The sequence below is a fragment of the Telmatherina bonti genome (genome assembly GCF_933228915.1).
Source record: "Telmatherina bonti genome assembly, chromosome: 6".
Lineage (NCBI taxonomy): Eukaryota > Metazoa > Chordata > Actinopteri > Atheriniformes > Telmatherinidae > Telmatherina > Telmatherina bonti.
The window spans coordinates 34,701,706-34,825,403 of NC_136624.1; the positions used below are offsets into that span (position 1 = coordinate 34,701,706).

At 41.8% G+C, this 123,698-nt stretch overlaps 1 protein-coding gene across 1 annotated transcript; it reads left to right on the plus strand.

The window, feature by feature from the left end:
- Nucleotides 1-30,034: 30,034 nt before the first annotated feature.
- Nucleotides 30,035-111,466, plus strand: foxp4 (forkhead box P4; the record flags this gene model as incomplete). The annotated part of the gene is made up of 18 exons (XM_079241521.1): nt 30,035-30,124; nt 61,786-61,965; nt 78,176-78,265; nt 88,061-88,183; nt 91,118-91,255; nt 94,660-94,798; nt 97,265-97,466; nt 97,933-98,031; nt 99,323-99,421; nt 102,145-102,232; nt 103,335-103,418; nt 105,120-105,345; nt 105,849-105,925; nt 106,012-106,113; nt 109,220-109,341; nt 109,897-109,963; nt 110,843-111,015; nt 111,319-111,466. The coding sequence occupies exons 2-18, from the start codon at nt 61,795-61,797 to the stop codon at nt 111,464-111,466; spliced, it is 2,148 nt and encodes a 715-aa protein (XP_079097647.1). The 5' UTR covers nt 30,035-30,124; nt 61,786-61,794.
- Between the last annotated feature and the right edge of the window lie 12,232 nt (nt 111,467-123,698).

A 123,698-nucleotide genomic window follows, 5' to 3' on the forward strand; every position in this document is an offset into this window, starting at 1 on the left:
ATCAATCAGACTTTTGTTGCATGGTGTTTTTAATGAGCCCTTATATTGTTGATTTATAGTTGGGCTTTACTTTTTGAAAATCTATAAACATTTTTTATTTCAGCTCCTATTTCTCATTTCCTCCTGCAGCTGATTGTACTGAAACGGGTTACGTGCAGCGGAAAATGCTCATCCTGTGGTTGGGGTGTGCCTGGTCTACAGGATTCCTTCACTACGGACAAACATTTGTTTGGATTTAAGCTGATTTTTTATACATGAAAATAGCAGATGCAGGTTTGTAGAAAAACAAAAAACAGTAAAAATGGCAGAAACATTGTAGTTTGGGTTTGTAAAGGTCTTAGGATTATTGAATTTTTATTTGTAACAAGTCTTTCTTCAGTTTAGTCTAAAGATTTCCTTGTTTTACTTGGTTGCATTTCTATATTTTAGCACATACAGTAAAAATGATCTCCTGCTGTTTATGTTGTTGTGGTGTCAGAAGGAAGATGACCAATTAAAAACCTTTGGGGAAAACATCCCAGTCAAAGTTGAGGTCTAAAGCTTTTCCACTCTTCAGTCTGATGCTGATGCTTTTTCACAGGCCTCCTTCCTTATTCTGTCCTTTCCATCAAGCTGAGCGACAGGGGTCCTTTCACAACTCATGGACACACATATGTAGGAACACATTAAAAAAACACATGCACACACGCACACATAAATACAGCGCGCCTTATTACTCTTTATTAATCTGCAGGGCGTTAATTGAAACCCCCCCTGAGTCAGAGCTTTACCTGCATTGCCTCTCTCATTATCAGTGAAGGTGCCTTTGGGGGGCTGCAGAGGGGGGGATGGTGTGGGAGGAAAGGATTCCCTAGTCTCTTGTGACTGGCCAGTTGCACAGATCAGGCTGAATTAAACTTTTAGCCAGGAAAGAAAATTATAGCTGAGCGAAATATGCTGTTTCATAAACATGTGACTCCACAGTGTGTGCTCGGTTTATTACATATATCCTCCAACATGCATTACCCTTACATTCCTTCCTACATGTAAGATCAGATGTAAAAAAAAAAAAGAAAAAAAAAAAAGCTCCTTGAACTGTTAAAATATTCGGAAATCATCTTCTTCTTCTTTGCCAGACACTTTCACTGACATTACACTACTCATATTGCAATCGAGAGATCACAGATTAAGCCTCTGAAAGCTAAATATAACATTCCACATTTGTTGTTGACATAGTAATTATCAGAAACATTCCAAACTGCAAGCAGGTACAATTTGTGTAACGTAATGTCTTTCTGTTTTGTTTTTTTTCACTCTCTCATAAGACTGTCAAAACACCAGTTGTCAACCAAGGTCTTCTGACAAGTGACACAATCACTGTGTCTAAAATTTCCCTGTAAATGTTCGTCAGAGTTGGACCAATGTTTTGGTTTTTTTTTTCCAGCATTGTTGCGTTACCAAATTTCCTCTCAAAACTCTTTTCCAACACCTGGAATGCATGAATGCTACAAGAATGCTGACGCTCTGAGAGTCTGTGATAATTTCAAAGAAATTTAGAGAAAGCGAGTGGTCTTTGCAGATGCAAGCCAAAAGACTTTGTATTACAGGAATAGTTCGTTTGAGACGGGTTTAGTAAGGTATGTGGTGCAAAGGAGCTAAAAGTGTTTAATAATTCATTGTATTTAAGAAGGAGAGCAAATGATCGGGAGACCTTGAGTATCTGCTAGGTTTTCATCTCCAGTGGAACATTCAAATAAAGGTTTTAATGCAATCATCATCTTAGATTTTGCCATTAGCTGCGGTTCGCCTAAATAATTTATAAACTGGGTAAGGGGTTAATTTTACACAGGTAACGCTGAATATGGAAGAGCAAATATGTCATATAAGAGTGGAAAGTGTGCATGAATAAATTGTGTGTATGCAATGTGTGCATGGATGTACACTGGGAGAGAAGAGGATCCGATTAGTACTACTCTGAAAGTAATTACCTTAATTAAAGCAGTAATGTGTGGAGACAGAGGGGAGGAGGGGAGGGGAGAGGCAGGGGAGAACCTGCCATCTTTTATGGTGCAGTTTAGGGACTCTGTGATTTAAGGGGCACGCTCAACAGAGAGGGGGAGGAAGGGACAGAGAGTCAGTGAAAGGAAAGTAAGGCAGGGAGAGGAGGAAAGTGAGGCATTGTTATGTTTGGTAAAGGAGACCAGAAAAACTCATGACAGACATGTGGATGATAGAAGAAAGAGACTGTGGGGAAACAAAAATCACTTGTTACAGATTTGGCTGATAAGACCACTTAAATTTTCTGTCTCTGACTTTTCCTCCCCCTGTTGGGAAGCTTCTGTTTTTCCTGTATTCGTTAACATGCACAAACACACACACACACACACACACATTCTTTAAGGTCATGTTACAAAGCACATTTGCTGGGTCTTATCTGCTCAAAGACATTACTGGATCCTGCTATGACACACTCGCTAAACAACCTTTTTTTTTTTTTTGCACCAAATCACGCACACATAAACACAAACACACACACAAACACACACAGACATTGCATGGACGAGTGCCAGGGACATGGTCGGCTCAGATATTGTTTGACTTGTTTCACAAGCATGTCTTTGTTGCTCTGTGTGAGAACCAGGTAAAACATGCAGGCCTTTATAGAGATTAAGCGTGAAGCGCCATCGCTGTAGGTTGTAGTGGAGGCGAAACATAATTTTACACCTTGAGAACGAAAAAAATCATTTAAAAAAAAAAAAAAAGAACTTGTGCTGGTGGTATCTGACACAGAGGGATGGGTAGAGGGGAGGGCACTATGCCACCACCCAGCTCACTTTAGTACTGATAAAATATTTTCTCATATTTTGTAAGGATGAACATTGTTCTACATGTTTTTATTCTGTCCAAGGTCCCACTCTGTGTAAAGTCTGTGTCTGGCATTGACCTTGCATGTGTGTGCTTACTTTGGTGCATATTTGTGTGTGATCTCCCGTCTTTAATGTCTATACTATGTGTTCTGTAGAACCAGACAAAGGGATGGAGAGCTGCTTGCACATTTGCATGAGTTGGAGGTCTCATTGTAATAGCTGGCTAATGGAAATCAAATAACAACCTACGGAACGCCGTCAGCGGCATGTCCTTGCATTGCATACTATACAGCGTACAGGTGTGTGTGTGTCTGTCTGTATGTGTGTGTTCACATGCCAGCATTTGAATCACATCTGAAATACTATCTTTTTGATAAAGTGATAATGAAAATAATAACATCTCTGACAAAATATTCATAAAGGTAATGATGAATGCCATATTTCTCAGAGAGATACATCAGAAGCATCTTGGTTAAAAGAAAACAGTGTCCGGCGTCTCCCACACCCCCAAATTATCTGCTGCTTTCATATTTCACTGATAGCATAGATGAGAGCTGAGGAAAATGGACACACAATTATGCTCACTTGTCGTATATTAATACTGCTTCTTGACATCTTCCATGGACCCTGAGCTGTCATCTCTTTGTCTGCTTTAATTGAAAATTAATGGTTAGTGTGTTGCCAAGGCAACAGCGGCAGTGGTGGTGGGTGGCAAGCCACTCTCAGACAGACACCAGTGGCATTGTTTGTCCTGTCTGACCTTGGAAGTCAGAAAAAAGAGAGAAGAAAGGCAGAGGAGGACAAAAAACACATTAAAAAGAGAATAGAGATCTAAGGGTTGAATGTTGTCCATTGGAGCGAGGGAGAAAAATAAAATAAAGTTATTGTGGCCGTGTTTTGGCCATATAGAGAAAGAGAAAACTGTGGTGGGGCGGCTGAAGATATGATGTCAAAATGCCAAATGGGGAGAATTATGTTTGAGTAAGAAAGCAGAAAAAGGCCTGGCGATTCTTCTCCGGAGCGACAGGATTACCTTTGTGCTGATGGAGTCAGAGGGCACTTTATGGCCCCATAATCATCTGGACACAGGTGTGGGAGTGAGTGAGAGTGAAAGAGAGAAATTGTGTGTGTGTGTGTGTGTGTGTGTCTGTGTAGCTTTGTGCATAGACATGTTGGTCCTAATGTTTACAAATCCATCAGTGTGGCCACAGTGCCAAATGGACACTGACTTCAAGGCCACGCATCTGTAGATTGACAGAGAAGCTTATGAACATCACACAATTTACTTTTGTGGCAAGTTCTTCTGTCCAAGATGAGCAGAGATGCGAGAGGTTAGAGTAAGAATGATGAAAAGCCACTTATAAAACAATAAAAAAAACTCTGGAAGACTTCAGCTGGTATGGTGCTTTTCATCATTAGCGGGTATAAATAAGGTTTTGGGAGAAGATGCTGAAATTGAATACATGTTCAAGAGGAACTTTTATAAATTCAAGCACGCAATGTAACATACATACTTCGGTTGTGCTTTTGCAGTACTTTACAGAACAACAGAAACTTAAAATGATTTTTGTAAAAACCACCGACACAATGTCCTGCATGAAGAGGAGAAGGGGCATCCAGCTTGTTATAAATCTGCATTTCTGATAGTTTAGAGGTTACATCAATGCCTTTTAGGCCAACGTAAGAACTATCAATGCTTTAAAGTCCATGGAGGTTTTAAAGCAACGTATGTTCCCAACCAGACAGCATCTCATATTTGGGCTAGACAGAACTAAACCACATATTGTATCATACACAACAGTGACCTGTCTGCTGTCCAGAAAACATTTGGAAACCAAAAAATTAAGCAAAAAAAGTCCAAGTAATTAAACAGCAAAGTCCAGGATGGTTGAACAAGTAGAATCCTGAATAAGAACAAAATAAAAATATATACCTCTCCCAAAAACCTGCAGCAACTAGTCTCCTCACTTCCCAGTTGTTGCACTGTGCAAAATGTAAATAAAAAACCAGATTGCTGCGATTTGCTAATCTTATAAACCAATACTTTACCCACAATCAGCAGCTCCTTAAAGAAGAAAGAATGCTGCACAATGGTAAACATCACTCTGTTTCATCTTTCTGTAACATGTGTCACTGCTGTCAAATTCAATATGAGCAAATATTTATGTCATTTCCATGAAGTTGTAGATTGTCTCAGTTTTAACATCTGATATGTTGTTTAGGTTCTGTTGGAACAAAACATGGTTTTATGTCATTTTTGTTGTTTCTTTGTTCACAGTGTATCATCTGTATGGGAAGTAAAGCTGCAAGTTGAAAATAAAAGAAATTTTTTTGTTAAACACTGAATGCAAATTATTTAGTGCAAATGAAAAAGGATCTTGTTAGTTTTGGACCTTTTGAGCTGTATCTATGTGTTTCTGCATCACTGGAAAGAACTGCTGCATAATTAAGAAAAAAGGACACTGGAAGATAAGCAACTGAAAATCAGTGGAGCACTGCTGCAGCTGTATTCAAGAGGTTTAGACCACAGACACCACAGAGACTACCTCAATACAATCCAGCTCTAAGAAGGAAATACACACAGTGTTTCAGACTTGGCACTAGCGTTATCCATAGGAAGATTCTGTAATAGCTCACACAAAGTGAAGGATTCTGCTTAACATCAAACCATCAACTTCCTCCACAACTACATGTGTTGCTGAATGTGAACTGAAGAAGTCATACATGATTTTGTAAAAACAAATGAACTGCTCTATGATGAATTTCCAAATCAGGTTATAGGCACTCAAATAACTGTGTACTGCACAATGTGCCTTTTATCTGTGTAACATTGGGTTACTCACCCTCTAGAAGAACAACCAACTTTTGGATAGGACGTTCGATTATTGAGGGCTTAGTTGTATGGTCCTCTCTCGGCTTTCGATCTCCCACTCGAACCTTAACTCGACAAACTAGCCCATCTATGCCTTTGGTGGCTTCAACCACACGCCCTAGCTTCCACTGGCACCTTGGAAGCACATCCTCCTTGATAATGACAATTTCGTTTACTTTCATGTTGCGGCGGGTAGTGTGCCACTTCTGTCTGGTGGAAATACTCATGAGGTATCCTCTTTTCCACCGGCTCCAAAACTGCTCTGCTAGATATTGCACTCTACGCCACCTTTTGGCTGCATACATGTCTTCTCATATGAACGTTCCAGGTGGAGGAAGTGCAACCTTGGATTTCATAAGAATGAGATGGTTTGGCATCAGTGGTTCAGGTGCTTTGGGGTCACTGACTCCATTGACGTATAAAGGGCAACTGTTCACTATGGCCATACATTCATAAAACAGTGTTCGAATAGAAGTATCATCTAATCTACCTGGACACTGAAGAGTTATGGCGTTTAAGACGTTACGAATCATCCTAATTTGGCGCTCCCAGACTCCACCAGCATGACTTGTGGATGGAGCATTGAAGGCAAACTCGCACTGCTTTTCAGCTAAAAAGGCTTCCAGAACCTTAGTATCACATTGTTTTAGAGCCTCCTTCAACTCATTTTTAGCTCCAGTAAAGTTAGTGCCCTGGTCGCAGAAGATTTTGTAGACAGCTCCTCGTATGCTAATAAAGCATCTCAAACCATTGATGAAGGCATCTGTGGACAAGTCCTCAACCATTTCAATATGAACTGCATGTGAGGACAGGCATGTGAAGATGAGCCCATATCTCTTGCACTCTTTACACCCTTGCTTTGTGATAAAGGGGCCGAAGCAGTCCATACCACAGTACATAAAGGGGGCTGAGACCTCTACCCATTCTTCCGGGAGTTCTGACATGCGCTGTTCTTCTACAGGGCGCTGTAGTTTCCAACACAGCACATATTTGTGTATCAAACTGGCCACTGCTTTACTTCCACTAATCACCCAGAAACCATTTGCTCTGAGTTCAGTTATTGTTTGATTGCGGCCTTCGTGGCAGATTGCTGCATGGTAATGGGACAGAATTAGTTGGGTGATGTGGCCCTCCTTTGGGTGGATGACTGGGTGTTTAATTTCTTCCTCAAGGGTAGACCTTGACAGCCTTCCACCAACACGAAGAAGTCCCCCAAGTAGAATGGGATCAAGGTGACTAAGTGGACTTGAGCTTGGAAGACTGACTCCTCTTTGAAGAAGCCTAATCTCTTGGGGAAAGGCTTGTTGTTGCACTAAACCAATCACCACCTCCACGGCCCTCCTACGCTCCTCAACTGTCACAAGACTACTTCCACGATGAGCCTCTGTTCATAATCTCTTAACTCTTGCAATAACCTTAACAAGCAGAGACCAAGTGGAAAACCGACTCAGACAGTTCAGAATGTCACTTTGCTCTAGTACTTGAGTTGTATGAGTTGCAAGGGACTTTACTTCTGGATCGCCTACGAGCAGTTCTGTGGAGGAGCTTGGAAATGTGAGCGTTTTAGCTTCCCATAAAAACCTTGGCCCAGATAGCCAGCTTGTGGAGGAGATGTGTGTTGCACTAAGACCCCTAGAGGCATGGTCGACTGGGTTTTGGGCTGTGTCCACATAATGCCACTGAGCTGGATCTGTAGTCTCCCTTATGAGTTGAACACGGTTGGCCACGAACACATGGAATCTCCTGGCTTCATTGTTGATATATGCCAAAACTACCTGAGAATCTGTACAGAAAAATTCTTCGTCAATCTGCATCTCAAGTTCGGCCTTTAACATAACACTTAACTTTGCTGTGATTACGGCGGCTGAGAGCTCCAGCCTAGGAATACTCATTACCTTCATTGGTGCGACTCTGGCTTTGGCCATTACAAGGCTGCAGTGGATCTTACCTCGGTCAGTCTTGTACCTTAGATAAGAACATGCACCATAACCTATGCTGCTAGCATCAGAAAAGTGGTGCAGTTCCGCCCTCACTATGCTACCAAAGTCTGGAGGATGATAGCATCTCGGTATCTTGATCTCCTTTAATGGTTGGAGCCCATCCTTCCAAATCTCCCACCTTGGGCTTAGGCTCTCAGGCAGCGCATCGTCCCAATTGATATCTCTACGGCAAAGCTCTTGCAGAATGCTTTTGCAGCACAGTACAACGGGGGCTAGAAAACCCAGGGGATCATAAAGAGAGGACACAACTGACAGGATGCCATGACGCGTTGGGGAATGATCCTTTATGTCAAAGCTAAAGCTAAGGGTGTCATTTTCCACTGCCCACTGGATACAGAGTATCTGTCCCTCTGGTGATGAGTCTGGATGTAGTTTAAGAGGTTCACTGGTTATCGACTTTTCTGAGGAGCTACACAATACAGGACCTCCCTTTTGTTTGAGTTGAACTTGTGCAGCCGTAAGCCAGCGGTTTTGCACAGTCTTTGTGCCTCAACAACCAAATCAGTAGCCTCTCTGACTGTTGGAACACTGGTTAAGCCGTCATCTACATAAAAATTTCTCTCAATGAATGCCGATGCTGAGGGGTAATCTGCCTTGTGTTGTTTTGCAAGGTACTTAAGGCTGAAACTGGCACATCCTGGAGAGGAACTGGCACCGAAAAGGTGAACTGCCATTCTATACTCTTTCGGTTCCGTTTCCAACAGACCATTTTCGCACCAAAGGAATCTCAAGTAGTTGCGCATTTTATGTGGGATGTAGAACTGATGGAACATTTTTTCAATGTCGCATACAACGGCTCTTTTCTGAAGCAACAGAGGACTCCCACCAGGGAATTTATCAAGTCTGGACCAGTTAGCAAGGTGTCATTAAGGGAAACACCACGGAATTTGGCTGAGCAATCAAAGACAACTCTTAACTTGTTTGGCTTTTTGGGGTGGTAGACCCCATGATGCAGGATGTACCACACGGTTTCATCATCTGATATTGAAGGGGCTGGTTTTGCATCACCTTTCTTGATTATTTCCTCCATGAACGCTGTGTAGTGTTCATGGTACTGTTTAGTAGCCTTTAACCTTTTCTTAAAGTGCTGAAGACGAATAACGGCTTGCCTCTTATTGTTTGGTAGTGCAGGTGGGCTGTTGTCTTTGAAAGGTAAAGGCATTTAATAATGCCCATCCTTTCCTTTCGTTATGGTGTCAGAGAGCAACTGCACGAAGCGAACGTCATCTTGAGACACAAACTTGTCTATGTATTTTCTTTCGTTAAAGTCCATTTCTAAGACCTTCAGCACATCAGTGACTGGGGGCATTGGCATTTCTTTTACTTCAACTCTGTGCACGAAACTCTGACTACTGTGTCTATCAAGATGTGGATTTGCTGACCCTATAATCCTCCAGCCAAGCACAGTTCTTTGAGCAAAGGGTTCATTTTCAGAGAAAGTAATGACCTCTGGGGGGCCAGTGCTGATGGGCAGTCGTAACCGATTAAAAGCCCAACTTCGCAGTCCTGTAGTGGCTGTAACTTATTTGCTATATACTTCAGGTGTGACCACTGGAGGGCAGTCTCCTTGGTGGGAATGTGAGACTTGTCTACTAGGATGAAATCTCTTGTGTAGGTTTGGCGGAGCTGGATCTTAGTTTCAGAACTGAACCCACGCACTTGCAAACCACGAACAGCTTTGCTTGCTATGACTGTGTCAACAGCTGTCATGGTGCTAAGCTTTAGCTGTAGCGGTTGAGCGCTTACATTTAACTGGGACACTAGATCTGCTAGAATAAAGGTGGAGTCGCTCTATGTGTCAAGCAAGGCAAAAGTGAGAATTTCTCTGTGTGGCTCAGTAGCAGCTGACAAGAAGACCGGGACAATACAAGCTGTGGCAGAAGTGTGTCTTGTCAGTGTATGAGACATAACCTTGGGAACTTCTATGTGGGTCTTTTTGGGTGTTTCTGAAGGCCCTGTGGTTTTCTCTATGTGCAAAAAGCTTGGGTGACGACAACTACATACACTACATGTATGTCTCCTTTTGCAGTTCTTTGTAGTGTGGCCCCTTTTTAAACATCCAAAGCAAAGATGGTTCTCATGAATGAAGGCCTTCTTTTCATCAACAGTCTTTGTTGCAAAGGTTGGACATTTAGCAACGCCATGCAATTTGTCTATGCAGACTAGGCAGGGTGGCTTTGGTTTAAAGGCTGAAATTTCTGATGTGCTTGGAGTGGGTGATTTCATTTGAGTCCTTGTGTTAAGTGTTTTGGATCTCTTAGGAAACTTAGGAAGCTAGCGATGGGTATTCTTCTAGTTTGTCTAACTCCTCCACTACAATACGACTCCATCTGCGCACAATCCAATCAGGCAGATTCTTCAGAAGCTTGTGATTTTCCTCACAATCATTCAGGATGGCTAATCCTTTAACATGAGGAATGGCCTCGACGCAACCTTGTAGGAAATCTGCGAACTCTCTTAACACTATGGGGTCATGTGCTGATACTTTGGGCCATTTTGTCAACTTTTCTCTGAAGGCTCTTTGAATAACAAATGAACCTCCGTGCCTATCTTGTAGTATTTCCCAGGCTCCTCGATAAGCATCCTCTGAATTGCAATAGAAGAACCCTTCCACTGCCTTACGTGCTTCACCTCCAAGATAACTCTTCAAATACAAAAAATGTTTTCACACACGGGAAGTGGTTTTTGATCGATCAATGCCATAAAGGATATCTTCCAATCTATGAACTTTAATGGGTCGCCGGTGAATACAGTTGGTTCAGGTGCAGGCAGACGGTTTGAGATAAACAAACTTGCAAGGTCAGGTGTTGGACTAACCATTTCTTGATGCCTTGACACCTCACATGGTCCAATTAAAGGATTGAATGGCACACCTTGAGGGTTTAATGAAGTTTGATTTTCTCTATTTTGGTAATGGTCTTGCACCTGTTGGTTAATTTCCTGTTCGTGATTTTCAATTCCATCATAGGCGTGATAAACTTTCACTCGTGCTGCTGCTACCTTAACTTCATTTTCTGCTTGCAGTTTTTGCAACCTTGTTTTTTCCTCCTCCAGCTTCAGTTTCATTTCTGCAAGCATTTGTGCCTCCTTGAGTTTTAATTCACTTTCCAGTCTGCTCAGCCTCGATTGTTGCTCAAGTAGCTGTTGCATCGCCTTTGCCTGCTCTACTTTGGCTGCAAGGTCTGCTTCTGCGTCTGCACGTTTCCTGGAGGATTTGGAGGTGGCCTTTGAAGAAGAGTCAGAGTCTTGTGATGACTCTGAAATAACAGTTTCTGTCTCTGTGTTTCCAAAGACGGAGCCATAATCATCCTTATTTAGTATCATCCTGACTCTCTCTTTCTTGAGTTGATCATTAAAGGTTTCGTTAATATCCTCAACATGCTTGTTAATGAGGTCACAGATTTCAGCTGTTAGGGCGACACATGCATCCATTCTCTTAATATCTTGCGTAGCAGTATGGTTGCGACGAAAGGGCTCGTAATACTCTTGCACCATTGCTTCATGGGTTTTGATATTCTTCAGCTTCGCATTGAGGTCTTTAGCTGAGCGAAAACCCTTTAATTTAGTCCTAGCTTCCTTCGCTTGCTCCTTCCAGGAGTCATATGCCTTGTTGAATGCCTTATCATTTTTCTTAGCTGTTTGCTCATGCATTTCCTGACCCTTTTCTGTTAGGTTTCGCTCTCTGGAACTGGATCGTGCCAGTTGTGTCTCTCTGGGTTTGTCAATTTCTTTAGCAGGTGATGACATTTTGTTGACCTTGTGTGTCTTGCTCTTAAAGTGTATATCTGAACTCAATTTTTAAATGAGTTTCGACTTAAACATTTACACTTGTAACCTCATCAAGTTAGCAAACGACGCACGCAATGTGACAAGCACTGAAACAAATACACTGCTAATTCTATCAAGTCAAGACAGTTTACCCTTTAGGATTTGCAATGATTACAGCTCACTTCAGGACCTTACAACATTAGGCAATGAGGTAGCAGAAATGCAATCATTTCAAATGAGCAATGATTTTTTTTTTTTTTTGTTTTGTTTTTAAACAACCAATACAGTCCACCGGCTCCAGTCAGGGTCCATGAGATCAGTTTTACAGTTCATTCAGCCAGTCTCTGTTCTTGCTGTGATATCTGGATGTTATCAAAGCATTAGGAGGTCCTTTACTCACAGTTTGATCAATATGATGACGTAGAGTGTGATGGCTGACATGCTGCGACGAGTTTTCACTGTTGCAGCCCTTGATATCAATAAAGGAAGAAGAGAGTTTCTGATCGGTGCAGCAATTTATTGTTCACATCTGAGGATGCTGGGATTTTCCAGACACCACCAGCATTGCATCACAAGCACCGTGAAAACTATAAAGCAAAATAAAACAAGGGAAAATACATTTGCTTATCATTTGTAAATTGAAATAATAAACAAACTGAGATATGAAATTCAGTTCCTGACACAGAAAATTAAATGTATGAACTTCACTTCAGTATTACAAGTTAAATCATAAATCAGTAATCTGGTGCCTTCATGAGCAACATCCAAACTTCCACAAAATATTTCAGGAAAATTATATTAACAGGCTTAATACTTCAATACACAATTTACATTACATACACATTAACAGCATACCTCGCTCCGCTTGCCAAGGGGCGTAAGTTGACTCATAGCCGTTTGCTTTAGCCCACTTTCACACAAGGCACTGCTAACGTGTTTAGCACATACATACATCAGATATAATGGAAGGTAGACTGCTTTGAAACAAATGAAAACAACAGCAGATTAAGGAACGACTTAAGTTAACCTTATAGTTTCAACGTGCATGTACGATCAGATTGTAACTATTTCTGATTAACTCACAATAATGGAAAGTAGATGAAGACTTTCTGCCGCCGAGACCAACGGGCGGAAAAATATGCACATCTATCACTTCCGCGGCACGTAACGTCAGTGACGTCAACAGTACACAAATCAATAGATGAGCGGTCATTTATAACATGTGTGGGATGAATATGGGAATAACATGGTTTGTTGCTGTTATATTGGATTGCAAAAAGATTTAGGGACATTTTTAAGTTATGTATGTTTTTTGGTGCTCTAGACTTGTATGATTTGACTTGTATGAAATTTGGCTTTACAAACTTCCAAAACTGCCAACTGATGGAGATACTGCGAGCCTGCTACCTGTTTGGCTTAGCACGACATTTACAATTACCAAAGTGAATTAATAGTCACTTCACAGGAGCAGAAATAAAAGCTTACAAGTTGTTTGAGACTTCCTGGCAGGAAGGGTATCAGATCTTCAGCTGTGGAAGCTTCATGTCAAAGGAGAGTAAAAAGACATCAGACACAGATAACATGAATATAATGTAAAAAAAAAAAAAAAAAAAATGTACGAAAGTCCTGATATATTTAGAAGTTAAACTTAAAATTGCTGTGAGAAAAACTTTGCTATTCAATGACTATATATTGACACAACAAATAGACACAAAAGTCCAATTTTTTTTATTTAATACAGAAACTGTCACCATATCTCAAATGAAGGTTGAATTTATCAAATATTAACACCAACAGTACCAATTGCCTCCAGTTATCTTGTTTAGTGGCAACAAACATTTAGCTTGTTAAGGGTCAGCAGGCCGTCTGGAAAAACAAAATCAAATCAATTGGATGTGGATCAGAACAACCAACCAGAACATCCAATCAGCACATCCAAATGCATAGCACAAATATAAAATTATTGTTTTTTTCCACAGGAAAAGCTCGCTGTAGCAGCCAGTTAAGAAACAGTATGCCTGCGTCTTTAACAATCGTTGCCAATGTGCAAGAGATCAGTGACAAAAGCTGAGAATGGTCTACTACAGGGTCAGCTAGTTGTTGCATTAGTGTATGTGGGTGTTCAGTGAGATGTGCAAGTGTTTCTCTGTGCGTATTTGTGTGTTGTCCATCACTGTGGCTAAGACTGAAAAAGTCTCCATGGGCTGGAAGGTCATGAGACATTTATCGATTGGAACTTTCTTATGCAGACATTTAGTGAAGGATGAATGTCTTTCCATTCCCGTTGTGTATTCCATTCCAAATGTGACAGGACACTGCTCTTGACAGATAACGCTTTAATTTTCTTGAAGAAACAAAAAAAATTCTGTACACAAAGTTACTTCTCACCCAACTAAAGGCAAAATTCCAGTCTGAAACATGCACGAATGAAGTTATAATATACAGCTCAGGAATGTTAAAAAAGCTCAGCATGTTCTGTCACTCTGAACCAAAGACAGCAGCAGACACTTGATATAGTCCCAAGTGACACCCTGACAGGCCTGCAGGGCTGACTTGTTTATTTTTGGCTTTATTCTTATGTGTGGATTGCCTGATTTCCCTCTGCAGGGCTTGTCCTTCTTGGTTCATGACTCTGAAAAGCTGGGAAAGTGATGCAATAGTGAAAGATACAAGATACATTTAAAGATGGGCATAAATCCTCTCAGTTGTGTGATATCCATCCAAATATTTCATTATGGACACATCTGTTAACATTCAAATGAATTCCAAGTGATTTACTCTTTTTTTGATGTTGTATCACTAATGATTGTGTGTTTATCTGTGTATGTGTGTGTGTGTGTGTGTGTGTGTGTGTGTGTGACCACAATAGATTAATATTAAAAAGCTGAAAATGTGATGTTTTATTCTTGAACGGATCGCTTGTCTGGCATGTTAAACAGATGAATGCAACAGAAGAATCTGATCAAATGTTAATCTAAGGCAGTTATTAGAAAGTCTCACAAAGAGAATAAGCCTGTTGAGAGCAAAACTCCTCTTTCTTACCTTAATAAGGGATTTAATCAAAGAAGTGACAAAACTTGATTATAAATTAATGCAACTGCAGTTGTAACATTTTTTAACCAGTTATGAATAAATTATTTTAAAAAGAAGTCACAATATTTTTTGCACATCCAGTATTTCACTTGTGAGGACGCGTAATGTGATGTTAATATTAATGTCTGCTGAAATGACTAATGTGAAGTACAGCATCTCTATCCACAGATATTCCAGGAAACAGCTTTTGAAAATGTGCATGCTGCAGTGATCACTTTCAGTAAAACAATAACCAGGTGACAACAAATGATCATGATATAATGAAAGTTCAGTAAATCTGATTCAGTTGACAGAACAATAGATGACTTTAATTAATGGTGCACTGACATCACACCAGTTTCAGGCTAAAGTTGCTCTGCAGCTGTTGCACACACTACTTAAATATGCATCCAAATGTGTAATCTCATCAACTTTACTCTGTATTAAAAATCTGTGCAAGTTTGCTTTGGTGACCTGATAACAACTACAGCAATTAAAGTAAACTGCAATACATGGTATTTACGTTTTACACAAGCACGTGTCACCATGTTCAATTTAACAGAGAAATAAACAATATGTCAAAATATTTTTGTACCACAGAGAAAAGATTTTGTCATTTGTTCATGAATTTTATAATGAACAGCTGAAAAGGTTTGTGAACATCAAAACTACCCGTTAAATTTTATTGGCAAAGTCTGACTGTTACAAGCCAAAGTGGGTTGAAAAGTATTTTTTAATCTTAAGTTGGTTACCTCACTTGTATTAATGTAACATTGCAGTCTGGTGCAGTTACACTAAGGTTCTACAATTGGCTATTTTGCCATGAATCAATTGCACAATGCTTTTACTTTATTAAGTGAGAAATTAAAACTGTATATAAAAAGAGAGAGAAAATGAAAAACAGGGTCTCTTAAGAAAACTGCTCAATGGTTTCCATTTAGGAAAGGTAACAAATGGTCAAACTTCACATGTTTGTTTAAAGGAACTAAACCCACATTGGTATAGTTAAGTGTGCAACTTAAAAGATGTTTTTTAATACACAAAAACTGTACTGATATTTGTATACACTGCCAGTCAAAGGTTTGGACACACTTCCCAATTTAATCCAATGGGAGATAGATAATGGCCTTTAGGTTTTTAAGTGATTTGTTGTGATATGACATGTCTGTTGTTTTTTATTATACATGTTGTTACTGGCTGTACTAATTTCCCCGGCAGAATAATAAAGATTCTTGAACTTGAACTTGAGTATCTGTGCTATACCTACTTATGTTTGTCAGTGTTAGCTGTTTAGTGTCCTCCTTTTAGCTCGGCTCTCATATATTGCATTTTAATGCAACTGAATTCATTATAACTTCATAATGAATAATAGAATATTAACAATAATTAATAAATGATGTTGAATTCTTAATAATTTTACCAGACAACACAAAACACAACGAGCCAGAAATGGTGATTGAATTAACAATAACCAGAAGTCTTTGATTTTACAAATATGACATCATCTGATAAAATCTATTTTACCAACATCAGCGCTTTGATTTACTAATAAAATTGGATGGAATTTGGGATGAAGAAGTGATATTAGTTAGTCATGATGGATTTTGAGAAAAATTAATCTGACAAATGAAAGCAGAAACTGTTTCAAGTATGTTGCAGATGTATTCATAATAAGCTCATGATGGACATTTTGATGGGTTATGATAACACTCCTTACCTTCCTTAGTAAATTTTAATATACAGTACTTGTTCAAAAATCATTGATTTGTTAACCAGTTTGTATGTTTTGTGTAGATGAAGACATGCGGTACATTTAAATATCAGAATAATATGTCTTTAGTTCAAGATGTAATTTTTTTTAATAGTTTTCTAACATAATATTTTCGGAATTAAGATAAACAACTGTATAATTTAAGATGACATTTACTTATTGTACTCCAAATTCCACAAGAAGATGTGTGTCTACTTTAAACAGTCACATATGTGTCCCTCCATACGCTCACTACTCTCACTGACATGATTGTACAGGAGAAACAGGCAGCATCAGATTAACATTAACATCATTTGAAGTGAAAAATACATTATTATTAAGTATCATTTGGAAAAAAAAAAACAATAAAAGTTAACTTTGGCTAACATCTATTGTCTCTCAGCATCCATCTCAGCTAGAATTTATTCTTTTATATAAAAATACAAACATAAAATTTCACCTTTTCTTCATTACTTTTTGTGGCCCCGAAGCGACAGGCTAATTTCTGCTGCGCTGCTTAAAGCACTGACCATGGAACTGAGTCATGGTCATTTGGATTAACAACAAACTGCGCAGCATTTTTCTTTCCCTTTTACACACTGCAGTCCCAAACTTCTGGCATTTAAAAAAATTCTTCAGTTTTTCCTTCCTGATTTTTGTTTTCCATGTAATCCACTCTGCTACAGTTGTGCATGAGCAAAGCACATTGTGTGTCTATTGTAGCTGTCTGTGTGTAACCCAGTGACCCCTGAGCAGGATGTGCAGTTTGTGTATATTATAAAGAGCATTTGAAGAGCATTAGGTTCACTTTAATAACTAGTTGGTTTGCAAGTTTAGTTAAAATTGCATTAATATAAAATATGATCATTTCTAAAAACAAATAAATTGAATGTGGTTCCTGAAAGTAAAAATAACATTTCTTGATTATTTCTGGTAAACTTATTCAGTAAACTTCAGCATTAAAGTGAGAATGTATCAGTAAAAAGAATGCACTCATAAATGCACCATTCTGCTTTCACTATATACTGACGCTAATAACCTGCAAGACATATAATGCTGAACTTTAATGCTGCCTGAATGTTGCCTTTTAGTTCCAGTAAAAATCAGGTTAATATTAAACACCAATGAGAAGACAGCAACCTCTGATTTTGGACAAACCGGATTTTGCTAAAAAGATTCATAAGCATGTGCGTGGGTTTTCTCCAGGTACTCTGGCTTCCTCCCACCATCCAAAGACATGCATGTTAGGTTAATTGGTTACTCTAATTGCCCTTAGGAGTGAGTGTGAGAATGTGTTTGTCTCTGTGTGGCCCTGTGATGGACTGGCAGGCTGTCCAGGGTGTACCCTGCCTTTCGCCCAAAGTCTGCTGGGATAGGCTCCAGCTTCCCCGCAACCCTTCCTTGGACTAAGCGGTTAGGGAAGGGTTGGATGGATGAACCGCACGCTCCATTGTGACAAACAATATATCCAACAGCATAAACAAACATCCCCTATCCCACAACCAAAAAAACGGTGGTTAGTGGCTCTTGGGCCTGCGGGGTCTTAGGTTCTGTCCCTGAGTCACAAATGGTGGGCTGGTGCCTGGCAGGGTAGCAGGCTGCTGGCCCAGGACCCCTGGGGCCTGTGTCCTCTGGTGGGGGAGGGGGCTCTGGCGATGGCTGTCCTCTGCCTCCTCCTGGGCGGGCATGTGGTCGCCCTTGCAGCGGATGGCCTCAGCTGAACGTCCTGCAGCGACTGCTGGTTTCCTGAGATTTGGGGTCCTCTTTGTCCACCCCTGATCCTTGGAGGGGGCGTGGTTATATTTGCATGATTACTTAACACAATCCACCCATAATATGTAGTAAATACACACATGTACATGGGGACATAGACACCCACCCATACCCCATCAATCAAACATGCACCCACACAAAAACACACTCACATCCTTATGCACATACATATACCAAGCTGCACACCGACATCCCTACACACACATGTATACACACCAACACACACCTACACTCCTATACACACACATACAGACACACCAACACACACCTACACCCCTACATACAAATATACATACCAACACACATCTACAGCCCTATACACACTCATACAGACACATCAACACACACCTACACCCCTACATACAAATATACATACCAACACACATCTACAGCCCTATACACACTCATACAGACACATCAACACACACCTACACCCTTACACATGCATATACATGCCAACACCTATACCCTATACACACACATACAGACCAACACACACCTACACCCTTACACATGCATATACATGCCAACACCTATACCCTATACACACACATACAGACACACCAACACACACCTACACCCCTACATACAAATATACATACCAACACACACCTACACTCCTATACACACACATACAAACACATTAACACACACCTACACTCCTACACATACTGGTTGCTGCTCTGTTTGTAGTTATTCATGGATTTGCCTCTCAGGATGTATATTGTGCTTTCCTTGAAGTTTTAGAAACTTATTAATTTTCTGAAGGTGTAAAAGATGTTTAGTGATGTTTAGTAGAAGGTGTGATGGTTGCTGTGGCTTGTTTTCTACTTTTTGTTCAATTCTCCCTTTTCTCGTTCTTTTTTTCGCTATAACAGACCTATAATATGAATAATAAAATAAATAAACTTTCAAAATCAAGGGGAGCCTCATATCCATGGGCTCCTCTTGGAAGAGTAAATTTGTTCAGCACAGCACGGCAGCCAGACCATCATTCTACTGTCAGGATCAGGATGCTGGACAGTACAGGCTAATAAATAAATAAACAATCACTATGCCTGTAACCCCGCTTTCCTTTACATCCTTTAGAATTCATATATGTGTACAGTAAACATTGTTTTTCCACATCAAACTTTCTCAAACCTCTTTTCATGTCATGAATATAAATCAGGGTTGTTCGTCTCTCTGCGTGGCCCTGCGATGGACTGGCGGGCTGTCCAGGGTGTACCCTGCCTGTCGCCCAAAGTCAGCTGGGATAGGCTCCAGCTTCCCCGCGACTCGGAATTGGATTAAGCAGTTCAGAAAATGAATGAATGAATGAATATAAATCAGGAAGCGGGGCACATTAGGAGAGCATGTAGAAATGTTGGTCGTTTGACACATCTACTTAAACCTAATAGAATTTTGCATCAGATCACAAGCTAGCTGCTGTGTGGTGTTCAGCCGACGGAGGGCTCTTGGTTAACATTTCTTACCACTACATGCGGACAATTTACACTAAAATAGTACTTTGAGGTTTTGATATCTCGTTTTTAAATGTCATACTGTTTTCACTATTCTGCATCAAATTCTCATTGCCATCAGACATTGCCCTTACGCAGAATTCTAGTCCACCATCTTTACAGCCTATTTAATCAAATCATATTTAATGACACTGGCCCGCTTTAATTTATGAGTTAATGACCCTTATTTGCATCTTACCCTTTTTCATTTCTGAAAGAGCAACATGTCTCTTGCACCTCTTGATACAAACAATAGCTTTTGTTCCTGTATAAAATACTAAATATACTTTACCTGAATTTCTTAAATTCTGTTTATGACCATGAGCACATGAGAGGGAACTGCAAGATGTCAGTGTCGACTACAATGACACAGCAAAATGTGCACTGAAAATGCAGGAAATCAAACCTCGGTACATCCACTTATTGTACAAGCTACTTCACTTTGTCCCCTTCGAACACTGAGACACATACCAATAAAATAATCTGAGCATTTATTTAAAACAAGCCCACTGAGACACATGAAGACATGTCTTTCAACAGGATGTTCCAACCACAGATATACAATCACCAGTTCAGAAGTGACCATCTCCCATATTTAAAGCACATATTAGCCAGTGTGCATTCAGACAGCTGTAGTTCTGATTCACTGCTATCAAAATAACTAAAATAAAACAACCAGGCAGACTGACAGAAGCTTGGGATCAGCACTGATGCAGTATTCATAAGAAAAGGCTGCTTGTTTGGAAAAGCGATGTTTAATTAGAGGATGACCGTGGTGTATGATGGAAGTGAGGGTATATGTCACTGCAGATACTTTGGCAATGATCTTAAAAATATGCATTGACAGAAGATTTAAGATATTTTGCTAAATGCCCACCCTAATACACATGCCATATTTTGTTCTAGGAATTCGATCCATTTTTTTTTCAATCGTATTGAATATATCTAAATTCCATAAAGATGAAAATGTTCTGTTTATTGAAACAGCTCAACAGATTTTGGATTTTCTCTTGTTTGTGCTGCAGGTCAGTACGGTCAAACTGGCCAAAAGAGTCAGGAAAGCAGGAAGGGGGAAGTGATTATGAGTGACTGTTAAAGGGGAAAAGTAGTTACGCCGATGATATGGGAGGCTGAGGGAAGAAACTGGGGATGCAAAAGGAGGGGGAGACTGTAGAGGGGAAACAAGAAGGATGGATCACTTTCCCATATTGCATGTGGAGCAGAATCCATCATCTTGGGGAGCCAGATGTGCGTCATTCACATCAAACTTTCCAAATTAAAGGGCCACCTCACTCCTCCGCTCCCCTCTCTAATCCTGTCTCCATCTTTCCCTCTCTAAGCGGTAAGTCTCATTTCGCTTTAACACACAGACTAGCCTCGCAGACTTTGGTGCATAAATTCATGCATTTTGGACTGACTTTTCTTTTCCAAGGAAAGTTGCTGAGAGGGCTGATTTGTGCTGTTTTGCAACAAAAGCGTAGCCTTAGGATGCAAAACACATCTCTATATTACCAAACGAGGCATGGCGGTTTATCTTATCTGATGTTAAAAAGGGGTGGTGAATGTTATTTGCATGCTGCATTGATGTTCAAATAGCAGTTTGAATGCTTCCTCAGCAGGGAAAGGCTGTGATTGTATGGTTGGCGAGCAAACAAGTGTATCAGATGATATCAGCCTTGGCCTACTTAACTATCCTGGGTAAGACATGACTCTGTACCATAAAAACTTCACTGGGCTTATACTTTACACAGATCTTTCTCCAACTCTACCACTAGCTTACTGCAAGGTAAAGCATGCACAAGCCTGCTCATGCATTCAAGTTCCCTGACCCCGCATCTGTTGCGCTTTATAGCAGCTATATGTTAAGTACTTCATATTACAGCCGTAAAAGGAAAGGCCTGTAAGTTGTTTGATGCAGTTTAAAGCTGCAGAGGTAATGCCGCTCTCTTTAGCCTGATACACCAGACACACACATGGCCCCGTTATGTGCCATAGGCCATGTCTGCTGGTAACACACACACAAAATGACAAGAGTGAGAGGAAGATAGAATTGAGAGGATGGGAAATAAGTGCTTGTGGACAAGAGGGGAACAGAAACAAGGAAAAAGATGAAAGGAAAGGTGGGAGAAAGACAGTAATGAGGAGTTGAAAGTGTCTGAATGGTAAATGAGATGACACTCCCGACAGCAGAGCAACTGGATGGACACATGATGGAGCCTTCATCCATATCGTATCATTACCCTGTTAAAAGGAAAGTGGGAGACATGCTTTTTTTTTCATTTTAAGCCCAATTTTAGGTCCCAGAAAGGCCAGCACATGATAAGTGAAAAAGCAGAGAAACACCCTTACCTCAGGATCTCCTAGAATCTTTCTCTCATACTGACACGACCACAACGATGAAACCAACTTTTCCTTACTCTGCGGGGACTACTCTTAAACTGTACAGCCAGATGAGATTTGATACCTGATTCCCCCATTAATCCTAGTTAGAATTCAAATAGCAGAGAAATCATTGTCTTTCTCTTGCTCTCCTTTTCACACTTTCTCCCTACTGTCGAACTCGCTCCCTCTCCTTTTCTCTGGTGCCGGGCACAGAAAAAGCCTGACCTCTGCGTTTTCTCCCGTCCTTAAGATTGGTTTTAAATACTCAGCAGATTAAAGCACAGGCATGAAAGCTCACATTAGCCATATATTTAAAAATCCCCCTGGCCGATAATCCATGTATTTGTCAGAATCAAACACAAGGGAATAGAAAAGGGACCAATGACATGATGAGCAGCGTGAGCCAGATGTATTGTGAAGGGGAATTAGAAAGAGAGAGATACATTTAGGAAACGTGGCCCAAGACGAAAAGTCCTTCAGGACGATTATTGAAATTCACTCAAGACTGGCTCACACGAGCATTTGACAGGACAAAACGAACTGGAGCAATTTGACGACCTCTGATGGCCTTCAATGTCTGTCTCATTTCTGGAGTTGACACACACACACACACACACACGCACACACACATATGGAATGACCTGTAATTCTGCAAGACCAAATCCAGTGCTCTTTTTGTTGCATGCTAATCCTTGGCTGTTCTTTCAGGACTCTCAAAGATATGTAAAGGTTATTACTGACATGCCACAAAGTTCAGAACTTTCACTGTGTTGTTTAAAGTATTATTAACTTATAATAAACTAAATGCAGATGATTAAGATTTTCCCCTTTTTTTGCCTCAAATGTTCTTCTTTTCTTTTAATTAATCGGTCTTGTGAATATCTTATTTTTCTCTCCATTATATCTTTAACACTGTCTGATGCAAATGAACAACAATTTCTCTTAAACCAATCTTGAAATGTTTATTTGGGCTTATTATTTGGTTTATCCCACAGAAATACAAGCAGAAAGAAGTGCTGAAGAGATTAATGAGGCAAGTTTGTTTTTACAATTCTGTGACAATTCACAACAAATTACAAGGACAGTGTGGCGGATTGTTTTTTAAATATATTTATATATAAGCAGTGGTTAGTTAAACTACTGGCATGAAGCTGGAGCAATAAGTTAAAAACAAGCGGGTGAATAGTGTTGGAAGCTGACGTGTGTAGATCAAAAGAAATCATTGAGCCTTTCACAACCACAGTTCATGTTCACAAACAGATAACATAAATGTCAGTTACCAGTCACAGTGAATTCTACATCCAAACTTGAATGAAAAACATGTTGCTTTCAGTGATGTGAAGCCTTCAAGGTTGTGAAAACTACAGGACATTAAATGTTTTTTTTATTTTTTTTTTTATTTAGCTCAAATGAGCGAACTTGTCGTGAACTGAAGAGAGCTTTTGATAACAGGGGAAAAAAAAACCAGAGAAAAGTGTGATGTCCTCCTGAATGGGTGGATGGGTGGAGGATAGAGGGAGGGAGGGGGTGACTTGTTTTGAAATAAGTGAAAGGAAATCTATTTATCTTCAATGTCAACAACATGCTTTCGTCAAAAGTTTTTTTTGTGTGTGTATGTATGTGCAGTGTCAGAGGGCAAGGAGTTGTGCAGGCAGAGTGAAGTTTTTTGTGCTGCGATGTGGATGTCTCATCAACCTGGAGCTAGCTGTTATTATTGTTCATATCCATGTTTTATCACTTGAGGCTGTAAATTTGAGTTTTGTTTGATGATTCATTTCCTTACCGTACACACACTTTCTAATGTACAAACACCTTCAGCTTTCAGCCACAAAAATCTTTCACTTTCGCTTTTCTCTTCATGCATTTATGCTGCTCAAGTATTTAGTTTCTGTAAAACAATCAGCTCTCCTACCATCTACCAACCCTTCTGGTCTTGAGCCGGCGATTGTTTCAGGATTATTGGACATGTCAGCTTAAGGCTGAAAGCCACACTAATGTGACCTCTGCACAGCAAAGACCTGCAGCACGTCACATCATCAGAAACACGAATGCACAGCAAAAAGAGAAAGAAAAAAAAAGAGGATGAACGCCAATATTTCACTCTCCCTCCTCTGCATCCCTCCATGCCGTCTCTCTCTCTTTTATTCCTTAAACCAGTTACTGACAGCACACAATGCAGAGGTAAAATCGCAAAGGATTTACCACATTTTCCTCTGTGAGTGAGTGTGTGTGTGTGTGTGAGTGTGTGATGCTTTCAGAGACAAAGACCCCTGCTGTAGGGAGTCCTGTGGGAAAGGCGTGCGGCCGGAAGATGTGAGCGCGCTGGCGAGTGATAATGTCAGCTGGAGAGATACGGTGTGTCATTTTACACAACCACACATCAAAAAAGACAGTGGGGGGAGAGAGAGGAGAAGACAGCATGTCATTTGTTTGCTTTGATACAAGATCGCAAGAGGGAAGGGGCTGGAAGGCTCTGCAAATGTATGTGTGTCTGTGTGACTTTTTGACAGTGTGTTTTTATGTCCTGCATGCGAGTAGATGAAGGGAAAAGATTTTGGGGATATTTCCTAAATATCTTGTATTAAATTACATCTAAACTGACACGCATGTTGACTGGAGCAGTTACGTCATGACTGACTTGGGAGCTTCTCAACCTGCATGAAGCATCATGGAGGCCTTGTCACATCACAGCTTCAGCATGAGTTTTTTTTTTTTTTTTTTTTTTTTTTTCTCCAAGTATTGTTGTCATGAAATATTAAGATGCATGAGTCTTGTTTTTTTATAGGATTATTTTCAGAATTATTTTTCCCAAAATCAAGCTGATTGTTAAACAGTAAATATTCTTATTTGCATTTAAACACATAAAACAATGCAGAAAACAGTATAAGTTGTGTGTCCGTTCTTCCACTCTTATATTTGTTGTGACTTCTCACTAAGCGGCGCTTTGCAGGGCTTCTGATTTCGTTTCTGGTCAAGGTAAAGCTGTTGATCCTGACTAGTCATGGTGACACATGGCAGAGGTCCGAGCAGACTTGTGCTGTTGATGCAGACACTCAAAAAAGAAATAATTGACACTCATTCCCTGGCCTCCATTTCCTCTGCTCGGGCCAGGCTTAGTCATACAAACGTGATTCATGTGAGTCATGAGAGAAATATTGTCATTTGTGCTCCCTTTATCTCTTTGGATTGTGCACATTTAAGAGTTCATAAACTTATTTTAGCAGTGAGTACTGCTCTGCTTGAAACGAAGAGATGATTGTTTTCAGAGAAGGAGACACATTTTTGTTTCGCAGACTTCCCTTTCCTGAACGTTGGTACTGAAGGCGTGAACCAATATTTCTTTAGTTTGAAATCTGAGACATTTTTAATCCAGTGAGCAAATATTACAGCAATACACTCAATTTGAAATATGGTTATTCTGATATTGTTGCAGGAACAAAAAGCTCAAGTTTTACCTTAAAGCTATGACTGTATGTGAAAATATAACCTGGAGCCTGTCAGAAAAATGGAAGCAGAGGCTGAAAGAGGAAAATATTCAGCCATGCAGTAGTAAACTTGCCCACAACAGCTGAAACTCCAGCAGTCGAATTTGAGTAAAAGTAAAAAGCAGTCATGATATGCAATCAGACATTATTCCATCAGCGTTAAGATGCAGCACGTGTGTTTTATTTCCAAGCTGTGTGAGGTGGAATCATAGCTGTAAGAAGTAAAAAGACTAAATATGATAAAATGCATTCGTAAGGTTAATTTCTTTTTAGTGTAAAGTATAATATTTGGACAAATATTCATATTTTCGGCGCAAAGTGGAAATTAAAAATGTAGTTTTGTTGTATCCAACTTGGTTTAGAGTAATAACAACACAACACTGCACCTGCAGCTTCACCTGCATGCAGCATTTCTCTGGAAATATTTAGAATCAAGTCCTAAATAACTGGACCACACAGCCATATTAAGTTTTGCAAGATAAAATACATGTGGAAATCAGGGTAAAAGCCTAAAAAAGTCAAATCAATTAAGAAATTAAAATTTTGCGTTTAAAAAAATCCACATATAAATTTCTACAGTTCCCAGATTCTTAAGTAGGCTGCATAATGTGAAAATGAACTCTAAACAAAGGAAAGTTAAATAACTATTATAAAAGCATGATGAATTTAAGGCCATGATAATGAACGTGGGTGCTTAAAGCTCAAAATGGCAACACTGAAAATGAACTTTGCATAAGAAAGTTAAGAGAAAATTACAGTGGAAATCCTTCCTCATCTTTGAGTCAACAGCCACTTGGAGGCTTAATCCTTCATTCCTGCAAACGTTCTTCGTTTTCCTTAAAAAAATCTTTTTACGCTGATAATTCTGCTTCAAAGAGAAAGAAGATTCTCTCACTCATGTCTTCACTTCTGCTCTTTTCTTTGTTTTGTTTCTGAGTCTCGTTGGTCCGTTCTTAGATTTGCCCACCAACCTGCTAGAGACTCAACGGCCGGGACACAATTGATTTAAAATGAAGTGAGTCCTTGAGGCCTACAATAAGATCTTCTCTGGCTCCCTCCTTGGCTGTCACTGCATACGCGGAAGAAGTGTGTGAGTGTGTGTTAAAACAGCTTGTTAACACGTACGCTGGCGCTTTGGCCGGGACTCCCTGATTATTGCCTTCTAACAAAAGGCCAAGATGGCGAGAGAGCAGTGATAAACACATTTTCTGAGCATGTCCCCCCCCCCCCCCCCCCCGTTATTTCACTTCAGTGTGTCTACATGAGTGTGTGGTTGTGGGATGTGAAGCACCTGTGACAGTAAACATGTTTATGAGTGGCTAATAGGAATCAGGTGATGAATGGCGATGATCTTCCCAACAATGTATGCATATGCAGAGATTTATGCACATGACATTGTCTGCTCCAAGGCTACGCGAACACAAACACACTTTGTCCACAGGTACTGTAGCACAGGAGATGTGGAGAGGCTTCCTCTCGACGCCCTCTGTCATTTATTGCCTTGAGATGCTGTAGCTGAGCGCTTTAGAGCCACAGTCTGCTGTTGTCTTTGCAAAACCACAGAGGCGGCCGTGGTATGTTTGGATGTGTATATGTGTGTGTTTATGCGTGTATATGCTGCTTTCCCACTTTGTCTTTATTTGTAAACATGCAGACTCATATGTTGTACCAGAGTGGGTGTGGGCACATCTAAGCGTGTTTGTGAATGTTTGGATAATTTGATCTCTGCGCTGCATTCCCGTTCTGGCTCTGTTTATTTGTATATGTGTGTGTGCTAGAGTGTGTTTGTGTGTGTGTGTGTGTGTGTGTGTGTGTGTGTGTGTGTGTGTGTGTGTGTGTGTGTGTGTGTGTGTCTGTGTGTGCCTGTGTATGTTTGGGATTTTGCTTCAGGCTTGACTCTCAAGGCATTGTGGGGGATTCTGTAGGAGTTGTTTGTAAACATCAACAGCTGTAAGTTTTATTTTATTGCAGCTTTATTTTACGACATTATTCCCAGATGGCTTCTTAAAGCTCGCTGTTTTTCAAGTGTCTGCCACACATCCTGCACTCCAGCTCCCGCTCACCGCCTCTCGCATGCTTTTTTTTTGCTTTTGTATGCAAACAAATACCGCTATTCAGGTCTGTGCACAGCGGTGCAAAGTAAAAGTACACACACGGACCAGAATCTCAGTCCAAAATCCCCACGCTGAACTGATCAGAATGAGTTATTCAAGTTGGTGGCAGGAGGGCTTTTTTTCTCGTTTCTACCAGCACTGTGACACCGTGGGTGAGCACTCCCATATTTCTCTTTAATTAAGCCAGGAAAAACCTTGTAGTACAGCCAACCCAGCTCATGTAGCCACTTATGTTTTAATTTAATTACCTGTCCACTTTGATAATTATTCCCTCTGATTAACAGAGAGGGAAAGGTTCCTAAATGGGATGGAAGGTGGATTAGAAGGCCAAACTGCATTTTTCCTCCTTTCACCATGAATGAACAAGAATGAGGGTGTTGAATTTGAGGTGTTCAGCCCATTTCCATATGATCCAGTTTCATATGTGGCCTGCAAAGTTCTGGACTGGCTCACATGGTGCAGAAAAACCCAAATCCTCCTGAGCTTCTTGGGTTTTGTTTAATCCTGCAATTTTATGCAACCAGGAGCCAAAACAGACAAACAACAACAAGCAGATTGTGATTCTATGAGCAGCCGGACGGTGATTGATACTGTTAGTCAAAATGTCAGCTGTTACACAACGACAAGCACAAGAGTGATTCAGTCTCTTTGCTCTCATTGTCTATCATGCTTTTACTCTCTGTAAACACAGCTGCTGGATTTACTTGGAAACTTTCTCTTCATCACACAATCTGACCTTTTTTCAGATCAAAGACCTTACTGACAGCCTCCACTTAGAAAAGCATCGCTTATCGCCTTCCAGTTGCTCACATTTAGCAACCATCAGTTCTCTGGAGTTACTGACGGCACATGAAAATATGTTTTCTGGCTAAACCTTGTCACACTCAGAGGGGAAAGCGACCAAGTCAAAGAGCTCACACACTCAAATACACACCTAAACATTTGCACACATCATGCACAGGCATATTTTTTTTAGTGGTATTGATCGTCCTAATGAATGTGTTGTGATTTACTGCAGCCGTGGCTCATTGTTGGGTGGTGCTGTGATGGACTGCCATCATTTTATAAAGGTAAAAGCTTAGATAGAGGAAAGGCAGGAGGGCAGAATTCCACTTAACAGCCGAAGCAAAAATGATTCCAGGATCACTTTTTGAGTTATGCCATTTTTTCCCCCCCTCTCCCTCTCTTTCCTTTTTTTGCAGCGACAGGTATGATGTAATTTCCAAATTTCATCAGTAATCCCAACACTGATTATGCTGTCAATTAGTAAATGAATGTGGTGGCAAGAAAAAAAGGCAGTAATAACTCAGCAAAGGAGTTGTCAAGCTTCCAAAATATATAAAGGACATAGAGCGGAAGGAGGAGTGAAATTTATCTAATCACAATAACTGTCTAACTGCGAGTTAGGTGCACCACAAAAGGAAGCCCATTTATTTCATACTTACTTATATATTATTTGTAGAATGAAGCATTTCTTACATTGATATTAATCTTTGTAACGTAAATCAATCTTTCAGGGTTTCAAATGAAAGTTGCTTCAGAAGGAATTCTGTCAAGTGGAATAATTATTTTGTAAACTATTAATTTCGGCGTAGACTTATTTTTGTCTAAAACTGGGAGTAGTTCTTGTTTTTGCTGTTGGGAAAGCGTGCAAAAGCCACGTATTTACCAGCAGAGTTGTGTTCGTGTGATCATGCTTTGTTTCTGGCGGTTTCTGAGCTCAAACTTTGTGCAGACTAACATCTGTTCCTCTCTGCCTCCACAATAGCACAACTCAGCAAGGATGCAAAGCGAGGTCAAAAGATCAGTGCCTTCCCCTCATCCACACACACACACACACGCACACGCACGCACACACGTTTTTGGAGAGCGACACAGAGATGCCTCTCACTGGCTGCTGTTTTTATTGTGCGCCAGAACTTTACGAGGATAGGCCAGCGTCGAAAACGCGCACCTGCATTAGAGGCATTACGGTAGCGCAGCAAAACTGTCCCCCTGTAACACACACACACGCTCGTATACACACACACACACATCCAGCTCGAGTGATTCTACCCTGATTTCCAGCGAACGAGCAAGCAACAGACGGGATGCCAAAAAGTAAAGAGCGGTGGAGAGGTTGTACGCGCTGAATGAGTCTCCCGAACAGGCAGCCAGGAAGCAGAAGCAACTAAAGCAGAAGAAGCCGCGGTGTTTCTCCGCGGCAACTTGCGCACAGTGCCAGAGTTTTAGCGGCAGTATTGTTCTGACTTCACTCCAGAGGGGCCACTCCGAGGAGAGAGACGCACACAAAAGGGAAAAGGAAAGGACTAACGACCACGCTTTGTCGCTAAAAGTAATGGTCCTGCGGTCTTAGTTCCTAGATTTCTCTGTCTCTCCCTCTCTTTCCTCTCTGTTTCCTTTTTTTTTTCTTTTTTTTTTTTTTCGTCCCGTCGGTTTGTGTCCCCCCTTTGTCGCCGTGAGAGAGTGGACGCGTCGGGGTCTGAGGAGCAGAAGCGGGCTGTCCACATGGTCCAACCACTGGCGTGAAAGTTGACTTCTTCAGAAACCAAGAGAACAGGTTGATGCATTATCTACACTTTCCTTTTTCCCCTCTTTTTTTTTTTTTTTTATCTGTCGCACTCGTCCTCCTCTCTGTGCTTCCATTGAAACTCTTCATACGCGCGTTTCTGCGGGAGGTTAAAAGAACGAATAAGAAACGGCCGAACTTCAACTTTTCACCGCACATTGTTTGTGAAAGTGCTGCAAGTCGGTGTGTGAAGATAAAACGCTGTTAGAGCAGATCTTCCTCAGCGGCCACGTTAAGCTTTTCCTCTTCCACACCTTTCTTCCTCTGTGATTATTGCCAAACTTTCACTCTTCTTTGAACTAAAACTTTTTACGCTTTTAAAAAGAGCTTTTAGGTCATTTTTAAGGTATAACTAATGTCTTAACCTCATAGATAGGCCTGTTTTTTTTCTTTTAAAAATAAGTCAAACCCAGCTTTGAAATTTTAGATTGTTTAATTTGAATTCTGCAATTTAAAGCCTTTAGTTTGATTTCTAAAAATGTGAATAAATCGTCGCGTTCCGACTCCTGCTTGCGAGAAAACAAAGTTTGTTTCTTTCTTTCTCCGTTTTAGTCCCAGTTAGGAGAAAGTAAAATTGCGAGAAATGATTTTAAATGAGGAAACAAACTTTAACTTGGCATTCTCCTTGATAAGACATGAGGTTTGGTAGTGAGCAGCGGCGGATTATGGTGATTATTTTACACACACATCGCACTGACGATTGTTTGATAGCTTCCATCTCTTTACTCTTTATACTTACGCGGTCTTTTTTTAAAAAAATTATTTCTTGGATATTTTCTATCTAATATTTAAACAAAACCGTTAAATATATATATATATATAAAAATGGGGATATTACACTGGCTAACTGGAGATAATAGAGCCCTTGTCTCAGGAAGAGAGGAAAAAAGCTTTCTTGAGTTGACATGGTCAATAGGTCTGGGGGACAATACTTTCTTTTCAAACCATTTTGACTTTTGAAACTGGAACCGCAGTGTGAGACCTCACTGAGGTTTGATGTTTCTGTGGTATTTCTGCTTAGACTTCACCGGATTAAATACATTTCCAGCCGATTTTTTTAAAGAGCAGAACGTGGAGAAAAGTGGTAAAAAGTTGTTTATTTTTTACCGTAAATTTGGAATAGATGAAATCTGCAGAGGTGTAAAGAGTGATAATAGTTTTTATAATAATCCCACTGAGGCTGACTGGATAAAGAAAAATAAAAAAAGAGAAAACACACATACGAGGATCCTTAAAAAAAAAAAAAAAAAAAAAAAAAAAGAAAACAAACAAAAAAAAAACCACACACACACACAATCCATCCACACACATTTGGGTATGTTTTAGGCTGTATTTTAAAATAACCTCATAAAATAACCTTGATTCATTCAAGTCAGACCTCTTAACCAGCCTTGTTTTTTCCCATCTTTTTGCACTCACAAACCGAGACAAAGTAGGCCTTCACCACCGAGGAAAATCATTTTCCCTCCGATAAACAAATTCGATTTATTTCCGAGATTGTGTTTATTTATTTATTTTTTTAGAAGACTATATTCATGAAATAAATAAGCAATTCAGCTTTACATATATATTTAAATATAAACGGACACCGCCCAACAGTATGCAGCACAGCTAGAAGAAGTTTTATGGGGAAAAAAAAGAGAAAAATAACTTCTATAACTTTTCCTCCCTTATAATAAAATTCCCATCATCAAATCAAACATCTGCCTGAAGATTCCCTCGTGTCAAACTAATTCAGCCCCCCTTGACTAAAAGCTGCAGACCCCCAAAAAGAAGGAGAAATGAAATGACAATTAATTGCTGTTAGTTGTCCGTCATCCAGAGAAAAGCCGTGCGGGTGCGCACCCTGACGCGGGCATTATTGCCCTGTGATTGATGGGCGCGGGGGCATTTGGCATAATTAATTTTATTTACTGTGTCCTCTCTTTGCTGTTGTCCCCCCCACACCCCACGCACCCCCTCCCTGTCCTCTGTGGCGGCATTTCCGCGACGTGATGACACACTTTTAATTGCACTTTAATAGAAGATCCAGCGGGAATGAAAAAGCTCTTAATCACGTTTTACGACCTTGTCACAGTTGGTGTCAAACAGGAAAGCAGGTATTTTGTGGCGGCGAGTAGCCTCAGGTGTTTGCTGGAAGCCGCATGGGGGGGAGAAGGAGGGAGGTGGGGGGGCTCAACAAAAACAATTAAATGTAGTTTCTATCACCTCACTGCGTTACACAGCACGATGACAATCTGCACATCAGTTTTATAGGCTAAAGTGGCCCCTCACGCCACTGTCATGTGGTTTATTGCTATTATTAGAATATTAACTTTTCTTTATTTTTTTTTTCCTTTAAAGCATCTTCAGCTTTTAATTTTCTCTGAGACTTGGCATATTCAATATGCTACATGCAAGCTTTTATACCTGCGTATTCTTAAAATATTTAGCAGTTTATAGGAGCTTTAATACTCACACAAATATCTTCTCCACCTGATTATCATTTATAAATGAGATTAGATTCATTTAAATGAGATTAACCGTTTCCTAAAATCTGTCAAATATTTTTCAAGTTGATTTTAAATTTTCAAGGCATCTATATATATATATATATGTAATGTATGTATGTATTTATATGTATATTGAAGGCTCTGCTTTTGCTTTTTGGACTTGCATGCATTACACAAAGAAAATTGTAGACTATATATATATATATATATATATATATATATATGTATGTATATGTAATGCTGATTATCACTTGCAGACCTCAAACAGAAGCTCACACTTGGAGCTGGAGAAGAGCTGTGAGACACTGCTGAACAGTGGTGCGCTGAACTTTATACTTTGATTCAAACTCAGCAGCATTTACCAACAGCATGAAATCCCAGTAAAGTTGTCATTATGTAATGCATCATATCAGTGTGTATGTATGTAATTTTCTCATGGATATGCTATCTCGTAGGTGCTTTTTATGAAAATGTAATAATAGGTAAGGAATCAAAAGAATATCTGAGAGGCAGAGGTAGTTATTTAGGGAAAAGGAGACTCGACATGTGGAGAAAGCCAGAGGTGTCAGAGACAGATTGACTCTGCTCTCTGTCGGCTATTGTGTGCCCGAGTCTGTGTTTGCTTCAGCTTTGCCACCTTTTTTCATCTGACTTGCTTACTTTTCCGTCTTAGCCCCCCCCTCCTCCTCTCTTAACAGCTGTGTCTTTTCCATGTCCTGTTTTGGTTCATTGTTTGTAGGAGTTGCTCATGTTCTGCAGATTTTTATCACTTTCAGCTTTTTTTTCCCCTCCTCACCAGACGATTGTTTCTGTTATGCTTACTGTCACATTATTTAAATGATGATTTTCAGCTCGGTCCTGTGTGTGTGTGTGTGTTTCAGTGTGTGCCAGGGTGTGACTGGAGCCATGTACGAGACTGTCTAGAGACAGGCGATAATGGCTGTGAATCTTGTGCACTTTCAAAGTCCTTCAGCGGGATTAAAAGCCACCAGCATGATTGTATTAGTCCATAAACTCACTCAGAGAGTCCTTACCTACACGTGAATGTACGTGTGGAAGAGTGTATATATCTGAGTGCAGGAGAGAGGGTGTGTGCATGTGCATGAGAGTGCTTTTTTCTCAATTCACCTGTCCTGCTTGAGTGAAAATGGACAGCATTTGAAGTTTTTAAATGTCCTGTGCGTCGGTAGCATTGATAGCTTGCCTGTCGGTTTCTGCAGTTCTGGCACTCTCTTCATTAAAACCCTCCAGCTATCCCAAACCCACAAGTCTGAGTGGGCTTTTGGCTCCAAAGTGATGTTGAACAGCACCTCATATACAACAGATATACATGTAGGGTCTGACCTATGATAGATACTCAGATTTACTTTGATTGTATCATTTAATGCATTACATGCCTAAAAGCTGAAATGGTTAAAAATTCAATATCCTTTGGGTGGGCTGTGAGACACACCAAAAAAAAAAAAAAAAGCGCAGGCATTTGAAGTGTTGGTCTTGAAGCTGACATTATTGCAGAGTGACACGTATTTGAGCTGAATACGGCTTTAACTCTGTGGGACAAGAGCTGTATATATTTTATGATGGTAAATTTTCTTTTTACGTTTTTAATTATAATTAATTGTATTGTGTATTGTTGATTTTCAACGAAACAGAGCTGTATTTTTATTTTTTTTTTTACTTTTTTCAGTAATATCTGAAGTTATTAAATGGAATAAAACAGCAATTAAGGCTTGTTACTGCTGTAAAATAATGTTAATGAAATATAATTGAAAAAGTAATCAGTGTTATTGCATATGGGCGGCCAGCAAGTGGTGGTGGTGGGGGGGGGGGCTCTGGTTGTGTACTGAGGTGATTGACTGCACTGTGAAACTGCTGCCACATTGCTTTACACTGAGGCCTGATTATACATGTGGTTCTAATTGAACCTGTTATTTAGGAGAAGCTGAGGGCTGGATACTTGTGTGAAAGTGGACTTGTTTGTGTCTGCATGCGCATACAATGAATCTCACACATTTCCAAAGATTAGATGCGTTGTTTTACCACAGATCACAGGACGATGTGGTAGAAGTAGAAAAGTTTTCGGACAACAAGGGAGGAGGAGAGCAGCGAGACGCCATGAGAGGTCTCTGGGAGGTTGACCGCCTGCGAGACGGAGACGATGTCCCATAGATACTTTTTTTTTTTTTTGCTTTTGGCCTTTTGTGGCTTTTGAAAGAGCTGTCATTGCTCACGTCGTGACAGCAACTTTAGCTTCATTTTCTCAGATTTACACACTCCTTCCTCACTGATTGATACAGTTATCATTTAGTCTGACACTGTGGTTTAGTCTGTCGTCATTAACGTTCATCTGAGATGAGACATTTCCCAAGTTTTTTTTTTCTTTTCCCTTTTTCTTTTTTTTCTTAAATTTGTGTGTGAGGTGTCTGAGATGCAGGCTGGCTCAGAGCTGTCTCACCAGCTCTACCGGAGCATTGGCCCATTAACAGCTGATGGATGTGGGGATAAGTGACCCAACAGTTCAGAGCGGAAGAGATGGTTTCCTTTGGGTGGGGAGGTGGGGGGGGTCAGTAGGGACAGATAGAAAATATGAGTGAAAGGTTGTGTGATGTGAGGGAAACGAGTGTGTGAGGAGCTGAGGAAGCATTAGATCAGCCTCTCCAGAGTGTGTTTGGCACCTGAAGCTGCAACGGAGTTGGAGCTAAAAGAAAAAAAAACGCTGCGGTGAGAAGTCTGGTGGTCTGAAAGCAGATCATGAAGTAAGGCATTCAGAGCTCGGTTTGATTTCAGGGAAACGGAGAGGAGCTGGAGTTTAATTCAGGCAGAGCACTTGAGTTGGTCAATGCAAGCAGAGGAACACAAGAAAAGAGTTGTGGGCAGTTGTGCGCAGGCTCTGAGAGGACGCCTGTTGTGTTCAAGCAGAGCATCTTCATGAAAAAGCTCTCATCGGTCGTTGTGTCCCCTGCTAACTCTGCATTGCTTCTGACAGCTGTATTTGTGTTATGGATTTTCCTTCACTCTATCCCGTCTCTCTTTTCCTTTCCCCCTGCCTCCCTCTCTCAGTAGTCGGCTCCCCTCCTCTCCGTTGCCTCCACCCTATGACCTTTTGTAAGCACTTCATCAGAGAGCCGTTGGTGTTTTCTAAAGCTCCGCGACAAACTGACAGGGCAGCCGTCAATCGAGCGGGTAACCGAGGGAGCGCAGCAGTGGAAAGCCTCCCTCTGAACAATGTGACTAAACTTTCTGCAGCGCTGCTTTAATGTGTACTGAAAGGATGGCAGAGGAGGGCTGGTGACAGCTGTAAGGCGCTACGCTCCCAATATTGTGTGTACACACACACAGACACACACACACATTTTGCAAAATTTTACAAACCTTCTGGAAGGGCATCATGTAGTTGTTGAATGCTGTCGTTGCGGAAAAGAAATCTTGTGAGCGGACGTGTCGGATGAAATATCGTAGGATCGCTCAGGATTTACAGGAACGTCCAAAAAAAAAACTCAGTCACAAACCCTGAATGTAATCAAGTGTGAGTTTCTGTGCAGTTCGCCCATTTCATTCCTCCACTTACCAATAGAGTTATCAAATAAATTCAATCGAATGTATTTTAGCTTTTTTTTTTATTTTTTTATTTTTTTATTTTTTATAGATTTGCATCAGAATATTTGAACGAATTCAACTTGGAAGACTTCAGATTAACATATGATGATAGGAAATGAGCCATGCTGCTTTTCCCCTTCATCCCAGTTCTTTACCGTCCTGTGCCAAAGAGGTAATAACCATTTAAATGCATCTCATTATGTTTTCTAATCCGTAAAGTATCGAGATGTTGGCTAACACAGGCGAAAGTGAGGCTGGAGCACTGGCGTGCTCTGCTCTTTTATGGTATTAGTATTTGTGGTATTAGTTCCAGGGGACATGGGATGCCTACTTAAGCTATTAGCATGTGAGGCGCCGCGGGATGATCCATCCCCTGACAGGACGAGCTGTTAGCCAGTGTTAAACCAAATCACAATAGACTGCCTGGGTTGACGGATTGACAGAAGCTCCAGCACACCACTTGCCTGGCCTGCCCCTTCCTTCCTCCTCGGCTACATAACATCATAAAGATTTACTTGCATTAAAAGGGAGCAGAGCTGGGGAATTTACTTTCTTTAAACTTCTGGAGAAAATACTTGGAGAGATTCTTTTAGGGTAAGCGTGATGCATGATGATCAGGCTAACGGCAACAGACCGAATGCCTCTCTCAACGTCTTCCCTCCTCCCCTTCCTCTTCGTTCTGCTTTGCGCAGACGGAGGGAGGAAGGTGCCGGCGTTGCCCAGTTGGTTTGGGAACTCAGTTATCTTGTGTTTTAAAAAAAACAACAAAAAAACGGGACATAAAGGACGGATAGAGACAGCCAGAACCACTGCTGTTGCTGTTACTTTTGGGATGTTGCTCGTGGATTCGAAGGATGTTAATGCTTGCTTTTGTTGCGTGAGTGTGTGCGCGCGTGTGTGTGTGAACATCCAACTTCAATTAAACGTCAATCAACCGGTGACCCTCCACCTCTCTGCTGCTCAGACAGAATTCCACGAGTTTTAGGTTCTGTTTTCCACACGGCTGCCGGGGGGGGGGGGAATAAAAGCAAACAGGCCATCACAGCTTAGCTCGTGTATTTTTTTACACATCTCATCGATGAGATCGTCTTTTCTGTGTGGAGACTCATCCCGCCTCTTCAGAAGGCAACTTTTCCAGACAGGCCGAGGGAGCTGCGCGCTGGAGCAGCTCGCGCTGGTTCATCAGCAGCCGTTTTCTTTTTTCTTTTTTTTTCCTGTGCGTGGCCGCTCTCTGAGTGTTGAAACTCTGTCAGTGTGCATGCGCGTATACACATGCACGCCCGTGTGTGGTGGGCATTGTTGACCGAGAGACATCTGCCACTAGATTATTCCCAGCTGTTATCTGAATAATTGTGTAATCCCCCCCCTTACCCCTTCCACACTCCCTCCCTCTTTTACTCCCTCCTCCTCCTCCTCCCTCTCCTCCTTCGCTCCCTTCTTGCCCCCACGTCGCTTCTTCCTCCCTCCCACTGATGAGACGGAGAGTGATGAGTCTCTTCTCTGGATGGCACACCGGGCTCTTTCAAGAGTGTTTATGAGTGTGTGTGTTTTCCTCTGTGGATGTGTAAGTGTGTATCTCCGCGGCCCCTGGTCACCAGTCGCTGTCTGACATTTGTAGAAGGATTTGAGCATCCACCCCTCCCACCCGCCTAACCCCCATCCCCGCCCCAACATGCTCTTCTCCCTCCACATCTCCCGCTTTCTTCCCCCGTGGCTCTCGGGGAAATAAAAGCAGCCTAATCCTGCCAGATCAAGACTGCTGTCCACCACAGCTCGACCAGCCTGTGAATTAGAGCCAGCTCTCATGTTCCTGAGGACAGTGGAGGGCGCGCACGTAGGTGGGTGTGTTTGCATTGTGGGCTGTTGGCCTGTGAAGCACCTCTGTTTGCTTGAGTCTTGGGCAGGCAGCGATGAAAGCAAGGCAGAGCGTGAAAAACGAGAGCTTGGAAGATTTTCATGGAGGAATAAGAAAAGTTTTTGCTTTGATTTAAAAGCAACTAAATTCAAGATCATTTCTAGATTCTGATGCTGCGTCAAAAAAAACCATTTTATTTTGTTCAATTAAAATTTCTAAGTGGTTTTGCATACCAACTTTTTCTTTTTAAACTCGCTTAAAACAAAACAAAAAAAGTCTTCTAAGAATGAATTAGAAGAGTTTTTCTTGGGTTGAAAGACACAAAACACACAATTCAGACATACTAGTGTTACAGTATCTACAAAGGCACAGTGTTTAAACATATTTCTGACACTTCGTGTTGAAAGAAAACATACTTAATTACACCTTTTTATTTAGATTTCAATAAACAGTCTGTTGCTTTTCACTCTGCTTTCGTCTTCTCTTACTTTGCTCTCTGAAACATGTTAGGATAAATGTTTGTCAGTCCCGAGGCGACACACACACAGTGTGTGTGTCTGTAGATGCCGTGCTGCATTTATTTCTGATCTGCAGTTGGCTGGAAAGCATCATTTTCCCTGTTGGCCCTCCGACGTCACTCAGTATGAAGGACTCAACACTTGCCGTTTTCTCCTCCTTCCTTCTGGTGGTACACTTTCTCCTATCCGTCTACTCCCCCTCCCTCCCCTTCTCCCTCCTTCCCCGGTCCTCTCCTCCTCTCCTCATCTCCTCGCCATGCCTGGTGTATAATTATCGATGCTCTGTGTTCGCTCTGCACTCTTCATTACATCCGAGATGTCATCACAGTTTACGTCCAACACTTGCTTCCTCTGCTCAGGACATATTTCAATAAGGATCATTTATTTTTTGTCAATGAAATGACAAATCTATGAGTGTGTGTGTGTGTGTGTGTGTGTGTGTGTCGTCGCAGTTTTGAATTGTTTTTCCTTTTTTTTAAAAAAAATATTATTCAAGTGGTGACTTTTCAATCTTTTAGATGTTTTAAACAGTTAAGTATATATTTTGTCTACACTGGAAAGAAAACTGAATACATATATGAAGGCAGGTAAATGTTACTGGTTTTGACTTATAAATTGATTTAACCATGCTACTACTTGGTCCATTGTGTACATGTGATAAAGTAAACTGTTTTCTTGGTACTTGTTTGGATGAAAAGATTGTTTTTCACAGATTTTAGCCAAGAGGCTCTGAAAGAGGTCTCAGCTTAGTATATGTTATGGATGGTTGGGAGGCAACACAATGTTTATTTTAAGTGGTGGAGAGAACACTGGGAACTTTCTTCTAAAAGTGAAGACATTTATTACCGGCTTGTAAGGTGGCCTCTGGGTTGTTAGATCAGCAGATGCCAGAATGCCCGTTTGCCCACTGAAGGTCAGCGCTGCTGTATGCAACCTGTAGCCCTAATCGGCAACTTCTGCTGCAGCAGGTTTCCATTGTCTAAAGGTCAGTCAGGAACTGTGCGTTACCCTCGGAAAGTAGTTAGCATAAACGAGGGAGGGGACAAGGGGAGGAACCAAGGACTAAAGTACAAAAACGAGGACAGGAGGGAGGGTGCGCAGCAATGAAACCCCGGCGTGTTTTGTGGTGTCAGGCAGGCGTACGGCTTCTGGGGGCTTTGTGCAAAGTATGCCTGCGAAACTTTGCAGAGGGCTGGGTTTGGTTTTCAGCTGCTCCCCGGGGGGGTTTGCTCAGGGAGTGTTTTTTTTTTGGGGGGGGGGGGGGGGGGGGGGGGGCGGGGGAGTGAGAGGAGGTGGTAAGGGAAGTGAGAATGCAAAGAAGTGGAGAAGCGGGGAGCTGAGCATAAAAAGCAGGCATGCCATCACAGTTGTCCCTTGTAACGGGGCGCAGGCCCTCAGTCGCTGATCTAAGAAACACAAGTCCTGGCTCTGGTCTACTCCTCATCCCTCCTCCTACTCTGTGTCCTCTCACTCCTCCCCTCTCTTTCACTCTGTTTTCCTTCATGCTGACTTGCCTCTGTCTTAACTTGGGCTTTCCACAGATCTGCGCTGTGGTTCGAGTGCTACCTTTCAACATGCAGCCTTGCATTAGTGGAACACAGGCTGGGCCTATTTGCTGGTAATGAGCATGGGGTGGGGGGGGGTGGGGGTTGCTGTGTAGTAACTTATTTGACCTTAGGTGGTAGGGTCAAGTTTGTCTTGAGGGGTTGTAATTCTCTCTCTTCTCAGCCACATGGCTGTGGCCTGGAGGGAAGATGCAGGGAGGGAGGGGTGCCGGACCTCTTCATGCCAAATTTGAATTTTTTTTTTTTTATCCCTTTCTCTGCTCTCTCTTTCCTTTTCCCTCGTCCCCTCTCTTCCCACAGGGTTAATTGAAGGGGAAATTGATAGTTCTGTGCGGTAATTGTGGCTTTGAGAATTCTCTGTCTCCCATTGAGAGAGATGAGGGCAGCTGTAGCAAAGACAGAGCAATGTGCTGTAGGAGAAGAACGGGGAGAAAAAATATAGGAAGAGAAGCAGATGGAAGAGGGGAAAAAAAAAGCCCTCTTTCCTCTATCCAAGCACCCCCTGAGTGGGGTTTGATTGGTTGATGAGGGAGCAGGTTGATTGGGTGATTGGTTGATGAACTGAGAATTTTTACGTAACTTTTACTTGCCAGGCTCTAAAAATCATTCAATTCATTATCCAATCAGAGCAACTCGCCACACTGCTTTGTATCCATACTGATTCTCCTTTTGACCCCCTCCTTCTCCAATCCTCCCATACCCCCCCGAGGAGTCCTGGATGGACAGATGAGCAGAGTGCACTGTATCTGTTCTGTTCTGCTCGGCTGCTTGGCGAAGCAGAGAGACAAAGTTATATTCCACTGATGCTAAAGCCGAATGGACTCTATACCTCTCTCTGTCTCTCCTTCAAGAGGGGGCTTTTCTTTCCCAGGGGCAGAGCTTCGTAATTAGTCTTCTTCCAGAAATAGAAAACTAGTTTTCTGAGGTGAAGTCAACCTCTGATGCGTGATTTTTAAGGCTGCACGTTTGATTCGATACAGAATAAAATGGAAATCTGCTCCATATATCAGAAGGATACATTTTTTTTACCGCCGTTCCATTTTTAAGGTTTAACTCTCACAGACGGAGAGATTTTTACACTCCAGAAGAGAAATTTAGCTCTTTTAGTAACAGCAGGTCTTGTTTTAGCTCATGGCTTAGTTGTTTAGTCTCTGCTCAGGCCACCCCAAGGCTATCACCCAGGCAACATTTTGTGTGTGTGTGTGTGCACTTGTTTTTCCATCCTATTATTTATTATTTAATTTTCATCATTGCGTCCTTAAATTTGTCAGTGTATTTATTTCTCTCTTTGACTTTATCTTTACCATTGATTCAGTTTTCTCAGCCCTGTTTCTCTCACCTACCCCCCCCCCCCCCCCCCAACCCCCAGCCTCCTTCAGCACACACAGCCCCCCGCCCCTTCCTCTCCCGATGATCTCCTTTTCTCTTCAGCTCTTCCCCTCCCCTCTTCTTTCGCTTTCTCTGTCCGTTAATGAGAATGTGTTAACGAGAAAGAAAGATCTATTGGGTATAGCACAATTTATCAGAAAGGCAGAGGTTTGGTAGGGAAAAAAAAAAAAAAGGCGGCAGGGCCTTCAAAGAAGTCCTATTCTTGTGGTTGTGAATGTTTGATGAGACAGTGAAAAGTTCCCCCTCTAACGTCATGGTGTCTGAACAGAAGAGAACAGAACCGTTCTAATCATGCCGCACAGAAAAAATGACTTCCAACCCGATTTAATTAACTGATAAGAAACGGCTTCAAATTAATTTTTCAAGGATGTTAGATTTTGATTAAGAAACTCCTAAAAGAAATAGACGAATAATCAATTTTTTAATCAACTTACCCAAATGGTAACTGGTTAATATGATAATTCCAGCAATTAGGGCAAATATTGTCAAGCAGCAGTTTTCTATGCATCCTGTTAAAGGAATTATAATATCTTTACATCTTATTATCGTGGTGATTTAATTTTTTTGTATGACTACCTCTCAATTTTACCATTCATTTTTTTTTTATCCACCATTGTAGGAATAATCAAATCAGTCAGAAAGTGTAATAAGATGAAACTTTCATAAGGACTCCCCCCTGAATGGGGCTTTTTTTTGGGATTATAGATATTTAGGAAAAGGAAAAGAGGGTAATTCCAAATGACATTACGTCTGGTACTTTTACATGCAAAGCTCAGATGAGATCTTTAGATGTACGATTGTTGTATTTCACCAGCAGATTAAAGTAGCAAATAGTTGCTGAATTCTCTGTGTGGATCCTCTCTTTTTCACTAGCAGGTCGGGTAGATCAGATGAATAGACTCAGCGTTTTAAATCGAGAAAGTTTTAAAATGGTCTCTTTAAGCCAGAGAGAGGAAAACAGATGCAGCTTTGAACGAAGGAAAGATTCGGCTGTTCACTTGCTAGTGGGTATAAAAATGTTGGGGATCGCGAGTGTGTGTGCGTTTCCCTAATTGGACAGGTATTGTAGCAGAGGTGAAGAGGGGGGAGTTAAAGAGGAGGAAGGGGGGGGAGGGGGGCACAGAAAGCTGGCAGGGGGTCTTAGGCTTTAGGAGAGCATCAGAGAGACAAGGTTCTTTACTTCAAAGAAGGCTTACAGCCTGGACAAACGCTAACCATGCTCACATGCTACCACAACACGCATACACACACACTCCACATCCAGTGGCTCTTTTGCTTGTCATGAGATGAAGATCCATCCCCCTCTCACACTCCTCTCTTGGTCTCCGCTGTGTCCCTTCTGCTCCCTGTGTGCTGAACATCAGTGGAGTCGTGCATTCAGAGGGAAATATTGACAAAGCATTTGGAGAGATGGAATGGTTCTTTTAATTATATGCTGCTCTTATGATGCAAACTGTTCCTGTCTGGCTCCTTACACACACACACACACACACACACGCACGCGCACGCACATACACGCACACACTCAAGCAAACTGATCAACTGAATAGGTATTCCTGGCACATGCCGCTGTACTGAGCGCACATATTCAATTAGCAAAACTCATTAGCAAAACTTGGCATTTGTTGTTGTTTTTTTCCCCTCCTTGCTCAGAATTAATGGTTTTGATATGCTAATTAGCGGGTAATTTAATTTCAAAAGGCCTCAATTAACAGCAGCGTTGTGGACACGAGGAAGTTAAGCAGCATAATCTAATTTGCATTAGTAACGAGCAGGGAGTAATTAGTCTCTAATTAGCCACTTCAGACAGCACTTGTGTTTACTTTCCTAATGAAGTGGAGGGCCTTGCTTTTTCATACAGGGAAGCTGCGTGGTACATGTGAGTGTGTTTATGAGAGGGCATCGGCGCGTGTGTTTTGTGCATGAGTGGTAATGGGGCGGCGTGGATTAGGGCGGGGGCGTGGATGGCACCAGTTCCAAAGTGGCATATGGCTTACAGTTTGGCTCCAGTTACACACATGCACACAAACTAACACTTCCAGAAACATGAACACACGCAGGGGTCAGCCCCCGCCGTCTGATGTGATTGGACACGTACAATCGGTAGTTTACAATCCATTTGAAACATCTCCGTGAGCTCGCTTACACATGCCACAAGGGGATTGATTGTGTGTGTTTGAGGGGGTTTCATCTTAATAGTGTTTCCCCTGATGTCATGTTTAGTGTTGCAATAGCTTGCAATGTTTTTTGTTTATTTCTCTTTTGTGTATCCCGGCATTTCATGCATTCTGTCACAGCTATGTTTTTTTAAAATGCGGTGTGTATAAACTATTGTGATGATTTTACGGTCCGGGGCTGCTGGCCGATTAAATATAGGGTTTATTTCAGGGATATAGGCTGCCTGCATTTGACAACAGTGAAACACACACACACACACACACACAAAAAGGATGAAAGTAAGATGCATGAAAAAATAGGTAAACAGACTGCTTTAGAGCATTTTTCTTTTTTTTTCCCCATTTATTAATATCTTTTAAATATGCACATCCTGGGCAACATTAGTGTACCGACAAGTGCAACTGTTTGTAGACTAATTGTCTGAAGTGTTCAAACTTTTCCGTTCACAGCCGTTCAACAACAAGTTGAAAACAACAGACTTCCTTCTGAGCTCCTTTTTTTTTTTTTGGAAAGAGAGACAGGGTGGAAGGGTTTAAAGGAGAGCAGCCTAGTGGGCTTTTTGGGGGGGTGGGGGGTGGGTGGGGGGGGACCAGCAGCTGCCCTATTAGTCCAAATCTGTTGTTCAGCGAAGGTGGGAGGAGGGTGGAGCAAAACCACAGAGTTTCCACAAAGGAGTGCACACACTTTTTTTCACTTTGCGTGCACAGAAGGCTATGTTCTCAGATTATGCTGCAAATTAAACTACGTTTAACCCTTAACACCTCTTTGGCTGTAGATCTTGTCTTATTTTTACCCATAATTCAGTGCATATAGGACCGAGGAGAGCATGGGGACCCTATTAACTGACAGCTGCCCTGATGGAAGGTGTTTTTCTGAAGACTTTCCGGGGTTTATAATAAGAGAGGTCACCAAGCTGGGTGACTTCCTGCTGCAAAGAGCAGGGTCAGAGCGCAGGCTGGCAGAGGTTGTCAGCACTCAGTGGACGTGACCAGGAATGCACACAAAAAAACCCACACACACACAATGAAGGGGCATCAAGCCTTTGCGAAGAACTCGTATGATTTACACGATCCATGAGCAGAAGCTGGAAAGACTTCAATAAATATAATGAATGAAGGCGCTGTGGTGATTATGAGCCTATTTCCAAAGCTGACCTCTACCCGAGCACACATCCTCATAGATTTATAGTCACAAACATCCACAGTTATGAACATATACACACAAACACTCACATATACACGTCCATAAATAGGCAACTGATTTACAAATGAGCTGACCTGTGTGTTGGCCTTGCTCTCAGATAGGCTCACACCCCCGCCAGGATGCATAAATCATGCTGGACATGCATATGCATGAGCATCTGAGGAGGTGGGATAAGTGTGTGTCTGCATGTGCGGATGTGTGTGTGAAAACCAGCCAGCAGCAGTTTTTGTATCGATCATTGAGGCTTAGTTAAGTGCCTTTTATTTCACTGAGTTAAAGTCAAGGACCATGGACAGGCCTCTCTCCAGTGTGTGTGTGTGTGTGTGTGTGTGTGTGTGTGTGTGTGTGTGTGTTGCCTTAGAATGGAGAGAAAGCATGAAAGAAATAAAAAAGAGGAAAAAGAACCCTTTAACTGTTCTTTTCCCCTCTTTTTTTTAGTGGCATCCAGGGAGAGCACATCACATTAATGGAACAGAGACGACGTTTCACATCTTGTCTCTCTGGAAGAAGTGGTTTGGGTGTTGGACCTTTGCCTGATGCGTGTGTGCATGATGTGAGCTGCTTTAACCTCCTCTTGTTTTATGGACTTATACATGGCTCTGGATCTCACTGCTGCTAGATTAATTTACACACCACTCACACATGCTTGCCAAATCTTCCTTTCTTTCTCCCTCTCTGAAGACAGAGCAGAAATTGCCTGGTGAGGTAAATAAATTACTTCTATCGATTGCTGTAGTTGTAGAGTGACTTTATCACAATTTGAGTTGTCCAGATACAGATCAGCAAGTGACAGCATGTTTTTATAATGTGCCACTATGTCTGTGTGTGTCTTAGTTAGAATGTGTGTGTGTGGGTGTGTAGGAGTGTCTGGAAAATCAGAGTAAAATCTAAATGATTGGTATCTCAGCATATTAAAAGTTATGCTAAGCTAAGTGTGTTGGCCACAAGCTGTTTCTGAGCGTGTGTGTGTGTTTAATTGAAACAAGCTACCTTGTGCATTTTGAAAAGCAGATAAATTAGTTTAGAATTATGAGAACAGGACCTTCCAGCCCACCCTGTGGCCACACAGGTTGTTGCACAGGTCTCTGATAGCCTCGCTGACAGATAGCATCTTAATGCAAGTTATGCAGATACCTGCCTCCGATAATTTTTATCTGCATAATTGTGTGTAAAACCTTGAAGGCATTTTACATTTTACTTCATAGAGAGAGGCTGAACGTTCGCCAAAACAGTGCAGAGGCCTCTTGTGTGTGCTTGTGCATGCAGAATGTGCGTAGCTGCGTGGGACACATGCTGTTTTAATAGTTGCCGAGCTGACGTCGCTGCATAGGCCAAGAAGCCACCGTTAAAGACAGGATTTGGAAAAACAGTGAGGAAAGGACTCATCTGTTTGTATTAAACAGTGGAAGAACTGACCAGTGAGGCAGCAAATGAGCAGCAAACGGCTAAAAGATATCGGATTTTCTGGCTACGACTTTCTCAACGGCTTTCCCTCCCTCTTTAGGTTTGGCTTTAGGATTAGTCAAAAAGGGCTACTATTAGCTTTATTTCTCACATTTTTTTTCTCATATTAATTCTCAGCATTAGTCAGACATTTTCTTATTATTTAATCTTGAATGATATTCTTTGTATTTTTTTTATCAGACTGTCTGTCATTTATGCAATCTGATTATTTTGTGAATCGATGCACCTGATTGAGAATTAATTAGGCAGTACAGAGGCATCCGGGTTGGGAGTTTGGGTTTGTTCGCCAGCTATTTTAGTAGCTAATTACTGAGGGGGAGAGTGTTAATTGGAATTCTCTTAGATAATGTGAACTCCTCTTCCCCTTTTCTCCCCCTCCTCTACTGGAGTTTAAAAGAAAACCTCATCACTTAGCAGACTCTCCTACTCAGCCTTTTTCATTTTTATTTCATATATTTGTAAACTTGCTTCTATGTTTCTGTGAAAATCAGCTGTTGCGCCTCGAGAGTTGTCATAATCATGATGGATGTATGCACGTTTTAGTACCTTGTAAAATAAGTATTCATACGACATGGGATGTTTTTATAATGATGTATATTTTTAAGGAAAAAGGATTTGATTAAGATCCTCATGAAATTCACAATTAATGTTAATTGCATTCAAACTCGAGTAAAAGCACAATCTTAATAAAAACCTTTTGAAAGGACATTCAATTTATTTATTTATTTCCTTTTTGCTTAACTTTTGCTGCATATCTAATGAACAAAACCTGCATTTTGACTTTCTCCATAGCCTGGGGAGGAAGGGTAAAATGCTAATTATGTGGGAAGTTAGAGCATAAAAACACAAAAAAAAGTGATTTTAATTTTAAAAAATGTTTGAGATGAAACAATAGTTGCATTTGGATGTTGTTATAATTGGAGCGAATGGCTGACTAGATAAACAGACTTCTGATGGCGGTGCAAGGGGTGCACACTCGGGGGTCTTTTTCATATCTGTGCTCTGTTTAAAAATTAAACTCCTAACCAGCATAAAACAGAGACGGAAAAAAATTAATATACAGCGAGAAAAGACTAATCAGAGATATGTGGTCCTATTGTAGTTCCTCTGTTGTGCTTAACGGTAACAAAAACATTATTTAACATCTTTACCTCAGCTTCAGCCGCTCAGAACGGCTTGGCGTACACACAGAGAAACCGTACAGTATTTTAATATCACTGCTTGTATATTCTAATCCTGACACCTCTTGAAATATAATTCTTTCCTCTATTTTAAATCACGGATGTGAAATTGCATTAAAGCAGGAGTGTGTGGGCATAAAAGCAGGGATGTTAAATGGACATATGAATGCAGGGGTGAATCCTAACCTATTAAGTACTTTCCTTATTATTTCTGAAAGTGGAGCGTGGTAATTAGTTTGGTAGAAATCCTATAGTGGGGTGGAGGTATGGGTCTCAATAGTTGAGCCAAATTAATTTCTTCTGTCACCTTGAGCATACGTTCCTCTTAATAGGTTTAATTTATTTCATGGTGATTATCTTTTTTTTTTGTAACACTTGACTGTGATGTGCATATTCACAGCAAAATCCACTTCATTCCTCTGCAGATGAATGGTATATTCATACCTAAATATGATATATCCACGCAGTGTCATTTGTTCTTGGCTGCTGAGTCTATGTGATCTAAGTGATGGCACTGTGCCGTTTTCCCAGGGGTCCGTGCTGCTGCAGCCCGGCCGTCATGTGATCTGTGTGTCTGGCTAAGAGCTCGGTTTTTCTCAGGAGTCACTCCAAGCCTTTTTAGTCCTAAAAGTTAACAATCATTCTTGATGTTAAATCCATCAGAAACTTCCATGTGCCACGAGGTCGCCTTAATAATCTAGTGTGTGTGCGTTGAGGTTATAGTGGGCCATGGGAAAGTGGCATACCGACGTGGATTAAAATGATCCCATGGACACTTTCCGTGGGACATGTGAAGATTTCTTGTAAATTCAAGCACACAGTCATTCTACCTTAACATCTTGCACACCGGGGGCCTCTTTCCGTTCAAAGCAACACGAGTTGCTGTAAAATAAGTGAACGTTGATGTTAAGTCGAAGTGTGTGTGTTGTGTTTGCATTGTGCCCCACCCCAGTGTGTTTAGTTCACTTCTGATCTAGCAGGAATCACTTCTCTTGCCCTCTCTGGTTTCAACTTACACTGGTAAATTACACCCAATCACTGAAATTACATCCGATGGACTCTCCCTGTTCTGTGTGTGTATGCGTGCGCGCCTTGATTGTTGACGTCACCTCACAGAGCTGTTCTCCATGTCAGTTTTGATTAGGCCCAATGAAGTCCAACTGTTTTTGTGTTTTCGTCATTTAGGGGAAGTAAAATGGAAACGCAGCTGCTTAGTGTGTGTGTGTATGTGTGTGTGTGTTTTGGAGAATTTTGCTTTGCCGTGTGTGGCGGTGAATGCGTAAGACTGGTTGTGAGCCGGTGAGCTCTACAGACGCTGCAAAGAGAAGCTGATGCAGGAGTCTCCATTTTTTTGTTTGAGCGGGCGCAGTACGTGAAGCTGGAAGGGACAAAACTCAGATCCAGAGGTCGCAGCCTGCCAGTTAGAACACCATATGTCAGTTATTGTTAGACTGGGATTATGGCAGTAACTGTAACTGGCTGATGCTTATGAGCATGTGTGTGTGAAAGTGAACTAACTCCAATGTGATAGATTTCAAACAATCTTCTTTTCTGGACTCGCTCCTTTTTTTTTTTTTCATGACACTTCTGGCACCTGCAGTGTTTTTCAGAATTCCGTTTCTCTTCTTCAGTTTTTCAGCATTTTGGAAATGTAAACACTTCTAAAATACATCCAGATGTTACCAGCTGTGCTCCGCCACCACAAACACTGGGCAGGCAGCGTGTGTGCGCGCGTGTGCAGCTCAAAGACTTCTTTCTCAGCTTTTCATTCTCAGACAGTCAAAGTGATTGCCTGGTTTCGTCGTGGTTTGCTGCTGCTTTGCCTGACTGTAAGCAGGTTTTTACATGTGTGCGTGGGTGTGAGTGTGTGTAAAAACAGTGTGTGTTTGTTGAAGATGATTACTGGGGTTGTTATGAGCTGTTGCGTGGCTTTATGAAAGGAGGAAAAGTCAGAAGTGACGCATTGTGACAAAGGCTGTGATTATCATACGGACATTGACCGTACTCACATCCCATGATCCCTATACTGACTCACAAACACACACACACACACACACACACACACACACACACACACGCACACACATATGCGTGCATCAACACTGAATCAAGACGAGCACTTTTATGGCTTCTTGTAGATTTGTCATTATAAGACATTTCTTTAATCTTTTTGCAAAGTGAGGATGTAAGTTTACGAAATGCCATTTAAAATATCTACACACACACACACACTCACACACACACACACACACCTGTGCAGCATGGTCCTAATTAGCAGATGTCCTTATAGCTTCTATAATGATGTATTATTCCTGGTATTATTTTCTTCCCCTACGCATTCGCTCCAATATACAACAGGTGAACATACTTAAATGTCAGCTTCATACTGTTTCAGATGTTTCATCATACTGTGTTGTGTGTGTGTGTGTGTGTGTGTGTGTGCGTGTGTGTGCACATGTGTGTATTTATTCATGCACCATGGTCATGCTGAAACCTTGCTCCTTGGGGAGTAATTACAGAAGAGGTTTTCTGGCCGTTTTCTCTCATTAATGTGAATATGGAAGGGAGTCGTAGAACCTCACTTAGCATGTGCAGCACACACACAAAGCACAATGTGTGTTAGGCAGAGGTCCACACATATGCTTATTGCTGGAGCTAATGGCATGACTTTAGTCCTGAGGTACATGGCACACTTCTTTCGCCACAAGTCTATTTCAGCCATTGCTTCATTGTATACACTTGCGCTGTGTGTTTGCATGTGTTTGTGTGTGTTTCTCCTGTTCTGCAGCATCTGGCCAGAGCCTAACTCTGTCCTTCAATTCGAACTTCAGGTTGTTTGTTTGGGTTTGCCCTTGCAAACACACCATTAGGGCCTGCCCTCCGCACTGAGAACTATTCCTGGCTTTGGTCTGAGTTTAGCCCAGGCCTGCTGCCTGGCTCACTGGAGGTCCCTGCAGGCAAACGCCAGTCCTACTAGAATCCAGGAAGATCCGAACCACAGCGAACCTCCCAGCCACCACAGTGAAAATCTGGCAGCTTCAGTGGGGCCGCCCCACAGCAAGCCTTAAATGTCAGCTGGAGGGCTTCAGTGCATGTGTTTCCTACAGCATGTGTTTTCTGTCTGATGGTTAACCGGTCATACGGCAACAGGTCCACCTATTTAGCAAACAAACAGGAATGGACGAGAAATAAGTCTTTGAATAACACTCAACTAATGGAAAAGGATCTGAAAAGAGGCATGGAAAGTGAAGGAAAGCAAGAAAAAGTGAGAGTCTGCCGAGAATAAAGGAAGAGAAAACAATAAAGGTGGTTAGGACAAAAGCAGAACTGTATCACTGAAATGACTTGTGAGTTGAAAGCCTTAAAAGTCCTCCCCAGAGCCGGGTCATAAAGCCCATAGACGGGTTTGGCAGCCGAGCTCCGAGCCAGACAGGCCTGGCAGTCGAGCCCGGAGAGCTTCCAGTAATAGGAGATGTAAAAACAAATTTGCCGTGAAAAAGGTAAACAATCGGAAATGACAAATATGCAGGTTCTTTCCACCACTCTTTTTTTATCTCTTTCTATTTTCAATGTTATTACAGAAGACAAATACAGGAGAATGAGTAGTCGAGAGTCATGTGACGAGGGATCGCAGCAGCATTCAGTGGGATGGGGAGGAAGAGAGATTTTTTTCCCCCTCTTTCTCGCTACCTGGAGTAGTCACGCTGACTTTTCCAGTTACAAATCTATATGAGCAGAGACGCCATCAGCACACGTCAAAGCACACGAGCATCGGCGCTTCTGATTAAGAGGACAAGGTCGATACAAGCATGTGAATGGAGAAACAACTCAGGGATGAGGAGATGTCAAAAAGAAGGAGGAGTGAATCCTTGGGGGCCTGTTTGGTGTTTAGGGGCCCTTGGGGGTCCCAGAGGAGACCTCCATTAGTTGAACGATCTGAGCCTGGGGAGCTGGTACTGTGGCAGGCCTTCAAGGCAGGGGCCAGTCTGTTTAGCAGCAGTTTGTCTGCATTGCTCATGACATTGATCCAGTGTTGAGCTGCAGCCGTAGGAAAGCTCTTTGCTGCTGAATAGCCTGAGCAGCACAGTATCGATAAGGCAGAGTGGACCAGCGGAGATCCCTGCACCCTGATGGTCATTTAGTTAAGACAGACAGATCTTGTTCAATACATACACCCCACAGCTGCCCTATGGCACGTTAAAGTGGTCTGTGTGTCTGTGTGAGTTAGTGTCTGTTTCTCTGCTTTTTTTTCCATTTCACATATCAGCTGTGAGGAACTGGAAAAGGAATGAAAAGGGGAAAATGATCAAGTGAGAAAATAAATATATTTCCCAGGCACAAATTAGCCCACTTTTATTAGACATGCACAGAAATCTGCTTTCACGTGATGCCTGACATCACTCCGACTGTTTAAGGGGTGACAACGGGACCATGTGACAGGAGAAGGAGGTGGGGAGAAAACAGGAGAAATACCTAAATCTGTGGGTTTTACATTAAAACACATTGGAAGGGATGCTATTAAACAGCATGTAAGTTTTCTGCTCTCATCTCCGTGCACCCATATGGGTCTCCACTTTACAATATGTATGTTTTGTGGTTGTTGTGTTTGTACAACACGAGTCGCTGGGCGCTCACAAACAAAACAGCTTGAATCCTCCACACAGAAGCCATCAATTCTTAATGAGATAATGACATGCTAACATCCTCACAGCAGCAGCTCTGTTTACAGATGAAGACAAACCACAAACAAGACACAGACACACTGAGCCCCTGAAGCGTTCTTTCTTCTCAACCCCCCCCCCCCCCCCCCCCCCCTTCCCTCCTCTCTTGCTATGACTTTGTGCATTGGCCAAAAACCTTGCGAGGATAACAGGTGGAGAACATCTTGATGGTGTGTGTTCGCGTGTGTGTGCGTGCGCGTACGGTGTGTCTGTCTGATAGACAAGCACATACACAATAATGAGACAGGCTCTGCAATGTGGCTGCTGACCAGATTCCCTAATAAGAGAAAAATGTTGTCCGTGGCATCCAGAGTTTTCCACTGGAATCACACATTCATCCAGCCTGTTTCCTGCCCCGAGGTCTTCCTCTCGACATGAGGAGATGAGGAGAGGGAACCCTCTGTCTCCTCCTGCTCCCAGCTCCTCCCACTGTCCCTTTCCCCTCCCTGGCTACATCCTTTTTTTTTTTCCCCCTCATCCATTTCATCACTTTTTCTCACCCTCTTCCATCAGTGAGAGTTACTTAATGTGGGCTGTTTGAGCTTCGTCTTCTCATTCTCTCTGCTGGGTTGAGTTAGTCGGCTTCAGGAATGACACAAGCGCATGACTCACAAAGTGAGTCAGACCAGTTCAAGCTCTATTTCTGAGGATTAGGCGAAAAGGTGTCTCTCTCAGACTGGCACAAGAAAACACAGATATATGCACACACACACACAGCAAAGTAAGAATGATAATAAAAAAAAAAATTAAAAAAAAAAAAAAGTGGTTCACTAAATCTTGGAATTAATGAAATTCTTAGTGTGGCTGCAGTGCAACTTTAAACAAACCAAGAAGTTTAAAAATTCACATTCAAATACTTTAACCTTGAAATCTCCCCTTGCCAAGGCACCAACTCCCTCTTTTTTTTCATCCGTTAAATGTTTGAGTGTTTGATAGTTTGAGGTCTATAGCAGAACCCGCCTGGGAATTAATGTCATTCATATGCCCTGCGGAAATTACTTTTGAAATGCATATAATCTAAAACATGCAAATGAGGCTGACTTTGTGCACCCTGTTTAATATGAATTATCATTTTGTGAATACCTATTATTACTGCGTACATTTCTCCAATTATATTGTTCTTTTTTTTGTCACTTTTGCATAGGGACGCACATGAGCACATCAGGAGCCCCGGGAACGAGCACATGCACGTGCTTGGTCACATGCAGGCAAATGCGCTCACGTACACACACGCGATTGAAATGTCTGTGATGGGTGTATTTTAATGAGGAGTAATAAGGATGGTAATGACCCAGTCCACTTCTGTCTTCTTCTGTGTCTCTTGCCCACAGCCCGACGCACAGCTGTTAGTTTACATAAAGCCAATGAGAAGAGATCATTTAAAAACTAAAAGCTATATGTAGCAGCATTTTGCGGATTCTGCAAATTTACTATTCAAAAACTCCTTTAACAGCAAATGAAAATAACAAGGCAAGAAACACAAGTGTTGCTCATCCAATTTTCATTAAGTGACTGAAATATTGATGTGCTTTAAAAGTGAGCAGCACATGTTTAGTTTGTCTCCTCCTTTTCTGTTCTGGTGAAAGAGCGCTGTTATTAATGTCCTTGTCCAAGAGGCAGACTTTTTCTTTTTCTTTTTTTTTTTTGCTCTCTTCTCCTAAATTGAATTGAAGGCATCCCTTTTTCAAACGCATTACTCTATTAATTTATTTATACTACTCCATAAATTATTCTATTAATATTAGCATGTTCCAAATTAGTATGAACTCTCTCAATGTTCCTTCTACTTCTATTAATTAGCATGCTTGTCACTATAACAAAGATTTTTCTTTCTCTGATAAATTATAAAGGAGACATTTTTTAATACAATGAGAACTGCCTGAGAAATTATTAATATTTTAGTTGCGGCCTGTAAGACAAAAGTAAGGAGAAAAGAGCAAAAAGAAGAGAAAACTAACAATAACATGGAATATGTTATAGGCTGCCATTGGTATGCAAGTGTTGGTTTTTATTTTGCTTTTTTAAAAGAAAGGAGGGGGCGGGGGGGGGGGGGGGGGGGGGGGGTCTCCCATGTGTGTGCTCAGCCATATTGAATGCTCAGGGATATCATCTTGTTTTAGCACTTTTGGATAGGATGTGAGTTAATTACCTCTGTAACGGCTTGGACCAAGTTCAAAAGTACTAAAATTCAATTAATTTGAGAACTGGACATGCTATCATTCTCTCTGCATGTCTCCTTTAAAGTCTGGCCTGTTTTTACTGTGGACTTATTCAATTATATTTGATTAAACTCGCTCTGATCCAATCTATTAATTAACTAGGAAATGCAAAGTGTCCAACTTGAAAGCCGATGTATAAAATTATATCATGTCCACTTTGATATTTATTTATTTATATATATATATATTTTTTTTTTTACACCACTATTTTTAAATCCGTTGTAACCCTTTATTATTGTACGTTGCTGTTGCCCATTTTCAGGTAATATTAAATCAGTTCATTTTATCTGCCTTGTAATGCAAATTTTGATCATAAATGAAATTATTTCCCTCCTAAAGGCAACTGCAGCACATTTACGTCTTCATAGAAAACGTCTCCTTTTTCTGTTTCTTTCACAATTTTGCCTTTCAATAAAATATAATTTGTCCCATGTAATTAAATTTAGGGACCTGGTAATGTCTTCAGTGACGGTAGAGGAAATCAGTGTCAGGAGTGGATCACTTTCTTGTTAAAACATTAATTGAAGGAAATTCCACTTTTCACGTGCACCTGCACAGACATGCACACGCATTTCTTTCTATCAGATGTTTAAAAAAAAAGACGTGGCGACACCAGCCTGTAATTGTGTTTGCGTCTGGGCATTTATGAATTCTAGCTCTGCAGTCAAATAGTTCACGTTCCCTAAACACAGTTTACATGTCACATCTGAAGCTCAAACACCAAAATGAAATCTCAATCCACTTAAGTTTGGGTTTCTTCATCTATTTTACGTTCATGTCACGTGTCCATTTCCCCACTGACGCCCTTTGCCTGTGTTTTCTGGAGAATTTCTCTTCTTTTTCCTTTCTCCGCCCCCCCTCCCACCCTCTCTGCCCCACAACCCCCGTTCACAGTGAAGGTCATTCTAATAAAGAGCTCTCATAGGACAGAGCTGCTAATTGCTCCGCGGCACTCTTGCTGGTTTCAGATCTAAATAAAGGAACATTTCCTTTTTTCAAAAGCTCTTTTCCTATTTGCCCTGCATTCCCTCTCACCCCGGTTCCACCATCTTCAATATGATCTGAGTTATATCTGTGTGAACCCGTCACACCCCGACCTTAGCCTCCTCTGCTTCTCGGGACAGAGTGGAGAGATGAAGGTGGAAGCTGGGATTTTTTTCACCTTCCTGATCACAGCATGCTTTCCAGATTGCAAACTAGAGCGCACACATGCGCACGCTTTAACTCTTTAGGAATGTACAACCCGTGATTTCAAGCTCAGATAAATGAGGTGTGCATGAAGTCCGCTCCTTCTACAAATATTTGTGTGTATCTTTGTGTCTGTCTCCATTATTTTGAAAAAGACAGCAGTCTGCAAGCTGGTAAATCACTTACTGCACTCTAAAAGAAGGGTCGAGGTGAAGGCAGGAGTGAATGTTTGCCCCGGTCATACACACATACGGAACGATCTCATCGGTGCGGAATGTGCTGTGTGTTTACCTATGGCTCCAGAACCCACCTGACCGAGGGAGGCTAATCTTTATGGGCTCTGTAAACAGGGACTTTGTCTTCAGAGAACTGCAGGCAGCCAAGCAGACTCCCAATTCACACATGTGTATCCATATAGACATATGCGCCATAGTGGAGGTGGGGGTGAGGGGTGTGGCTGTAGAGCGTATAAAGTAGATTACTGTATAACAGTACAGACAGAAACCACAAAGACACTTGCCATTAATTTGCCTGCATGATTTCACGCACTAACTCAAAAGAAATGCCATAAGGTGAACAGTCTAGCTAAAGTACAGAACTCCCCTTTATAAGTTCGTGTAGGATTTTCTTATCACAGTCACCTCTTTTATTCACGTTACTTTCCAATAAAATCAGTGGTATCTTAGCCAGCTGCACAACACACTGGAAGTTATACCTGTAGGTCAGTCCTGCTTACCTCTTTCGAGGTAGATGATGCTCTTTGAAGCCAGCCAGCCAGCCAGTTGTACATATTGGCCCACATCTGACTGACTATCTGTCTGTGGGATAATGGAGTTCACCTGTTAGCACTGGAGCTGGGCCAGGGCAGCCACAGACATCTTGTATTCGCCCTTTGCTGTTAGCCAACCTGTTAGCGATGGCTGGCAGCCAAAGTAGCCTGGAGCAGCGCTATTAGCTGCTAGTTGTATCCCCGTGTTGAAGCGTACCTGGCTGATATGGTCTTTTATGCTGTTGCAAATATGACTAGTGTATAACTACAGCCAGCTGCTAAAGCAACGACCCAAGCTGGGAAAGAAAATGGTGAAAATGATTTATTTTTCATTGTGATGGCACGTGTGTGCAAACTTTTGTTTTATCCTTTAAAAAAAACTGTTTTCTGACCGCACTCTTTTTTTATTGAAGCTAAAACAAACAAACAAAAAACTTGTTTCAGAAATCCCATGTAGATGTCCCTCTAATCTCTTCATTGCATTTCCAGTTTTCCCAATTAGTCATCCTTTTATAGATAGATTTGCATTTGTTTTTGTTTTTGTTTTTTTTTAACAGTTTCACCAAAAAACAAAACAAAATGAATCAGACAAAAAAAAAAAAAAAATCCAAATTACAAAATGAATTTGCACTGAGTATATATTATGTATCCATTCACTAGCTCTAAATGAAAAGAAATATTTGACAATTTTTAATCAAACTAAAACTAAAAAATAACAAAAAATCACAGCACTGCAGCTCTGGGAATATGTTTTCAAAAACACTTTGACAGTCATTCATTTAATTGCATTAAATTGTTGTGAACAACTCATCTCCACATGCTTCAGCATGCACAAAATATCCTTATTAGTTAAATAGTCAATTATCCACTTGCATGGAAAGGTAAAGAGGAAGGTGGTTGTGCAGTCGGATATGCTGCTTCAGAGCTTCAGGGCTGAAGTCAAAAGTCTGAGACTGGGATTTTAAAAGAACGTTTCTCTCCAGTGCTGAAATGGTTGCTACTGCATTTACGGGAGAATTAATACTTTACTACTACTATACTTATTGTTTTATACGCACAACACCGCGATATATGCTACTGTGCTGGAGTTTTCCTTTAAATGAAATCACTTTCTAGATCTGGTAGTTGGGTTTGTTCTTGGGTTTGGGGGTATGTTAGAATCCCTCAGGGCCAGTATAACCATTTACTTAGCAGAGGAGTCTAAACCAGATTGCAGAGCAAGATTGTGAGAATGTGGGTGTGACTTGTGTTTATTAAACTGGAATCTGTCTTCATAAGTCAACATTCATGTCCCTGTCAAAGCATATGTGTACAGAAGAGACGTTAAGACTCATTGTAATGCCTCTTCAGAGACAAACCAGTAGCTCTACTGGCAGTAAGTAGGAGGTTATTGTGGACAGTGATGCAACCACAATTCTTTTTTTCTTTGTCAAATTCATGATTGCTAGTTATAATGAAATTAAACCCATTTAGATGGAATAGTTTGACAAAAAATTTTTATGAATGCAGAAAGTCACTCACTGTCAACAGAGGCTCCTCAAAATTTAGTTTCCTGATTACGAAACAGGTTTGAGTTCCTGCTTCTCCGATACATTGTCTCTAGAAGAGTGTTTCTCTTGCTCACAAATATTGATTGAACTATCAGAGATCATAGGAATAACCTATGTGGATTCTATTTCAGGGTGATGACTTTAATGTTTTCCAGCATTGAACCTGCCACTATAACCAGAGGGAGAAAGACAGCAAGCAGAGTGCAGGAGAGATAATTCAATAGTCAGATGAAAGTAGATGGATGATGGAGTGTAGATACTGGTACAGACATTTTTTCCCCTAACCCTCCTCCCTCCTCTGCTCCCTCTTCCTCCCACCCTTATTCCCTCAGTTCTTTGCCTAATAAGCAGCGTTCCTGTGAGCTGATGCAAGGCGGAGGAAACAGAACAGGCGTTCTGGGACTGCTGGAAATATTCCCACATGAGGCATAACATGATAAAGACTTATTATCTCACTAAGCTGCTGTAAACACAGATGCACACATAAATACTGTACACAACTTCCTCCCCCTCACACACAAACACGCAGAAAGTGAAACTGGCCTGGCTTAATGTTTCTGACGAGCAGTGACCAGGAGGAATCTGACAGAGCCAATCCTTCGGACAAAGCCTGAGAGGCAGCCGCGGTGAGCCGGCTCACTGGGCATTTGGCTCGGCCCGTTTGAACTCCACACACCCAGAGCTGTGGGAAGGAACAGGGAGAGTTGAGTTCTGATTATTGTTAGGGCAACATTTTCGGGAACATCTGAACAAGCAGCGTGTCTTAACAGGACCCATCTTAACTCCTCGCCGCTCATCAATCACGCCAGACACACACATAAACACATGCACCCAGCATTTGCAGTGAGCTAATCCATTAAAGTACAAAGGTAGGTGTCAGCCTCTTAGACAAACACACACGTATACATACACCAGAGTCATCAGAAACATGTTGAGTCCCATTTCCCTTCTTCTCTTCTCCATCCCAATTAAAAGGCAAAGCAGGCCTTTTATTTGCCTCTCTTCCAAACACATTCTTTATCTCTCTGATCTGCGCTCCTCCCTCCCTCACTCAGTCCCCTCGGGGTAGTGGGAATGTCTCTCCACACACACTCTCAGGTCAGAGGTTCAGCTAGAGAGGGTTGGAGCATGTACGGCGATTGGGAGTGCGAGAAAGAGACACACCGAGAGAGTGAGCAGCGGGTTGAGGCAGGCCTCTGCACGGGCAGCTCGTCTTCACTGCCAGAAACACTTAAACTTATAGCTCCGTGCGTGCGCGCACATGTGCGTATTATAACCCTAATCAGAGACTTCAGGGTAGATTTATGCCCCTGCCTTTTTCTCGACCTCCATTACACTAGCTTATATACACCCATTACAGGATATGACAGAGTACACACCCTTTAGACGAACATACCACCACACTGCCTGTGTGTGTGTGTGTGAAAAGAGGGCACTCCCCATTTTCCCATTAGGTCCTTGTCCACCTGCGAGCTCTGTCTCTCGGCCCGTTTTTATCTCTCTTCCCCTCATTGCTAATAAGGTCAATGAGAAAGAGTAAGAAGCAGATGGGTTTACAGTACATTACAGCACAGCAGAGTGTAGCTTGGGCTAGATAGCGGCTGATGATTCATGCTTAGTGAAATGTGTGATGATGTGAGGAGTTTCTATTGCAGTGCAAAGTCAGTGGACTCCGCAGCAAGATCTGTTGATCACTCAGCACTATGCGCTGCTTCATAATATTACCTTAGGGAGTAGTTTGAACTATCAGGGGTCTGGACGAAGGAGGAAAGGGGGGTGGGAGGAGGGAAAAATGAAGGAGGAAGAGAAAAAGGAGTGAGGTTGGAGATTAAGTGACTAGCTTTAAATGTCACAATAACGCTCTACTTCTCACTCCGAACGTCACAGGCGGCTGCATGCCAGGAGGGAGAGTCGATGGGGAGAGAAAAAAATATTGCTGTAAGATTTGTGGCTCTCAAGTGGTGCGGCTTGTTGGGGAGAAGCCTTGAACTGGTGAAATCTGTTATCAAATCAAACAACTTATTATCTTTGGGATAAGACTCGTATATAATGTTCTCATATATGAGCCGTTTACAAAGACAGCCTCGCCGTGGTGTTTTCTACTCGGAATCGGCCCTTTTAGATTGATTTACTTTCATTTCTTTTGTGGCTATGTGAATGAAGATCACATAAAAAATCCCACCTTTTTGGGGAAGCAGTGATGAAGTCACTTTTGCTTTTGGCTGGACTTGTCATCTGGATGGACATGTAGATGGAGGCATGGCTTGCTGTTTCTGACATGAAGCTTTTTGGATCCTTTCCCAAAATTCAACACATGCACAGTGATGTTATATCTAAAACACATCCAAACCATTATCTTAGCAGTGTGCCTCTTCAGGAAGACAATGTATTTTTATCTGTGGATGGACTGGCCACTTGTCCAGGGTGTACCCTGCCTCTCGTCCAGTGATTGCTGGGATAGGCTCCAGCTTCTCTGTAACCCTTAATCGGACTAAAAAAAAAAATCAATGAATGAATGTATTTTTACAATTTGAATCAACAGATCTTTCAACAAGTAAACCCAACAAACAATCTTTATGTTCCCATCTAAATGACACACAAACACGCACAGGTTCCTGGCCGTCTGCAAGCATCTGGAAGCATTCCATTAACAAAGCCACCAGCGATCTCTCACACCCTCACCTGCTGTCAGTTTCACAGATTTGAAAAAAAAAGATGCATGCACGCTAACACACACACACACACACACACACACACACAAGTTCACCTGCTCTTGCCTCAGAGGAAAAGAAAAGTTAGATTCTCTCATGAAATAGCTTTTATTGTTTCCCCAGAAGGCATGGCTTGTACGCCTCTGAAACACACGCAGTCACACACAGACAGCGGGTAGAATGCCTCGATGGCGTTTTGTGTACCCACTCAGGGTTGCCGAAATAAAAGCCGCAGAACTTTCCCCCTTTAAAGGTATGCACTTGTGTGTGTGTGTGTGTGTGCGTTAATTTCTAAAACTGGATGAGGCAGAAAGACGAGATTGAGCTCGTCATTAGCAGTTCACAGCCTGCGTGCTTGTATGAAGGTTTGTTTTGTTTTGTATTAGCTGCCTCGTGTGTGAGCTCTGCACACCGATGTGTGTGTCTCTGTGTCTCTCGACTCTCCCACGCTCAAACGGCTAACGATGGCAAATGCTCCTGTGTGTTTGCGAGGCGTTGTTTCTCAAAAACAACAACACATCCCAGGAACAGCTCGTTTTGTCAGGTTTTGTGGAAGGAACATGCTCTAATTAGAGAAGCCCTCTGAAGGAGCATCAAACAGATCTGTCTCAAAGACCAACCTACTCCTGGCTCTCACACAGCGCACACATGCCACCTCTGATTATTGGAGAAATGTGTGTGTTATTTAACTATATAGCAGAGTATTAACAGTCTTGTCAGTTTAGATTTGCTGCTTATCTGATCTGAATACGTGCGTGCGCTCCTATACGCACGTTCACACATACAGAAAAGTGCCTCCTATAGGTGTTGCTTTCTGGCCACTGGGGCATGTTTGTGTGCAGATGGTTTATGACCAAAATCCCTTTTCACAAAGTAGACATGTGCACATCTTATCACACCCAACTTGACTTTTTATCTTTTCTTCTATTTACTTTAGTTTTTCCGCCTTGTTTGTTTAAAGAGATGCATGCACTCTGCTCAAGCTGCCCAGGCCAGTTTGGTTCAATTTTTTTTTCTGTTTTTTTCTGTGTTGTGCTGCACTTTCCTCTCAGGTGCCAGTGATGATGGTGGAATCAGCTTCTGAGACAATTCGAACAACACCGTCCAACCAGAACGGAGTCAGCAGCCTCAGCAGCCAATCAGATGGAGGGGGAGGTAGAGAGGGTGGATCCAACGGAGACACCAATGGAGAGATCAGTCCGGTTGACTTACTGCACCTGCAACAGCAACAGGTGTGTGTGTGTGTGTGTGTGTGCGTGCATGTGTTTGTGTCCGTGGTGTTTGCTGATTGCACACGTTTCTAGTGTGCTCTTGTGTGCATGTCATGCATGTATTTGGCATTATGCTTACCAGGTGGACATATTTTGCAACACCTCACACTTGTGCAACTTCTGAACAAACATACTTTACATATTTTTGGAACGGCATGTACACACTGGGCCGTTACATAACATATAAGAGATGTGTCAACACTTATTTGGCTAGAATCTGGTAATTGTCACTTTTTTCTCATATGTGCGGTGAAAAACTGACACGTTGGCTCATCTATGCTTTAATTATCCACTTCATGATCTGCCAGCTAATTCCACAGGGACACAGATCACCATACGAATTCATACACATGACGTTACCACGCATATATTATTACACTGCTTGAAAATAAGAAGCAGTACCTGTCTGGATGAAAAAAAAAAACAGGTTCACATTGTTGAACACACACAGCCTATGTATACAGGACTTTAATGCTCAGGTAGAGTCGGTGTGTGTGTCATAGTTGTATAACTGAATTTTATTTTTATTCTAACTGATCCATGAACGTATTGCTTGTAGTGTAAGGAGTTATGTTATTTATTCTCTTTGCCTCAGTCTCACTCCACGTCTTGCTTACACACACGCACACACACACACACACACACACACACACACAGTCTTGCTGGCCACTGTGTCAAATGGAATTTCCAAACTTTTCCCGGAACAACTTGGATCAAATTCTTCATTGTATTTCTCATTCCCTTTAAAATACACATAACTCTGCTGATTGCTCTCTAAAGGACCTTGGCCTTCACAGAGACCACACATACACACACACAGCACTTCAAAAAATTTTTTTTTTATCCAGAGGTCTCCATATTAGTCATTTTTCCACAACTGAACAAGAATGTCTGCTGGTCAGCTAATGATGGAAACCTGCTGATTCATGTTTTTCAGTCACTTGTGTGGCATTTGCTGAGAGATGACACACATTTACCCATTTAGTCCTTCTCTTATTTATCTCCTAAACATATTTAAGCTTATAGGGAATGTGTTCGTGTGTGTCCACCCTTCACATAGGGTCAGTCTGAGTTCTGGATTCTCTGACACCTCTTGAGTCTGTAGTTGAGGAAACCCAGGGGCGAAAAAAAAAAATCAGGGTTTCCTCCCTGCTGCTAAAATTATTCCCTCTAATTATAATGACGGAGCCTTAGGTGAATGAAGAACACTCAGAGCCCTTCACTCTCCCTCCTCCTTCCTCTGACTGCATCCTCACCCTGCTTCCTCAGCAACCTTCAGCCGAGGACACACACACAAATGCACACATATTAACACCAAACTTGTAGCTCATACAAAGCAGGCCTTTATTCTCCTGGACGTGCCTATGCTCTCTATGTTTTTGCACCTGCATGTGTGTGTGTGTGTGTGCACCCTGGTATTTCCTCTCTTGAGCGGGTTACCAACCACAAACATAGCTCCCTCTCTTTTTCCATCTTTTTCTCTTCCTCTCACTTACTGTGCTTCTTTTTCCTTCTATCCGCTGTGGACCATGAAAGCGAAGCGCAACCTTTCCTCCAGATCCCAAAACTCATTTCACAAGAAATATTACATCTACATACATGTGTCGGTACAGTTACATTCATTTAAGCTCCCAATTATGAATTCCCTGTTACATTTTTAGCAAGTAGAGTGATTTTCCTTCTAATTTTGTTAACATAAATGGCTGAATCTTTAGTTTATGTGGAAAAAGATAAATCTTAGTTGTTTATTATATATATATATATATATATATATATATATATATATATATATATATATATATATATATATACAACCATATGACTGCTGAGGATCGGTAAAAAAAAACTTTTAGAAAACAGAAAGGTGACTCAAAATCTTAAAGTTCTTTTTGTTTCTGCTTCAACAAATTATAGCTGTGAGGTCTTTTCTTCATTTGAATTTAATAAATGGAGGATTAAAAGATCTGAAAAAAAAAATGGTGTCTGAACTCCAATTATAGAATATAGTTGGGATAAAATCTCTGCTGGTCCATTTCCATTTATGTGGTCATGAAGAGCAAAAGATCGTTTTCCCCATGACTTTGCATAATCTTGGATATTTAAAAAAAAATTCAGCTTCTCTGGCAATGACATGACATCAAAACCAGGAAATGATGAGTTCACAAACAATATAACTCAGTTTTAGTCGAGTAGAAAGTATCCATTCTCTTAGTAAATGTCATTATCTTGAAGTCCAACATTCACCAAGAGAAATGTTCTCCTGACCTTTGACTCAGCACTGAATAATTTGATATTTAGAATATCAGTAAACAAACATTGTGGTTTTTGTTTTCTTTGCTCAACTTCTACTCTTCTACCATACACTTTCAGTCAAACCTGTAAAAGAAAAAAACTGAACACAACAAAAACCCCTCAACTGAAATGTGCAGATAATTTCCTATAAGAGACATTTGCCTTTCATTCATAATTCCATCAAATCTTTACCTTGTATAGTTTTCCTGTGGTAGAACTGGGTGGCCTTAATGGATTTATTTTTAGCCAGAGCCCCCACCTGAATGTCTTGGATATACTTCCTCCTCCTCCTCATGCTTCTCCGTCCTCCACGCTTCAGTCTTTCACCTGAAGGTGTAGTGCAGGCCACTGTTTGTGCTTAAACACCATGCCGGTGTGCGCTGGAGCAGAAAAGACACACAGACACTCTCACACACACTGACACACACAACTCCTGACAGTGTGGTCGTGTCAGAACACAAAGACGTCTTTTCCTCAGGGCCCTTGGGAACCTGAGAGAAAACACGGCCAGATAGTTACTTACTTACTTACTTACTTAGATAGATAGATAGATGGATAGATGGATAGATAGATAGATAGATAGATTGATAGATAGATAGATAGATAGATAGACGTTTCATGGTTCCATTAGGAACTGGGTGAGGGGAGAGGGGGGATACTGGAGGGATGGGATAACCAGTTGGAGGAAATGAAGGTAAAACGGACAGGCAAATAGGCGGCACGGTGGGGTGGGGGGAGGAGGGGGCATTTGTGGGCTGGAAAGAAGAAACAGAGGGATGAGGGAGGGGTGTAAAGCTGAGACGTGTCAGAAAAGGGCGCCTGGGCCTCCCTGTGGAATGTGGCCTGTCTGCCTCCCCAGAAAGAACAGAGCAGGACAGAGGGAAGACAGAAAGAAGGAAGAAAGTAAAAGAGGGAGGCAAAGACCAGTTTTGCCCCATCACGGAAGGGGCGAGAGCTGAACAAGGCAGAGCGTTGCAGACGGTAGAAAAGGACGAAGAAGAAGTGGAAAAGTGAGAGTGCAGGACAGGAACGTGTGGCACTTTGAGGTGCCGGGTGTGGACGTGAAATGATGCATAGCAGAGGAGAAATGTAAGCAGGATAAATCCTAACAAACCTCAAAGTGTTTGTATGTGTGAGTGTGTGTGAGGTTGGGTGGAGGGTGCTCTGACGAGAACCAGGTGTCTTCAATTCTGTCTGTGTCTTTAAGTTTCTCCGACCTTTTTTTTTTTTTTACTTTGCAGAAGTGAGTCCACACTGTACGCGCCGCCACCCCCCCTCCACCCCGCTTTCCTCAGTTCTCACCCATCACTGTCTCCTTTTATTTTTTTTTTCTTCACCATCAATTAATGGCCTCCTGTAATCCAGCAGCCACAGTAGTAGCTGTAGTAATGAGGTAAAGAGGAAAAAGTAGGAGGGAAAAGGAAAGAGACGGTGGCGGAAAGGTGCCATTTCCTCTTGGGAGTGCCACTCATCGGTCGGCTAAACCAGCCTGAGAGGCTCTCCCCCCTCTTTGCTCTGTCTTTTTCTCTCTCCCTTGCACTCTTCCAAGCAAATAGAAAGTGAGAGGCTGACTGTAGCAGTGGTCTCCCCTCCCTGGAGGTTTAAAAGGAACATTGGTTTTGAAAAAGGCAGTTTTAAAAATTGGTTTGGAGCTTCGATCCCCACTCCCATTTGTCATGTTCTGGTTTTCCTCTGTGCTTCCCTTGTTTCCTTCTCTCATGTGTCCACATACGTACTAGCAATCTTTGTTTCTCTTCCACTCTCATATGCACACACACATACAGATACTTACACACTTGCACAGAGCTGATGTGAGTTAATGAAGGGTGTAATTAAGAAGCCATAATGATGACTGGAGATCAGGGGGAACCGATACAGATCTCAGATATACACAAACACTGATGAAAGATAGCTGTTTTGTGTGTAAGTGTGTGCATTTGTCGGCAGCACTTTGCGACAGATGTATGAGTGTGGTGTGTGTGTGTGTGTGTGTGTGCTAACAGACGGAAAGAAATGCTGGAGGCTTAAGATAACGTATGGCTTCCTGTTAGATTGGCTAGACTCAGTAATTGGCCTGTATGGATGGAGGTGGGGAGGTTTGGAAGGGTGTGTGATTCTCCATCTTTGCTAAATTATGAGAGGTGAATCTTGGTCACTGGGACAGTTATGTCTTGTTTGACCTCCAGCTTTCCACTGAGTTCACTTTCAGGTCAGCAGTGGAGAGAGGAGATAAAGGTGAAGGGGTGACTTGAGGAGAGAAGGAATTGAAAAGAGATTTTTTTTCTGATGTATTAAGATTCAGGTTATTCAATTAGGCTTGTGTTGTTTTTTGCAGCAGTGTGACAGGTTGTATCTCCTATCTGACTCTGTTGGCATCTGTACATTTCCCTGCATGCGGAAATGTTTGTGTGTGTGTTTTGCATGTGTCACACCATTCGTCCATCGTGGGTGCCAGCTAGTAAATCAGTCCAGGGCCTGTCCCTGAGTGCTGTCACCTCCTAAAAGCCTTCCCTTGGTCTGGACCAGGCCTTCCTCTTTATGTGTAAGGTCAGCACAGTGCACAGGTCACGAGAGGTCACACTGAGACAGAGGAGGGGGGAGTGGGGTTGCCTAGCATCACAGAACACCCCCTACTGTTACCATAGAGATACAAAAAGACCTATAGAGAACCAACTTCCTCTTAAGGTCTCAAAATTTCTCAGATTTTTGTTTTATTTTTTTATATATGAAAAGCTTGTCTTATTTAATACAGACAGATTCTTCATGCAGAACATTTTTATTCTTTCCTGATCTTGGTCACAAGCACGGCGATGCATCAAACGCACTTGCACAAAAAAAAGCTCACTAATCTTTAATGACTTTCACATGATTCTCTCACTCCATCACTCTCATTCAATTATTTTTTTTCACACATTGAGACCTTATTTTGAGATGCTGAGATGTTGCATTTATGAGCGCCCATAAAACCTTTTTACTGCTTTCTTTAGCCTGCCTATTGAATTGTTGAGAATCCACAGAACGAGAGTTGAGAAGGGATTTTTGTTCACACTTCCAATGTCTTTTCAGTTCTGTTGCTTTTGTGTTTCTTCATTCAAGACCCTTTAATAGCAAATGAATGGCGCACTGTAATTTGAAGCATTTCTGAAAGCACAGGTGATTTCACATCATCATTTTTCATTGCCCCTACTAAAACAGTAAAATGTACTTAATAATGAGATTTTGCTGTCTAAAAAGTGCAATAGAGCTGCATCACTCTTGATGAAAGAGCAAATGGACACAAGACTTGGCCTACCAGGCCGAATCAGCCAGCGTGGACACGGTCATGGATGGGTGGTGCGGCCAGTTGAGAGGCTTGGAGACAAGGCTAGACATTTCCTACCAGGAGGACTTATTGTATGTGCAGCAGTGTGTGTTTTGTCCTGTTTCAGTTGTGGAAACTGTGTTACACACATACCTGAGTACCTGAAGAGGTTAGGTTTGGTTTGGTTGCCATGGGAGTGTTTGGAAGTACTTAAACTGGGTAGGGCTGACTATGCTGTCTAGTACATAGAGTGTAAGAAACACACATTTACACATTCATACACAATCTGAGACATACACTGCTCATGGAGAATTTCTTGTGTTCACAAGGGGAAAAAATCAGTTGTTGGCTTTTCGTTCTCAAAAGGTTAGTTATCACCATGGTTACTGAGGCTGCTTTAGAGGCCACAGGTCACCCAGCAAAACTGAGTGACCTCATTGCTATTACTGGCCAGTGACAGTGGGCTGCAACTATGTGTGTGTGTGTGTGTGTGTGCTAGTGCCTGTTCATAATGGTCTACTGGTTTCTCTATCAAAAAGCAGCAACCATAATTGGTTTGAATTGACATGTGCTCAAATAATGTGCTTCAGAGTTCTTCAGAGGCAAAGCACTAATACAAAAATGCAATAGTTTGCAACCCCTCAACCCACCCGTCCACACAGGTCAGCCCAAGCCTAGGGTCCTCTCATTTCTTTAAAACCCCACTCCTTCATTCCTCCACTCCAAACTCACCGAAAGAGATGGACACAGCAAGGGGAACAAGAGAAAGCAAAGAATAAAGACTAAATGTGCAACGCTTGCAAGGCTGCTAGGCAGTCAGTTACCCTGGAAACAGTTGAGAGCCTGGGATGCACACAATGAACACGCACATATACACACCGCGCATTCAAAAGCTGCAGAGGCCTAAAGTGTTGCTAATTAGCTAGTCTGCGCTGGTTCTTTGTGTGAGCCATTTTAAAGGAGAGATTAGAGTCAACAGGGAGGAGGAGAGGAATGTAGCTCTTCTTTTTCTCTTGTTTGCCTTCTTCTTGAGCTCAGGAAGAGAGCATGGCGGCCTTTTCACCTGATAGACAGAGTACGTTTGTTGTCTTGTTACTTAAGATTTCCATAACAAAAACAAAAGACACATCAAAAAGTGTTGCATAATGGTGAGAGTACGGTGAAGCCTCATTTGAGAATAAGTACGGTACCCTTTTATATCATAAAGACTTTAATAAATTATGAAAAAATAAATGAGCAAATCTTAAATTTAGTGTTTTTGCTTTGCTTTCTTCTAGCATCATTTATGCCTGTAAGAAATATGTAGTTATTGAAAGAAATGACTTGTGTCTCTCTTGTCACTCAGTTTCCATACACACTTACTGTGCCTCAGCATTTTCATAGTTTTATAAAAGTTATCAGATAAAGTTACTCCCTTTACAAAACAATGGAGCCACAATAATGAGTGAAAATTGAACTGAGCACTTTCCACAGAAATTTTGTTAACATTGTGGTGACTTTTGTTTTTTTTTTTCTGAACTTCCTAATGAATTAAGTCAGTTCCTGACTAAGACCTGAATACTTGTGTTGCCAAAAAGACAACAAAAAAAAAAGTCTTTGAAAACTTTTTGGTGTGGAAAATATTACGTCGTCTCAAGAAAATAAATTTCCAGTCAACAAAAATTAAATTTTGTTAAACATAATGTGAAAAGGCAAAGAATATTAATAAAATACTCATGCAGGACTTTCTATTGTTTAAACAGAAGCCTTTCTTTACGTCTGGATGGATTGACCCTCACACTAAATCATACAGTCCAGCACACATTTCCCATTTCCCCTTTTTAGAGCACACTCCACCCCTGCGTCTCATTTGGGGAAGTTAAAAGATTTTGTGCTTTTTTAGAAGTTTAACTTCTTGTACACCAACCAGCCTTTGTTGTGCCTGCCCACTTCCGGTGTTTGTATGTGTGTGTGGTAAGGGTGGGTGTGAGGGTGTGTCTATCTCAATCCCCACAGCCACAACCAGGTGTAAAAACCCTCTGAACCAAGAAACATGAAAGACTTTTTATTTCCATCCAAGCAGCGCAGGCAGGCAGACTAAAACTTTTCACAGACCAATCACTTTCAGTGTGTTTTTCTGCTTAACCAATAGGTGTCTGAGTGTGTGTGTGTTAGTTGCTGCGTGTATGTGTATATGTTTGTGTGTGCATGTGCACACGGCAGACAGTCTCTGTTTGTGTATGTATGTGTTTTCCTTCTGCCTCTGAGTCGAGCCTTGGCAGTGTCTTGCATGTGTTATTAGTTTGCTTTTTTTTCTCTTTTTTTGGGGGGGTTATTAATAATAAGAGTTAAACAGTTTCCATATGTGAGGCCTGGTTGCCAGGCTAGTGCTATCCTCATCACAGACTGGCCTCGCACAGTCTCCCCTCGCATAAGTTTCTTGTGTTTAGCAGAAGAAAAAACTTAAACCTTGGAGGCCGCCCAACTTAGACCTAACACCTAAGTGGCCTCATCTTCCCAAACTACTTAACTGTCCTACCTTATACAAGCAGGGGGTTAAATATTATATATATATATATATATATATATATATATATATATATATATATATATATATATATATATATATATATATATATGTATATGTGTGTGTGTGTGTGTGTGTGTGTGTGTGTGTTTTCCTCAATGGGTTGGGTCTGTCTGGAGTGAGACCTTCCTCTCCTGCCAAACGAGCTGTGTTGAAAACCGCAGGGAAACTGCATATGTGTATATAACGTATGACGTGTATGTGTGAGTGTGTGTGTGTGTGCGTGTGTGTGTGTGTGTGTGTGTGTGTGTAAGGAAACTGCTGTAGAGCTATTTGCCATCAATTAGCCGCCTGGACTGAGATGAGGCCTGCAGTGCAGAGGGAGCTGTTTTTATATTCCCACTAAGGGAGTTCCTCTCTTTTTCTGTCCCTGCTCACCTCATCATTATCTTTAAGTGTCTATTTCTTGATGCCCTTTCACTTGACTTGACAGGGAAAGAGAGGGCCACAAACATCTCCTTAGGAAGCTGCAGACTTTTTTCCATGTGTGAATTTAAGATGTGTGTGGATGATGATGAATTGTGTCATGATATAAAGCAGTCCTGGGTATTCAGTCAGCTCCTTTTTATGACTGTGCATATACCCCCGTGAATCAATAGAAACATTAGATGAGTGTTGGGACGAAGTTGAAGGAGAGAGGTTTTTCAAGCTTTACAAAACAGTTTTGAACAGAAGAGAACCATCTGGAAAACGGCAGGGTCCCAAGAGTTTAGAACAGGTCCTTTTTTGTGAAAAATAGTATATGAAAAAAAAAAAAAAAAGAAATCTAAAATCAGCCAGGGTTTTCAAACATTACAGCATATTTTGAAGTTCTTTTGGAGTTTGTGAGTTTTTATTGCACTGGCTCTTGCATGCGGTCTTTCCTCTCTTTAATGGTCAGTCTGGGCCCAGAGAAGCTTACTTCAGCCGTTTTAAAACCTAAGCTCTCAAACGGTGCCTTTATATTGCGGAAACATTACATTAAATAGCTAAAAGGGATTGCCGCTGGCTGGTAGTTTCCAAGGTGTCCCAGATTGTCCCCAATCGGCGGCGTCCTAAACAGATTAAGGCATTCAGTGCCGCTTAAGCTTAGTTATTTTGGCGGACAATTGGTTTGAAGTCCACGTTCCTGATGGTGAAAACAAATCACTGGAAAGCTGGTGTAAAGGCGGTGTTGGGGGGGTGGGAGCGGAAAAACCTGATTAATACCAGAAAAAGAGAAGGCATATGTGAGGAAGAGTCAGAGGAAAGGAGTGAAGTTCTGGAAAAGCGTAGTTTATTCGTAACCCACCGTGAAATTGACAGGCTTTAGAACGGATTTGGTTCAAGCTGCCCCTTCCTTCTACATATGTTTACCTCTAAGAAGCTCTCGATCTTGCCTAAAAATGCATATCATTCCCTCTAAACTGTGTTTTTTTCTTTTACATTGTTCTATTAATAGAAACAAACCAGTTTATGACCTGCTTAATGGCTAGCACTAAAAAAAAAATAGTTAGTTCTTTGTTTTTTTTTTTCCAGTTAGTGTAAGAACATAATTGCTTATTCTTCCTGCAGCTGCTGCTATCTGCCCAGCAGACTTTCCCCTCTCTGTTGCCGCAGACCAACTTCTGCTTCTGTCCTAATAAAAACCTGCAAATTTCTCGCTAAAGTTAATGTCTGGTGGAAATTATGAACAAAAGTGAAATCAGCTGCTATAATGATGGGCTGGAATGAAAACTTCCACTCTACTTTGTGGTTGACGACAACAGTATTATAAAAACTTAGAGACTAAAAATCTTTCCAGCATTTAACAGCATTGGCTCAAAAAGGCTGCAAATATGTTACGACCATGCGTTATCATATTTACAAGCAGATGCAATGTATGCAGCTTTACCTTTAGCCTGTTGTTAGCCATCGCTGGAGTAGTGTTAACCCGAGAGGCGGTGGAAGGTAAGGGTCGCCACATAAGGCCGACAGCTGCATTCACAAGACTTCCATTAGTAAGTCTGGGCAATCTATTTTAGGACTCTCTTGAAGCCATATCTGCTGTCAAAATTTACTGTGGCGAATGAGTGTATGGGCAACAGATTTGCCGAGATGAGAGGGGAGGGGTCAGGGCTCCAGAAAATCAGAGTGCTTTGGAAAGAAATGCAACACAAACTTTTCTGCAAGTTCTGCATCATATAGAGTGGCGAAGGAGAAGGCAAGAGACAGATCGGGTGATGTGGATAGAGAGAAATAAAGGAGGAGTGATCTGGGAAAGCAATCTGGTTTCTGTGGCGACTGACAGTGATGCATTTGATATACGAGATTCAACTGTGGCTGTAACCAAGCCGTCACACACATTTGCCCCAAAGTCATATAACAATCTTACTAACTGTCACCTCCTTAGTGATCTCACTTTGTGTACAGTGTGTGTGTGTGTGTGTGTGAATACCTCTAGCAAGTGAGCTGGCACCACTGTATATTGTGTATCATCGTCCCTTTTAGTAAATTAACATGCTTTACAGATTGTATTACATCTCAGTCTTGTTTCATCTTCTCTCTGATCGTGCTTCCCTCTGAGAATCCAGAGAAAGAAAAGGAATCAAAGATAAAGGAGATTAAGAGACAGGAAAACCTGTAGAGCAGTAAAGAACAAGACAGAAGGAGAGAGCAAATAAAAGTAGCACAGGGTTTTATGGAGTTTGAAAGTGTTTTTTTTTTTTTGGTGCCAAAGAAAGTAGTGCACACGGATACAAGAGATCACAGGGATGACCCAAGAGGATGGCAGCGTTGCCACAGCTTTAGCTTGGTGTTCAGCTTCAATGACAGCCCTTCAGGAAGGAGATATAGAAAAAAAGGGATGTGGAGAAAAAAAAAAGAAAGAAAGATCCACCGCTTCTTTCTGAACCCCGTCTCTCCCACTGATCCAAAATCAGAAAGCATGCAGACCTGTAGAGAATCAGCTGGGTGTGACGAGCTCTTTCCTGCATCTTCACCCTGAGTCTGTTTAGCAGTCTTTCTGTCTGTCGCTCTCTCCTGGGGACGAGCGCACAGAGAGGGAAGGAGGAGAGGGGCATTGCAAGCCCCTCTTCCCTGGCTGCTGAGCCTGTGAGGTAGGCAGGGGATATTTGTTTGGCGTGGAAGAGATCAGGGCTCTCAGATGCTGCTGAAACAGCGAGTCAAGCCTGCTTTTGCTCCTCGGAGGACACATGAAACAATGAGCTTCTCTCTCATCCTCACTTGTGGCCTTTTTATTTTTTTTTTCTTCCTGTTGGCCTAAGAGCGAAGAAATCTGATACCACCTGCCTCACCCCCCCTTTGCCCTTCCTAACTCCCTCCCCTCCTCTTGCTCCTTCTCCCCCAAAGACAGCCCACTGTCTGCCCCGGAGGCTGTTTATCTATGGGGGGGAGATGAGGAGGAGAGGGTAGAAGGGGGAGGACGGGTTTGTTTCGTTTCGGCCGTCAACAATGGACCCCAGTCAGTGCTGACGGATTACTCCAACATATGGTACCCACCTGTCTCTTTCTCTCTCCCTCTGTCCACCCCCCCACTCACCCCCTTTTCCTTTGCTATGCCTTTCTGTTTAGATTTCTTCGCTTATTCCTGCGTTCTCTCTCCCTGTGTCACCCAAACACACAGGGCGGATTAGAGGCCAGATTCATCACACACACAGACTTGTTTGCTTTAGCAACCTGAGCCAGGCACACACACACACACCCACACATACACACACCCACACACACAAATTCAACTACCTTGGTTACCTTTTTGTCTTATTTGAGATTAAACTCATTTTAACACATTTCATTTATGTGATGTCGGGTGCGGAGCAGACTCACACACACACACACACACACACACACACACACACACACACACACACACACACACACCTGCAGCAAGATGAGTGTGCACATTTAGAGAAACTAAATTTGCAGCTTTTCAAAAGGAACCAAATTGTCCCACCAAACTTCTCCCCCAGTGAAACACAGTTGTCATCCCTTTTTTCGGAGTTCTGTTAAGCAGAGAAGGTAGTCGTCACTGTAGCTGCACGTGTGTGTGTGTGTGTGTGTATGTGTGTGTGTGTGTGTGTGTGTGTGTGCGGGTTTGTGCATGTGTGACCCTGCTGAATTAAAAAATGCACTGTTATTAAAGGCTGTGTCAGAGGCGATGATTTACAGAGAGGAGCGATGACAAGTCAGAAGAACTCACACACCGAACTGACACACACACACACACACACACACACACACACACACACACACACACACACTTGTGCACTCACACTGCGCTCTCAGGCCTCCAAGCTGAGCGGTGACCTCCTCACCCCTCCTTCCCCTTCCTCCTCCTCCCTCCCTCTCTCACTCTAATAAAACCTGTCTGACACCACTGATGTGTGCATATGTGTGTGTGTATGCATGTTTGTGTATGCGTGTGTGCTCCGCGGCAGCACAAAGACTCTGTTGTTGGGCCTCCCTCTTAGGCCTCCCTCATATTTTCTTTAAAGGTGCAGTGCGCCCCCAAGAATGCCACAGGGGGAATGGGGAGTAAAGGGGGGGGGGGGGTCTTGGAGGAGCTAGTGTGAGCGTGTGTGTGCGAGTGGGTTGGTTAAAGGAGGGGTGGAGGTCTTGTAGAGAAAAAGGCAAGGAGTGAGTATGAAGAGTAGAAATGAAAGAGAAGGGTCAAAAAAGAGAAGTGCTTCTTAACAAAGTAGACATGAGAGGTTCGGGCTCTCGTTGCTGGTGGCATTTTTGCATGTTAGTGTGTGTCCATTCAGTATGCGTGTGTGTGAAACCTGCTATTCCTTTTTTTTTTTTTTTTTTTTTTTTTACATGTTGCTTATAGATAAAAAGAAGATTTTATTGATTTATTTTTATTACAGAGATGACGGTGCGCAATCTTCAGCATAAGCGGATCAGAGACCAGCAAGGCAGAAATAAGCTTCTGCTTTGAAGCAGAGGAGCAACATTTTCCTACCTACAGTCACACGTGACATGGCTTTAGTTTCCTAAAACACTAATGAACTGCAAGTGACGGTGAAAAATATACGAGCAGATGTGTTTTTAGCATAATTGTTTTCAAGTCAAAATGTTGGCATTATTTATGGTTGTTGTATCAGTCACTGTGCAAGCAAAGCGCCACAACGATTTATACCGGTGTCTGACTGAAGTTAGCTCCGCTGACTGTAGTGATGCTGAGAAAATGATGCTTCTACATTTCAGGAATAAAAGAGGGTTGTATGGGAAATACATAAATATACAGTTGCATATGTATGCATACACTTGTTAAAAGTTTTACTTTAAAATTGTCTTTGTTACTTTTGTAACATTTGCACCGTGCAAAGCGGATTTCTTATTTGTTGCTGTATTGTGTGTCAGCTGAAATGATACCAAATCAAGCTACATGCATTTTATGGAGACATCAGTGGTGTGAAGTCAAAAACATCAAGAAGAAATCAAGCTAAAGCCAAACATCCTTAAAACTGTAGTTCTTCAAACTACTAAATCTGGTTCCAGAAGTCAATTCTCTTTACATTTCCATCTTAAAAAGCCTGACTTTGCTTCCATCTAGTTTTAAAACATCAAGTTTTAAAATATTTTTTAAAGTGTTTTCATTTTCCACAGCTTATCTTCCCAGATGTAAAGATGAAGTGGTGTGTAAGGCGTTGTCATATACTCGTATCAGGCACCAAAGCCCATAATAATAACACAGCAGGTTTCAAAATGATAAACACCTAACATCACCACAACTTCATGCATTTTTTAGAAACAGCTTAAGGTTTTTCCAAAGTCAGAGAAACTCTTTAAGCTTACGCATGAAGTGATCTGAAGCATCCGTTTTGTGGCCATCAGCAGCTTAGCCAGGCACAGATATTATTTTAAAGCAGCCTTGTTATAGTGGAGCAATTTCAACAATATTGTCATTTAATTATCAAAAAAAAAGTGCAGAATGGCATTATAATTATACTCAGTTACAGTTTCATTAAAACAATTGTAATGTCAAGAATACCATCATTAAAATGAGTTCAAGTTACTGTCTTAAGGGATGGTGCTTTCAGCCAAAAACAGATGTTTTATTTGCTTTTATAGGCAAAAGAACACATTAAAAGGTAATCTTTATGATAGTACATTTAAACTATTTGCCTACTAGCTGTGACATGTTTACATAAGCCGGTTATCACATTTGCAATGCATTTTTTTTTTTTTTATAAGTTATATGCAGGAAGGATATGGTTTCTCTTTAGTTTTCATATTTCTTCTTGTCTTTCAAACACACACACACACACATCCATGGATAGGGCCATACAGAGAGGAGACAGGCATCACCTCTGCTTGGTTGTAGCGTTTATGAAAGCCATAAATGGCTCTTTAATATAGTGGTAATCAGGGTGGTAATTTGGGTGGAATTGTCCCTTATTGTTGCCAGACATGCCTCCTCAAGTCCTGCCAACATACACTCATGCTCACACACACATGCAAACTCACACACGCTCACTCTTGGGCAGACGGGGTGTTCAAGGAGTAATTCACACCACATGCCAACAAACTGGGCGGTTGTGTTTGTCTGTGTGCATATGTGTGTGTGTGTGTGTGTGTGTGTGCGTGTGTGTCTGTGCTTGCTTTAATGCTGAGGTCAAACCAGCCAAGGGAGGGGGTTCCCGAGATTTTTGTCAAAGTGTTAAAATTCACGTGTGTGCCTGCGCGCGTCCGTGTGTGTGTGTGTGTGTGTCTGTGTTGTAATTGCGGTCTCAGCAAAAGTAGCAAGTGTGCTCGATACAGATGGTTTTCATCACTGCGACTGCACACAGAACTTCTCGCTCTCGCCGTCTCACTCTAATCTCGCCTCTCTGTGTTTGTAATTAAACGTTACTTAACGCAGCCGCCTTTCTAATTTGACAATTCGCTGAATGAGTGACAGCTTTGTTTCACAGTGTTACAGTTTTTCTGCAGTTGTGAAACGGTGGAGTCGTGCTGATTTCTGCTGCTGGGCGGTTGAGTAAGAGCTTCCATGGTAAAGAACATCCCTTATTCTGACCGTTAATTTGCCACACATACACATGCATACTCACAGGGACTTTCATAAATCAATATTTACTAAGGAACCTTTCCCTTTTGAGTCAGAGGAAGCAAATGTGCATCCTGCTGTCTCTGCTCTCTAACCCTCTGTCATGAGGTTGTGCTTGTATTTGTGTGCATATGGGTGTGTGTGACTATGTGCTTACTGTAAGAGCAAGGCGGCTCTTGTGTTGTGAGATGGGTGTTTTCTTGTTATGTTTTTGGGGCCGTTCAAACATTCCAACAAAAATGCCTGTTCCTCAGGGACGGATTTTTCCTGATGAGGGGCGATTGGCTCTTTAACGCAGACAATCAGCGCGACGAAGAAAAGAAGGAACATAAAATAAAGGAAAGGAAGGAAGGCAGTAGGGAAAGAGAAGGATGTGCTTAGAAAGCAGGAGGGATGGCTTACTTTGCAGTATTGGAGGGATGAATCGGCAACACTCAAGGGCAGAGTGAAAGAATGGAAACAGAGCTGGTGAGCGATGGTGTCACTGGTTGAGATGGAAAGCGCTGGAGGGCAGACGAGGGAGAAACGGGAAAAGGAGGAGGAATAAAAACGTGGGTGGTGGTTAGTCGTAGCTCTTCAGGGCACATCAAGACATACAATTTCTTGCATCACTGTGACACACACAAACAAAGCACAGCGGGCACACATGAAGATACGTTGACATACTTCTGCCTCAGAGGATGTGGAAAGCCCACTTTGCAACGTCCTCTTTGGTGTGGAAGAGAGAGTAAGACAGAGAGGAGGGTGGAGAAGGGAAGAATGGAAAGAGTTTGGAATCAAAGGTTGGGGATGATTTAAGACACTGATATACTCTCGCAGTCATGTTCACCCAACGAGGAAAAGGGACATAAAAGTAACCAGTATTTGGCTGCTTTACTTCCTTTTTACATGTTCATTTAAACATGCACACCTGAACTTTTTTCTTTGCGTTCGACAGCGAAGCACTTTTCTGAAAGTTGGTATCTTTTATACATCTGACCGTCCACTTTTCCCTCTTTCACAGGCACTCCAGGCAGCCAGACAGTTCCTCCTCCAGCAGGCCTCTGGCCTCAACTCCCCTGGCAGCAACGAGGTCAAGCAGAGCCCCGTTCAGGTCAGAGTGCGAACACACACATGCACAACCCAAGTATTGCTTTATCAGGTTCTTTATATTATTAAGCATTTTATTGCCACATAATACTTTAGAGTTTTATTTTTTAAATCCAATCTGTCTGTGTAATGTACACATCTGCTTCAAGATCTTTGTTTAGATGTGTCTCGCCCTTCTGTGTGGGAGTGCACGTATGTCTGTGTGGCTGATTGTTAAGAGTGTGAGTGAATGAGGCCTTTGTAGTTTCTGGGTATGAGCTGTTTTCTGAGTTGAATTCCACAGTAAGCAGAGAGAGTGGGGTTAGCTGGAGTACAGGATCCCTAGTGAAAGACACTTGAAGAGGCTGCACACACATACAAACGCACACACACACACACACACACACACACAGGCAGGACATATGCATCATTACTAACAGTGTATGTTGATACATATCACATTTGCATGCATTACATTTGGCAGCTTTTTTTTTTCTTTTTTCTTTTTTTTTTTGCAATTATACGATATGCTGAGTACATAATGATAATTTTAAGCTGTGTTTTGCAACAACTGAGTTGGGGCAGGGGTCTATTAGAACAGTAAGCACTCTGGTTATTGCATTACTCCTCTCATTAACATGTCACATGATAAACAGACAGCTGCATCATCACAATGAAGGATAGAGTGACAGAGATAGAGGAGTGTAAAATGCAGATACAAGCCAGAGCTGTGGATAAAGGAGCTTTTAATTTGTAGTGTCTGAAGCCAGTAAGGATCCAATTGAGGCAACTTTTTTTTTTTTTATGTGGGAAGATTTTAGATCTGATTTAAAGTGATACACTTCAGCACATACAAACAAGTAGGTGTAAAATGTATTCAAGTACTTTTGTTTGTTCTTACAAGTGTTCGGATCACGTCTTTTTTTCCCCCATAAAAATCAAGAAAATAAAACCTTTCACAGCTTTGACTGCGGCAACATAAAGTTGTTGAGAAGAACAAGGAAAAGCTTTATAATCATTCTAGACTGCTGTGTGCTTCATGACAGAACAGGAAAAGAAAGAATAATATCACATAAAACAGACATCGTCCACAAAAAGAGAAACTGCGAAGATACTGAACTAGCGCTTACACGGTTTAATTGCCGACTGACCTCTGGGAAGTGCAGAAATGCCACAGAACAAAAGGCACCTTATTACTCATGATGTCAGAAAATGAAATATGTCTGAAAAGTAGGATTTACAGATTAGACTTTCATCAAAACCTGAACGGGAATCAGGTTTGCTTTATTTCATTTAAATAGAAACCTGCAGCTGTTGAAATTAAACGCTTACTGTAAACGATAAGGGACTGTAATTAAAACAGTCTTTATTTGTGCCAAAATCTTTCTGTGATTAATATTACATAAATACCGTAAATCCACCCAAATGCTGCTACTGTGGCATAAATTCATAGCCCTGCTTTGGTGAGCCTTTCCACCAGGGATAGGCTCATTTTCAAAAGAGCAGTGTTGGAGTCTGTGAACAGGCGTTTACACATGAACGCGGCAAAATGCAGGTCAAACATGCATTCAGCTGACCTGCTTCATTGTCACATCTCTTATATGAAACAAGCATAACTTCCCCCCTCTTTCTCTTTTCTCAAACACGCATACAAATGCCATGCTACCCCTCTTCTACTCTCTCCATCTCTGTCTTGTTTGTCCTGTTTGTTGCTGCCTGACCTGGCTAGCCTCGCTCTACTCTCCGGGGCACCCGTGCTACATCTCTGTTGTCTGAGCTGTCAGCTCACATGGCCCTACGTGTCCTACCAAGGCAAAAGTACGCACACAGCTGAATTTACATTGGTGTGTGTGTGTGTGTTTACGCTCAGATCTCCACAGTCCCACAGGACAAACTTGGGCACAAACACCAAAGTGCAAATTTGAAGCCTGTTGTTGTTTGTGTACCTGTGTGTAAGTCTTAAGTTAAGCTTATGAGATTTCACAATGTAAACCTGACCACTAAGTGGTGGGTGGACATCTCTTAATTACTATGATTTTGCGCTTTATGATCACCTTTGATCACCGCTCCATTTGCCACAGAGAGAGAGTGAGCGAATGCTGGAGTGAGGGAAGCTAGACATTTAATGTGGTCATTTCTGAAGGTGACAATAAGCCACAGCGCAGAGGCTCACATCAGGCACAAAATGGCCGTCCCCAGGTTGGCTCCTGCTGGGCTGCTCTCACACATGCAAATGAGCCTCAGCCAATAATGAGATCTTTAGGAGCTCGATAATTAGATTTTTCTCTTCTCTGAGGGCGAACGGCAGAAACAGACAGGGTGAGCGGGAAGACTTTCATGCTTCTACTTCTCTGGAGAAACCTCGGTCTGTGCTGACAAGCTCCCGCCTACTTCTCCATACACCCCACACGCTGCCGCCCCCCCATCATATTTCTTTTCTTTATTCATAATAGAGTGGAGGATCTGAGCAGACAGCAAAAGAAACTCCAAGATTGTATCTGCGTTTTGATTGGTTGCTCAGAGATAGTCTCTGTTTGGCTGGCTGTGTGAGATGGTATCAATCTATTTTGTGTGCATGTGTGTCACACTGTCGTATGTCAAGTTCAGGAGAAACTCCACAATAGCTCAAGTCTGTAGATGGGCAATGGCAAAAGGGACAAAAAAAAAAACTGGACAAAACTGCAGCTACAGCGGCTGCAGAGGAGAAAATGTTTTTCTTTAGTTGTCAGTGGAAGCAAAAATAAAACGTCTGACAGTTAAAAAGATAGATTATCAAGTTTCTTTCTAGTCCTTTTATTTGGATTTTATTTCCAATTTTTTTCTGTTAATCTCAATCTTTCTTGGAATAGATACAGACTAAACATGCACACACAATATGTCTTCAATCTCTTGTATGAAGAAAAGGCCTGAGAGATTAAAAAAAAAAAAAAAACACTCTGGAATTTGGGTAATTTTACACATTTGGTGTGTGTTTGTCATAAGTGTAAGACATAATTGGCTACATTTACCTTAATCGCTTGTGGCATGAGTGCTACTGAGAGAATTGGTGGGCACACAGCTGACAGACAGAGTAGCAATTGGCGGATTACCCAGCATGATAGGTAGCATGTCTCCATGACCTGCCACACATTCTTTACAATGAACTCGCTTGGCACACATTCACACGTTGTGTGGGCACACGCCGACACATATGCACCACTTGGCAGACGCATGGCTGGCACACTTAACACACTGGCACTTGGCATGCACACATACAGATTACGGCACGTGCATTGGCTGAGGCCCATATGTATGTAATTGAATAGCGCGGTGTCCTGTTTTCATGTATTATTGAGGAGCTCGTTTAATTAGGAAAAAAATGAAAAGACTCATTAGAGATATGTTAATTAGCTTGGCTTCCCCCTCTCTGGAGAGGGCTGACACCAGCACAGTGGGATGGAAGGAGAGAAGGAGTCACAGAGGAGAGGTGAGAGAAAGAAACTTGAGTCATGTCACTCTTAAAACAAAGATTTTTAACCGTTTTTGCAATCCTAATTCACCGTTTGTCTTCTGTAAATCACCAACGGTTTTTTTCCTTTCTAAAGAAAATGAAATATAGACATTTTGGCACGGTTCAAAGTCTTTTCAGGAATCAGTAAAAGTATGTGGAAAAATGAACATTTCAGCCTCCAGAGTCCACAGAACTGAAGCGTCTCCTTCTCTCGTTCTCTTTTATTTCCCTTTAAAGTGTTTTCCCCAAAGCGCTCCTTTTGTCCACTCAGGGAAAGTGCTTAGTTGGCAGTTTCTCTCATTTGATGTGGAGGGAATTGTGGCTGTGTCTGCAGGTTGGTGTGTGTGTGTGTGTGTGTGTGTGAGAGAGTGTGTTGGGGTGGTGGTATGGGATCCTGACAGTTTGTGAAGGGCGTACGGGGGCAAGCTGAGCAGCCAGTGAATTGGGTTTCGGCTCTGGACTGAGGGGTGGACAGACAGACGAGGAGGATGGAGAGGAAAGGTTTGGGTCTGGCCACTCAAGTGTGAAACTCTTATTTTGTGATTTGAAACATGAGTGAAATCAGTAATGAAATATGGTCGATAACGGCCTCTCACACTTCCCAATGAAGCGCCCTGCCTGTGTGTATGTCCGTGTGTTTCTGGAAATGTGTTGTCATTTTTATTCTGAAGCACTGGGGCGTTAGATAGAGGGAGGCAACGGAGGAGGAGGGGTGGTGTGGGTGGGGGGGATTATCCACTTGAACTTGCTGGCCTCTCACTGTCCTCTTTTCAAGTTTTTTTTTCTTCTTTTTCATTCTTCTGGGCCCTCGTCTGTAAGAGCTGTGTTTTATGGTTTCTCACCACGCTGTTTGGATGTGAGCTTGCAGGAAAAACCCAAACTCCCCGTTTACACTCTTATTTTCATCCTGTTTAATCACATTGTTACATTTAATGTTTTACAGATTCATAATATGATTTAAAACCACCTCGTCTCTCTTTATGTGCTTGTGAGTTACCGTAAACAAAGTGCAGAGGCGGCTCGTGTCGTTGATGAATGAAATTTCAGTTAAAAAAATCTATTGAACAAGAGATTTAGGGAATAAAATCAATAAAACCTGTTAAACTGTAAAGCTATTTCTTTCTTCAATCTGAAATCTTTCTTAAATTCAATTGAAGGGTTATGAAACTGTAAAGAAACTAAACTGATATAGTCTCTGTGGATAAGAGGAAATTAGGACACTTAGAAAATGGAAATACCGTCAAAAAAAAGTGTGCACACCAAAGTTTTGGTTTAAAATGGAAAAATTCTCTAAATGTTAACATTTCTCTGTCTGCGTAATCAAAATTGGAATTTAGAGAGCTTATTTATTGAAGGTAATTTTATTTAGCCAGTTAAAAAAAAGAAGTCCCATCTGCAAATCTACCAGCGGTTGGGAAAATAAAGATTCATAAATGTTTCATCCTTTTGACACTGTGCAGCCTCCAGGTGAGAAACCTTTAAAAACTGCCATCTGCTGAATTTTTTTAACAAATATTTCCAGATGCAGAGGCCTTTACAACGGGAGAGAGTCAGCTGCTACAAATGAAAGATTAAAAAAAAACGTTAATATCTACTTTTTGTTATCTTCCAAACATAAATGGAAAAAAAAAAAGACGTGTAGAAAATTTAATGAATACTTCATTAGTTTGTTAAGCACAGCTAAATGCTATGACATTCTGGAGAAAAAAGGTTATTGTTTGTCTTCTCATGATCTTTTCTTCTTGGTCTCATAATGTATTTAGAAATTTCGAAAAGACCATAAAGAAGTAGAAAATCTCATATTGAAATAATAAAGTTATTACAAACATCATATGGAAAAATATTAAATAAACAGAAATAAATTCAATGAAAAAAAAAAAAAAGAAAGTTGCTTTGGCACATTCATAACCACAGATATATACATTACTCAGCAAAAAAGTTGCAAGTCTGAAGCCTCTATGATCCCCAACCCCACCTGGCTTCGCTCATCAGTTCCCCCCAGACCAATGTGGCCCCTGGCCTCGCTGCAGATTGGCTGGAGGAGGGGTACTTACCGCACACAATGAGGCCCTTTTACTTCCAGTGGAGGCCTAGACCTGAGCTCCAAACAACACACTCAGCACAGTGGGCACCCCTTCCATTTCTCTTTTTCACTCAGATGGTTTTTTTATTTTCTTCTGCCCCCCCCCCCGCCCACCACCACCACCCCGTGATCTCCTCTCATTTCTTAGCATGATGAGCTCAGACAGGCTGTTTACCTGGACGGACTCGGAGATGGGAAGAGTGATGGTGATGATAGCTGGGGAATAAACAAATCCTGAACCAACAAGAATCATTTACACACCAACAAAGCTGCACGGTGCTGACGCAGACCGACACACAGCCACTCTGCGATGAAGCAGAAAGAGCTCAGATTCCTGTTTTCCTCCCAGGGATGGGAGGTGTCCAACTTTTCCTAATGCCTGATCAGAATAGGCAGAAGAGCTGCGATATATTTAACACCATTTGATAAATATGTTACAAAAACGCTGTAAACAAAACGAACTGAGAACGGAGGACGATGCTTACGCACCTCAAGGTGTTTGTGTGTGTCAGTGTGTGTGTGTGTGTGTGTGTGTGACAGGGAGGTAGACGGGGAGTCAGTCAGTTCCAGGGTGAGGTGGTAATGCTCAGTGACAAGGATAAACAGCGCTGGGGTTTGTTCCTACCAAGAGAGGGGGGTGAGGAGGAGGAGGAGGACTTTGTCAGCCTCTCTCTTCCTTCTGCTCTCTACTTGTCATTTTTTCAATTATCCCTCTCTCCTGTGTGTCCCTGTAGACCCAGAGGCAGAGCCTGCATCATTTACACTGAGAGCCTGTTTAGATTCTGATTATAGCTTCCTTTCTTCTCACCTCTCTCTGCCATCTCACACACAAATACACACACTCACGCTTACACTAACTGTCTGCACGCTTTGGAGCATGCATGATGTGAATAACTGCAGAGGTAGATTTCTCTGACGCTAGAAGAGATGTTTAGTGAACACTTACTGTCACTTTCTGTTCAACTGCCACATGGCTTGTGGGATTCTCATCACACACAGTTTAAATGTGTGTTTTAAGGGCCTAAGACCACCAATAGGATCATTTTTGTGCCAAAATAATGCAAAAACATGTCGTTAGGCTGCTGGGTTTATTTGTTCTGATCTCAGACATACTGAGCCCACTAAGCTGGAGAAGATGCTAACATTTTAGAAACTGTCCTGGAGCTCCAGTGGGGCCTGTTCACCCCGACTCCCAGCTGGTTTAACATCAGATCGCGATCCCTCTTCCCTTCTCGAGGTTCCATCTGAAATGGAAAGCGGTGAAAGACTTTCCTCCTTGTTAGACTGAAAAGTCATCAAGGGAGGAGAGCAGAGGAGAGAGGGATGGAGCCTCATTGAAATGCAAGTTACATCCCCCTATTTCTTTTTTTTCTCTCCTGGGGGACCTCGTGCCTTTCTCCTCCTTCTCCTTCCCATCTTTTGGGCACTCCCCAGCTCCCTCTCTTCCTTTGTTAATCAGTTAAACTCCCTCTTCAAACAACCCCTCTAATTACCCCTCCGTTCTCTGTAAACGACAGGGCTGTCTCCTGCTTCTCCTCTCTTCTCTCCATCCTTTCCTCCCCCAGCTCCCTCCATCCATGGCAGGGGTTGACCCCTGTCAGCCACTGACCCTTCAGAAGTGTGCGTCTGCCAGTGCGTGTGTGTGTTGTGAGTCTACTTGTGAATGATTCTTGCATGTTAATGATATGAGCGACATCTTAGAGTTGCCTTTTCTTCCAATCTTGCTGTTATTAGTGGTTCTGCTTGAAAGTGAGTGTGTGCGTGCCAGTGTGTGTCTGCACTGATGATGCTTCAGCCTGTAGGCGACACGTTGCTCCTCTCCAAACGTGATTTTTAGGGTTTCTTTCTATCTCTCTGAGAGTTTACAAAGTTCTACTTAATTTCTTCCAGTTTCTACCTCCTTCTTCCTTCTTTCTGTGTTTTCCCTGCTTTCACCTACACAGCAAACCCCCCCCCCCCTCCTCCTCCTCCACACCTCCTTCCAGCCTCACCTTTCTCCCACTAATCTATCATGCATCTCTCTCTCTTTTAAATTAACATGCTACATGAAAAAAAAAAAAAAAAAAAAAACAGGGACGACAGCGAGAAAAAAAATTAAATGCATTTAATAAATGGCTGACTTCAAATCGCCCGGCTTTTCAGACTCTCCCTATTCACAGTCCAATGAAAGGGGAGAAATCATTCACCGGGAGAGACAAAGCCGAATGAAAATATAATTCTGCATTGTGAAGCGCTTTTGTCCTGGCCCGTCAAATCGCTAATGGCGAGGCTTTTGTTTTGTGGCGGGGCTCTGAGGCTGGCGGTGTCGTATGGCGGTGGCAACGCATGCCCCATAATCACCACGCTTTGTGATATTAGATTATAGGGGCAATTAATGGCGTCAAACCTTAACTACTCAACATTCAGCCTGCCACACACACACACACACACACACACATACACAGATACAGTAGAGTATATCTGCAGTTGCACACAGGCATGCACATGTGGTTCTGGCATCAGAAACATCAGCCGACACACAGAAAGGTGCTATAACTCCAGTAATTATTACGCCCGTGACTTGAAAATGTTGATGGCGGTGTGTATAAAATAGAATGTATGAGTTGTCAGGGAGGAAGAATGGGATGCACACGAGCAATTAATTACAGCTTTTCATTTGGCAGCTTAGACTGACAAGGCCCGGCGGCGGGGGCAAGCTGGCATGACGCCAAGCGGCACCCATCAACACCCCCATCTTTGTATTCCACTTCCCTCTCATCTCCTTTGCCTTTTTCCTTTACCAACTGCCACAGCACCACCCTGCTCCTTACTCACCCCCCCCCTCCCACTCCAGCACCATCCTTTCTTCATCTTCTGCTCCCTGTTTTTACACCTTAAAAACACACTGCTGCGCTACAGCACATTCACTCATGTGTCCTTTCCCACGCTTCTTCTTCTTCTTCCATCCAGTCCCAGATCCACTTGTCTCCAGCTCTCCTCTAACTTTTCTCCATCCCTTCATCCTGACTAGATGGAAGAGGATGTTAGTGTTTACAGCCAATCTTGTTTACAAAGTCAAATCAGGTCTTTATAGATTTGATTTACAGGTTATGGAGCTCAGCTCCTCTCACACACAGCAATCCCCTCAGGTGGGGTCTGGATAGACAGCAGTACAACAAGATATGCGTGCACACACAAATGGCATACACACACATGGTTTCACCATGAGGGAGGTTAAATATTTCTTGTTTCAAGAAGTAAAAATAGATAAATGGCCTAATTCAGGGGTGCTCCATTTATTTCTATGAAGCAGCTATCGTCATGTTAGGACATGACGGCTGTTTGCATTGAAAAAGTAATTTATTGATGTGCAGCAAGTGAATGAAGAGCTAGTTATCTTTAATACATAAAGAAAAAAATAAAAATGCCAAAAAGATCAGCTTCAATCCCCTACCAGATATCTCTTTTCTCTGCCCTCTTCCCCCTTATTAAGTGTATTCATTAACTGCTGGGGTAAGTGCTCTGTCAGCAGGATTTACTGGTATGTTTTTTTTTCACATATTTTGTCTACATTTGCATTCTCAGTTTCAAATGTATGCGATAATTTTGTTCTCGGTGTTGCAGTGTTTGTTATCAGATTAGCATCTCTGCACATCTCTGTGTACAGTGCGCCAACATTACAACTGCTTGCACAACACATCTGCAAAAATCACAACTCGGTCCTCTCTCTCACTCTTGTTTCTTTTGCTGCCTGCAGCATTATCTCCTGAGATATTCATCTCATCAGATAGCCACTTTGTTGTTCCTTTCCTCTTAGCCAGGCCTGACTGTGAGGAGAGAGAGAAACGGAGGCCATTGTAATCATGTGTTTATAAAAGCAGATAAGATTTTGTATTTCATTGGGAGATTACATATCTGTCCTTTTATCTGACTGCTGCCAGAGAAATTGACAATTTTTAACAGTGCCAGCTTTGTGCAGGAAAGTGTCAACAATATGAGTGTGTTTAAGCCTATTTACCATTAAATGTGTTGCCAGCTCTTTTAACAAGATGACACACCTCTCCAACTTAGTTGTCCATGCCAGCATGCTGTGTTACCTCTGCATGGATTTTTTGTGTTGAGTCGAGCATTGAGTTGCAGGCACAGTCATGCTGGTTGGGCTTTTTCATACAAGCTTTCCCCCACTGACTGACTGAGCTGTTCTTGTTCTGCAGGGTGAAGGTGTGTGAGGAATTTAAAACGTGCATGTGTCCCTGTTCTGTCTTCAGGTGCCTGTGTCCATGGCTATGATGAGTCCACAGATGATCACTCCTCAGCAGATGCAACAGATCCTGTCGCCCCCTCAGCTCCAGGCCTTGCTGCAGCAACAGCAAGCTCTTATGCTACAGCAGGTAACACATGCATACACACACACACACACACACACACACACACACACACTTTCTGTGTGGACCAAGTTCAAGACTGACATGTTTGATTGTGTAACCGTTTTAGCAAGTGATGACACATACTGGGCATGATTGTATCTTATTCAGTGCTCAGTGATCTTGAAGATAAGCACCCTTCCAGCATTTGCATGCATTACCATTTTGCTGTTCCCTCTGTGTTAATGTTGTTAAGAGGATGCAGGTACTCATATGCACACCTACAAACACACATAGATGCATCAGTGTGTGATTCACAGTGAATCAGGGGTATGTGTTGACGCCTGGCCCTTGATAGAGGGGTTGCCATGTCGACATAAACCAATAAACACTCTTCATCTGTAATAGATTTGTCAAATATTTAACTGCACAAACTCGTCACCTCCTACCTGCACAAGCAAAGCACACATGCCGCCTTGTAAAGGTTGCGAATATGCCTGTTACAGTGTGGTGATAGGGAAATAATTGCATAGTAGAGGATGTCTAGAAAACATGTACATACACACTCGGGCAAAGCAGAGAATACTGTAGATTTAATAAGAAGCGGTAGCTTTAGGCTAGTATAAATTGCAGAGGGAAGATCTGACAACATGTTTCATAATGGAAATGTGAAATGTGCTGGCTTTCTGGAAACAGACATGCAGATGGCTCGGAATCTCCTCACCAGCTCTTTTTTTTTTCTGTAATGAGGATGAAGGAGATGGAGGGGAAGGGGTTGATAATGCACTCTCACTCACTGCACCGCTAATAAAAACCACTGAGTTTAACATTGCTCTCCCACTTAATTAACCACAGTATGGACTGCAAACTTAGTGTATATCTGCAAATCAGGCACTTTTACACACGGACATACACACACACAGAACAATCAACCAACATATCACTCACTGGAGCATTAAATTCCATATCCCCATGGCGATAGTGCATTGTGTGAGAGTGTGTATGTAAGTTTTTACAGCCCATTGCTACAAAACAGTTGTGTGTTTGTACGAGCATTGATTTGTGTATCCTCATATGTGTTTGTGTGTTAACCTTTAAGTTTCCTCTAACCTTTACTTATGTTACGGCTGCTCTGCTTTTCTATCTTGGTATGTTCACTAAAGTCAAGGTCATGGTAATAGGCTAGAGAGGTGAGTGCCTCACTTACACATACTCTTAATGCACAGAGCCACTGAATCAAATCATTAAAAAGACCTTAATTATCACTTAATTATTCCCTCAACTCACCACTCTCCAGCCGAGTATGTATATGTGTGTGTGCTTGCATATGCATTTGTCTGTGTGATTAGGAGGCGATTGGGGCTAGTGACGCAGAAAAGAGAGATTAACTCCGCCTAAGGAGCGATAAAAGAAAGGAAAGACAGATGGAAAAGACAGAAGGATCTGCAGGAAGGAATGAGTCCTGCATTTAAACGAAATTAAGGACAAGAAGGAACATCATACGAGAGAAGCTGTAAATTACGCAAAAAATGAAACCACGACTGGGATGAGATTACTGGGTAATGGGAAACAGCTTTGCTCAGAAGGAGCATTACATTGCAATGGGTGTGTGGCACGGATGGGCAGTGGTGTGCAGTCTGCTCAGTGTAGGGTCAGACGGATGAGAGACCGAAGCAACTGCTGCGCTGTGAAGTCATTCTCGTCTGAAAAGCCTCTTTGAACATTCGATGCACCATGAAACAAAGACAAACTGCAGACAGACACATGTACAAGCTGTTCTCAAGAGGATACCCCCCCCCCCCCCCCCCCCCCCCCTCTGCCTACCCATACACACACACACAGACTAACACACACTGTGGTCAGTGAGAGTTTTCCTCTCTGCATTACTCTCCTCTCAGCAAGATTGTAATCTTAATGGAGCTTCCTGGGTAAATTAATGATTACCAACTCAAACAAACAGACACGCTGCGGCCAGTCAGAGGATACTTGCGGGTGTTTATTTGACTGTATGTGTGTCCATGTGTGTTCTAGATGGATGCCGTATTTTGAGGTTATTGCACTTTGAGCTACAGGCATGTTAAAAAAAACAAACAAACTAGAAGCTTCAGTAGAAATCGTCGCTCACTCCATCAACCTGTAACTACAGCAGACGATGGACAGCCTGTAACTATACATAACCTGGGGCCACTTCTCTTATCTGCACATGGCATGAAAACAGCCTATTTAAGATTTACTGTCTGAAACCTCTTAGCGGTAAAATATGAGAACACTCGTGCCCAGCAGGTGTGTCGTGGCAGCAGTCTTACTAAAAACAGTCAAATCTAGCTAAAAGCATATCAGTGACAAAATATCCACATGTGCTTTTTTTTTCCCCCTGTTAGTTAAGAACAGGCATGCTCAGTCTTTTAGGCTGTATGTGTGTGTGTGTCTGTGTGGGTGTGTTTACTCATCATAAGATCTTCAGATCTATACGTTTCTTATGTTTTGGTCATGCTGTCTTCCTCTTTATAATACATTCACCTGCAGGTGCATTTCTGGTCGGTTGCTCATTTGTCTGTCCGCATTGTGCCAGAAACAGTTCCTTCTTTACAGAGCTTGAACTCTGAATAATCCAAAGGGGCTTAGCTTTGACATACACAATCACCTTGCCACACAGCTTCACACAACAACAGCTGCATAATGTACTTTAGCAGCCTCTGTCAGGTGTGTGTTTGCTTGTTAATAAACCACACACCACCACGACAATACACTGCGGCCCTGACTGAAAGCAGAAACTGCATTATTTCAGACTCCTGTTGGAGTGACAGTATGTTGTTTGATAACTTTGAGTCATTGCAGCATCAGATATCTGTAGTTGTATTGTTGGCGCCCAAACACAGAGTAACTCACTCACCTTGTATGTTTCCACCCTTCTCTTCCCCTTTCTCCACCCTGCCGCCCACTTTTTGTGCCTGTCTTTAGTTACAGGAGTACTACAAAAAGCAGCAGGAGCAGTTACATCTCCAGCTTCTGACTCAGCAGCAGCAGCAGCAGCAGCAACAGCAGCAGCAGCAGCAGCAGCAACAGCAACAGCAGGCCGGGAAGCAAGCGGCAAAAGAGGTGAACTTCACCAAGTACACTCTCACTCAGCTCAAGCACACCCTGAAGTACTGTTAAATGCAGTACAAGTGGTTCAAAAGTGAAAAAGCTGAAGAGAAATAAGGAAATCCATAGAACATCAGATGTATATAATACACTTTTTCTTTTCATCCTGCAATTTTCAACTTTCTTATTGTGCATAAACTTAACTAAAAAGCAACATGGTTTAGCAGCAAACGCTCTGCCGACGCATTTTTAAGCCTATTCCTCTGCTTGTAGGAGGGGTCTGCCACTCTTTAATTGTCTACTAATCCCACCAAAGTTCTAAACCTCCTTCCTCTCACTTTTTCTTTTTCACACAAATGAACACACACACTGTGCCAGATTTAACCACCTATGTGGTACAAAGGATCAACTGGGATTGCATTGTGGCTCAACAAAGAGGATCTGAATCAATCAGACATGATTACTGTCATAACCTGTGTGTGCAAGAAGTTGTGGGTGTGTATGTGTGCTTTTGTATAAGCGTACGGCATGAATGCTTCTAACCCAAACACGTTGGGGACTATGCAGGAGAAAGGCTTGGAGAGGAAGACCTTGTGAGACTTTTCTGATAAACGCATGAGAAAACACATTCTAGATTTGTCTCTCTCTCCCTCCGATCTTCTCCATCCTCTTCTCCCAGTGGGCAGAGCTCCCACCCCTCACTGACAGCGGTCAACCAACTCGACCGTGACCAAAGCAAACCAGTTGTGGTTGAGTCGCATGTTGAGAGGATGCCTGAATCGCTTTTCTCTTTCTCCCAGCGCTCTGCCACTGTCCCAGTTTTCAGGTTGCTCATCCTGTAACAAGGAGACAAGTGCATACACTGGTCATACAGCTCCACATACAAGCAGACAGAGAGGGAGAGGCTTGATGTGTGATGGATCACTGCACAAACACATACACCTGGGGGAATATGCCTCCCTACAGAGCTCCATGCGACTGATGTGACTAAGGTCCCCTCCAGCAGTCAATGCTTCTCAGTTACTGTGAGGTGTCAATCATCACCTTTGTAGTCATTTCTGACATTTTTCCTGGTCAGACAAATGTTCTGCGTTGAAAGGTTTGTGTGTTTGTCAGCCTCCAACAAGATGTTGTGCTGTAGTTTATATTTACTCTGCAGTCAAGCCAAGCCGGTAGTTCCAACCAGAAAAGAAAATCCTGGACAGAAAAGAAGAATAAAATAAAATCTCTGTGCGTCAGTGCGTCTGACTTTTTTGGCCTTTTCACTCTCCGCTGCAATTCCTTTTCACTTTCATGTCTGCGTGGAAGTGATGCATTGAAAGAAATACTGCGTATGTGTGTGCTGAGGCAGTGTTTTGTGTGTCGATGGAGCATTTGGGACTGGTCAGGAGTCAGCTTAATGAAGTGACTCTGACCATCACGGGAGATGCTTGCCTGTGTATGTGTGTGTGCGTGTGTCTTTGGGTGTCCATCTAGAGTGCGTCTGTGCATCTCCTGAGTGTGTGTTTGTGTGCACATGTGTGCATCTGTGTGACTGGCAGGCTCAGACAGTGTGTGATGTGCTCATAAATCACATTGACAGCCTGTTACTGCGCTAGCTTTGGCCACTCAGCCACAGCTAATGTAAACAGAACACAGGCACACATACACACACATGTAATGTGTGTGTTTTAAACAATTGTAGCCATATCTCAGGAGGGAATGAAAGACAGCGAAAGGAAGGGAAAAAATAAAATGGACAGACAAGTTTGAAAAAGGGGGGAGGGAGGGCAGAGGGCATGGAAAGAAAGAAAGAAAGAAAGAAAGAGGGATAAAGCAGTTCAGTCAGGACATTCTGATCTTGATAAACCATTTATTGTAACTAATGAGAATTTGGCAATTCACTTCAAAGAGCTGAACTATGTAAGCATGACACAGACTTCTGCAGACCCACAACACATCTCACATCAGCTTAAGAGGATTATTTCCCTGGTTATTTTATGCCAATGATACACCTTTAATAAATAACATCAACGTTCTCCGCTCTGCAATTACATCGGATTTACTGGACTCACAAAGTGACTAAATTTAAGCCATTATTGATTATTCCAGACATTTTCAAGCGTCTAGCAGCAGAAACCACAATGAAGGAACAATGTTGTCGTTAACAGTTGCAGTTGGCGTTTGTTTGGCTTCCTGCACTTTCAAAAATGTGTTAGCTGCTGTTTGACCAATCAGCTTTGAGACATTTCCCTCCAAATACACCAGTGGGTTACACCATTTACAAATGGTCCATTACTTCCTATGGTGGATCACATCGGTGCTGGGATGACCTATTGCTTTCCACCGTAACACTGTGGCAAAGTAAAAAAAAAACATCAGCGCATCATGAATAACATCTCTCTGGTCTTGGAAATGTCTCTACTGTCAACTTATTTTCTCAGCATCAAAGTGTCCTTATCTATTTTTATCAATAAACCAGGATCAAGGCTGTATTTGACTGAACATGTAGACTATTTTCAGGATGAGATCATTTCCTCTACAAGCAATAACTGACATGTCTGAGCGCTTGAGAATAGTCATTGGTGATGTGTGAGGCTGACTTTGTGCAAGTCGTGTTTGCAGGTTGTTTCCATGGCAGCAGGCCCAAATTTCCAGTAACTCATATCATCCAGTTTACCTAAACCATTAAATTGTCCAAGTAAAGAGATTGTCACCCCCCCCCCCCCCCCCCACCTGCCCCTGAACAAGCACACACAAGCACACTGCCACCACACTTCTCTTCCCCAGAGAGCGAGTCTGAAAGGAAATGACCTATTTGCCCTTCCTGTGAGTTTTCTCTGTTCAAAGAGGTCCAAGCCGCCACTCTCTTTCACACACAATGAGATGTTGTATTTATTTATTTTTCCTCCCCACCAGTTATCTCCGAAAGATAAAGTACATCTCAGGGGTTGGTTGTGCTGGGTCAGGTTCAGGAGGGGGGGGGGGGGGGGCTTTCAAATAGCACTGCACAGTCCAGGTCTGCCCCAGACTGGGACAGCAGGAAAGGGGACATTTATCACAGTAACACACACAGACATTATCACCACATGTTCTGGAGGCCTCTCCACTCTCCCTTTAACCTCCTTTAATCCCATCGCCCCTTCCTAACATTCTCGGGGTCTTTACGGTTTGGAATCAGGCTTCTTTTCTTCTTTTATCTATTACAGGTGTCATTTTGTTATCATATATTATCATTTTGTTTGCATATTTATTTGTTTTTCTACAAGTTTATTGAAATTAGTTCAAACTGACATATGTCAGTCATACGATAAGCAGCCCAAATGATAATATTGTATGTTATTTTCTAATTCAGTTTTTTTAGATTGAAATGTTTGTATGTATGTTTTGATTGAAATGTGTGTGTGTGTCTGTGTGTGTGTCTTTTCTCTGGCTCGCAGCAGTTAGGCAGTAAGCAGCTGGCCTTCCAGCAGCAGCTGATCCAAATGCAGCAGCTTCAGCAGCAGCACATCCTCAACCTCCAGAGACAAGGCCTGGTACCGCTGCAGCCCACCGCCGCCATGCAATCTCTGCAGCAAGGTACGTGCTCGCACACATGCAGAACAGAACCTTAAACATGCAACGCTTTGTAACACACATCCTGGCCCTTACTGCGTACACACACACACACACACACACACAGACATAGGCCTGTGCCCAGTGCTGCCTGTGGAGCCTGTTAAGTTAATCAGCCTATAAAAGATAAAAGGAAACCTGATTGGTGGGTTTGTGGAAAGTACTCATTTGGATAATAGGTAAAATATGCTACTAAGCCTCCTGCTTAGAGATGCATTTGTGTGTGTTTGTGCTTGACATTAGCCAGACACAAGAATATTGTCATTTTGCTATTGCTGTTCCCACTGGGTTTTTGTCTTTTCCGATGCGTAACTTCACCCACCGCCCCTTAAATTTGTCAGTAGACTTTTACAATAATAAACTCTGACTGTTGCAAGCCCGCCCTTAGTGACCATGCCTCTGTTTGTGAATGCCCACTTTTGTCTGTGGACGTGCACACATGCACGCTATCTCACTGGCAGAGAAAGCCTTAAGGGCTGTAAAGTGCCCGTAACATTGCTAAAGCGCTGACTGAGTTGACCAAACAGACCTGTTTCCTTCCCTCTGTCTCTGATCTTTGCCTTTTTTTCCCCCTTGATGCAGACTCACATGCAGTCACACACGCATACACACGCATACGTCACAAAATAAACTCAATGAAAGTTTGGAAAATTTCATTTCAGATTATTTTGGTAAACATGCAGGGTCCACCGAAGGAGAGGTTGATTTCCCGGTCCACAGAAAGGTTAAAAAATGACTGGATACGAGGATACAGTTGTGCAAGGAGAGTCTAATTTTTCAGACAGTTGCAAACATTTGGCGTCTCCTTCTCTTTCTTTCGCTCGCTCTGTATCAGACTGGAATTTCCCTGCAGTGTGAAAGAGCTGGTCCATTGTGACGGCTCAGCCAGGCGTGAGCCAGAGCATTCCTCTGACCGGCCATGCCACACAAACACACAAACACTCACGCATAAACACTTGCCCCTACACACACAAACCCACACACTGTTGCCCCGCCTCAAAGGGCTGTTGTGTTCAGTGTAAAGGTAGGGGGGGGGACATGAGGGGTCCTGCTTGGGTTTTTGTTCATTTCTACCATGGTGGTAAAGATGGAAGCACATCATATGTCTCATGTAAATTCCCTCTTATAAAATATAACAAGTTTTTTATTAAAAAAAAAAAAGAGAAATTAAAGAGGAAAAACTCTTTAAAATCTATTTCTTAAGCACAAACTTGATTTGTTTGATTTTTCTTCGTCCAGTTAGAATCTGCCTTTTCTGAAACTTTTCTAAAACTTCCCGACATGTTCATGTTGTCGACAGACATCACTGAAAAGTAAAAGGGATCATGATGGCCTAATATGGGTTTGCAGAAGCACTCCCATCTTCTTAACGTTTTTTTTTTTCTGACATCCATAGGTGGAGAAAATCCTAAGAACAGTTTTCAAGTCATGCTTTTTTGTTAAAAATCTGTTCCTCTCACATGCTTTGACTTGAACTCATGATTAAACTGCTTTCATCTGGTTTCTCTAAAGTTACATATTTATTTTAAATCGAATGGAGTCATCATATGAGCTGCTTGACTAAACAATCCTGATCTGCTTTACGCTTTCACTTTTTCGAGCATGTCTACAGATTGGTTGCATTTCTTGCAAACACACAATTACAGAAATCTATGCACACACCACCCCATTCTTTCAGGGTGAGAATTTTTGTTTTGGCGGGCCTGCAGAAGAATGCAGACAAAGCAGACATAATATTTGGATTGCTGCGAGGTCTCTGTGTGTGTGTTCGTGCAAATGTGTGCACGAGTGTGTGTGTGTGCTTGCTAAGATCCATCAGAGTAGGCTGTGGCATTTAAAGGCTTCTTTCCCTCTCTCCTTTCCCTCATTGGACCTGAAATAACAAAGCTGCAACTCAAACTTTGCTCCCACTTTTCACACAAATAACGGTACTGATAAAGTTTTCACGCGGAGGTCTCGCCATTCGGTGGCCATTTTGACAGTATTCCCATGCACTCATTTCAGACTAATAAGACCTATGAGTGAGGAGAGCGATACATTTTTAGAAGCAACATTAACCATTTTTTATTAAAAAAAAAAAAAAAAAAAAAAAAAAAGATGGAGGAACTGTGTCTGTCGGCAAGATAACATAAACCCAACCTCTTCCCTCTTCATGTCGCCTGCGTTTTGCTCTTCATCGCAACAGCTGTAATGGTAGCATGAGTGTTTATGCGGATGAAAACAATTTGGTGCCGCTACAGCGTTTGTGTCACCAGTTTATTTATAGTCTGTCTGCCTGTACGAGATTTATCACTAACATTATTCCCCCCAAGTTCTATTCCAATTAGCATAAATCAAACATTCTGTCGTCACATTTGCATGGAACATGTGAAAATTATCAAGACGTTACATGATATCCGTTGCGAAGTTGACTTTGTCCTTCTCGTACAGCGATGTGTCCGTCAGACCTCCAACAGCTGTGGAAGGAAGTGTCGGGGGTGCCGAGCAGCGAGGAGGCCCTCAAACAGGCCGAGGGCCTGGACTTGAGCACCAACAGCTCCAATTCTACCTCAGCCTTCCCCAAAGCTGCCAATGCTCACATTCCTCTGCACAGCCTGCCCAATGGACAGAGCCACACCCCAAAGAGAGACAGGTAAGAAGAACCAAATGTTTCCAGTAACCTTACTGTGATTGTGCGTCTGTGCTCTGTATGACTCTCACTCTCTCTCATTCAATCTTACGCTGTCTTGTTGGAGGTAACCTTAAAGCTTCTAGCTGGGCTTTTACACACACACACACACACATACATACAAACACAGTTGAAAAACTTACACATATGGTGTTTCACACATCACCAGGGTGTAAACATCTCTCAGCTCATTTAATAGTAGGTGTGCTGGGCTGAGCATGCTCCGCCAGTATGCTGTCAACCACATTTTGACATGACAGGATGGTGCGGAGGAGACGTGAGGAGTGGAGAGGATGGTGAATTCAGGAGGCGAAGTAGAACAAGATGGTGGCGCAGTCATTTCAAAATGCGTTGTGGTCGTATTCAGGGATGTGTTTTGTGACTGTGCATGGCTGTGTTGGCTGCTCATGGGCTTGTCTCTGTTTTTAAGAGCCAGACTGTTCGAGTGGATATCATCCTTCACCAAGGCAGACAGCGGAGACGACCATGTCCCTCTTTACCCCAAAGGCAGCCAACCTCCAAGCAGCCAGTGAGTAGCATATACATGCACACACACATGAAAGGACGAGCTGCAGATAGAAATACACATAAGAGAGTGGTGTCGTTTAGCACTGATTCACTGTTTGCACCTCGAGCATTGTTGACCCTGACTTCTGACCTCATTTTGGAGAGGGTCACAGTGTGTGGGCATGTGTTAATTAAAATTGGTTCTACCAGCTGCATGAAGATGTCATACGCTGTCATACCACAGCTACAGACTGCTGCTGGTATCCCACCAATACTGGCAAAGATGCTAGCATTACTGTGTTAGCCTGCTAAGCTAATGCATGGCTGATGTGGAGAAGAATGTGGTTGCCAGCAGTTTGTCATGTCTGCTGTCTGAGCTGCTTCTGAGTTGACTAGACCACAGGCAGCACGCACACAAAGCATACACTCCAGCCTGCACATCTGATCAGGGAGAGCTGAAGAGTGAGACACAAGGACATGTTTCCATCTGCAAGACAAATGGTTTTTGTTAGACAACGTTCTGATGTTGATTTGGGAGAATCCCCATCCCAGTCGGCATACACACGATTCACTCGTGCACATGTACACATACACACGTACACATACACACGTACATAGTCATGTAAATAAATGTGGAGACAGCAGTCGCCGGCAAGGATCCAGGTCTGAACCACATCAGCTACCGGACCTGCCGTACACACACGCACGGATACATTTATTGTATCCTGGGTCCAAACCAAACCTGGCCTAGTCTTTCATCATCACACTCACGTAGAAATACACACACACGCTCATAAAGATGGACAGATACACACACACAAACACACACATAGGCTTACCACAAAAGAACAACCAGCACATGACGGCAACCGCCACCAATCAGTCATGGCTGGTTGGTCCTGTGCCGGCTCTGTGTCAACTCCTGAAACAGCAGAACACACTAATACACACAAACACACATGCAAAACACACACCAAAGACAGAAAGACGGGTCATGGACTTAAGAATGTGACTCTGAGGTTGTTGGAGCAATTCCCTTGTTTGCCTGGCTTCTGTAACTGACCCCACTCTGCTCTATCCTCCTTTCCCTGCACTTGGCTTCAAGACCTGCACAAACTAATCACAGCTAACCACACTCAGATGGTTGCACTGATGCTGCTGTGGTTACTTTCAGGTTGTTTTTTTTTTGCATGCATGCATGCATGCATGTGTTTGAAAGTGCGGCTTATTAATGTTTTTTTTCCCCCTTATTCTAAGAAGGCATATGATTTGTTTTTTGGATTGTATAACATCTGTTGTGTGTGTGTCTGCAGTCACGAGGAGCATGCTGGCTCCCATCCGCTGTATGGCCATGGAGAGTGTAAATGGCCCGGCTGTGAAGCACTGTGTGAGGACATGGGACAGTTTATCAAGTGAGTAAACTACGCCCAGATATAACATACAAAATAAAAGCTTTTGCTGATGACTGCCTCTAGAATATGCAATTGAGACCACAAATGGAAATAAGACACTGAGGCAAAGTTATTCTTTTAACAGACTTGTGTTCCACATGTACACCCCTCCATGGCTTTGAAACTGTTTATTCTAAGGATGTGTTTATAGCTTCTTTGGGGAAGTCAGAGACTCAGTATTTCCAGGTGCATATGTACTGTATGACATAATTATTGTTTCATTTCCAGACTTGTTCTTTTTATTATCAGTGTCTTTTTTTTTTTTTTTTTTTGCTTGCTTTCAGTTTGAGGTTTCATACGAATCTAATTACTAAACTAATTATTAACATTTAAGACCAAAAGCAAACTTTAGTTTTATCAGCAGTATGAAACATAGTGCCTGTTTTTCCATGAAAATCAACTAAGTCATATTAATATTAAAGAAATAGTCAGAAAGGTGAATCATTTCCTTTAGATTGTCTCTATAAAGCAACAGGGAAGGCAGCTGAAGCTTTGTTAATCATGTACACTTAAGTCAGACACATCACTGGAGTTTTGTATTTCTTGATTTCCTAATGCAACTGTTGCCATCCGTTGCATCACATTTGCTCAGAGGCACATGCATGTTTGCACACATATGTGGAAGCACATCGGAACAAACATTCGCTTGTCATGCATGTGAATTCTTTGCTTCCAAAAGATCTTTAAGCAGTTTTACTACATTGAGTTAATGCACATCAATGCTTTCCTTCAAGCTTTAATTGTTTTTGTCTGTTTGTTTGTTATTTTTTCCAAATATCGTCTTCTTTTTGGTGGTTAAGACAACTTACCTCTCATCTCTTATTCCCTCTCTGCTCATCTTCCAGTCTTCCTGTGTTATTTCACAATTTGGAGTTAAAGTACTGTGGCTTTAACACGGGCCCTACCTCTTCCTCTGTCACTCTCAGTACAGTGGACTTCCCCTGTGGGACTAAGGCTTCTAACGAAGGTTTCACAAGCCCATAATGAAGCCCTAAACAAACTTACACTCATTACCAATGTGGGGCTCGTAGCTATTTGAACAGGGGAGATATTAATAAGCCAGAGTGATGAAATCTGTATTCACACGCGCGTGCACACATAATCACAGAAGTGTGCGTTGTGATTGTGATGGCATCGGACAGTCAGATCAAAGCTCGCAGGCAGGCTGGGAAAGTTTGGAGAGGAAAGCTGTTGTTTGGTGTCTTATTTCACGTAGCCCCAGGGCAGATGGAAGGAGAGCTAGAGTGAAAAGAGTGTGTGTGTGTGTGTGAGTGTGTGTGTGTGTGTGTGTGTGTGTGTGTGAGTGAGAGAGAGAGAGAGAGATGGAAAAAAAACAGAGGCAGCGACAGATAATGCCGTCAGTCCAACGGCGCGCTCTCTCCCAGAGAGCCTTAGTCATCGCCCCAGGAGGGGAAGAGGGTAAAACAGAAGAACAGAGGAGGGAGACACTTCGCTATTTCACGTCTTTCTTCGCGTCTCTTTCCTCTACCCACCTACCCTCCCTCCTTCTCCTCCTCCCTGTCCTCTGGTATAATACTCTGGCTGTGGTCGCCGAAGCTGGGTGTAATGTGGGTTAAAACCTTGTCTGCCAGCACTCAGAGGAGTAAACAGAGCCTCATTGTCGGGACACATTGAAAAAAAAAAAATCCCTGCTACTGTTTATGGCCCAGCTATAGAGGGAGGGGAGGGTGCTGGGGGCAGATTTGGTTGGAATAAGTGTGAATCATAGGCATTTACAGAGTTGCGGGGGAAGACGAGTGGGAAGGGGAGAGTGGACAGAAGTGGCGAAGAGAGAGAGAGAGAGAGAGAGAGTTACAGAAAGAGAGAGGGGGTGAGATCATGTTTTTGTTATTATCATGCACTTGTGTTGAGCCATCTATCTGCCTAGATTAGCCATGCCATGACATCATTGTTTTTGTTTCATTTCTAGTCTTCGCCTCATGTTGCCTAACTTCTTACTCAGACACACACACATGTACTGGACACGCATATACATATTAACATGTAACAAGGCTGGGAAGTGGCTTATGAAGTCAGCACCAAAGTACACTCGCACTACAATATAAATGAGCCCACATTCTCATACACGCTGCTCCGGCAGCAGCAACCTGTGAATAACCTTGGCGATGACAGAAGCGAGACAGGGAGGGGCGCACTGGGAAAGATCAGAAGGTCTCAGGTCCTCCCACATATGAGGAAGCAAACAGCGCCATCATTCCCAAATACACACACACACACACACACATCCAAGCACATGCACACACACACACACACACACAAATGAATGTCCCACTAGTGTTAATAAGTGGAGAGAAGTTTAGCTAACAGTCTTAAGATAAGGCTCTGTGTGATAACACATGAGCTCATATCCAGGTGGTTGTCTTGGATCATGGCTCACTGAGCTCCAGTGGAGTATAAACACACAAAACACAGCTGCTGCGTCCTTCACCAGACAAAATGAACCTCGGAGATTAGGATTTATTTTTGTTGCACTGAAACAGCTCATAACTCAGTCTAAATAAAAAAGGGAGAGAGCTTCCATCTTCCAGCTCTTCATTCCCAATCAGCCAACTGGGGTAATAATCCTCTGGAATTAAAAATGAACAATCTCGATAGGTATCCACAAATGAACTTACTTTCCAAGAAAAGACTGCGTTCTGATCTTTTCCCCCTTTCTCCTTTAGGCACTTGAACAACGAGCACGCCCTGGATGACCGCAGCACCGCTCAGTGCAGAGTCCAGATGCAGGTGGTTCAGCAACTGGAGATACAGGTGGGTCATGCACATGCACACACTTCATTTTCATTTGCTCACAAACAAAGTCATGAAGGCTGTTTCAGCCTGTCAATGGCAGTAACTTGTCTGAGGCGGGGCAGAGTTTATGGAGAGCAGTGGAGCTTGTAATTTAAAAGGAGCAGTCAGCAGGGAAGCTGCCATCGCCGCTCCAATTATAAAGCGTCTCTGGTCACCAGCAGGAGAGAGTGGAGGAGGGAGAGAGAAGAGAAAGACACAAGCAAGAGAAGGCCAGGCTGTGAGAAGTCTCTCTTGTTCTGGAAGCGGTTCGCATGTGAAACGCTCTTGAAACATCTGCAGCAGAAGAAAAGCAACATAATAAGATCATAATGAGACATGAAATGGTGACTTCAAGCAGCACTTTCCCCATTTAAGAAAGTCCCAAACAAAGTGAAAACACTGTCTTTGGTTTCCTGAGTGCAGCATCACTTTGCTGTTTGTGTGTGTGTGTCCAGCATTAGGGTTAGCTTTTGTGTTTTGCCCGTGGTGGTAAACATCGTTTAGCTGAGCCCCTGAAGCCACCACCAGGGAACACAAAGTGACAGAGAGGCAGCTGGTGTCACATCACATCAGGACAGCCGTCTCTCCCTCCTTGACATGTCACTTCATCCCTCAGCAGTCCACAGGAAGCCCACCGCTTTGCCCTCGCACACACAACACCGCACTACATCGCACCACAGACACGCAGACAGACGCAGGCACTGCGTTTAAACTTCTCTCATCTGTAGACCGACGCACATATCCTGGATGGTACTGAAGTATCTTCATGGTGCTGTCTGCCTCAATGTAGATCTGGTATTTCTGGGGGCTACACATGCATGCATGTGCACTGGTACGCAAACACACACAAAGTGTTTCCAAAGGCTCTAACAGCGTCCATTAAAGAGCAGTTAACAAAGTCAGATGGGGGCGAGTGTGTCTTCAGGCTAGGGGAAGTGTGTGAAAGAGCTGAAGGGTGCTGAAGTGGCTTACTCGTGTTCATCTCTCTGCCTGAGGTGGAACTGGTGTAATGCTGTGTCAATACCACATTAGATCATTCTAATGAGACGACGCATGTTCCACTCTTGTGTGTGTTTTTCAGCTGGCAAAGGAGAGCGAGCGACTTCAGGCCATGATGACCCACCTGCACATGCGCCCCTCGGAGCCAAAGCCTTTTAACCAACCTGTGAGTACTCTCCTTCACCCCATTTACCGCTGAACCCAACCCTTACCATTTATCATGTTTTCCAACTTATTTTTACCCTCTAGCTCCTCTTGATTGATCAGTTTCTTCACTTCTGCCCTTCATGGGAGTTCACATTCATCCCTTGCTCTCTAGCTTGGTGTCTATGCCCCCTATTGACCAATGAGAGTCAATGTGTTATTTCTGAATCCTAAAGGCTAATTTCCTGCCACTCTTTTACTTTTCTACAATGGAAGTTTGTCTTTTTGTCTCTTTTCCTCCGTCTTAAGCTTTCCATCAGAGTTAATAAATTGCGTTTGGGAGAAAACATTACTTTAATAATCTTCTAATTCATCACATGGAGTCATAAATTAGAGCTTTTTCAATATTCACATGCCCCAATCACTTCTGTCCAGGAGCTTGTTCATCAGACAGGACAACCAAAACAGCCTGCCACAGTCTTGTTTTGTTTTTTCTCAGAAAAACACTGAGAAATAGACATTTCTGTGGTTTGTATATGTCTCTGTATGTGTCCACTCCGGCTGGTGAAGTTATTAGAAATCTAATGAATATTTCATTATGCAGACTGACGCAGAGTCTTATTAAAATATGAAGATGTTGAAATTAATTGTCAATTAGGCGAAGAGTGTCTTAATTTGAGGATATAAATGGGTGCAGCCGAGTGGCAGTGTGTGCACGTGTGTTTCTGTGTACTAGTGTGTCTAGATGATGTGTTGATCGCAGGGGGATCAGCTGCCATTATCATCTAATGGGAAATCAGGAAGAGGCGTGTTCTGTCACCACTGGAGACGAGCCTCGGGGTCAGGGATTGGAGAAGGAGGGGGCAGAGGAGGAGCATCAGAAATGGAAACAAAGCTTGGCCTCAATTAACAGTGTTGGACTGTTGCCGTGGTGATGAGGCAGGGTTGCAGCTTTAATGAAGTACCTGTTAAACAGCCCCGCCCCCTCCAGTCAGCTTAAATGGAACAGAGAAGGGTCAGAGTAAAGGGAAAGAGATTCACACATTTTTACATACATGTAGACAAACACATACACAAATACACACACAGGGGTTTTAATTAGTTCTAAACTAGCAGCCCTTAAAACGGCTCTCCCAGAGTGACTGGGAATACTGGTTCTGTGTGTGTGTGTGTGTGTGTGTGTGTGCAGGCTCTGCCTAATTGGGCCGAATTGGTCCGTGAAGACTTTGCCACCGCAGAGTGCATGTATGTGTGTTCCCTTCTTACAAACATGCTGTCGTGTGGTTTTGTTTTTGTAAGCTCAGGGTTAATTGCAGCCAGTGCCGTGTGTGTATAAATATATGTGCATATTCAGACCGTGCGAGTGTGTGTGTACGCGGTTTGGTGCAAATGACAGGGCCAGATATTCATAAGAGGTGCTAAAGGCCTCACTTTCTAACTGAGTTAACGTTAGCAGTGCTTCCGACATAAAACACGCTACACCAGCAAGGTAAATAATGTCATGTTTAATGGTTGGAACAACTTACAGTCTAGAAGCGAAGTAGGTGAGCTGGTCAGTGTGTTTGCATCACTTCTGTGCTCCAAATATGATCAAGCGTTTTCGTTGACACTTATATTCACCTTTGTGACTGTCTTCATAAAACTGACAACTTTTCCGGCCTGTCGTGTCGGGCTGCTTCGTGCGGCTTGGATAGTTTAAAGACTTGTGTGTTTCTGTTCCTAGCTGAACCTGGCTTCCAGTGGCTCCCTTTTAAAGCGGGACAGCGAGGCCTACCCAGAGGGTCTTCCTCACCCCCCCACCTCAGCTGCCACCCCAATCACCCCTCTGCGCCAGGGACCTTCTGTCATCAGCTCTTCCAGCCTGCACGCACACTCCCACTCCCACACGCACGCCGTCGGACCCATACGTAGGCGCAACTCCGACAAATACTGCACCCCTATCGCCTCAGGTAGGCTGTGGGAGAAGTCTCCACCTCGCCGTTATTATCAAGTTACTTTTCACTTCATGCTGGACTTATGTGGAGCTGCCTATTAAAGGTGGAGTTTGTAAGATTTTCAATATTTTCTAAATGAATGAACTGATAAAATAGCTACAATCATAATTAGATAGTTTTTTGAACATGTAGGTTCCAGTCTGTCCATATTTGATGCGTTATTAAATTACAAGTTTAATTAATGACAAATGACAAAAAGCACTCTTTTTTTACTGGTAGGCAAACATTTAAGAAGGGTCTTTGTCATTAATTAAACTTGTAATTTAATAACACATCAAATATGGACATGTTTAAAAAAAAACTATCTAATTATGATTGTAGTTATTTTTTAAGTTAATTTCTTTTGAAAATATTGAAAATCTTACATACTCCACCTTTAAGTATTTATTTATTAATAGATTTTAAAATATCTGACGATGTTAAATTCACGTCACGTTGTGACTTTTTTCATCCACCAGAGCTCGCTCAGAACTGTGAGTTCTACAAGAACGCTGATGTCAGGCCTCCCTTTACCTACGCCTCTCTTATACGTCATGTGAGTCTTCCCAGTGATCCCTCTCACTGCCACTCCAGTGATATAAAGTCCCCATCTAACATATATCCTGTTCCTCCCTTTCTTAGGCCATTCTGGAGTCTCCAGACAGACAGTTGACTCTCAATGAGATCTACAACTGGTTTACACGAAAGTTTGCCTATTTCAGGAGAAATACAGCCACATGGAAGGTAAAACAATCCCAAAAGCAAAAAGCTACATCTAACTTTCACTGAAATTCTGAATCTTCTCTAAGTAGCTGAAACAGGGGCACATTTGCACCATTTGACTCCCAGGTTTGTTACGGGACAGTAGTGAGTGAAATTAGGAATGAATCAGCTCTTAACAAGTGATCCAGGAGTTTTACATGACAAGGCAGAGGCACAGCTACTGAAAAAAATGAAAGTTTTGTCTGCGGCTCTGTATGCACAATGTTTTAAATCCAGACTAAAACATGGTATTCAGCTCTGACCAGTAGAAAGCTGATTGCCGGAAAGTAATTGTGGTCTCTGCTCTGTGATTAAGCCCCTTACTCAAGCTGATCCCAGCTGAGACTTGTTAGGACACAATGAAAGAAACAGCATTTGGAGGCAGCTTTTATTGTGTTATTTGGAACAGTTGCCAAAATGACCTCACGTTGCAGCATATGTAGTCACTCTGAAGGCTCGAATTTAACACTTTTACAGCGATATGTGTGCCACAGAACTTACAGACGCATATTTCAAACCTCACTTTGCTCTGATCTGACATTTATTGTCAGTTTTTGTCCTTTATATAAGACATTCTTTCTATGATTGTCGTTTTCTTCCTCATGCTTTACTCTCTTTATATGCATCTCACTCTCGAGCCTAAAAAAAAAAAGTGTGTCTGGCCCAGTAAAGCTACATCTAGCAGCTACCCAGCCCCAGTACAGAAAAGCACATGCAAAGCTAACATGCAATGCTCATGATCACACCCTGATGTGTCGAATGCACACAGTCCCACCAGCTGCTGCCCCGTTTTAAGAGAAACCTCACACTGATGCGGGTGTTGGAATGAGGGGAAGTAAGCGAATGAGGAAGAGTTAGAAGAGGTCGTAGACAGCCTTCTTCTAATAGGCCTAAGAAAAGATGGAGGGATGAGGAAGAGGTGTTGCGAAGGTTAGGAGACAGGGTGGCAGGAATATCTTTACTTCCTCATTTTACTTTTATGAATTTTAACTATTAATGCCTGGTGTCTGCTTTCTCTGTCATTCACCTGGAGGACCTTTAAATATAGCTCACCATGGCCTTATGTATTTATATAGCAGCTCAGCGAGTCAAATAGGGCCGTGGAGATGTATGTCCTTTAATAAGCCGTTATATTTCATGAGGAGAGCAGCAGTGTCAGCGAGCGGAAGTCATTGATCAGGAATACAGAGGTGCAGAAAATGAAGAAGAGACAGAGGAGAGGAAGGGATGACTGAGAGACTGCTCTCAGTCATCCAAGTGTCAATTCAAGATACAAGAGTTGAGGTCTGTTTTTATCAAGTACGTTCCTCCTTTTTTTTTTTTTTAAATGTTTTTATAGACTTAGACTTAGACTTAGACAGTCTTTATTCATCCACAAGGGAAATTCTGTTGTCACAGTAGCTCAGAACAGCAATAGAGGAAGAAATAGAAACAGCAATAGTAGGTAAGAGAGAAAAAAAAGTAAATAATAGTTGAACTTATGTTCAACCATGATAACTAAATGAAATTTATTAAATAATGAGGACATTTTTAAGATACTTCACTTTTCTTCCATTGTTTTTTTTTTTTTTTTTGACAAAGTCCTGCAATTTTGTTTAAATTTGATCTTTGAATGCTACTCCTAACGTTTTACATCCCCTGCTCCAAATGCAAGGATTTGAATTTCATTTGTCTTGCTCCACCTGCTCCACTATGGCTGCTTCAATCACTTTTTTACAACATATATGACACATTCTAAGAATCCACCTAATCCAATCACATAAGTAAAACTACATTTAGATATAAAATTCTTAATTATTTAGTAATTATAATTGAATGTGCATGAAATCTGAATGTTAAACATTGAAATGGGCCAAGATTTTGTGCACCATCTGCATTGACAGAAACGTTTGTCAACCTTTGCTTTTACCTAAACATTGGTCTGACTTCACAATTGTGCTTTTACTTAAAATATCTGAAGGCTCTTTTCTCCTCTAATCATCATAAATCCAATTGAAAGTTACCACAAACGTGACTGCTCACTCACTTTGTTTATTACAGCGTTATTACACCTGCTTAAACATAAAAGGAGAAACAGACTGATCAGTTTTTGCGGCATTGAAGCAAGAACTCTAACAACTACGACCCTTAAATAAATGGATGCTGTTTTGTTGTTTCTTCTTTCTTGTTTCGTTACATGCACTTATATTTTGCTAAATTTCTACCTCCAATTATTCTCCCCCATCCTCTCCTTTCCCACCTCCTTTCCTCCCCTCAGCTGGAGGGAGTGGAGATGACTGGCACATGTGCTGTGACCCACTGTAAATGACTGCTAATGTTTTAACTGGGAGAATTAGGCTTTCATCACGGAGACGAATGCAAATAGCACTGCAAAAGCACCGGTGTCTGTGCGTGTGTGTTTGTGTGTGTATGTGTGTTTGCACTGTCAGGGTGGCGGGCGGAGATTGGGGTCAGACTCATTTACAAAACTTAGCATCACGGCTCGGGGGGTTGAGGGGATGCGGGGGAGAAAGGGTTCCTCCGCTGATTATGGCTCGTGTAATTACGTGTATGTGTTTGTGTATGTGTGTGTGTGTGTGTATCTGCGTGTGTAATTACGGCAAAGAGTGATGCATGCCTGGCCTGTCCCTCCCTCTCGGCTTAGAACAGCGTGTCAGAGAGAATATGCAGGATTTAATTATAGACGAATTAAAATTGGTAATGAAATTGGGCATGAACAAACTACAAATAGCAGATGAAAAGGGAGGCCTGTCCCTGGGGGGTTGAGACGAAGATAGCGGTGTGCTTGCCTGCTTGGCTGTCTGAGTGCCTGTGGATGTGTGTGCGTGTGTGTGTGTGTGTATCTGTGTGTGTGCTGATGATGACTGATTAGAAACATTCTGAGATAAAATAACGCTTCTGGAGAACTGCTGCTTTGTATTAGCACTGTGCTGAGAGCTGCAGTGGAGGCTGCAGCGACGGGTGGAAAAAGTATAGTTAAGGTTAAAAAAAAAAACCACATTGCTATCCACAGGTCTTATTTCTTATAAACTTATATGGAAATTATTGCTCAAACCAAACTTAAAAGGTGCTCTTGCTCTTTTCCCAGAATGCTGTGCGCCACAACCTGAGTCTGCACAAGTGCTTTGTTCGTGTTGAGAACGTGAAGGGCGCCGTGTGGACTGTGGATGAAGTTGAATACCAAAAGAGGAGACCACCAAAGATGACCGGGTAAGTGTTCACACAGCACACACCAGTCAAGTTCAAGTTAGCTTTTTTTTTGTTCTGGTGCACAGCTGAGTCTGACGAGAGTGTGAGCTTATGGATGCTGGCAATATGATTGCCTAAATGGATCTGCTGCTATTACTAAGAGGCAGTCTCACAAATTACATAAAACAAAGGTGGGGAAGGGAGGGGGGGTGCGGGGTTATGAAGCGCTGTATACATGTGTGTGTTACCCTGTTTGTCGACACCATTAGTAAGCAGCTGTGTGAGATGCAAGACAAGAAAAATCCTTGTTAGCTTGTGTAAACAGATGTTCTCTCCAACCATCGGGGATAATTACGCACACACCTGCACGCCAGATATCAGGCGCTGCTTTCATATGTGTGTTTCAGCAGCTGTTTACAGTGTGTGAGTGTTTCTGTCTGTAAAGTATTTGCTAGATTTGTCATAGTGCTTTGATTGAGGGGACAACTTTTCACATGTGTGAGCAATCTGTGTCTCACCCCCACCTTTGTTTCTCTCCCTGTGTGTGTGTGTGTGTGTGCGCATGCACACGTATAGAAGTCCCACTCTGGTGAAAAACATGATTTCAGGCCTGGGCTTCGGTTCCCTAAACGCCAGCTACCAGGTAAGGCTTGTCCTCCTCTTTTCCCATGTCTTCTCATTTCTCTCTCTCTCTCTCTCTCTCTCTCTCTCTCTCTCTCTCTGTCTTTCTCGCCCTCACGCACACACATATAGCAACCAGTCACAATCAAGGACACTAATATCAATTCCCTCTTATAATTAGCAGATTCCCTAACGGCATTCACAACACCTCCCTCCGCCTCCCCCACATCAACGCACCCTCTCACCTCCCACCTCACTTTCTCACACATGCACCAGCATCATCACACACACACACACACACACACACACACACACTCACCTCATCACTTCACTTTAGTGCAGACACATCAAATGCACTTTTGCGACTGGGATGATTTATAGCATCAAGTAGTTGTCAATTAAGGTTACTGCATAAAATTACCGCCTGTCCCAGAAAATCCACCTCTGAGCCAGAGAGAATTCCTTTTGTCTTTTAATTTTTCCGGTGTGAGAGGGGAGGTGGGGTGAGCCTGCCAGCTGGCGTCCAACCTGTCTCACACAGCATTTGGATGTTGGATAGCGGCAGGAGCTGCTCTGTTGTTTTTCCCTTCTGCAGACACAGATGTTGCACTTATGTTTCCGCGTCTAAGTTGAGGTTGTGGCTCCGTCTCATTCAACATTCCTTTTGAGACTATTGTGTGATCAAACATACTTTTAAAAGAAACTTGAATGTGGAAGAACAGCTCTTGAGATGTAAAGTACTGTATATAAGTGCCCCCTAGTGGATTATCGTGATGTTCACTAGGACTTTTATTAGAGGATACAAAAGCCCTCCATATGAATGCAATATGAGTGGCTTTTTTTTTTTTTTCCTTTTTTTCTTTTTTTTTTTAAATGACCATTCGACTCTGTGTACATATAGGCGGCTTTGGCAGAAAGCAGTCTGTCCTTGCTGAACAGCCCCCCCTTGGTGACCCCTCCATCTGCAGCCAGCCTGAACATGCTACATGTGGGCCATGACGATGTCAGCTCCACGGTGGAGCAGGTCAACAGCAATGGTAGCTGCAGCCCCACGCTCAGCCCTCAACAGTACAGGTAAGCATAGACACTCGCGTGAACATGCACGTACAAACACACTAGATGGTACAAGGAAGCAAATCTCCTGCATCATGCTTGTGTAGGGAGCACATTTAAGAGACATTACAAACTGATGCTATCTGAATTTGATGATAATATTGAACTTAAAGCCCAGAGATGGACTGCCAGGATGGATGGATGGATATTGAACTTAAATATTTACATATGAATCTGACGTACATCTATCTTGTACATGTGAAAATTCTGCCTTGAAAGCTCCACCCATCACTTCAGTGGCAGCTCTCTGCTCTCTCTCTGCAGCCACCCGGTTCATGTGAAGGAGGAGCCCACTGAGGTGGAAGAGGACAGTCGGCCAGTATCCCTCCTTGCTGGCATCACACACAGTCTGCCGCTGCCCAGTGATGAGCGCGACCTGGATGAGGATCTTCCCACCGAGGAGCTGGAGTAAGACAGATCCACGGCAGAGCAGAGGGATGGGACTTTCACAGATCAATCCCCAAGCCCTCTCGCCGGTGTGAAGAGGAAAAGATAGCAACAGTACACTCAAGAGCAAAGCGAGAAGAGAGTAAAAAAGAGAATGTTTTTTTGTTTTTTGGTTTGTTTTTAAGAAAATTCAAGCAACCAAGGATGACATTGAAAAAAAAAGAAAAAAAACAGGGTTAGAAGAATTTTGTTACTTTCCGACGCAAAAACAAGACTGTGGAGCACTGCTTTACCTCCGTGTGTTGCTTTCACAACACTTGGCTCAGAGGTGTAACACCACTTAATACACACTTGCATAAAACACGTACACACACACTCGTTTACTTGTCAAACCATGTTTTGTCGCCCTCCCTGGAAAAATCCCCCGACATGCAGAGACCCTGCGAGGTGTGGACACACACTCTCCAGCTTGCATATACCCTCCTCTCTGTGGTCTCTGACTGCCAGGCTGGCCATTTTCTCTTAGTGGAGAAGACACACAGATGTGTGTGTTTGGAAAAAAAAAAAAAAAGACACACACACACACACACATAGGGTCATGTGTATATAGATTTGGAGCAGTCACCGGGGGCGGCATACCCCTCCCTCTTCTCCTCTTCGAGTCAGTCACTTGCTTTTTTTTTTTTTTTTTTTTCATTTTCATCTATTTGATTAAAATGAAACCGTTGGGCTTCAAGATGGGGAGGAAAAGAGTGTCAAAGATTACCTCCAACACTTGTGCACCTGTGTGTGAGCGCACGACAAGGCTGACCGGACAGAAGCGGTGTGACCCCGATCCCTGCCTAAACCTCTGACAGCAGCAAGACACTTAGCAGGGGACATTGTTCAAACTCTTTGTTTCTAAGTAGAAAAAAAAAGAAAGAAGACATTTTTCCTACCATACTTACATCCCACGCCAACTCACCCCAACCCCGACCCCAGGAAGACTGCAGGAATAGGACCGTTTGGTGCTGTCCTTCTTCTCTGCTCCATCTGCAGATGGAGTGATGAGCATTGAACACTTTGGAGAAAAAGAAAAAAAGAGGGGAAGCAACGGAAAATGAGGGAGGAAGCGTCTACAGAAACTTTGTGACAAAAAAAAAAAAAAGAAAAAAGAAAACTGTTGATTATGGAATATAACAAGAAAAATTTGTGGTAGCTTTTTGTCATTTCCTTTTTTTTTTTTTTTTTTTTTTTGATATCATTGTTTTTTTTTTTTTTTGAGGATCAATATTTCCAAGGCGGAGTTCTGTTTTGGCGTACCTTTTCTACAGATGCTGTTTTTGTTTTTGTATTGTGTTTAATTTACTGTGGTTGTCACACCATTCCAAATAAGTATTGGCAAAAAAAAACAAAAAAACACCAACAACAAAAATCCACAAAAAGCGCAGTATTGTCCCGACCTTACCTGTCCCTGTCCCAAGTGTAGCATGCAAGAAATTGGAAAAAAAAAAAAAAGCACTTAAAAGTTGCCACTATCCAGACAGATTATTTAACAGATGAATCTTTTTTCTCTCTCACTTTTTTTTTTTTTTTTTTTGGTTGTGTATTTAGCTAAGAAATAACTGTAATGCTTTAAAAAAATATATAGAAAATATATATTATTACTGCAGTCAGAGAATACCTCATCCCGCAAAGGTTCTGCCCGGAACTGTGTCCAAATTGATAAAGAAGTAAGGGGGAATTCTTTCTGTGGGACACCAAATGTGGCAACTCTGCTCAGCTTCGATTCAAAGCTCTATGGTTGTTATGGTTACTGTGTAGAAGCTATCTGCATTCACTGTGTGAGTTAGTTTGTGTTAAAGGAAAAGCACGTGAGATTTGTTTCTTTGTTTTCTGTGAGCATCAAAGCATTACTTTTCTCTACAGTGCCATACCAAATTTAACATTTATTTTATTCTATTATCTGCTTATTCCCATTTATTTTTGTTACAGGTAACCAAAGAAATATGTAGAAAACCAAAAACCCTGTTGTTTATTTTGCCCTTTGTCTTTCTATTTTTTTAAAAGATGCTAAAGAACTGGCCAAAAGACAACAAACCAGAAGTTAAAATTCATACTATTGTGTTCATATAACTATTGTGTTGGGATTACATGACCTACAGTGCTGATCATTCCAGAAACCAAAGTGTGTAAAGCAAGTTTAAATTCGGAGACGGTTATAAATAGTTCAAATTTGATATGGGGCCAAAAACTTACACAAAACCTCGCACAGTTCCTCTCAAGAGAAGCTATAGAAAAGTAAAGAGCACTTAAAAGATGAAACCCTGTCTCTGCTTTACTCAGGCGCAACTGTGTTTCAAACACACCCCAGGAATGGCCCCACTGTGACAGCATTTAAATATAACACTGACAGATGCTGATTAAAAAACAGAGAAGCAAAATCAAATTTTTGGCTCTCATTAAACAACTAGAGATACAAGGTACTTTTGTTTTGTCATAAATATTCAGAGCTCTGAAATTTAGAAAAAAAAAAAATCTAAATCAATACCCTGATGATCTGTATGTGTTGTTCATGTGACGAGGAAGTGTTCTGTAATGGCTTCAGTAAAGTCTCATCTTTGGATAGGGAGAAAAATATTCTAAATATCTATTAATACAAAAAAGAGGGAATAACTAAAAGCAATGGAAATCTAGCAAAGTATGAGGAAAACGACGAAGGGACATCTTGTAATCGCAAGTTGAGTTCATGTTTTATGTCAAATTGTCGCCTGCATTATTTTTCTTTTTTAATAAAAGAACCTTTCCGATGACTTTGTTCAAACAGGACTGTTTCCTGTCACATTCGAGACTGGTTGTCTTGCAGAGTACAAAAGTGGTAGACAGACATCTTGAAATGAGATAAAAAACCAAAAATAACACTACCTCCTTTTCCAAACTGTTCAACACCTAGCCAGTGCGAGACTGAACTCTCCTAGATGTTTTTTTCCTCCACTTTTCCTCAATGATTATAAGGAATGCCAAACTTGTTACACTTACTGTATGACTGACAAAATCTAAAAAAAAAAAAAAAAAAAAGAAAAAGAAAAAAGAAGGTATTTGGTCATCCGGAATCCCTTTCACATCCGCTTAAGCCCAAAAACATAAAGTTCTTTCACTTTCCATATGATTAAGAATGACTACCTCTCCTTATACCACAACTCACACACTCTCTACATCTCTAAATGTGTTGTGAACTTTTTCCCACACACACACATACAGATAAATATGATCATTGTTTTTTTTATCAGCTGTGTAAAATGACCACCTGGTTCGCTCTGTGAGCTCTGTGAACAGCCTCTCAGCTGTTGCTGTGCATGTTCAGGATCAGGCTGAGCCCTCAAAGGCTGGTCATTAATGGATATGTGACGCTGCAGGGAGCCGATTGTCAGCAGTAGCGAAGGGTTCAATATGACACACACTAACACACACTTGCACATGTACACAGTGGTGCAACAGAAGATTAGAAACAGAGGCTCTGACCATCCAGATTTCCAAAGACCCAGAACACAGCTGTACCCCCCCCCCACCTTCACCAGAACACTCACAGAGACGTTGAGAGGACTCACACACTTAATGAAACTCATCACTACTACGTTTTAGATCCAAACCAAGAGGAACTGCTGCATCCAGTACATTGATGATATCTGACTTGTGCTTTAAGGTACACCTGTAAACAAATCTGTTTTATAAAGATGTAGATTGTTGACAGGTCACCGCGTAACACTTCTGTTCTTTCTCCAGCTTTGGCATAACATGATGACGTATTGTTGTATATTAATGTTTGGCTAGTCTCTCCAAGGCTTTCTTTCCCATTTTGTCCTTTGAGTTGTTTCTCTCTTTTGGGGTTTCTTTTCATTTTCTGCACCTGTTAAGCTATTGTAAAGCTTTCAGCTCGGATTTCTATACTGTACTGCTAATGCTGAATATATGTATTTATCATTTTAAAGTGCTGCAGGTATCTTGGTTTATTAGTTTTGTTTGGTTCTTTTTTTTTTTTTGTTTTCCTTTTGTTCGTTTCCGTTTTTCATTTCATCATAAAACGTCTGGGACGCTGATTTTTTTAAGTGTATTATCAAAAAAGAAAAAAAAGAGAAGAATTACAGTTAGATCAGTGGTTTAGGTAACACCTGTTTGTATATTTATCTTAGCTAGATCTATTTTGATACTTTTTTGTCTCTGTACTGCATTTATGCATTTTTAAGGTAAGAAAAAAAACCAACCAATGGAAAACAAACTAAAAAGTTTCTTCATTATGTATTGATACCTCAGAAGGACTTTTTCTCAAAGACAGGACCAAAACCTCTGAAAAGAAAAAGAGAAAGAGGAAAAAGTGTAAGAATATGTAGCCCCTCTCTTGCTTTAAAGAAAAAAAATGCAGAGTTCTAGAAAAGTATTGCTGTTGGTCCTTCCAGGGGCCAGTATGTGTCCCTGCTCCCTGTGACCCCTCCCTCTGACCCCTGACTCCTGTCATTCCTGTGCTGAACTCCGACCCGCAGAGCTGTCAATCATCTGCAGGTGCCGAGGGGCTGTTGCTGAGTCAAACACCTGGCAGGTGGTGACCAGCCACACAGCTCGTCTCCCAGTCCCAGTCACAAAGACTGACAGTGTTGTTGCATTTTGATACTCCTCCTCCTGTGTAGTCTTAATACCAAAATGTGGAATGGCTCTCAGAGATGCAGCTCATCCTCTGACTACCAAAGGCATTGCGAGCCAACATTGCTTAGTCCAAACTCATGAACTGTAACCAAACTGTAACCAAACCAATGCCACAACCTTAACCAACCAAAAAGCAAGCTACTTCCAAAACTCTTCATCGACTTCACTGATCACCTTTTCTGACAGCCGTTATCCCTCTTACATCTACATAACAGTGCTGTTGGAGCCGCCTGCATCCCATTGGCTAGCGTCCAACCCAAAGGACGCAGGGAGATCGAATCCTGATGTGTGATTGGTCAGTTCTGAGGTGTCATTTGAGGGGGAAGGGACTCTCAAAGTGGAGCATTGCCTGATGGTATTATGAAACAGCCAGAATTTGATGGAACTACCACTTCAGCTCTCCTCTGGTAAAACCTTAGGAATGTGTGTACATTTTCAGCGGTGACTCTCTTTATTGATTCTTAGTTCAGTTTACCAGTTTACCTCCCTTTATCCTTTGGTTTTTGTTATTTTTTCTTGTTATTTGAAAGTGTGACCCGAGGAAGAGGCGGGAACAGGAACTGGGTGGTGGCTTTAGACGGACAGTGGAGCCCAGCCCTACGACCCTCCACCCCGGGGTAGCCATGTAATGCCAGTCACTGCCCTTTCCTTCATGCTGTATAAAAACACACACATTTATCTGTGTATTTGTAACCTGAATCTTCTTGTGTCTGTCCATGCAGACAATAAAAAACTGTACAGTAGGTCTAGTTGCATGTAATCTGTACTAATTATTGACAATGGCATTATAAAATGCAATAAAATACTTATTACACTGTCTTATGCTGCACTTTTTTTCTTCGTCAGTTACAATAAGTCTTTCAGAAATTTAGACAGCTCAAATAACTTTATTATAATGAAATAATTCATTTTTAAAGAGTTTCTTTAAGATTTTACGTGATAAGAAAGCAAATTATTCAGACTTAATAATATAAATCCCTTCATCCATATTGGCAAGTTCATTATAATAAACTGAATGTATTTTGATCAGTCATGTTCAAATGTATTAAATGGCTTTTTATTTTTGAATATTTAACCAATAATTGATGTGATTTGCCAAAAATGACCTGTTTCAAAATAAACAAAGAATTTAAAAATGTAACACCTGATACTCCTCGGTGCAAACGTTGGCGTTCAGCTTGCGCCAGCCCTGTAGGCCTACTGAGAGGTCAGCATGTGTTGTGATACAGCAAGTGGCCACCAGGAGGGGTAAACAAACCAGACAACACAAGCTGCATCTCACATAAACACAAACCCAGCAACAAAAACATTGCTGGACTCCACTGACATAGTTTGACCAATAGGGTGGGCCAGAGGGTGCAGAACCGACACCAAGTGAGCCGTTTGCACCAAACATGATGAGGCGACCTGCATCAATACAGGTGGATGAACACTTTTTGGGGTTTATACAGAAGATTGAATTCTGCTTACAGTTCAAGAAAGAAACATTTTCTGCAACCTGTGAGTTAAGTTACATGCATTTACTATTTTCTCCCCCCCCCCAGCTCCGCCTGTGTCTGTCTACCTTGCAGCTTTGCTACATGCCCTACAGCTCATCTTTTAACCTCAACTCTGCATCGTGGATGTGTTGCCACAGGGAGAAAAAATGGAAAGTGGTTGAATGCTTTTTGGAAAGTTGAAACTTTGTTTAATCTTGTGCTTTTAGTGAAGTTCTCTGTTAGTCTGCTGAGAGGAAACTCACTCTTGGCACCTAAATCCCTGTGACATTTGGTTTTGGGAGAGCCCCTTTCTTTAAGCCCATTAGAAACCCACAAGTGCACATGCACACATAAATACACACTCACTGGCATACACACATCATGAATACAAAGCAGAAACTAAGTACAATATACTTGTACAAGGTGAGCCAGGGTGCAGAGTAACAAAGGGGTTATTCTTGGCGTTTTACTGTAGTGTTTGGCACAAACACGATGCTGCACATATTTCTTAATTCTTATCTGGACAGAGTAAGCAAAAGTGTGTGTGCATATGACTGTGGATTGTGCATTTGTTCATCTTGAGGAAGATTTGCTTCTGCTGGTCCATCCGTATGTAGACTTGGGATTGTAAATCAATATGCCTGTTTATATGACTGGGTGTATGGGTGGGTGTGAAGGGCTTGGAGTCCCAACAGCATGGAGAGCACTGAGGTCCAGGCAGACCCTATGAGTCACAGAATAAATTCACTGAGAGCCACACTCACATCTCTCCCCTGTTCACTCACCCCGTCGTGCCTCTCCCTTCTTCCCTTCCATGTCTGTGGCTATAACAGTAGGCCGTCCTCCAAACAGTTTATTGACTCACTCAAAACAACGCAACATATTGTGTATCTGCTGCTGCATGCGTCCACATGGATCCGCTTATTCTCTTTTTTCTTTTGCTCTACATTTCAGTCTTAGCCAGCTATTTTCAAATTACTCCAGGCTCTGATATGTTTTTGTTCTTCGTTTGGCCTCAAATATACACAGTCCACAGACACTTCTATGCTTTTATTACTAATAATAATATTGTAAAGAAAAGATAAATCAAACATACCTTTAATTTGTTTTTGTTCAGAAAAAAACACATTTTCTAATAGTTACAATTTTTTAAATGTTATGTATTTGTTCATTTTTGCATTAGATATTCATATTCAGATTAATGATTAAAGTCATCCTGTAAGTCCCAACTAAAACTTTGACGTGGCAAATGCTCGTCAGATGAACAAGATTCAAAGAAGATGCAATAAACTGGTTTCCTTTGGAGATTTGTTTGGACCGGTTCTACAAAATTAAAACCTGGCATTCCACAGCCTATTTGTAAGATAAAACATAATTTTGGCATTTGCTATGCATTCCTTCTTAATAAATCTTATAATGTATAAGCCAAACTGCATTGCCTCTCTTTTTAACAATGAATGGATTTACATATTTTTAATGTATTTGTTTTGTTTTAATGCATTTTTAGGCAACAAATGAAAATATATTCTATTAAAAGTGACCCAAAGTGTTGGGTTAACACACAGTCCTTGTTTAACTAGGGCTTAATTTTAGAAAATAACCCTTACAAAACTGGGAAAATGTAATGAATTGTTTTGTCGTTTGTTTGTTTGTTTTGCTTCCCTGAAGCAGTCATCTGAAAATCATTTCTGCTGCTTAAAGGACAAACTGAAAGAAATGGACTCATCTGAAAAGATTTCTGCAATAATTTATTCCTATCACCAGGCCACAAAGAAATTTGAAAAGTATTTAGAAATCTTAGGACATTTGCATCAGTGAAGCTCTCCTGAAGTTCCATCTGAGTGAATCTACATGGTTGTTCAAGGTGCATTTGACAGGTTTCTATAAACTACTAAAGTCAGACCAAGCACAGAAGCCAAAACTGTGGAAATGGTTAAAAATACACTTTTTCAGCTTTCCAACAAAAGGTCCAGGTCAGGTCCAGGTCTCTAAGACTTTATGTAAAAACACATGGATTACTTCTTTGGCATTTAAAATGTATTTTTATTTAATAACAGGTAAGAGAAAATCAGAGTTTGCATCTTCTGCTTCGCCCACCATCCAAAGACATGCATGTTAGGTTGACTGCTCACTAAATTCTCCCTCTCCTTTTTGTAAGTGTGAATGGTTGTTTGTTCCTCTGTGTTGGCCCTGTGATGGACTGGCAACCTGTCCAGGGTGTACCCTGCCTCTTGCCTGATAATTGCTGGGATAGGCTCCAACTTCCCTGTGATCCTTGGATGGATGGATGGATGGTACAGGAAATGAATGAATGAATCTAAAAGAAAATCTAAAAGAAGAAAATCGTTGCAGTTGTGAAATTTAAGGGAAGGGTTAGGGTTAGCTTTGCTTGAAAAACAGCTTAAACTGTTGTTTATTAAAATTCTTGCCTATCATATCATGATTAATTTTCTTATTTGTCTACAGCAGAATTTCATCTTGGACTGAAATTATGTCTCTCTGTTGAAAATCCTTTGTGAATAAGTTTCCCCAGCTGAACAAGGGAGAGAACAGACATCAGTGCTGTTCTTTCTGGAGGGTCATCATCCGACATGCATTTAACCGTCCTTCACCTACGTCTAACCATTCTTTATCATTGAGGGACTGGCACTCACAATAGTAATCTTACATCTCAAAATCTAAGAAATTTACAGTTTCACAGAGGATACCTGAGTGTCACACTGCTACTTGAATCTCTGACATCAAGCTGTTGGTTTATCACAGGTAAGCCTATGTTTTCCCTCCCTCTGAAGCATCCCCTGAGACGTCATGAGTCTGATGGGAAAGTGGATGAAGCTATGTGACTCCATGTGTGGCAGAAAGAACCAGAGAGAGAGAGAGAGAGAGAGAGGGCCCCAGCCACGGAACAAAAGCATCTTTGTGAGTGATTGGAACCACATTTCACCCTCCCGTCTCTCTCTTTCTCCCTCACACACACTCTTCCTCAAGCTCTCTCTTCCTACCAGTAATCATACCTTTCAGAAACACTGAAAGAAACAAAAATTTAAAACAACATTCAGAGATGGACACTCATACATCGAGAGGCTCCGGTTTCGATTCACTGGGAGCTCACCTCTACACACACAAACATCTTTGTGAGTGTGTGTGTCTTCTCCCTCTCTCAGTCTCAACATTACCTGCTTCTGTCCTCCCACAGCATGAAATTTCATCAAGTCTGGTCAGACGATCTTAAAGAAGCGGTGCAGGGCTCAGCTCAATCCTCCTGCAACCTGTTCTTTCTCCTCTGACTCAGAGAACCGCAGAGCATCTGAACCCTCGGCGGTCTTAACCAAACAAGAACCAGGTCTGACAAGAAGATTGCCTTTGGACAATTTGCACTTGGTCCGGCTTCAAACAGAGTTTGTACATGAGTAGCTGCACTTTCAGTTAGAGTTAGAGGTTTTGGTTATGTGCTACACAATGCCACCCGATTCACAGATAAAGCACAATGGGAGACAGAATATTGTTTCATCTTTTAGATGTATTCTAAACTTCATTACACATTTTGGGAGCTTCATTAATTATCTTTCATTTTAGCTTCATTTTAGCCAATTCACCAGTTATAATTAGAAAGTATATTATGCAGAAATATTTCTTTGGTGTGGATTTCTTTAATTTATAGAAACTACATAAATAAAGAAATTAATTATTGAACTTAGACAGAATTCTGTTTGGACAACACAAATTGTTTGAAAATCTGACCATCAATTCAGACTGACCGCATGACATGCTCACAAATCCTTCATTTCAGTGTCAAAGTCGGGTTTGTTTCATTAATGTTTGTATGCACAAATTAAACTGATGGTGGTGAAGTCAAATTTAAAAAGTGATCCAATGTCAAACCTGTTAAAAACATTGTGTGGTCCTGTCATACCTTCCAACACAGAAAACACACTCTTCAGTTCACCCCCAGGTGTGTTTTTGAACCAACAAAAACATTCTGCGTTACCTATAATCCAACAAGCAGAGTCAGCAGATCTGTTGCACTCATTTATTTCGGAGTATACTATTACAGCAAATGTAACAAAGAAAAAATACAGTAAATATCTGAAGCATTTTTTAACTAGTTTTATAGGTTTTACAGCTATTTTGTTTTTACATTCATGCCAGTTACCTTTAGAAATGCCTCTGCCTTGTAGACATTCACACCTACATTGGCAAGTACTGAGTGACAAACAAATTGATTATTGCATTTTTATCTGCACATCTTGTCATTAAATGCCGAAGAAAATTAGGAAATCAAGATAGTTCCAGTAATTTGCCACAAAGTACAGCATACGACTAATGTCTATATCAAGAGAAAATTGTAGTATTTAAACACATTTTCTATCTTAGATAGTTTTAGCTGTAGTAAACAAGAAGTGTATTTTACCAGTTTGCATTTTAACTGAGTAAATTACTCCCAGAGTAGATTACAGGTAGATTATGAGCAGGTTATGAGTAGATTACTCCCAGAGTAAATTATGAGTAGGTTATGAGTAGATTATGAGTAAATTACTCCCAGAGTAAATTATGAGTAGGTTATGAGTAGGTTATGAGTAGGTTATGAGTAGATTATGAGTAAATTACTCCCAGAGTAAATTATGAGTAGGTTATGAGTAGGTTATGAGTAGATTATGAGTAAATTACTCCCAGAGTAGATTATGAGTACGTTATGAGCAGATTATGAGTAGATTATGAGTAAATTACTCCCAGAGTAGATTATGAGTAAATTATCGGTAGATTATGAGCAGGTTATGAATAGATTACTCCCAGAGTAGATTATGAGTAAATTATCGGTAGATTATGAGTAGGTTATGAGTAGATTATGAGTAAATTACTCCCAGAGTAGATTATGAGTAAATTATCGGTAGATTATGAGTAGGTTATGAGTAGATTATGAGTAAATTACTCCCAGAGTAGATTATGAGTAAATTATCGGTAGATTATGAGTAGGTTATGAGCAGGTTATGGTCATATTATGAGTACCTTACTCCCAGAGTAGATTATGAGTAAATTATTGGTAGATTATGAGCAGGTTATGAATAGATTACTCCCAGAGTAGATTATGAGTAAATTATCGGTAGATTATGAGTAGGTTATGAGTAGATTATGAATAGATTACTCCCAGAGTAGATTATGAGTAAATTATCGGTAGATTATGAGTAGGTTATGAGTAGATTATGAGTAAATTACTCCCAGAGTAGATTATGAGTAAATTATCGGTAGATTATGAGTAGGTTATGAGTAGATTATGAGTAAATTACTCCCAGAGTAGATTATGAGTAAATTATCGGTAGATTATGGGTAGGTTATGAGCAGGTTATGAATAGATTACTCCCAGAGTAGATTATTATGCACAGATGTGCCAACCTATCCATGACATATTCATGTACTTACTCATGAAAATACTCCATGAGTGTGTTCATAGAAGTTTTAAGCGCAACAAAATGCTTCAAAATCTCTAATTACCCACTAATATCTGCTATTATTTGTTATAATTAGGCTGATTAAGTAGTTTCCAAGTGTTCTATGTGGGCTAAATTTTCTAAAGACATCTGTTGTCCGTGCAGCAGGCTTTTAATGTTTTGGAACCAGTTAATTTCAGTGACATATAATGACAGAATGTGGTCTGAATTGTTTCTTATAATTACTCTTTGGCATACAATTACCATAACAAGAAACAATCACTGACAAAAATAAGAAAGAAAGAAAGAAAAAAGTGCCTAATTTGGACTTTAAATGCCTTGTGTTCACCAAATGAATGAAGATAATTCCCACAGTGAGTCATAACAGCCAGTAAACTAAAAGCAGTGACACACAGAACATTTTAGTCAGCGCTTGTCACGTAAAAGTATTTATTATGCAACAAAAAGACTTTTCTAACTAAATATAACAATTGCTTCACAGTCTCTCCTGCAGGAATGAATGTAAACTCATGTATTGGGTTTTATATTTGCACTTATAGCTTTATATATGTGGGAAAAGTCTTTCAAAGAGTAAAAGAAATGGGATAAGTAGCCTACAGTTGAGACAGTAAACCTAGTAGCATTCTGTCAGCATTGCTGCTATTTCAAATGAAGC